The 144,179-nt window shown below is 35.7% G+C and overlaps 2 protein-coding genes and 2 pseudogenes across 7 annotated transcripts in view; 1 reads left to right on the top strand and 3 right to left on the bottom strand.

Annotated features, from left to right (window-relative positions):
• CCDC138 (coiled-coil domain containing 138) overlaps window positions 1-71,931 on the bottom strand; it is a 73,240-nt gene extending 1,309 nt beyond the window's left edge. The window contains exons 1-14 of one of the 3 annotated variants that reach the window (XM_081068748.1): window positions 71,744-71,931; window positions 70,513-70,570; window positions 68,972-69,092; window positions 67,183-67,307; window positions 65,273-65,460; window positions 57,769-57,927; window positions 54,384-54,503; window positions 50,146-50,223; window positions 49,925-50,032; window positions 45,358-45,522; window positions 39,351-39,467; window positions 19,587-19,779; window positions 10,839-11,015; window positions 1,052-1,190 (exon numbers count right to left, since the gene is read on the bottom strand). In XM_081068748.1, coding sequence (XP_080924874.1) covers window positions 1,052-1,190; window positions 10,839-11,015; window positions 19,587-19,779; window positions 39,351-39,467; window positions 45,358-45,522; window positions 49,925-50,032; window positions 50,146-50,223; window positions 54,384-54,503; window positions 57,769-57,927; window positions 65,273-65,460; window positions 67,183-67,307; window positions 68,972-69,092; window positions 70,513-70,570; window positions 71,744-71,836 — 1,841 coding nt within the window. In that variant the 5' untranslated portion in view covers window positions 71,837-71,931. The remainder of the gene's footprint in view (window positions 1-1,051; window positions 1,191-10,838; window positions 11,016-19,586; window positions 19,780-39,350; window positions 39,468-45,357; window positions 45,523-49,924; window positions 50,033-50,145; window positions 50,224-54,383; window positions 54,504-57,768; window positions 57,928-65,272; window positions 65,461-67,182; window positions 67,308-68,971; window positions 69,093-70,512; window positions 70,571-71,743) is intronic. The other 2 variants (XM_081068749.1, XM_081068750.1) reach the window with 2 other exon arrangements.
• On the bottom strand, window positions 47,587-48,808 carry LOC308505716 (deoxyuridine 5'-triphosphate nucleotidohydrolase-like; annotated as a pseudogene). Its single transcript has 2 exons — window positions 48,760-48,808; window positions 47,587-48,283 (listed from the first exon to the last, which is right to left on the bottom strand). The product of its transcript is annotated as a deoxyuridine 5'-triphosphate nucleotidohydrolase-like (transcript).
• A 1,949-nt stretch (window positions 71,932-73,880) lies between the features above and the next one.
• On the bottom strand, window positions 73,881-141,009 carry LOC308505804 (E3 SUMO-protein ligase RanBP2-like). Of its 2 annotated transcripts, XM_081068498.1 has the most exons (30): window positions 140,793-141,009; window positions 128,836-128,903; window positions 127,501-127,612; window positions 126,812-126,964; window positions 122,546-122,776; window positions 122,035-122,180; window positions 119,945-120,137; window positions 116,833-116,920; window positions 114,691-114,900; window positions 113,537-113,718; window positions 113,275-113,450; window positions 112,965-113,088; window positions 112,137-112,298; window positions 111,741-111,878; window positions 111,518-111,661; window positions 110,475-110,654; window positions 110,310-110,393; window positions 107,894-108,029; window positions 104,300-104,394; window positions 98,468-103,430; window positions 97,801-97,878; window positions 95,329-95,499; window positions 94,602-94,694; window positions 94,086-94,264; window positions 83,786-83,990; window positions 81,230-81,331; window positions 77,672-77,817; window positions 76,006-76,279; window positions 75,559-75,893; window positions 73,881-75,172 (listed from the first exon to the last, which is right to left on the bottom strand). In XM_081068498.1, the coding sequence occupies exons 1-30, from the start codon at window positions 140,862-140,864 to the stop codon at window positions 74,867-74,869; spliced, it is 9,546 nt and encodes a 3,181-aa protein (XP_080924624.1). In that variant the 5' UTR covers window positions 140,865-141,009; the 3' UTR covers window positions 73,881-74,866. The 2 variants fall into 2 exon arrangements, with proteins under 2 accessions (XP_080924624.1, XP_080924625.1); XM_081068499.1 differs by lacking the exon at window positions 97,801-97,878.
• Window positions 134,442-134,819, top strand: LOC308505788 (protein LLP homolog; annotated as a pseudogene). The gene has a single exon. The product of its transcript is annotated as a protein LLP homolog (transcript).
• Window positions 141,010-144,179: the final 3,170 nt, after the last annotated feature.

The raw sequence follows: 144,179 nt of genomic DNA, 5'->3' as shown, positions 1-144,179 counted from the left end.
TACTGATTACAAATCTAGATAAACGTGGTACATGCAGTCTGCAAGAAAGGGAAGACAATGAGTTGGTAAGTTAACTGTTACCAGATGAAAACTAATAATTTGGTCAGATGATTATGAAGTTACAATTTAACAATTAATAATTTACTGTGGTTGGTACGGTGTACTAGGCACCAAATAGAACATATGGACCCACTATCACTTATCTACAAATAATTTGAAGATGCATTATATTTACTATTCAAGTATAATGAGGCCTGGTACAATATTTAAGTTCACTACCATGGAAATCATGGGTGAGGGGAAAGGAGGGTGCAGAGGAGCTGAACCAAAATCATAATTTTACTGTTATAAAAAGGAGATAAAAGCTGTTCAGATTTGCCTCAAAAGAAACACTATGCTATACCAAGACTCAAGAAAAACATAGCTTAAAACCTGTCCTTTATTTATAATTTTAAAAATGGTTATACCAATGTTTGCATGAGGGGAAGAAAAGGAAATTAAAAAAAAAAAAAAAAGCCTTCGATTCTTACAACAAAATCCAAATTAGTGGCCAAAGCAAGCCCATAATAATTTCCTAAAATAAACCCAGTTACTAACATTATTTTAAATCTTTTCTGCCTGTTTTATTCTCATTCCCTAAATTAACTTCATTACATCAATAAGAATCTGAAAAATATACTTTTACTATCTTTTTTATTTTCACCTGTGGCATTACAGAATACCAGTGTGCAATAATTTGTTCTGATACTATCACTTGGTTGCTAAAATTTGCTCTAAAGTTTTATATACTCTGTTTGTGGTACTTAAAGTTCAATTAGCAGAAATGAACTACAGAAACAAGTCATTCTAAGATTAAAACTCTAATTCTACTCTATCACTAAGTATGTGATCTTATATAAGCATTAATATTTATGAATCTTAATGTTCCACAGGTTTATTGTAAATTTGCTTTAATAATCAAAGTTGAACTAGTAGAGGATTTAGAAAGGTCTAAGTGATCACAATAAGATATCTTTCAATAAAAAAAATGTTAGAAATAAGAAATTCTTACTTGATTTTAGAAAGTTTCTGTAGAATAATACTGAGCTTTTCTAGTATTTGAAGATCAAGCTTAGGGGTTCGAAGCAGCACAGAGCAAGTACGAAAAAATAAAGTGTTGCTACAGGCTTCCAGGAAAGGCTGCAAGGATTCTGCAAAACAAATCATCAATGCTTTATGTTAGGGAGTAGCTAAAAAAGAAATTAAAAATAAAATAAAACCAAAATTATGTGGTGTATTTATAATTATTGATTTGATTTTCATTCTTTTTATATCATTATTTCATCATTTGAAATATCATCATTTGAAAAATTAAAATATTCACTGGCTCTTGTTGAACAATGCATGCATACCAAAGATAAGATTATTTTCCCTAATATCAAACTTCTATTAGGCAGAATTTATCAGAAATCCCATATTTGACAGAAAGGGGAAAAGTCATTTCTTCAGTAAGTTTGTAATAGCAGGCTGGTAAATAATTAGCAATAAGAAATTTTGTTGGGGTAGTAAAATTTTTGTTTTTTTAAGGAGGGCAACCTTGGTGTTATTAGCACCACGTTATGACCAACTGAGCTAACCAGCCACCTCCAGTAAAATCTTTTTAAAACGCTAAATCAAAGAATTTCATTTGACTGTTAATGACAATTTACATACTCACTGGATAGGAAATAACTTTTTAAGCATAAAAGCAAAAAGGAAAAAAGATTCATAAAAGAATGCAAAATTTTACAAAATAAAAATTTTAAATATCTATGTAAAAGAAATTTTGTAAATTAAAAGGCAAAAGCTCTGAAAAACAAAATAAAGCAAAACAAAAGGGAAATAGCAAACTTGCGGGAGAGTCCCTTTGCAATTTATTTGCCAAAAGATTGATATGAGTACCATAAAAAGAACTCTTATAAATTAATAAAAAAAAGGTGGACCTAATATTTTTAATAATGAGCAAATGGCACAAACAATAGAATACAATAAAAATATTCAACCATAGTAGGAATAAAATAATCGGATTTGGCAAATTGTATCAAAAGCCTTAAGAGTGTATATAGCCTTTGATTCAGCAATTCTGCCTCTAAGAATGTGTCCGATAGAGACGTACGCAAAGGTTTATAAATAAGGACCACAGTAAAGTTTGTAATAGTGAAAACTGAAAGCTCTGTTAAGACTGTTAAGAGTTGAACAAAATAATGTATAAAAAAAATTTTTTAAGGTATAAATCACTATGATCGCTAATTAGGGAATCTTGAACAGAAACAAAAATTATACAAAAATATTAAATCATGGCCTTTAAAATAGTTAAGTTCCTCTATAAAACTTAGAAGTTCCCACAATGAATATACAGAACTTTATTTTAAACACAGATAAAGTTAATAGCTATAAAAGACATAAAAATATGATAGCTTTGCATTCTTCATTCTTTTTGAATCCATAAACAGTTTGAAAGAGTATACCACAGTATCTTGATAGTGTACTGAGTAAAATAAAGTACAGCAAGTCCTCAACACGGTTTCATTCAAAGTCATTTCATTATAAAGTTAATGAGAGACCAAAGGAACTTAACTCTTGTTTATATCAATTAGCCTGTGGTAAAATTGGTTTCATTAAACATTGTTTAACCTAAAGTCAGAACCTATTGACCATGATGTTAAGTGAGAACTTACTGTATTAAGTAATGAAATCGACAAAATCCAAAAAAAGTCAGAGGAATGTTCTGATAAAAGAAAATAAAAGGTGGTACATTCTATTATAGCAATGGAGCACTAGAGACAATGATTGTGTGTCCTTTGGGAAAAAAAACAGTATTTCCCCCACAGCAGTCTAACCCAAGTATGGTCTAGACTTAGTTCAGCAAACCATGTGTATGTGACTGTGTGTGTGTGTGTGTGTGTGTGTGTGTGTGTGTGTGTATGTGTGTGTATGTCTCAATCTCAGTTACAGAGAATCTTCTTAAAGTACGAAAATTTAATTATATAAATGTCTAACCACTATGTTGTACACCTGAACTAATATAATATTGAATGTCAACTGTAATTAAAAAGATATTTTTAATTAAAAATTTAAAGAATGAAAACTTCGGTTACAACTATTACATAACCTACAAATAGCATTAAAATACAATGATTGAAATTTCAAGCACCTTCATTAGACAATTGTACACAGTTTTCTTATTGCAGATCCTGAGACATGGTTCACGTCAACTCCGAACAAGAAAGTTAACTATTATATGGGTAACACAATTTAAATCAAAGTGTAAAGAACAATCATAAATCATGACAAGAAGGATCACTGAAGGTTCTTAACATACCTACAATCTACAATGTCGGTATTTTCCATTTAAAAATCTAAAAACAAAACAAGAAAGCTACGATGGTTGTTTGTTTATTGTCAAGTGTGAAAGACAGTGTATCTTCCTTTACTGTACTACACCTTATATGTAAATCAGGTCTTGGCATGAATAAAACACACATTTAAGGGTTATAAGAAAAATCCACAAGTCAACATTGCCAAATAAAAGTGAACTTCTTTTATGACCTCTGTAATGGAAAAAAGCCAAGGCCATCCAAAGACTTTAATATATCAGCATATTTAAAAGGTGAAGCTTATAAAATTATTTTAGACATAAAAGAGGTTCACTGGCTTGATTTCCAATCTCTCTTTTAAACCTGTGAGACAGACATGAAATAGAGGAGAAAGGAAATTTTGGGATTCTTATATGCATTAGGTTAGGTTTCACTATAAACATTGTAGTTTTAGCATTTTTCCAATACTATGATATTCAAATCAATAACATTTTTTAAAGCTTAGAAGAATTTTAATTTGAATAAACATGGCTACTACAAGAGAGGGGGAGAAAAATTGAAGACCTAATAGGCCAGGCGATGTCTCTTCTAAAATTCATGTAACTATGGAAAAATTGCCTAGCACGTCTTCACTGATTTCTACATTAAAACGAAGAGATAAAAAGGCTTAAGAGAATTTCTCTCCATGAAAAGCTAGTCTTATGAATCAAAAATTGTAAAACAAATAATAAAAAAACAGCAAAAAAAGACCAACCAACCAAGCAAACTACAACCAGAGAGAAACAGAAAGAGTCACGAGTCAATGTTATGAACCTTAAAAACTGGTGGCAAATGGCCTAGGATACAAAACACAAAATTCTAGGGTGGAGAAGAGAAGTGTGGCCAGTGTCCTAGCATACTGTAACAACGCTTCTTCTATGAGATACACTGGAGAAGTTAACAAAATCTTGGGAATTCTCATGACTATCCCACTCAACTGGAAGAGGGCAAACTAACCATGTTACCTTTTCACTCTTCTGATGGGAAACAGACAAAGAGGTTCCCAGGAAGTAATTTGAAAATAATGTTCCAGAGCACACACTGCACTGGAGAGCAGTCTGAAGCCAAAAGAATTTCTCCATGGAAATAAGTACTCACACCCTCCACATTCTGAATTAGGTGAAGTGAACCCAAACAAGACATTTTAGCTAAATCTCAGAAATAAGAATACAGGGCTGAGAGTCTAACAAAGCACTGGCTACAGAGAGAGAAAAAAAACAAATGAGGTCTGACAATTAAGTTTGTGAACTCATCCTAGAAAAAGTGCTGCATACCTCATTGCTGAATGTCACTGCGGTCACCTTAGAAGTACTCCCCTTGGGAAGTTATGCACTGACACCAGCACCTAGTCCTTAAACACGATTTTGGAATTCTTTTTCTGGAATGGCCATCAGAGCTGTCGTCGTATTACCCTGGATGTCCTGATTGTCATCAGAATGTCTTCTTTTCAATATTTCCTTTATCTTCGGGTAAAGATAGAAGTCACTGGAGGCCAGGTCAGGTGAGTAGGAAGGGTGTTCCAATGCAGTTGTTTGTTTACTGGCTAAAAATCCCTCCCAAACAATGCTGTGTGATCTGGTGCATCGTCGTGATGCAAGAACCATGAATTGTTGGCGAAAAGTGCAGGTTGTTTTCGTCTTTTTCACAGTCTTTTCAGCACTTCCAAATAGTAAACTCGGTTAAGTGTTTGTCCAATTGGTACAAATTCATAATGAATAGTCCCTCTGATATCAAAAAAGGTTAGCAACATCGTTTTGACTCTAGATTTGGACTGATGGAACTTTTTTGGTCATGGAGAATTGGCTGACTTCCACTGAGCACTTTGATGCTTTGTTTCAGGCTTGTATTGGTTCATCCATGTTTCATCAACAGTAATAACATGGCCCAAAACATCATCTTGCTTTTCCAAAAGGTCTTGGCAAACTTCGACTCTTCTTTGCTTTTGTTCATTGGTGAGCCCCTTCAGGACCATTTGTGCACACATGATTTGCCAAGATTTCTTATGCCAAGATTTACAGTTAAGATTTGCCTGTTTCTCTATCAATGTTTACTTAGTCTGCTATGTTTCTCAGTCAGCTGACGATTCTGACACATAATTTGACAAATTTTGGCAACGTTTTCGTCAGTTCTGAATGTTACTGGCCACTCTGACCTCTCTTCACCAGTGACGTGCTCTCTCCCCTCAGAAAAATGTTTAACCCATTTGTACACTGCCATTTTCTTCATGGCATTATCCCCATAAACTTGGACTGACATGTCCCTAATTTCATTTCCACTCTTGCTAAGTTTAACAAGAAATTTAATGTTTGTTCGTTGCTCTAATTTAAGCTCAGACAGTCTCGCAAAGGCACGCAAACACCCACAACAATAAGGAACACGACTCAGCAAGACACCACCACACGTCGACACGAACACAGCTGTGAGACACTGATATACCAAGGTTATGACATCTTACTGAACTGTTTGTACAGTGCTGCCAATGTAAGCGCATGGTGGCAAGTTCACAAACTTAATTGTCACACTGCATATGACTGCAACCATATCAAAAATATATATGAGGTTGGACAATTAAGTTTGTGAACTGTTGCAACAATGTTGCTAACCTTTTTTGATATCAGAGGGATCATTCACTATGAATTTGTACCAACTGGACAAACAGTTAACCTAGTTCACTATTTGGAAGTGTTGAAAAGGCTGTGTGAAATTTGCCAACAACTCATGGTTCTTGCATCACGACAATGCACCAGCTCACACGGCACTGTCTGGGAAGCAGGTTTTAGCCAGTAAACAAATAACTGTATTGGAACACCCTCCCTACTCACCTGATCTGGCCCCCAATGACTTCTTTATTTACCAGAAGATAAAGGAAATATTGAAAGGAAGACATTTTGATGACATTCAGGACATCAAGGGTAATATGACGACAGCTCTGATGGCCATTCCAGAAAGAGTTCCAAAATTGCTTTTAAGGGTGGACTAGGTGCTGGTGTCGGTGCATAGCTTCCCAAGGGGAGGACTTCAAAGGTGACTGCAGTGATATTCAGCAATGAGGTATGGAGAAATTTTTCTGCCAACTAAAGATTAATAGCTGCACCAAACTAAGAAATATGGATATATATGTTCACAAATAAGTTCTAGATCTATAGAAAAAGTTTAATGCATGTAGCATAATCTAAAGTATTTGATGATTTTTTGCTCTTTAACTTTACTCTATTTTCTTACCCATATTCAGAGATAAATTTAAACAGAAATCAAGTATATTTCTTTGCAAAATCTCCTAACATTTTCTTGTATTTTAATATTGACAGATAAACATAGACTGATGCAACTGTATATACACTAGTGATAGGGTAGGTAGATAGAAATGAGCAGGACAAGGAGAGGCCCAATGCTCGTTAGAAACCTCCTGCTGCAGCTCCTACCTGGGTCAAGACCCCTTACAGCTGCCATCACGTAGGGCACCAGCGCCTTACTAGCCCAGCAGGATTCCAGGCTCACATATGCCTCTAAATCAAGGGGATGTATTATTAGAAGCTAGCGAGAGGGAAACTATTCTGCTTGTCAGAATATACACCCTGCTTCTCAGGGCCACTGTAAGGAGCTCGGACAGCCTAGGGAGCGAGAAGGGAGTACAAGGCATGCCAGCTCGGAGAATGAGTGGTACTGGAGAGACAGAGAGGGAGACAATTCCACCCATAGAAATAGAAACTTTCACACAATGTAAGGAGAGGCTGCTTCCCTCTCTTGGGTCAGCCTGCTCCGAGACTCGGAGTGTACTTGCTGTTCTGTGCCTGCACAAACTGTCTCTAAACTGAATTCTTTCCTTCAAGAAGACAAAGAGCTGAGGTACAACGTCATTCCCAGTAACACTAGGACCTAACCATGTTTAAAAAAGAGAAGAAAAACCTGACATCATGAAAACTATTCATAGAAAAAAGAAAGTAATATTCACAGGAAGTAAATGTACATATCTTTGAATGGTAAGAATTTTTTCCCCCGGGTTTGTAGTATTCCAAATTTCTATTATTTTTATAACAAAAATAAACTGTACTTAAAAAAACAAGGTTTGCAAAATGAACTCAAATACATTACTGCCTTCCAAGAGTTAAACAATAGCATGTTACCTTAGACAAGGCAGATTCTAGGCCACAAAAGAGAATAAAATAATACAAATACAAACTTAAATCCCTCTATTTAATAAGTCTGAAAAGAAAAGGACAGGATTCTTTGAAATAAAATAAGACTCAAGTTCTCACACAGCTAAATCCAGACAGGTAATAGCTTTCCACCACTAACAGGAAAAAGAAACCACAAAGTAATTTTCTGAAAGCAACACTACTAAGTAGTTCTTATATAACATACACTCACGCTCCAAACAGATATAATCAGAATCCCTCACTTTAAAAACAAATATTGTGTTCATAATAGGTATGTTACCAATATGCAGATCTTAACTACACTTAAAAAAATGCATTTTAGCAGCTTTCAAAAAAAAATACCTATGTAGCTAATAACATTTCTCATATCTGAAAAAGATGAATCTGGAGGAAGAGCAGAAGGGAAGAAGAAAAATCTCTTGCAGGAGCACTCACTATATAACATAGCTTAATATGAAGTCTCCATAGAGATGGAGTGTCCTATTGCTTCTCAAACCAAGGACCAGTCTTTTAAAATTTCCAATCCAGCATACTTTTACAAAATACTGTTAAAACAGTTAAACAAGGAGGCTGGTAGTCTAGGGTAGCTCTAGTGCCTTTGGTAGCTAGCGTATCCTACCTACAAACCAAAACCTAAGCCAGAATCAATGCACTTGAATCTTAGAAAACAGAAATCAAAAAACAACTAATCATAGTCAACTAGATTTTCTTCAATCTGAAAAAATAAAACTCAAGAACAACTATTATAACAGGCAAATAATTAAATTTTCCAAAATAAGGCAAATATTTACGTTACAGCCAATTAACTTCTTTGCTTTGTTTTGCTATAAAAACCTCTGTCCTAGGCACCACTCGCGGAGCACCCCTAACCATTTTCAGTTTTGGTGCTGCCCCATTCAAATTGTTTGCTCAAATAAACTTTTCAAAATTTAATGTGTCTCAGTTTATCTTGCACAAGACCATGAAAAAACATTAGAAAATGAAATAAACAAATATACAAAATGTGAGTCCAAATGTTTTATATTATTATTGGATTTAATAGACATGAAATGACTGTTAAATTACTACACAGGTTTCTAAACACTGTTTCTGCACTCATCTCCCACTTAACCCGTTCTAGGCACCCTGGATAATCCCGGGTTTCAGATCACTGACATCTCCTCCCAACTCCTTGCTCCAAAACCCCAAATGGGCTTCAGAGGAAGCCCCAAGGCTCAGCAGAGCACTGTAAACACAAACCTTGAAACCTGGCACCTCACACATGGCTGGCCACTAATGTACATTAGATGAGTGACATAAGACATCTGTAAATCAATTCTATCAAGACTTCTTTTTCAACTTTTTCCTATGAATTTAAAAAAAAAGTGTCATGTGAAAATTGGCATGTATATGGTGAAATGAGGTTCCCATCTCAAATCTAGAAAAAAACAAAATATAAAACCAATAGCCAGAAAAGTATTTGCTACATTTTAATCTTATCATTCATTTATCCCTTTAACAAATTTTGTTGGCTAACACCAGGAATGGATTTCTATTAAAAATGGAAAACATACCAAGAAAATAAATTAAACATCATAAAAGATCCACCCATTTCAGATCTTCCAAAAGTTTCCCATCACTGAAAGCAATATGGCTTTCTAGCAATCAACATTAGAAATACCTTTAATTAATTTAAGAAACGATAACCTTGGATTTGAGCATAACTTACACAAAGATAAACAAATATGAGTGGTCTGAGTATCTGTTGACTACCTGATGACTATCTAGTCTAACCTATTTCTCCAAATGTTACAGTGCCACAAAGTCATTGCACCCAAGTAGCTTCACTATTTCATAGAATTTTAGTTTTCCTTTCACTATAAGATTTCGTCTCTGTCAGACATACTCCAACAGATTTGTTTCTGATGAATAGACATTTGCCTCTGGTAGGATTTTTGTTTTCCTCATTAAAAATAAAATCCTGTGACACTAGTTGGAAATCTATCCACTTAAACAAGCTATCTTGGGTCTCTGTCTCCGTTTACTAATTTTTCTCTTTTTGCTCTACAACTTAAGTTAGTACATTAAGATACAAAACCCCAAGACTACTTATTTAGGTAGCTAGTTCCCCAACTTTAAGTCCAATAATTTAACAATTACAAATGGCTAAAAATATTAACAAAATGTGTCAGTGAAAATTTGACATTTTAGGGCAGGAGACAAAAAAACAAACCTGGAAAACCTAATCACGGTGTATGTGGTAGAACACACTTTACATCTAGAATCAGAGACCTGCTTTCAAGTCTGAGTTCTATCTCTGTATAGCTGTAAAATCCATGGACAAATTACCTAATTTTTCTAGGCCTCAGTTTTTCTACCAGGCCTCCCTCCTTCAGAGGGATGTTGTAAAGGAAAAACGAGACTATATATAAAAGTGAATTGAAAATGTGACAGACACCATGTACCGAATGCACCTAGTTAGAAGTATATGCACCCAGTCATTAGGGATTCACCAGCAAGTAGCACCAAGTACACAGACTGCTTACTACCACACTGAACAATGGCTTTCCATTTTCAGTTTTCATCTTCTAGAAGGCATAAACATTTTACTTTTAGAAGTGCTGTAGAGGAAAGAGGAATAGGGAAGTGGAAAAAAATACAAGTGAAAAAGAATCACTGAAGCAAAATAGCTGCTTGTTACAAGTCAAGGGGGTTACTTGAGATTCAAAGGGCAAAGCCAACCAAAGCCAATGAAAACATTTATGTTCAGCATCCCTATACATATCTGGCCTAAGGGAGGAACCACCAGTGACATGTTAAATGAACTTGTTATTCCAATATAAAAACCAAAAATAAAAAAACCCACACTACAAAATATTATAAATATGAATATAAGAGTAGCCTCCAATAAAACAGTAAGATGAAGAGGCAACCATAGGAATATAGCTTTGTCATTATTCTTAGTTTAGGTGGACACATTTGATGATCTCACTCCCCCTGAGCAAACAGGGAATATAAGAATAGATCTGTCTGAATGATTTAGACAAGAGAACAAAGTAAAAAGCTTGAATATATGAGGAACATTTGCAGAGTGTATCCATATAACTGAGGTGACTAGTGGAAATTGTGCTAAGTTAGTGAAAATTTTTACAAAGAGTTGCGTTTTATAATTTAGTGATGTTATTGACTATTACACAATGGTCAGAAATATTTTAAGCATCATATTATAAAAAGTAACGGTGTCTGATACGTAGAATTATACATTCAGGACAGATGAAAAAAATCATCCCACTGTCATTTCTTTGTATATATATACTTTAAAACTTACTAGATTCCACTGTCATCTGAAGCAAACTATCAATGACATTGGATAGGAGTCCTTTACTGGAGATTCTTAAATGATTTAATATTACTGGAACAGCTTGATACTCCAAAAACAAGACTTTTCCTTCATCAGTCTTCAAGTCCAAACAAAGAGAATCAAATGCCTGAGCCAGGTAGTCAGCTGAAAAAACAATATGTAAAATCAATTTCCATTATCAGTAATCTAGCTGATAACCAGAAACAGAAGATACAAAGGGAATGCTATCATTTTAACAAATTCATATGAGAAGCAAAAATTACATGACCAGAGAGTAAAGGCGAACTAGATATTTCCCCCCCTAAATAATTTGTTGGAACTCTACTGGGAGAAGAGGACTTACATTATGATTTATTCAGAATTTTCATACTTACCACTGAAGTAACAATAAACCACATTTTTTATATCAAGAAAGAAAATAATTGATATTTAATAGTAAATAGCACAAGTAATGTTTATTTTCCATATTTAATTATAACTACCACATGCTTCCAAAAATTTAAACAGCATTTGCATTTCAACTTTCACAATAGCTTCTGAGGTTATATTTTTTGTTGTTACTGCTTTCTAAGTGTTTACCTATTTCAAACTGTAACTATACAAATTTGCTGAATGGGTTTTAAACAAGGATTTCTGTCTCCTAATAAAGATAAAACATTAACCACTTGAAGCCAACTTCGGAAGGCTAGATATGCTCTGGTGTGTTACTTTTTGTGATATATCTGCCATTAAGAATGGCAAAAAGATTTTTACCAAGGCCAATGCTATGATGGCACCTGCCAGATCAGAATCCCTGTAACTTTCTTAAAGACGTTCCACAGATGATTGGAAAGCTTGTACAACCAGCATTAAGAAGAAATGATTTAACCAGAATCAATGCAAATGAGGTATTCAGATACTTAATATCATTACACTTCAATACATCCAACAATCCATCACTACTCTTACGATTTTACATTGTGCTTTTAAATGTACAACAATATTCCAGTTTTCTAAAACTTTCAATATACTACTCAAATGAATAAAAAACTGCTCATGCTGCTCAAGTACTAGTGAATTTTTCTACTGAGATTTTTGAAGTTTAAAGAATATTTAAGAATGCCTTGAAAATATGACAGAATCACCCATTAAAAACTTACTGTCTTCAGCCTCATGTTGCATTTCTGTTATTTCGGCTTACATAAACTAAAGTAGTAATTAAGAACCCTACTTATTAAGAATGAGAAGCTGAGTAAAATTAAAATACATATAAAAGAATTTTGAGAAATTAAGATCTGTGCCTCTGGATCATTATATTTTTACTTTTGGTAGAATTTAGTTCAAGAAACAGTGATATTGTACTTAATTTTTGTAGTTTAATAAAACATTTCAAATAAATGTGTATTTGGATTAAGCAAAGTTGCTAGATATTGTTCAGACTTGCCTTATTTAAAAACTTATCTGTATTTAGCAACAACTCAGGTGGAAGAGTGTAGATGACTCCTGAATACAGTTCTTCATAGGAACAAGTTTTTATCACAGTGCCACCTACTGTATTTGACACAAATTTTCACTTCATCTGAGATTCACATCATCTGAGATTTAAACAAGCTGAATGCTATGATATACTAAGTTTGCAAACTTAAAAAAATTGTCCTTTATTAATTTGGGGGGGAGGTGTAGAAAATAGTATTTGGTTATTTTTTTAAGAGGCCTTATCTTTCAGGGAGAATTAAAAATTATATCCTTATTTTAATTTCCCTAATAGTATAGATTTTCTAAAAACAAGACCAATTTAATTTCCAAAAGTATTTTTTAAAGTTTTAGTTACTAATTGTGCCCAAACTGATTTCTTTTTATGTATATGCCATATTATTGAGTCTTTAAAAAATGTCCTGACATTTAATTATAACCTTTGCAATCTTTATCAAAAGTCAATCTGTTGATCTTAATCAGCATGAAGCAGGTTTTCTACAACTTAAGTCTATATGTAGATTAAAAAAATTAGAAACTTTGCAGCAATTCCCATCAAAAGGTGAACTGGACTGCCCACTTCTGAATCTGGGGTAACCTTGGGGCTTTAACCAATAGAATGCTGCAGAACAACACTTGGGTGTTAGAAGCCAGAGCGTGGGCTTCAAGTGGCCAGGCCTCTTACAGTCTCCAACTGGGCAGTCTGACACCAAGTAAACAGGCCCAGCTAACCTGCTTGAGCCTGAGAATGAGAGACTAAGCAGAGAGAGAGACCCCAAATACGTGAGCAAGCCCAATCGAGAACAGGGGAGCCCAGCCCAGCTCAAATTAGCTGAGCCCAAATTACCAACCCAAAGAATTTGTGAGCTAGCAAATATAATAATGGTTGTTGTTTGAAGCAATTAAGGATATAGTGGATTATTATGCAACAACAGATATCTAACGCAGTCTAATAGACCTCAATTCTGATTTCAAGTAAAACCAACTCTTAGAAGCTAAATAATAATAAATGGTGATGTTTATGACAGCAGGTAGTTTGTTAGGAACTTACTGTATGCCACTCTTTGCTAAAACTTCATTCTCATTTAATCTTTAAAAAAATGTATTTTGTGGTGGAAAAACAGAAAAGGGACCTGCCCAATTTCACAAAGCTAGTAATGGGGCTGGAATTCAAACCTTAGCTGTCTGACTCCAGAGCTGAAGTTCTTTATTGTATGATGAGGTATGACAATTAAGTTCACTAAGTTGTTGAAACGATGTCACTGACCTTTTCTTTATATCAGAGGGATTATTCATTATGAATTTGTACCAACTGGACAAACAGTTAACCAAGTTTACTGTTTGGAAGTGCTGAAAAGGCTGCATGAAAGTTAGACGACCTGAACTTTTCGCCAACAATTCATGGCTCTTGCATCATGACACTGCACCAGCTCACACGACACTGTCTGTGAGGGAGTTTTTAGCCAGTAAACAAATAACTATATTGGAACACCCTCCCTACTCACCTGATCTGGCCCCCAATGACTTCTTTCTTTAGCCAAAGATAAAGGAAATATTGAAAGGAAGACATTTTGATGACATTCAGGACATCAAGGGTAATATGACGACAGCTCTGATGGCCATTCCAGAAAGAGTTCCAAAATTGCTTTGAAGGGTGGACTAGGCGCTGGTGTTGGTGCATAGCTTCCCAAGGGGAGCACTTCAAAGGTGACCATAGTGATATTCAGCAATGAGGTATGTAGCACTTTTTCTAGGATGAGTTTACGAACTTAATTGTCCGATCTCACACACTGCCATCTTACCACCAAGTCAAAACTTCCTGTTATCTGAGCAGTAATTCCCTACATTTCTCTTGGCCTGAAGTATAAGTTCATCATTTGCAAATATATAAATCTGCATAAATTTAGAGCTAAGCATTTTTTGGGGCAGTTTTATAACTTGTTTTAACTATCAGCAGTTAGTTCTCATCCACATTAACTGTTGGTAGATTTTTAAATATGGTGACAGGTATGTAGATAACCAATGTATAGAGCTTATTTGGTCAATCTTCACCCTCATTGCATTTTCTGGACAACCGCACCCGGATGCGGTGTGGGACATTCCTTATTCCTCTGGCCCAGACAGCTTTGTTGAGTCTGGTGACAGTGCGCACATCTGGTCTTCCCATCTTCATGGCAAATTTCCAGATCTCTTTTAGTGCCGGAGGAGCACAATTCTTGAAACTCACTCCATGGATGTGCTTGTGAATGTTGATGGTATATTCTCTGGTCATTATATTGTTGATGGCACAATGGCCCTTTTTTGCGCGAGGCCCTGCTGCGGCCAAGTTGGAAGGCCAGGGCTAAGTACTGAGTAGGGCAGGGCAGTAGAACTAGCCCAGGTGCACACATTTTTTCTAAAGAGTATATTAAAAAAGAAGGAAGTTGTCCCTAAAACAAATAAATCAGATAAAATTCTTATGACCTTTTAATTGTCATCTTTACATAGATCAAATGAGTATATACATATTGAAGGATTTATTAATTAAAATGATTTCACATTAAGTCCCACATCTACATACTTATAATTATTAATGACATATTACACTATACTCTCCTCATGATATTATTAAGGGCATGATTATTTGGGGTCAAGAAAGACTCGGTCCCTAATATTTGTCTGACCTTCAGTTTGCTCTTCTGTAAAAATGACAATACCATTTGTAATGTTATTGTGGGGAATTTGAAATAACCAAGTGCCTAACTAGAAAAATGCCAGCGACAATGCAAGAACTCATTTAATCTTCATTTCCTTCACTATTCCAATTGTGGGTTTGTTAGTTATTTGTCGTTTATCATTATTACAAATGGCACATTAACACCTTTGAACTTTTTTCCCTTTTGAATTATTTCCTTGCAATAAATCTTATTAATGGTTATGATACATTTCGGTGGCTCCTGTAAGAATGTACTTCATAAATGATTATGATTTATAATACAATAAAAACTGTATCTGTTTCTTCTCAGTGATACATCATATTAGATTATTTTCCTTTTGTGAATATAATGGATATGAGGCTGTATCTGACAGTTACATTTCATTTCAGCAATTCAGCATAGCATGGTGATTTAGAGTGTAGGCTTAACCTCTCTATGCCTCAATTTCCTCATTTATAAAATTGAGATTAACAATATTGATATCTCAAAAACTTGTAAGGATTAAATGAGTTAGTATATGTAAAGTGCTCAGGCCATAACATAGTGCTGTACATTTGTTATTATTTCTTTGATTATTTCAAGAAGTACATGCTCTTAGGAAGTTATACTGTGGGTCAGGAGGGTGGGCTTTAGATATGGATAGAGCTGAGTTGAGCTGAGCTGAATCAGACGGTCAAATACTGGCTGTGTGACCTTGGCACATTATCTAACCTCTGTAAATTAATCACCATTAATATGGGAATAATATTCAGAGATCATGTATAAAGAGCTTAGCATTATAATGTCAAATTCACATCAAGTATTATTATCTATATGAACAATCTATTTGCACTATCCATTCAATGGTACCAGGTATTCTTATAGATCTATATACTGTCAAGTGAAGGTCGAACTACCAATTCAATGCCAATAGGAGTCCTCATTTTGGGGTACAGTGAGGGGAGAGACTTTACTCAGTGCAAACAGCTCAACTGTGAAACAGGTCAATGATGATACAGCTCAATTATGACACAGCACAGCTGTGGAACAGCTCAGGTGAAGGAGACCTCGGTGTTAGAGCTCTGCTGTTACAGCTCTGCTTTGCTCCAGCTCCAGGTCTGATGTTGCCACTCCAGCTAGGGAAACAGTCTTCAATGGAAACTGAAAATGTGCTCTGCTGAGACAGAGGTGAAGCTGACTTATACAATGAGTTCCCACCCCCAGCCCCTGATTGATCTGTTTTCATGCAAATGACGACTCCAAATCCTGACAGTTTGGTCCAAAAGGCACTGTCCTGACTGGATGGAATGGCTGTTCTCATTGGTTAGTAAAGATGCAAATGAGGACATAGCTGCACGACTCTGATTGGATGGGGAAAGTCTCAGCACTATTGGTCAAGTTTTGATCATAGGAGCTCTCTTATAAGGATGGACTCAGCAGGAGCCCAGTTCAGGCGGTTTGGCTGCTCAGTCTGTGGCTTTTCACTGAAATACAGAGTGCATTAGAGGCCTCTGTAAACAATGGCTACTAGACTGTTGGCCTGTATATGGGCCCGATAACCAGAGGGAGTCCTTCTTGGCAGGCATATTATTCTTGGGGTCAACAATGTATTTGGGTTAAACATTTATTATGTGTATTATCTAACATACTTACATATCTTCTCTACTAAATTTATCAATCTTGTAACTGATACTTCTATTTTAAAAACAGGAAATATCGTTTTACTAAAGTTAAGACAAGCCTATTGTTCTAAGAGTTTTTGTTGTTTAAATTTCCAGTTCTTCCAGAATACGTTGCAGTGCGTGGTAAAAGAATCTATTCAAATTTTTTCTCCATACTTAGAATCATTTCTCCTAATGGTATTTACCAGATGTCTTTTTCCTTTCTTGGCTCTTGGGTTGCTTTACTGTGTCCAGATTACAGGCACACTTCATTTTATTGTGCTTCGGTTTATTGTGCTTCACAGATGTTGCATTTTTTAACAAATTATAGGCCACTGGCAAAGAGATTATGACTTGCTTTATTGTAATACTCGCTTTATTGCAGTGGTCTGGAACTGAACCTGCAATATCTCCGAGGTATGTTTGTATATAAATTAAGACCCAATAGCTTCCTTTCAACCCTCAACCCTACTGCACTTCTCTGGGGCATCTGACAATGAAGGCAGAAAACACAAGGTCAAAAAGGAATCAGATGATCAGCTTTGGAATTTGATACCATGAGAATATGGAACTAGTCACCTTTCTTAACATTTTCTCTCCCTGAAACATGGAGGTAGGGAAAGTGTTCCTCAGGGTAAGGATCTGCTCTCTCATGCTCTTTAAATAGTAGCACACTATCTAAACTTCTAGTGTGTCGTCAGTTCTAAGATGAAGCAGAATGAAATATTTACAATCTACTCACCCATTAGATTCTAAGGTCTTTGAGAGCAGAGACTGTCTTCTGATTCTTTCTATATCCTTAAAAAAGTGACTCGCACAAGGAAGTAATTAAACTCATTAATTAAGTGTATATGAAGTACCAATTTTGTGTCATTTCTGGATGTTATTTTTATTACTCTACTTTTATGTTTTAAATCAATGTTACTCATTTTTTATTATGTATCACGATTGTTTAAAATCTGCTAAGGCAAGCCTCTGCCCTAGTGTTGCTATTTTACTTGTTTTAAATTATCATATTCATTGTAAATATTTTTTTCAAATGAACTTTCCTACTGCTTTCTCAAATTATACAAACTATATTGTAATTTTAATTGGTATTACTACATTAAGCCACTTGGGTAAGTTTTTCATACACTTGATCTTCCCTAGTAAGAAGAATGAAAGCCCTTTATTTCTGCCATTTAACTTCAGCAATAATCTTTATTAACCTGTTCATTCATCCATTATTTACCCATATCTTTATGCCCTGTTATATTTCACAAAATCCCTGTAATCTAATATGGGTACCATATTAGATTAACATCCAGATTTTACATTTTTTGCTTTGCTTACATGAACAAGATTTCTTTATCCACATATATTATGACTGCTTATCCCTGGTAGTCCTAGTAAACTATAGTCATAGATAGTCACAATAGAATTCAAAGTCAAAATATTTTTATGAATTTCCTCTGGAGCACGACTCCCATTCATTAGGGCTCCACACTCATGACCTAAGCACCTTCCAAAGGCCCGCCTCTTAATACCATCATCTCTGGAGAGTAGGATTTCACCACACGAATTGGGGGAATGGGGATACACACAAATATTGAGACAACACATTATATTAAATACGTTTCTTAGCCAGTTTCTTTGAATGTCCTCAATTTGTAGACAGTATCCATGAATTAATAGTTTTCTCTATTCCTTACTAATATGCATCCTTCATTTTTTTATGGCTCATTGCAAATGGTCATTATGTCCAATGCTGTACTGCACAGAAGTGGTGACAGAGAGCACCTAATTCCCTCCTGTTTTATTTCTCTATTTCATTAGTTTTATCAGTAATGATTGTTATATTTTATCAACGTAATGCCTACTGACATGTGGTGAACTTTATTTAGGGCTAATACCCCCTTCTCATAAATGACTTTTGAAACAGTTACCACCCTATTTGTTATAACTTTGAAAACTATAACTATAAGGAAGAAAATAACTAAGAAGACAGAGTTAGAGTTTTGGGTTTTTTTTCTTAAATTCCATACAATTAGGAATAACTAAATAGAACATACTCAGCAAAAGTAGTCAAATAAATTACTACCGTAGCCCACTTAAAAATAACAATAGTCTGAGTTACATAATTGAACAAACAGGAAAGATAGATTGATGGTATATTTATTATTGTTTGACTACAGTGGTATTACTTACTTTAACAAAAATTCTCATATTTAATAATCCAAAATAACTACTTATTACCTGTACACCAAAACTGTATTAAAAATGGCCAACTTTGATTAAAACACTATTTTAATTCATTCATTTCCTTATTCACTATTATACATCAAGCACTGTGCTAGATGCAGGGGGATACAATGCTAAAAAGACAATTTTTTTCCTTAGGCAACTTACAAACTAGTGCAGAGATTGACAAACTTTTTTTGTAAAGGGCCACATAATATTATTACAGGCTTTGGGAGGGCAGGGGCAATACAGTCTCTTTGGTCAGCTACTCAACTCTTTTGTTGTAAGGTAAAATCAATCAGAGACAATAAGAAACAAAGGAGCATGGATGTGTTCAAATAAAACTTTATTTCCAAAAAGGTGGTGGGCCAGATTTGGCCCATGGGCTAGGTTAGTGGAAAATAAGTAACTAGCAATTTCAATACATATGGTAAATGCAGTAATAGTGGTAGAAAAGATTGTTATGGAACATGATTTAAGAGAATCAACACAGACTTCTGGGATGGGGCAACAATCCAACTGATGACTGTTTTCTCAAATTCAGCAAATTAAAGTAGTTTTTATAATGTGCTACCATTATAGAACAACTTAAAATCTCATTCTAAAAATGTAAAACATATTTGACTATGTAAGAATTGCTTTATTATATAGTATCCCCTTCTAGTTGTTAATGAAAAATTATGCCACAAGCACATTTGAAAACTTACCTTGAGTGACTGTTTTGAGAACAATTAACGTTGATAAAAATCTCAGTGGTAAATTGGAACTCTTAAAGAAAGCAGCTGTCTTTGGTTTATTCTCCACAGAATGTTCTAAATAATTATCCTGAGTTCTCTTAGTTACCACTCCTTTGAATATGTCTTCACCCAGTCTCCTCAATGTTGATGTCATAGTTGAATGCTGTTAAAATATGTACTATTTTAGTATATTTATTCACGTTCAGAAAAATATAATTTTAAATGCTACAATCAAATGTGTGAACTAAAGATAAGTCAATTTTTTACTAAAATAAAACGGAGGTGAAAATATGCAAGACTGGAAAGTAATAATTTTATAATCAACTTTTAAAAATTATTTATGACTATATATTTTTCTAAAAGAATTGGGCAGTCTACCAGAATTAGGAAATTGGAGACAGTAATTTTCTAAGAATAAAATTAGGACGAGAATTGAGACAAAATTCAATTTCAAAACATTTAGGAACATAAGATCATGATATATTTCTGGCAGAGAAATCAAAGGAATAGAGATAGACTCTACAGGTTCTTCATTGTGCCATCATTACTGATAAATGGCTTATCAGGTATATCTTACAGTGTTAGTGTATAAATTGATCATCTAGGGCCTTACAGCTCAGGATGATTGTAAATGTCACAATGATTTTGGTAACTTTTAATAATTTCAAAAGAATAAAATACTGGGTTAGACTCATGAATAATCCTCATGGCAAGTAAATCTAAAACAAGAAAATGGGCAAAACAGAATACCTCTAAAATCATATAGGCTCTTAAGGTATTCCACATACATGTTAAGAACCAAATAATGGGATACCATTCCAAACTGCTGCAGATGAGAGTGCTTATGCCAGACTTAGAAATAACTTAAAATTTTTTTTATTATGACCCAATTCTCCAAACCCATGTCACTGAGTTTTATAACAGTTTACCATCTTATGGAAATTTGTGGCCAATTGGTACCCAAATCAGTATTGATCTTGCAATGTGGATAACAAATAATGCCTTTACAATTTCTGCATATGAAATTAGAAACAGATATATTCAGACTTTATGGGAATCAAAGGCCAAATGACTGGGTGGTGAGTGGCACAAGAGGTGCAATCTAATTTAAATATTGTCAATAGCTTTTAATATCATCAGGGAAAGACATGTGTTTTAAAAGCTTTATGTAAAAAGATAATAGAAGAAAATGTTTCAAAATTCTACTTAGTATAACTATGATAGAATGATAAGATTAAGGGAAATCTGCTTATTTAAAAAATTATAATGCTTTATATTACCCTTTATAATGGAAAATACACTCTTATCTTTTAAAACATATGTTGACACTATTTCCCCTTAAGCGAAGGAGAAGAAGGAAAAAATATCACAAAAGTAGCATTTTTGATTGTTACTGAACCTTCACCAAAGGACACTGAAATCTTTGCTGAAACCAACTAGGTGCTGACTTTTTCATAATTCATTCACAGTATGATACGTGATTTTCCTACTTGGATTATTCATCTTTACCAAGATTTGAATTAAAACATTAGCATCAAACCTTTTTTCCAGGAGGCAAAACATGTCAAACATAACTTAGACTCCCAAATTTAACACGTTTTTAAAAGTAAAAATAAAAAACTTCTGGCTATAAGGTGTATGTGTACTTTTCCTTAGTCTTCCTGCTCTAAGGACAACTAAAACTCCTAGACATCATACAGAAAACAAACATAACATGAATCCAAAAGGTGGAGAGAAAGAAAGCAGACTGGCTAGGTACCTGGAGCAACAAGTTCCAGGTACATGGCAACAAGTTCTCTGAGTTTCTTGATGCCTCATATTTCCTGGTCTTGGAGCTGAAAAAGCTGGCAACCTGAAAATGCCAAAAAAAGCACCAACAAAAGGTTGCACTCTCTAGCCAAAGGACTAGGAAAATGGCAGCAATGCAAGACAAAAAAACCTTTAGAAAAAACCATGTTTCAGCCAAATACCACAGAAAACTCTGGCTCAGACGAGCAAAAGTCCTAAGAAGAGCCTATACTTCCACCTCACCAAGAGGTAAGGAGGTATCAGTAAAGGCCATGTGGGAAGTAGTAATGAGACACTTTTATCCCTCCCAGTTAAGGAGGTATCAGTGGAGGCCTGGTGGGGAGCCAAAATTCTCTCCCACCCACCCTCAGATATCAACAAAAGCTGGTGGGGAACCTGGATGTCTATCTCACTGGGAAATAAAAAGGAGGCACCCCCTCTGCCCTTTCCTCTGCCAGGGAAGTGTTAAAGAAAGCCAGATAAAACAAAATGTTTAGTAAGATCCAGAGTATTATAACAGAATACTAAAATGCCCAGTTCTCAATTCAAAAAAATCACTAATTACGTCAAGAACCAGGAAGATCTCAAACTGAATGAAAAAAGAAAAACAATAGTTGTCAACACCAATATGACCAAGTTGTTAGAATTATCAATCATTTTAAAGCAGTCATGATAAAATGAGAAATCACACTTTTAAATAAAAATTAGAAAATCTTAACAAAATAGAAAGTTTTACCAAAGAAAATATAAAGAAAAACCAAATGGAAATTTTGTAAATGAAATTACAATAACCAAAATTAAAAATTCACTATACAGCCTCAACTGCAGAATGGAGAGAATAGAGGAAATAATTAGTTAACTGAAAATAAAGCAACAGATATCACTCAATCTGAACAACAGAAAAAAAAAATTGGGGGAGAAAATTAAACAGAGCCCAAGGATTTAACAAAAGATTTAATAATCACGCTGATCAGAATCCTGAAAGAAGGAAAATCAGATTGGGCTAAAAAAATGCTTGAAGAAATACTGACTGAAAACTTCCCAGATTAAATAATAATAATAATAATAATAATAATAATAATAATAACAACAACAACACACACACACACACGCACATATGGAGAGATAGAGAGAGAGAGAGAGATTGAAGAAGCTGACCAAACCCAAACAGGATAAATTCAGAGATCAACAAGGCACATCATAGCCCAACATATGAAAACTAAAGAAAAAAAGAAATGGAGAGCAGTGATAGAGAAATTAACATACATGGGGGAAGCAATTCAAATGACAATGGATTTCTTATCCCAAACCATGGAAGTTGGCTAACAACAATTGTCAATTGGCACATTTTTCAAGCATTGCAAGAAAAAGAACTGTCATTCTAGAATTTGATACCCAGTAAAAATATCCTTCAGGAATAAAGGGAAAATCAGAACATTATAAGATGAAGAAAAACTAACACAATTTGTCATCAGCAGACCTAATCTGAAAGACTACCTAAGGAAAGTTCTCTAAATAAAAATCAAACAAGAAAAGGGAACTTGAACATCAAGAAGGAAAGGAGAAAGAAAACAGCAAAAATATGGATAAATACAATAGACTTTCCTTCTCTTCTTGAGTTTCATGTTTGACAGTTGTACAAAAATGATAACATTGTCTAATTTGGTTCTAAATATACCCAAAGAAAATATTAACACAACTATAGTATAGAAAGTGAGGTTAAGGGTTGAAAAGGAGGCAAGCTTTCTATATTCGACTTGAACTAATAAAATGACAACACCAGTAGACTATAATAGGTTACTTATATACAATGTAATACCTAGAAGAACTACTAAAAAAAGCTGTGCAAACAGATACACGCAAAATTCTAAAGATAAATCAAAATGGAATTCTAAAAAATGTTCAAGTAACCCAGAGGAAAGCAGGAAAAAGAAACCAGAGAAACGAAAAACAGAGACAAAAAGAACAGTAAACAAAAAATAAAGTTAATACACTTAACCCTAAATATACTGTGTTTCCCGGAAAATAAGACCAAGCCGGACAATCAGCTCTAATGCGTCTTTTGGAGCAAAAATTAATATAAGACCCAGTCTTATTTTACTATAATATAAGACCAACTATAATATCATATATCATATCATATCATATATCATATAATATCATATCATATCATATCACATCATATCATACTGGGTCTTACATTAACTTTTACTCCAAAAGACGCAAAAAGACTGATTGTCTGGCTAGGTCTTATTTTCAGGGAAACATGGTATCAAACAAAAATAAAGTTAGCACACTTAACCCTAAATATATCAAAACTACATCAAACACAATGCAGTTATATATTCCAAATAATGCCCTAAATACACCAATTAAAACATAACTGGACAAAGTTGATTAAAGAACATAAACTGAGCCATCATCAAAATGGCGGCGTGAGGTTAGCCTCTGTAAAGCTCCCTGGAATTTACAACTAATCGAACAACAATAACTCCACAAAGGACTCCCTGCACAGCAGACAGGCAAGATGAAGAGGCCCACTACTGAATTCACCTAAAGGTGGGAGAATTGCGCGAGCGGGGTAGGACGGAAGGGAGAAGTGCAGAGACAGAGCCTCGCGGGCGCAAGACGCAGACCTAGCTCAGTGCTCCGAGCTCGCTGCATCCCAGAACTACCGCAGCTGTGGGAGAGAGAAGAACTCGGACTGCTAGGGCTCCGCGTACGGCCCACAGGGCTGAGGGGGCAGCATATAACACAGCTGAACCCAACGCTCACGGCAAAGACCTCGGAGAAAAGACTGAGGGAAGAACGCTGAAAACTGTGGTTTAAGCCTACACTGCCGAGAACGGAAGCCTTAGGCACTGAGACTAGCCACCCCCTCCCAACCCTCCCAGAACAAGCCCCGCCCACCCCTGCCCGGTGCTAGAAGCGGAACAGTAGCAGTTTCAGTTCAAAAGAACAGAATATTTGCGGTTCTGAGAACTGTGGACCGCAGACACAGATTCACAGCCAAACTAGTTCCGGCAAAGGGGAGGGAGCTGTGGAAGTGGGACCGCTATGGTGATGGTCGCCACCATTGCTCTGGGCCACCTCTCACAATTCACCCCACCCCTAGCCCCACCTATCTGGGCGGATGCCTGCAGGAGAAAACAAAACTGCTGAAACATACGGGATCTGAATCTGGTGCAAAAAGAGCTTTGGAACTTCAAATGCTCTCCGCATACCCGCAGGGACGTGGTACGATATGACCCAGGCAAACTGTTAACAGAGGAGAAGCCAGTCTCCCAGGGAATCGCCCCATTGTGTGAGAAGCTGGAATAGTGCAGAGAAAATATAGCACTACTGTGTGAGAGAGTAAAATAAAGGCTGCAGTCAGAGACAAAATAAAACATTCTACCAACAAGTATTGGAAAACAAAAGACAGACGTCTTCATATCAACCTGTTGTAAAAGCCACTCCTGTAGATGTCTAGGAAGAGAAATAATAAATCAGTAATTGCCATGAATAACCAGGACAACAAGACAGCTCAGTAAGAAAGTGAAAAGTCTCCAGAAAAGGAATTTAAAGATATGGAAATATGTGACTTAAATGACAGAGAATTCAAGATTGCAGTTCTGAAAAAACTCAATGAGATGCAAATAAACACAGAAAGGCAATTTAATGAACTCAGAAACGCAATCAAAGAACACCATGAGCATTTTACGAAGGGATTGAAATATTAAAAAAGAACCAAATGGAATTTCTGGAGATTAAGAACTCAATAGAAGAAATTAAGAATGAAATAACCACCTTGGGTAGTAGAGTTGACCAGATGGAGGAAAGAATCAGTGACATCGAAGATAGAAACCTGGAAATTACACAGATGGAAGAAGAAAGAGACTTGAGACTTAAAAGGAAGTGAAACTTTCTGACTCCATCAGAAGAGCAATATAAGAATAATGGCCATACCAGAAGGAGAAGAAGGAGAGAAGGGAACAGAGAATATATTCAAACAAATTCTTGATGAGAACTTCCCAAAATTGTAGACAGAACTGGACCCTCGAATCCAAGAAGCAAACAGAACACCTAATTACCTCAATCCCAACAGGCCTTCTCCAAAGCACATCGTATTGAAGCTGTCTAAAATCAACGACAAAGAAAGAATCCTCAAGGCAGCCAGGGAAAAGAAAACGGTAACCTACAAAGGAAAGTCCATTAGATTATCATCAGATTTTTCAGCAGAAACCCTACAAGCCAGGAGGGAGTGGAACCTAATATTCAAACTATTGAAAGAGAGAAATTATGAGCCAAGAATAATATATCCAGCAAAGATATCCTTTACATATGAAGGAAGAACAATGACCTTTGCAGACATACAGAAGCTGAGGGAATTTTCTAATACACGACCTGCACTACAAGAAATACTAAAGGAGGCTATTGGACCACCATCAACAGGGACAATTTGTGGCAACATAAAAAGGGGGAGAGTAAAGGCCTGAACCGGAATATGGGAATGGAGAAACTCAACGTGGTGAAGAAAATGGAATGCTCTAAATATCAAACTTTCTTTTACATAAATTTAAGGGCAACCACTCAAAAAAATCCAGAACTGAAATATATACTGTAATAAAAGAAGAAACAGAGGGAAACATCATAGAATACCACCACACAGAAATAACAGACAACAACCAAAAGGCAAAGAAACAATGGAGACACAGCCTTACCAGAAAACTAAAGATAGAATGACAGGAAATCCTCACGTATCAATAATCATCCTAAATGTAAATGGACTGAACTCACCAATAAAAAGGCACAGAGTAGCAGACTGGATCAAAAAACTAAAACCAACCATATGCTGCCTCCAAGAGACACATCTCAGCTACAAGGACAAGCATAGACTCAAAGTGAAAGGGTGGAACTTGACACTCCAAGCAAATGGTACCCAGAGAAAATCAGGTGTAGCCATAATGATATCAGATGAAACAGACTTCAGGGTGAAAAAGATAACAAGAGACAAAGATGGACATTTCATAATGGTAAAGGGGACTATACAACAAGAAGACATAACAGTCATTAATATTTATGCCCCCAATCAGGGAGCACCGAAATATACCAAGCAACTACTAACAGAACTAAAGGGAGGAATTGACCAAAACACAATTATACTAGGGGACTTAAATACATCATTGACAGCTATGGATAGATCATCCAAACAGAAAATACATAATGAAATAGCAGACCTAAATGACACATTAGATGAAATGGACATAATTGACATATATAGAGAGCACTTCATCCTAAAACATCACACTACACATTCTTTTCTAGTGCACATGGAACATTCTCAAGGACAGACCATCTATTGGGACATAAAATCAGCCTCAGCAAATTTAAGAAGATTGAAATCATACCAAGCATATTCTCTGATCACAAGGCTTTGAAATTGCATATCAACTGCGAAAAGAAAGCAGGAAAAAACACAAATACATGGAGATTAACCAACATACCTTTAAAGAACGACTGGGTCAAAGAAATTAGAAGAGAGACCAAAAGATACATAGAAACAAATGACAATGAAAATACATCCTACCAAAATTTTTGGGATGCAGCGAAAGCAGTTTTAAGAGGGAAATTTATATCATTACAGGCCTATCTCAAGAAACAAGAAAAATCCCAAATAAACAACCTCACGTTACACCTTAACTAGAAAAAGAAGAACAAGTGAAACCCAGGTCAGCAGAAGAAAGGAAATAACAAAAATCAGAGCAGAACTAAATGAAATAGAAAACAAAAACACAGAAAAAATTAATATGACAAAAAGCTGGTTCTTTGCAAAGATTAACAAAATTGGCAAACCCTTGGCTAAACTCACTAAGAAAATAAGAGAAGACACTAATTAACAAAATCAGAAATGAAAAAGGGGAAGGTATCACGGACACCACAGAAATACAAAGGATCATCCAAGAATACTATGAAGGACTATGTGCCAACAAATTCAATAACCTAGAAGAAATGGACAAGTTCTTAGACACATATGGCTATCCAAGGCTGAACCATGAAGAACTGGAAAATCTAAACAGACCGATCACCAGTAACGAAATTGAATCAGTCATCCAAAACCTTCCCAAAGGCAAAAGTCCTGGACCAGATGGCTTCACTAGTGAATTCTACCAAACCTTCAAAGAGGATCTAATACCAATCCTGCTCAAACTCTTCCAAAAACTTGAAGAAGAGACACTAATCCCTAACTCATTTTATGAGGCCAGCATTACCGTGATACCAAAACCTGGTAAGGACAACACAAAAAAAGAAAACTACAGACTAGTATCTCTGATGAATACAGATGCAAAAATCCTAAACAAAATTCTAGCAAATCAAATACAACAATGCATTAAAAAGATTATTCACCACAACCAAGTGGGATTCATCCCCGGGGCACAAGGATGGTTCAACATCTGCAAATCCATCAATGTGATACATCACATAAACAAAATAAAGGACAAAAATCATACGATTATATCAACTGATGCAGGAAAAGCATTTGACAAGATACAACATCCATTTATGATTAGAACACTTAAATAGGTATAGAAGGAAAATACCTTAACATATTAAAGGCCATATATGACAAGCCCTCAGCTAGTCTCATAATCAATGGTGAAAAACTGAAGCCCTTTGCTCTACGTTCAGGAATACGACACGGCTGTCCCCTATCACCTCTGCTTTTCAACACAGTGTTGGAAGTCCTTGCCAGAGCAATCAGGCAAGAGAAAGAAATAAAAGACATCCAAATTGGGAATGAAGAAGTTAAATTATCACTCTTTGCAAATGACACGTTGCTATATATAGAAAACCCTAAAGACTCCACCAAAAAGCTATTAGAAACAATCAACGAATACAGTAAAATTGCTGGCTACAAAATCAACGTACAAAAGTCCATTGCATTCCTATATACTAACAATGAAATCTCAGAAAAAGAAATACAAAAAACAATTCCCTATGCAATTGCAGCAAAAAGAATAAAATACCTAGGAATAAACTTAACCAAGGATGTGAAGAACCTATATGCTGGAAACTATAAGACATTTTTGAAAGAAATTGAAGAAGACACAAAGAAGTGGAAAGACATTCCATGCTAATGGATTGGAAGAATCAACATAGTTAAAATGGCCATATTACCCAAAGCAATATACAGATTTAAAAAATCCCAATGGCGTTTTTTAAAGAAATAGAACAAAAAATCATCAGATTTGTTTGGAACCACAAAAGACCCTGAATAGCCAAAGAAATCTTAAGAAAACAGAACAATACTGGAGGTATCACACTCCCTGACTTTAGCTTGTACTACAGGGCTACAATAATCAAAACAGCATGGTATTGGCAGAAAAACAGACACATAGACCAATGGAATAGAATTGAGAACCCAGAAATAAAACCACATAAATATGGACAGATAATTTTTGACAAAGAAGCTAAAAACTTACAATGGACCAAAAGACAGCCTCTTCAATAAACGGTGCTGGGAGAATTTGATAACCACGTGCAAAAGAATGAAACTGTCACCATGTACCAAAATTAATTCAAAATGGATCAAAGACTTAAGCATAAGACCGGAAACAATAAAGTGCATAAAATAAAACATAGGTACTAAACTTATGGACCCTGGGTTCAAAGAGCATTTTATGAATTTGAATCCAAAGGCAATGGAAGTAAAAGATAAAATAAACGAATGGGACTATATGAAACTTAAAAGCTTCTGCACAGAAAAAGAAACCATCGACAAAATAAAGAGGCAACCAACTGAATGGAAGAAGATTTTTGCAAACAGTGCCTCCGATAAGGGGCTAATATCCAAAATATACAAGGAACTCATGAAACTCAACAACAAAAAACCAAACAACCCAATTGAAAAATGGGCAGAGGACCTGAAGAGACATTTCTCCAAAGAGGACATACAAATGGCAAATAGACATGAAAAAGTGCTCAACATCACTAATCATTAGAGAAATGCAAATAAAAACCACAATGAGATATCACCTCACCCCAGTGAGAATGGCTCTCATCAACAAGACAAATAGTAATAAGTGTTGGAGAGGCTGTGGAGAAAAAGGAACCCTCATACACTGTTGGTGGGAATGCAGACTGGGCAACCGTTATGGAAGGTAGTGTGGAGGTTCCTCAAAAAATTACAAATAGAATTACCATATGACCCAGCAATCCCTCTCCTGGGTATCTACCCAAAAAATCTGAAAACATTTATCCATAAAGTGTGCTCCAATGTTCATTGCAGCTTTGTTTATGGTGATCAAGACATGGAAACAACCAAAATGTCCTTCGATAGATGAATGGATAAAGAAGCTGTGGTGTATATATACAATGGAATACTATTCGGTGTTAAGAAAAGCTGGTATAGGAACATTTGTGACAACATGGATGGATTTTGAGAGTATAATGCTGAGTGAAATAAGTTAGACAGAAAAAGCAGAGAACCATATGATTTCACTGATATGTGGTACATAAACCAAAAACAACAAAAGAACAAGACAAACAAATTACAAACAAAAACTCACAGACACAGACAATAGTTTAGTGGTTACCAGAGGTTGGGGGGGGAGGTGAGGGGTGGAAGATAAGGGTAAGGGGCATCAAATATATGGTGATGGAAGGAGAACTGATTCTGGGTGGTGAACACAGAATGGGATTTATAGATGATGTAATACAGAATTGTATACTTGAAATCTATGTAATTTTACTATCAAATGTCACCCCAATAATTTTTTTAAAAAAAGAACAAACTAGCTATCTGCTATCTATGAAAAACTCATTTCAAATATAATAATGTAAGCAGGTCAAAATGAAAAAAATGGAAACAAACATCATGAATTAAATGAATGCAGAAGTGGCTCTATTAATATCAAAAGACAGACCTCAAAGTGAAGAAAATTACCACGGACAAAGAGGCACATTGTATAATGATGAAAGAGTCAATCCACTAAGAAAACATAACAATCTTAAATGTATAGGCACCAAGAAACGAGTTGCAAAATATGTGAGGCAAAAATTGATAAAAAGCAACAGGAGAAATATAGGAATCCACAATTATAGCTGAAGATGTCAACATCCCTCTCTGAACAATTGATACAACAACTAGACAGAATCTTAGCAAGGCAATAATACTATAACTCAGCATCGTCGACCAGCAAGATCTAATCCACATTTATAGAACACTCCAAACAGCAACAGCAGAATACACATCTTCAGCCAAAACAATGAACAATACAACCAAACTAGAAAAACAATAGGGTAACAGAAAGATTATAACAAACTTCTAAATAATACATGGGTGAAAGAGGAAGTCTCAAAGGAAATTTTTAAAAATATATTAAATTTAAATGCAATATATTATATTAAATATATTAAATATTTAAATACATTAAATATTTAAATATATTAAGATGAAATGCAACATACCAAAATTTGTGGAACAGTTCAAGCAGTGCTCACAGGAAACTGGCACTAAATGCACATATTAGAAAAGAGGAAAAGTTTAAATCACCTCAGTAACCTAGAGAAAGGAGAGCAAAACAAATCCAAAGCAAGGAGAAGAAAATAACAGAGATAAATAATAAAGATAAAGATAAAACTGAAAACAGAAAAATAAGAGATGATCCTTTGAAAAAATCAATAAAACAAATTTCTAGCAAGACAGAGAAATTAAAAAAAAATTACACAGATTATGAATACTAGGAATGAAACAGAGGTATCACTTCTAACACTGAAGGCATCAAAAGGATAATAAGAGAATACTATGAAAAATTCTACACATATATATTTGACAGCTTAGACAAAATGGTTCAATTCCTTGGAAAGCCCAAACTACTATAAATCACCTATATGAATTACATACAGAAAACTACAGACCAATATCCCTAACAAAATAAATACAAAACTCCTTAAAATAATGTTAGCAAACAGAATTCAGAAAATATAAAAAGAACTATACACCAGAGCCAAGTGAGGTTTATTTCGGGAATGCATAGTTGGTTCAGTATTTCAAAGTCAATCAATATAATCTACCATATTATCAGGTTAAAGAAGAAAAAAAGCCCATAATCATATAAATACAGGAAAAGTATAGGAAAAATATCAACACTCATTCATGATAAAAACTCAGAATAATAGGAATAGATAGGAACTAATTAAGCTTGATAAAAAGCACCTAAAAATGATAGTTAATATTATACTTAATAGTGAAGAACTGAATATTTCCTCCCTAAGATCAAGAATAAGGCAATGACGTCCATTTACCATCATTCATATTCACAATAATGCTAGAAATTCTAGGTCATGTAGTAAGAGAAATTAAAGTAATACATGTCAAAAAAGGGAAAACTAAATGTTCTTATTTGCAGATATATGATTGTCTACATAGAAAATCCCAAGCATCTTTAAGAAAACTCCAAGAACTAATAAGATCAAAGTGACAAGACACAGAATAAACAGAAATATCATTTAAATCTCTCTATACTATAAATGAACCCATGAATACCAAAATTAAAAAGACAATACCAATCCCAATCACTCATAAACATCATTTAGTTGACAATCTAACAAAACATGCACAAAAATTTTATGAAAACTAAATTACTTGGATAAAAGAAATCAAATTTCTAAATAAATGTAGAAACAACATATTGGGTTCCTGAACTGGAAGACTCAACACAGTAATAATGTCAATTTTTCTCAAATTTATATACAAGTTTGATGTAATTATTTCAAAATTCCAGCAAGTTATTTTGTCGATTAAAAAAATTACTCTAAAATTTATTTGAAAAGGCAAAGGAACTAGAATAGTTAAAACATATTTGGGGAAAAAAAACTATAAAATTGGAAGAATCAGTCTACCGAATTTCAAAATATATTATAAAGCTACAGGAATCAACAGTGTGGTATTGACAAAGGAACAGACACAAAAATATATGGAACATAATAGAGACTCCAGAAAGAGACCTAAATAATTATTCCCAACTGGCAACAGTACAAACGGAGGAAGGAAAAATTTTTTCAATAAATAGTGCTGCAGCAATTAAACACTAATAGACAAAGAATGTTGATCTAAGTCTCACACCTTACACGAAATTAACTCAAATTATACTACGAACTTAAATGTGAAATGCAAAAAAAATGAAACTTTAAGAAAAAAATAGGACAAAATGTTTACAATCTAGGGTTAGGCAAATAATTCTTTACACTTCACACCAAAAGTATGATCCACAAAAGTATGATCCACAAAACTGATTAACTGGACTTCATTAAAATTAAAAGCTCTGCAAAAGAACCCATTAAGAGGAAGAAAAGATAAGCTACAGAGAAGAAGATATTGCCAAACCACATATCCAACAAAAGACTAGTAGATAAAATATATAAAGAACTCTCAAAACTCAAGAACAGAAAACAAGCATTCTAATTAGAGAAAGGACAAAAGACATGAACAGACATTTCACTGAAGAAGGGGATATGCAAATGGAAAGCAAACATATGAAAAGATGTGATTAGCCATTAGTGAAATGCAAAATTAAAAATGAGAAAACAATACACACTTATCAGAATGGCAAAAGTAAAAAATAGTGAAAATACTAAATGGCGATGACATGGAAAACTAGATCACTCATATTGCTGATGAGAATGTAAAACTCTGAAAGTCTGGCAGTGTCGTCAAAAATTAATCCGTTACTACACAACAACTGTACCCTTGGGCATTTATCCCCCAACATAAAAACTTAATTTTATACAAAAACCTGCACACGAATGTTTACGGCATCAGTAACAGCCAAAAATGGCTTCTTTTAACCAATGAATGGTTAAACAAAATGTGGTCCATTTGTATCATGGAATACTACTCATCAATAAAAAGGAATGAACTACAATCTAAGTGAATCTCCAGAGAATTATGCTAAGTGAAAAACAGCCAATCACAAAGGATTGCATATTGTCTAATTACATTAATAAAACTTGCACAAAATGATAAAATTACAGAAATGGAAGTAGAGGTTGAAGGGGTTAAAGAGGGCAAGGCAAGAGGAAAGTGGGTTTGGCTATAAAAGGGGAACATGAGAACTTCTGTTTAATGGTCAGGATGTAAGCAGCTTGGAAGTTGTCATTCCGTTCGAACAAGTAAAAAGGTGAACTAAAAAACTGACAACCTTTCTTAAACCCAACAAAGAAGTGATATCACAGAGCAAACCACCACCCCAAAAGGTGAACTAAAAAACTGACAACCTTTCTTAAACCCAACAAAGAAGTGATATCACAGAGCAAACCACCACCCCAAAATTTGTAAGGACAAACACGGAGATGTGTAATATGCTAGAGCAGAAACCCATGAGCTAAAACTTCTGGGGGAACTGGTACCAGGGTAGGAAATTCTGAACTGCAGCTGCAAATTGCTGGAGGCCCAATATGAACAAGTCCGAGAGTTAAAAACGCTGGTCAGAGCCAGTCATAGGGGAGTTCCCAAATTTTGTTAGCTTTAGCTCCAGGAGCTCTAACAACTTCTTACACTGAAAACTGAAGAAAAATCCCCTCAAGCTTCAAATAGAGGGAGGGAAAAAGTAACCATTTTGAAATATACCACAACAGTTTGTTGTTCTTAACAGGATTTGTTCTAAGAGAAACTATTTTACCAGAGCCTAATCTATTGCAGTCTAAACCATCTAGGGGACGGGAAATACCAAATTCTAGCCTGCTCTAGCTTTCCACCTGGTAGAGGGGAAATAGCCAACTCCAGCAAACTCTGGCAGTCCGGTCCCACCTTAGGGGGAAAAAAACTGAGAAGCACTTGTGAAGTTCACAACACAGAGACACAAGCTCACTAAAAGACTGAGACTTAATCATACGACTATCGAACACTTCCCCTTCCCACACATCCTACCACCAAATTACTAAAGGACTATTTGCATCAGTTCCTTTCACACTGTATATCATGTCCACATAGAAAGACAAAAATACACAACATGAAAAGACAGAGCAAGCATCAGAATCAGACTCAAATATGGCAGGAATAATGGACGAGTAAGACTTGGAATTTAAAACAATGATGATTCATATGCTAAGAGCTCTAATGAAAAAAGTAGACAACATAAAACAGATGAGTACTATAACCGGAAAGATGTAAATTCTAAGAAAGAATCAAAAGAAATACTATCAATCAAAAACAATTTAAAAAAAGAATGCCTATAATGAGCTCATTAGTAGATTGGACATGGTTGAAGAAATAATCTCTATGCATGATTATATGTCAATAGAAACTTCAAAACTGAAAAGCAAAGAGAACAGACTGGAAAAAAAATTAACCTGAACATCCAAAAATTATGGAATAATTATAAAAGGAGTAACTAACATATAAGTAATGGGACTATGGGAAAAGAGAGACAGGAACAGAAGAAATATTTGAAGCAATGACAGAGAATTTCTCCCCAATTCTGTTAGAAACAAAACCACAGAACCAAGAAGCTCAGAGAATACCATGGAGGATAAATATCAAGGTGTGATAAAAAAAAATACAGTGAATATTTAAATTAAAAATTTATTACAGTAAAAGTCTCATGGCCATTAATTCCCTTCAAAATACTTCTCATTTCGAACACACTTATCCCATCATTCTTCCCACTTTCTGAGGCAGTTCTGGAAGTCCTCTTTTATGAGTGTCTTTAGTTGCACTGTCATGGCTGCTTTGATGTCTTGAACTGATTCAAAACATTTACCTTTCACGGTCATTTTGACTTTGGGGAAGAGCCAGAAGTCGCACAGTGCCAGCCGGGGAATAGGTGGATGAGGACACACTGTAATGTTTTTATTTGACAGATACTGCCAAATAAAAGCGATGTGTGACACGGAGCGTTGTCATGATGGAGGATGAAACTGTTTGCCCATTTTATGTTAATGCATTGTTTGTGATCTATGATTTATGGCACACTTTAAAGCATACCTTCTCTCAACCATAGCTCACACCTGACTGACTGCATTGAACAAATTGAAACTTGTCACACACTGTTACCATAGTTTGACATGCTGCTTCCCATACTGAGATCCCTGCCTTTCTGTCGGATGTCATTCGGCAGCAGCATTCACTGTATTTTTTTATCACACCTCATAGCAAAAAACCCTTCAGTACCCTACACTAAGGCATATCATATTCAAACTACAAAAAATAAAATATGAAGAAAAAAATCCTGCTAGAAACCAGAGGAAAAAACAGCTTACATATAAAAGAGCAAAGATAAGCACTGCACCCAACTTCTCAAAAGCCTGTAACATGAAGAAAACAGAATGAATATTTAAAGTGCTGAGAGAGAAAAAAATCCCAATAACCTAGAATTCTATATACTGTGAAATTATCTGTCAAAAATTAAAGAGGAATGTTTTCATAGACCAACAAAAATTGAGGGAATTTATTACCTAGACCTGCCTTGCAAGAAATGTTTATAAAAATTATTTACAGAGAAGGAAAATTATTATATAGCTTAGAAACTCAGATGTACATAAAGGGCATTAGAGAAGGAATAAATACAGCTAAATTAAAAACTTTTATTTTTCTTATTAATTGATCTAAGAGATAACAGTTTGTTGAAAATAAAAGCAACAATGTATTCAATTATGTGTGTGTATATATACATATAAATGCTTATGTATGCCTATATATGAGTGAAATGATGGCAGCAATAATACAAGGAAATGAGGGAGAGGAGAAAGGAATTACAAATATTTTGTTATCACAAAATAATCACACTATATGTAAAGCTGTAGAGTGAAATTTGAAAGTGGACTCAGATTAGTGGTAAAGGTATTGTGAAAACTCTAGGTTAACTACTAAAACTGTAAAAAAAGAAGTACAACTGATATGCAAAGAAAGGACGGAAAGTACAATTATATAAACTGTCCAATTAAAACCATAAAAGGCAAGCAAAGAGTGGAAGAACCAAACAGGATCAAAGAATAATGTCAGTGAATACAAAACAGTTAACCACTATGGTAGATATCAATAATCCAATGATATTAAATCACTGTAAATAACAATAGTCAAGATATACCAATTAAGAGAGACTGTAAGAGTGAATCAAAATACAAGACCCAGTATATACTGTCTGTAAGAAACTCACTTTAAATATAAAGACGCATACAGATTGAAAGTAAATAGAAAGATATACCATGCTAACACTAATCAAAGGAGAGCTGGAATCACTGTATTAATTTCAGACAAAACAGACTTCAGAGCAAGGAAAATTACCAGGGAAGAGGGGAACCACATAAGGACAAAAGGGTCAATTCTCCATAAATATAAAACCATACCTTGGGTACGGTGATCACTTTTTAGCTACAACACCAAAGGCATGATCCATGAAAAATAACTGATAAGTTGGACTTCATTAAAATTAAAAACTTCTGCTCTATGAAAGGCACTGTCAAGAGAATGAGAAGATAAACCATAGATTGGAGGAGAAAATATTTGCAAAAGACATATCTGATAAATGATTGTTATCCAAAATGTATAAAGAATTACAAAAATTCAACAATAAGAAGACAAACAACCCAATTAAAAAATAGGCAAAGGACCTGGACACCTCACCAAAGAAAATATACAGGTGGCAAATAAGCCATCTGCTGTGCATATGAAAGGATGCACAACAGTACATGTCATTAGGGAATTAAAATAACAATGTATATTAAATGTATATTAAAATGACAATGAGCTACCACTACACACCAATTAGAATGGCCCAAACCCAAATACTGACAACACCAAATGTTGATAAGGATGTGAAGCAACAGAAACTCTCAGTCATTTCTGCTGGAAATGCACAATGGCACAGCCACTTCAGAAGGCAGTTTGCAGTTCTTAAAAAACTAAACATACTCTTACCATACCATCCAACAAATGTGCTCCTTGGTATTTACCCGAAGGAGCTGAAAACATGTCCACCCAAAAACCTGCCCATGGATATTTACAGCATCTTTATTCAAACTTGCCAAAACTTGATTGCCAAAGCAAACAAGATGTCCTTCAGTAGGAGAAGGACAGTAGATGTCCTTCAGTAGGTGAATGGATAAACAAACTACGTATATTGAAAAATGACATGTTATTGCTAAGTGAAAGAAGCCAATCTGAAAAGGCTATATACTCTATGATTCCAACTACGTGACATTCTGTAAAAGGCAAAGCTACGAAGACAGTAAAAGGAGTGGTTTCCAAGGTGTGAGGAAGGCATGAATAGGCAGAGCACAGAGGATTTTGAGGGCAAACTTTTAGTATCAAATTATTCTGTATAATACTATAATGGTGGTTACGTGCCATTACATATTTGTCAAAACCCACAGAGTATAAAACACCAAGAGTGAACCCCAATGTAAACTATGAATTTGGGGTGATAATGATGTGTCAATGTAGGTTCATAGATTGTAAAAAATGTTCTCCTTTGACGCTGGATGTTGTAGTGGGGGAGGCAGCGAGTGTGCAGGAAATCTATGAGCTCAATTTTGTCGTGAACCTAAACCTGCTCTAACAAATGAAGTCTTCATATTAAAAAAAATTAGGAATCTTTATGGTGATGGAACTGTTCTGTTAACTTGACTATATCAATGGCAACATCGTGGCTGTAATATTATACTAGTTTTTCAAGATATTACCACTGGGAGAAACTGGGTGAAGGATACAAGTGATCTATTATTTCTTATGACTATAAGTGAGTCTACAATTCTCTCAAACAAAAAGCTAAATTTTTTTAAAAAGTACATGCAATTAGACAATTGTTAAAAACTAAAATACTCGGGATCTCCATCAATAAATGTTGAGTAAGTGAATGCTAGAGTGGCTAGAATGCTAATTTCCACTAGAAAAAGTAGATGTAGGCTCACAGTCCTGAGGAGGATGCTGAATACATATTTGAAGACAACAAAAATAAACTATAAATTATCTGAAGGAAAATGAGAATGTTTGGAAGGAAGATAAAACCAAGTGTCACTCAACTTTGTGAGTCTAACCTCTTTGTTGCTGAAAGCAAACATTCAGCTAAGCATTTTCAGAAACCATTATACAAATAGCAAAATCAAATAGACTATAAAAAGAAACAGACTATATAATTTATAAGCCTTTGTTTGGTATATGCATACACACTCACACAAATAATCACGTACTTACCCATATGCACCATAGAGGCAAAACATTTAGGAGGACATCAACTCAGGAAAGATGTTTTTCCTTAACCTCAGTTGTCATACTACCCAGTCACTGATGGTTAATGCTACTTAATCGGTACTGCACCCAGAGGTTTAACTGTGTGCTTCCTAAGTTCCATGGGACCAAGATTTAAACTACCTGAGCACAAATTTGTTCTTTTCTAACCAAATTAAAGCTATAACAGCATTTATCAATAGAACTGGGGGAAATTTTGTTTTTTACAAACCTACAATTCATAGCATAAATGATTACACATACTTGTCATAATTTGAACTAAATGACCCTTACGTGAGAAGGTAACATACCATTTATTTTATAAAATGCTGGAATAATTTTTCTTCTTTGATTAGGTTATCCTAATAATTATTGTTCCATTTAGCCATTGTGTATTTATTGGCATAAGCATAAGAAACACTTAATTTGAATTACCTTCAGTACAACATGAAAATTTATGAATTAAACAATGGAGGGACAACAGTTTGTTTTAACAACTCCTTATTTATACAATTCTAAAACTCAAAAAACAATGTCATATATTGAATCACATCTACAGACCTGAGAAATAAGATATATGAAAGGAGAAAGAAGAGACAGCAGTGAATAAAGCAAAGGAAGCAAGGCAAAGTCCTGAAATATAAACAGAACACATGCAAAAAACTGTGAAAGAACAAGATCTAAAGAAATAATACCAAATAAGATCAACAGTTGAAGAGAGACTCCTATTAATTTATTACCTGTGTTCCAGCATCTAGCTGCCGTAGAGACCAATACATAAATTTTACAAAAGGCTCATGAAATTTGGCATTCACAAATGGCATCCACTGTAGCTGCTCTGTCATCATAGGTAAAAGCTAAAGATGAAATGATGGAAAATATAAATGCACAGTATTTTTAGTTATCTGAACTCAATTACCACAATTTCCCAAATATCATCTTTTTCCAAAAGAAAAAAAAAAGTTCTCTAACAAAAATATCACCACTTTAAAACAATATGCACTTTTCTTCCCTGGCTGCTTGAGGGCTACCATCGTGAATGACACAGTAACTATGTGGACCAGGAAGTTCATGACCAACAGACCACTTCAAAGAAACAAATGATCACCAATGTCCTTCACTCTGTGAAGGCAACAGTACCTAAGACAGAAATTTGGGGAACACTAGCTACAATGTACAAGATCTCATCAGATATCATCTTTGCATTTGGATTCTGAACCCATTTTGGTGGTGGCAAGACCACTGGCTTTGGCAAAATTTATGATTCCTTGGGTTCAAAGAAAAATTAACCTAAATATAGACTTGCACGACATGGGCTGTGTGAGAAGCAAAAGACCTCACAAAAGCAGTGAAAGGAACACAAGAACAGAATAAAGAAAGTCAGGGGGACTGCAAAGGCCAATGTTGGTGCTGGCAAAAAGCTGGAGTCAAGATTCGTCAGGGACTTTATCTGTGGTGATTATGCAGATTTTTCATGAGAGGATTAACAAACTAAGAACTTTTATGTGAAAAAAACTATATGTAACACAATATGGAAATATGTATTTAAAATTTTAAATACAGTCATGTGCAGCATAGAGACACTTCCGTCAATGATGGACTACAGATAAAATGGTGGTCCCATAAGACTATTAACACTCGCAGAGCTGAAAAATCCCTGTCACCTAGTGACGTTGCAGCCATCATAAAGCTGTGGCACAAAGGCTGCAACATCCACAGGGTTGTGGGTGAGATGAAACAACTTGAGCCTGGGTGTGGATGCGGACAGCACCGAGGAGCTCCTAGAGGTTGTTCCTGAGGAACTGACTAATGAGGAGTTGGAACTGGAACAAAGAATACATAGCTGAACAAGAGGCAAGAGCAAAGGAAACTGCAAGAAAAGAAATCAAAGAGCCCCCAAAGAAATTCAGTGCGGGGTTCAGCAGAAGCTTTTTCTATCCCTTTTACTTTCAGCCTATGCACGTCCTTAGATCTATAGTGAGTCTCTTGTAGACAGCAAATAGTTCACTGCTAGTTTTTAAAAAAATCAATTCAGCCAATCTTATGCCGTTTGATTGGGGGGTTTAATCTATGTACATTTAAAGTAATTACTAATAGGGAATGACTTAATATCACCATTTTATTAGTTTTGGTCTGTATGTCTTACAGTTTTGTCCCTTTCTTTGCTTACTGCTTCCTTTGTATTTCATTGCTTATTTTGTAGTGACATGCTTTAATTTGCTTCTAATTTCATTTTTGTACACTATTTTCTTTGAGGTTACTAATGCAATTACAATAATAAACAAAATATCTTAAAGTCAAAACGATCTATTTTAAAGTGGTAAAAAGTAAACTTCAGTCACTTACTAAATCTCTACTCCTTTAGAGCTCCCCCATCCCTTATACTATTGATGTCACAAATTACATCATTACATATTGCATAACCCATTAACATAGATTTATAGTTATTTTTTATATTTTTGTTTAAATTCTATGCAAGAATTAAAAGTAGACTTAAGAACCAAAATTACAATTTAGGTTACTGTATTTGTCCATACAGTTCCCTTTTCTGGAGAACTTTATATTTTCATGTAACTTCATGTTGATGTCTAGTGGCCTGTCATTTCAACTTGAAGGATTCCCTTCAGCATTTCTTGTATTGTGGGTCTAATAGTAATGAACTCTGGAACTTTTGTTTCTCTGGGAAAGTCTTACTGTCTCCATTTTTGAAGGACAGTTTTGCCAGATATTATATACTTGATGGGTGGTTTTCTCTTTCAGCACTTTGTATATATCATCCTAGTGCCTTCAGGCCTGCAAAGTTTCTGCTGAGAAATCTGGATATTCTTATAAAAGCACATTTGTATGTGAAGAGTGGCTTTTCTCTTGCTGATTGCAAGGTTCTGTCTTTGACTCTTGATGGTTTGATTATAATGTGTCTCTGAGTGAGTCTTTTTATGTTTATCCTAGTGTGAAGTTGTTGGGCTTCTTAAATTTGTATGTTCATTTATTTCCTCAGACTTGGGAAGTCTTCAGCTGTTATTTATTCAAATAATTTCTCTGCCCTTTTCTATCTCTTCTCTTTCTGGGTCTCCTATAGTACATACATCAGTCGACTCAGTCCACTTGACAATGTCCCCTAAGTTCCCTTAAGCTCTCTTCACCTCTCTTCATTCTTTTTTCTTTTTGCTCTTCTGGCTTGATAACTTCAAATAACCTGCTTCACCTTTGTTAATTCTTTCTTCTGCCTGATCAAGTCTGCTACTGAGCCTCTCTAATGAATTTTTCAGTTCAATTACTGTATTCTTCAGCTCCAAAATTTGTTTGGTTCTTTCTTATAATTTCTATCTTTTTGTTGTCATTTTCAATTTTCTCATGCATTGTTTTCCTGATTTTGCTTAGTTGCCTATTTGTGTTCCCTTTTAGCTCATTGAGCTCCATTAAGAGTTTTTAAATTCTTTGTCTGGAAGTTCAGAGATCTGCATTTCTTTATGGCTCAATACTGGAGCTTTGTTTTGTTACTTTGATTGAGCCATTTGTCCCTTTTTCTTTGTATGTCTGGTGATTTTTCTGATTTGGGCATCTGAAAAACAACACCACCTCTCCCAGTCTTTACGACTGACTTTTTGCAGGGGAAGACCTGCACCAATCAGCCCAGCTAGTCTTTCTAAACTTTTCTGGTGATCTGTGTTTTTAACTATCTTAATTTCCAATGTGGCTTATCTGTTTCTTCTCAGGAGTCCAACCTCTTTCTTCCCCTGGCATCTGCCTGTGGAGGTATAGTTCTATGCAACTCTAATGTACTACAACACTCATGTCTATTTTCTGAGGTTTCCAAACTATGCCACTGTTCCTAACAGCACCCTGAATCAGGTAAAACAGAAATCAGTCCTGCAACCAGCCCTGCAACCAGCCCAACAAGCTAAAATGTTGGATGCACAGTCCACTCTTGTTTTTGTCCCACGGAAGGAGCTATGATATAGGAATGTTTTCTCCTGAGTGCACTGTGCTACACTGGAAAAGTTAGGGGCATCCAAATGCCAGAAATTTTCCTATCACTTTTGATGGAGTTTCTTCCTAGTTATGTGTTGGCCTGAGTGCCATAGCTTTTCAACTAGTCTCTAGAATTCTTACAAACAGGTTCTGGTTTGTATATTGTTGTTAACTCAGTGTCTTCATTGGGGAATGAGGGCCTGGAATTTCCTAGTCTGCCATCTTGATGATGTCAATCTTCTATATTTTTTTCAACCATCATTTTTTCTTTTTCCTTTTTTTTAATTGGGGAATATTGGGGAACACTGTTTCGCCAGGGCCCATCAGCTCCAAGTCACTGTCCTTCAATCTAGTTGTGGAGGGCGCTGCTCAGCTCCAGGTCCAGTCACCGTTTTCAGTCTTAGTTACAGGGGGCGCAGCCCACCATCCCATGGAGGGAATTGAACTGGCAACCTTGTTGCTGAGAACTCGCGTTCTAACCAATTGAGACATCCAGCCGCCCAGCTGGCAGCTCAGCGGCAGCTCGTTGTCTTCAGTCTAGTTTTGGAGGGCGCAACTTACTGGCCCATGTGGAAATCGAACCAACAACACTTGTTCAGAGCTCGAGCTCTAACCAACTGAGCCATCTGGCCACTCCAACCATCATTTTTAACACATTTCAGCAGATTCCACTTAGGGTTGTACTGAATTATTTTTTTCTCAATTTCTTGGAAAACATTCCACCTATCTCTTTTTGAGTCACACAAAAAAATTAGTCTATATGATATACCAATTTGGTCATCTACCTAACATACCATATTTAATCCCCAATGGTTTTTGTTTTTAAATATTAAATCAATCCTCAAATGATAATGGGTTACAACTGTAAAAAAGTATACAACAACATGCATCAGAAATTTTTAAAGGTAGAGAATATTTTGCGAAAATATTTGAGATATTCTAGTAAATATACTTAAAATAAATATAGTGGCCAGTGTTTCATACAATAATGCTGTTACGAAAGTTTCAAAAAAAGGGGTGCATTATTTTATAATAAAAAATTGTACAGATTCCTAAACAAAAATCATAATGTTTGTGTTGGCTACAAGTATATTCACTTAAATAATTTGTTAATTTGGTACTATTTATCCTTCCCTTATTTAAGAAGGCTATTCATAAGCTTTAAGACTCTTTTACCTTTACTAATATATTAGTAACCGTAAATTGAAAGTAAAATTTCAGTTAAGTATCTAGGTTCCACTAAAATTGTCAGTCCAGAAAAAGTCAATAAATGACTATACTGAAGAATGAGAAAAAGAATCTTGTGACAAACATGTGCTAAATAGTCTCCTCTTGGGCCATTAATCTGACATAAAAACATAATATTACATGATCCATATTCCATTTGTTAAAATTGTCAATTGCTAGCCTTAATATCCTAGTACTGGCCTACTGCATCCAGTTCTAACAAATGAAATTTCACCACAAAACTTTAATACTACAGGCCTTCTTAATTAGCAGCTACTCCTGAAGTAAGATATAGACACAGTAGTTGATGTAGGTGCTAAAAGAGACAAAATTGTAAAAAAAGCGCATTTGTTTCCTATTGCTCCCACAACAAATTAGCATAATCTTACTGATTTAAAGAACACAAATTTATTATCTTACAGTTCTGGGGGTCAGAAATCTGATATGAATCTCAACCAGCTAAAATCAAGGTGTCAGCAGAGCTGCTGCGTTCCTCTCTGGAGGTAGGGAAGGGTCACTCAGGTTTTTGGCAACACTCGGTTCCCTTTGGTTGGAGGACTGAGGTCCTCATTTCCTTGCTGGCTGTCAGCCAAGGGTAATTCCTAGCTCTAGAAGCGATCCACATTTCTTGGCTCATGGACATTTCTTTAAAGCTGGCAAGCATGGGTTGAGTCTCTGACCTACTCATCTGCCTCTTTTGACTGCTTTAAAGAACTCCTGTTGCTGGGCCCACGAGATAATCCTGGTTAATCTCTAACTGGAGGTCAACTGATTAGCAATCTTAATTCACTTCTTCCATGTAACAGAACATACTGACAGGTTCCAGGGATTAGGATATGAACATCTTGGGGGGCATTATTCTCCCTAGCACGAATGGCACTTAGAAGAAACTTTTTAGGTAAGGATGAAAACTGAAAATAATTTCCCAATATGAAACCCTGGCCTTTATTTAATAATCATGAAATTGCTTCAGAAAACATTAAACCAAACAAACAATTTTAGATGTCTAGTCTTCAAAGCTTTAATGTATTTCTTGTGGAATATAACTGTCAATCTCTAATGACAATTTATACCAACTAGAAATTACGACTGCCAATATCCAAATTAATGCCTGTAATTTAAGAAAACAGTCATTTCTCTTTGTTAATCAGAAGACTCTTGAAAAGACTTTTTATCCCTTCATGACAAAAGGCAAAATAAAATTATTTTAGTGGGATTGAATCCTAAAATGATGTGTGTCAGGAATTGTTCACATCACTGATTATTTGCCTAACTCTAATATATAATTATTTTTCCATTTTGGGGTATGTTTTTAATTTCTGGCCTCTATTCTTAAAAAGAAATTCCCACCATGTTAAGAAAAATATAATAGGAAATAATTTTAATTAAGTCTGAAATGAATGTTTTTAGAACTGACTACTGACTGATATGGTCAATTTTCTACCAAAAACACTTAATATTTTTTCTCTTGTAAAATATACCATAGGCGTTCCTTTTTTAATCTTCATGTCTACTAAGTCATATATTTCAAATTAAAAAAAAACAAACCTTTACACACTTCTCCTGAATCTCATTTCTCTGAGAAGCAAATCCGAGTACAGGCTTTTCACCATCCATTCCAGACTCTTCACTTTTCAATTTACTAAGGTGATGATCCGAAATCCAATCCATGAAGATTGTTAAAAGTTCATAAACTTGTGCATTAAGTGGTACCTATATGTAAAAAATTAAATCAAACATTTTAGTTCACAACCTCATGAAACTTCAAAGGCAAGCTTTAAATTTGGTGAGTGATTATAGAATAACTTGCCTAAAGCACTTCACTAAAATTTTACTTAAAAAGCTCTAAATGAAAGAAATTCCAAATAAAAACTCTCCAATTAATATTAGGAACAAGTTAAATGCTGGCAGAGAAGGGGAGAAAAACCCATCATAAGGAAATTGAAAGTACTACACCTTATTACTAAAACAGAGAACGTTCGTAAAAATTCTTTATCAAAGTGTGATAACATAGAAAAGTAAAACTGGCCTTAACTTGAGAGCATGAACCACCATAAAGAAAAGATTTTAACAAATTTAAAGGTTTCAAAAGGTAAACAATTTCCACCATGGAACTTTATGTTTTCTTTTCCAAAATGCTGTTTCTTTCTCTGTCTTTACATTTTATAAACAGGATGTGAAATTTTTTTCCTGGAAATCCTGTTCTCTGAGTCTACCAAAAAGGGAGAAAAAAATTTATAAATTCAGTTACACTCATTTTAGTATGCCTTCAAATCATTTTTAGTCCATTTAATTCAATATTTGTCACACATCTACTTGAAGCAGGGAACTAAGCTAGACTTAATTTGATTTTTAAAAATCTGAAAAGACAGAAATATAAAAGCAAATTAATAAACTAATAAAAAGCAACATTAAGCAAACAGCAAACTATAAAAGCAGAATCAGATGACTGAAAACAAAATGTTATATTATTCTGAAGAGTAACTTTTAAACTTCTTCAAATAAAATCTTTAGATAAAAATTTTAATCGTCTTTAACACCTGACTACAAATGCTCCACTTTTTTCCAATTCCTTTTTTTTAGCAAAGGATTTATTTAAATTTTACTGAACTGCATGTAGTTTATACCATAACCCAATACACACATATATACATAAATATGCAATTCAAATAATCTTCACAATATTTACCCATCTAACATGTGTTGTCCTCCACTGTGTTCCTATTTAATTTTTTTAAACGCCAGTTATGACCCAATGAGTTGATTTCATGTCTCGCTAATGAATCATGACCCACAGATGGAAACTACTCTATTGCAGGGTATTAAATGGCCTAGAGAAACAATGAAAGGAAAGAAGAAACAAACACTATCCTGTGCTTCCAGGAACGGGACAGCCTAGAGAGCTGCCCACTCCAGAAGCACTCTGTCTGTATGACCCACACTCACAAAAAAGATGCCTCCTCAGTCCCACACTAGTGCATCGGATTGACAAAGCCTAAGCGACACCCAAAGCCCTGGTGCAAAGGAGTCTGGGAAGTACAGTAAAGGAAAGCACACCTAGAAGGTTGCAATAGATGTTAATCAAACTAATCCACAGAATCAGGCCCCACCGATGTTACATCGGCAGTGAAATGCTGCTTAAATATATTTACTCAAAAGTACATGGGCTGGACAAACCCAGTGGCTTAAGCATACATCATTACATATATTTTATCCCGATTCAATTGCATATTTTCTTGGATACAGCCTATTATTACTACTTCAGTGAGGGGAAACTCACTTCAGTGAGGGAAACAACCCGTACAATTTACTCGATGGAATGAAACTCAGAGGAACAAACAACTGGAAATTCCCAAGTTATATTTCCTTTCACAAAACATACTCTGCCCAATCAAGCTAGGGTCTACCAAAACAATGATTAAAAAACAAACAAACAAAAACTAAAAATAAAGATTCTCTTCTTCCTACCCTCAAAGAAATCTTCAGATTAAAACAAATAGTTTGGGGGGGGGGATCTGTAATTGATGTACATTTGATTTAAAAATAAACTGTATTAGGTCACCATGCAGATTTATACAACAATTAAATGTAGAAAAACACCAGAAGGCAAAGCTGTATGTGATCCAAACAGAGCACCCTTTCTTGGACCATAACAGAACCACATATTTTTAAAAGCTGAAGATATTAAGTTTACAGAAGTGCAAAACAACACTAAACAAAAATTCTTTATTTTTAAGAAAAAGGCATGTTTTCTCATTTTCTATTCTTGCATAAATTTTAATTCTTTCCAGTGGAACCAAAACCTCCTGAACCCCTTTTAGTGTCATCTAAAACTTGAACTTCCTCTATTTCAGGATAAAAAATCCATTCACAAATGAGCTGCGCAATTCGGTCACCCTTTTGGACTTCAAACTTTTCTTTGCCAAAGTTAAACAGTACAACACCAATATTTCCTCTGTAATCTTCATCTATGACACCAGCTCCTACATCTATGAAGTGTTCTGTAGCCAATCCAGAACGTGGAGCTACTCTTGCATAGCACCCAGAAGGAAGAGCTGTTTGAATGTCGGTTTTCACAAGGATTTTCTCCATAGGTGGTACTGTGTAATCATAGGCACTGTACAGGTCACAGCCTGCGGCCCACGTAGACCCCTTGGTTGGGGCAGTGGTGTGGCTCTGAGAGCCGGACAAAGCAGAGCCGTATGCACCCTCTTCCACAGGGCGTGGCCACTTGCTGGGGGAAAAAACAGGGGCCTTAGCACCGCGACATCCTCGGTTAAGTTGTGAGCGATGGCTAGCGGAGGGAGCGTCCTCAGCTGCGCTGCTCCCAGCTGTAAGGGCCTGGGCCAATGTGATGATGTGGGTGTGGTCTCTCTATTTGTACATGATCTCCACTTCCTGCTGGCAGAACTCCTTGACAGTCCGCCCACCCTCGATGAAGTGTTTGAAGAACAGCTCTCACAAGGCAGGTGGCCTGAGGTGAGCAATCACAGATAGACCACCAGGTAGTTCCAGGTCTACCAGCAGGTCAGCTACTGTGGTCTGCTTCTCCACCTGTTCAATCTGGTCTGTAAAAGGACTGCAGAAATCCTCAGCTGTGAACTCAGGAAGCCCTGGGACACCAGGTCCTCTTGTCTCTTGGCAGACACAGCCCTGAACCACTAAAATTCCTTGCTGACATCCAGCACCACCTCCAAGTAAGAGAACCCAAAAGCTCGAGAGCAGCAGTTCCCATCAGGCTTGGCTGTGCCGATATACCCATGTGAGTCCTTTCTGTGGAGGTCCTCCATCTTCTACTGGTGGATGTCATCCTCGGCACACTCCATGTACAGGACGTAAGAGCTCCAGCAGCTCTGAGACCAGAGGCTTCTGCACAGCCATCTGCAGCTAACTGTGACCCTGCTGAGCCATGACAGCTCCTTCACGGCCAGTTAACACTGTCGGAATCACTGCCCAACAGCAGCTCCTGCCTCTGCTGCTGAGGTTCCGCCACTGCCATGTTTAAACAGCACTGCACTCCCAACTTGTGAAAAGAACTACAGAATTTACAAAATTATTAAAGCCCACAATGAGATATCGCTGCCCGCCCACTGGAGGTCAAAATGAAAAAGACTAAAAACACCAAATGGAAGCAAGACTGTGGAGCAACCAGAACATTTATACATGGCTAGTAGGATAAAATGGTGCAACCACTTTAGAAATCTGTTCAGCGGTTTCATTCAAGTTAAATATACATCTACCTTATGATCCAGATTTTCCAGTCTTGGTAATATTTCCAAGAGGAATGAAAACACATTGCCTACAAAAAGCCTTGAGCACAGATATTGCTAGCATCTTTATTCATAATAGACAAAAAAACTGGAAACAGTCCGGGAGTCTATCAAAAGAATGGATAAACAAACTGTGTGATACATTCATACAATGGTATACTAAGGAGTGATACAGAGGAACAAACTACTGATACACTCGACATTATAATGAGCAAAATAAGCCTTACACAAATGAGTACATACTATACAAAGCCACTGAATGAAGTTCTAAAATAGGTAAAATTAATTTATGGTAATAGAAATCAGATCAACAATTACTTCTTACAGGGAATAACTGGGAAGGTACATGAGGAACTTTCCAGGGTAATGGAAATGTTCTATATCTAGCTGTAGGTTACATGAGTATAGGTATTTGTCAAAGCTGATCATACTGTACACTTAAAGGACCTGTGCATTATGTTACTGTATGTAATTTATACCTCAAAATAAAAAATTCTTAGGAAAAAAATAACAAATGGAGCCCATCCAAGGGATGATTGCAGTTTTGATAGAAAAGTAACAATGAAGGCCTGTGGAATCTCAGAACACAATGAATAATAAAGCTGTTACTAAGCTTAAGTTCCTGTGATTTGTATTACTATGCCTAAAACACTGCTGAAATATTTTGTTTTGTTTTTGCAAATAAAAGCATATTTGAAATGTTAGAGATATTTCTCTGTAAAAGAATTATTATGGTGAATCCTTTCACACCAAAAAGAATGTTTGCTAAACGAAATAAAAAGATTAAAACAACAAAAAGAAAATTTCCTCTTTTCCCAATGGAGAAATATTCAATAATATCATACCTTGTAAGTTTTTGAAACTGGTACTTTTTCTTGTTTTAAACTTTTCATTTCGTGAGCAACATGGGAAGTTCCTTTCAATTTCTGTATTGTCATAAACTCAAACTTCCTCTGTAACAGTACAGATACATGAATTAAAGAACAATTACATTAAAAGTGAGAAAAATCCAAAGGCAATAATTTTAAAATTCACTTTTGTCAAAAGAGGAGAACAGACAATTTACCTGCAAATTATCTAAACGAGCTTGAACTCTTTTAGCCTGAATCTCCATCTTCCTGTTTTCTTCACTTATTTCATTTAACTAAAGTAGAAAAACGTTAGATATTTCAATATAATCATTAAGCTGATTTCATACCAAAAGTTCCCCAGGTAACTTACTATCTTATCTAGTCTGCATAACCAAGCAATGTAACAAAACAGAAATAGCATTCATGATGAAACATCACGGATAAAAAACACCATTTGCCCCTAAAACATTAATAGTATATAAGTTTATTTCATTCTATGAAAAAATTTTTTAAGTCTCCTAACATCTTACAAGTATGCGTTTTAATGGGAAATGTCTTTTATTTGAAATTTTTGTTGAACTATAATAATGTATGTACAGAAAAGTATACAAATCATTAAGTATGCAATGTAATGAATTATTGGGATTGGATTAAATATATATATTAATTTGGGAAAAACTGACATTACCATATTGAGTCTTTCCACTCATGAACATAAGAAAGCCTTCAGTTTATTTAGGTCTTCTTTAATTTCTTTTAATAATATTTTGTACTTTTCAGTATACATGTTTTACACATCTTTCTTTAGATTTATTCCTGGAAGGCTAAGGTTTTTTGATGCTATTACCTAACGGTATCTTTCAATAAATAATATTTACTATTTATTATTATATAGAAATACAGTTGATTTTTGTATATTGCACTTATATCCAAAGGTTCTCCTAAAATTGTTTAATTCTAATAACTTGTCTGTATACTTGTTTGGAGACCTATGTATACATAGGTGCATAATCATGTCATCTGTGGGTAATTCTTACTTCTTCCTTTCCAATCCTCACTTTCTATTTTTTTCCCCCTTATTTCACTGACTAGGACTTTCAGTATAATGTTCAATAGGAATAGTAACAGTATGCACCTTTATTTTGTTCTGATCTCAGAGAGAAAATATTTCAATAACTTGCATTAAGTATGAATTTAGGGTTGGATTGTGTTTTTAGATACTCTAATACTTCAGAATTAAGAAGCTCTCTTCTATTACTAGTAATTATCATGAGTTGGTGCTGAATTTTGTATCAATAGAAATTATAATGATTTTTCTCCTTTTATCAGATAATGCATTAATTTTCAAGTGATAAACCATCTTTGTATTCTTGAACTAAATCCACTTATTTGTACATATTATCTTTCTCATGTATTGCTGGATTCAATTTGCTAATATTCAAAAATTCTGTATTTATATTCACAAGAGACTGGTTTGCATTTTTTTTTCTAGCACTGTTCTTGACAGCTTTAGTTTCAAGGTTATTCTAGGCTCTTACAACAAGAGGAGTTTGTCTCTCTTTTCTATTTATGTTTAAGGTACATGATATTTCATCTTTAAAAGTCAGACATGAGTCTTATTGTTCTTTCATTGAAAGTGTCTTTATTTTTCTCTGACCACTTTTAAGATTTTATCTGTATCCAAAGTTTTCAGCTGTCTTAAAACAGCATGCCTATGTAAGGTTTTCCTCAATATTTATCCTACTTAGGCTTAACATAATTTCTTAAATTTGTGGATTGGTATCTTTCAGCAGTTTTAGAAAATTCTTGGCCATAATCTCTTCACATATTATGCTTTTGCCCTATTATAATCTTTTTGGAATTCCCACGTCAAACTTTTAAACTAAAGTTCCACATCTAATAAGACTTTATTTATAAAAATAGGCAGTAGTCAGGTCGGATTTGGCCCACAGACCATAGTTTGCCAACATCTGGCATGATGAATATTATATTTGAAATTGCTAAATAAAAAGCTAAATTATTTCTGTGACTCACATAGTAATTTATGATAGCACTGGATATAAATTTGCTTTAGATATAAATTTGCTTTAGATATAAATTTGCTTCAGTAGTAGTAGTAGTAGTAGTAGTAGTAGTAGTAGTAGTAGTTTACCATTAAGTTTTGCCAAGCTGAAGAGACAAGGATTTTCTATTCTTTTTCCACTTGATCTTTTCATTTCAAGACTTTTCATAAAACTAACAATTCACTAACCCTGTCCTCTGCTGTGTCTCATCTGCTGTTAAAACCATTTATTGAAGATTTGAAAATCAATTATTGTAGTTTTCATTTTTAGAATTTCAATTTAATTCCCTTATAGATTCTAATTGTCTAACGAAATTCTCAATTTTTTCTACTTTCTTGAACATATTAATCATCATTTTAAAGTCATTTCCTATTCGCTCCAATATCTGGATGACCTATACGTATGTTCATATTGTCTGGGTTTTTTTTCTCTTCGTATTTAGTCGTACAATTCTCTTTTAATGCTTATTAATCTTTGTTTAGAATGACAGAAAAAATTACACTTTATACATGTATTTTCTTTCAGAGTGGGCTCATCCTTTCCTCTATTAGGTATTTAAAACGGGTACTGATCACCTTAATCTGATCAGGAAATAAGATCAGTGAAAGACAGGCTTCAGTTTGAGGAGGGTTCTATCTACCTCTAACTCACCGCCTCTTAGGGTACAACCCTTTGCTGCTTTCAACTGTGAGCCTGGACTGTTCATTTGGGACTCTTTCCCATTGATGAATCTTAAACATTAATCCTTGTCTCCTCAGCTTGGCAAAACTTAATGGGAAACAACTGCTACTGCTACTGCTACTGCAAATTTATTTATATCCAGTGCTTTCATAAATTACTATGTGAGTCACAGAAATAATTTAGATTTTTATTTAGCAATTTCAAATAACATATCATTCATCATGCCAGATGTTGGCAAACTATGGCCTGTGGGCCAAATCCGACCTGACTACTGCCTGTTTTTTATAAATAAAGTCTTATTGGAACACAGCTATGCTCATTCACTTACTTACTGCTATAGCTACTTTTTCACTGTGATGACAGAGTTGAGTCATTGTGACAGAGACTATATGGCCCACAGAGTCCAACATATTTACTATCTGGTTCTTAACAGAAAATGTTTGTTGACCCTTGATCTACGCTAAACCAACCAACCATAAAAAAAGCATTTTGCCACTTGGTACCCAAGTGTTTCTCCCAAGCTCTTTCAGTTTGGGCACACCAGGCCATAAATCCAACTATCAATACGTTCAATCACTTAATAATGCACATACCCACTCCAATCGCCACAAGCTCACGTGAGCACATGTAAAATTGTTGAGGATTATATAAACCTAAGAGATAGGAATGGGCAATGACATACCTATGCTGGCAATTAAAGAAACCCTTCTTTTTTTGAGTGCTAGACTGAAACTGTGATTGGGAAAAAGTAATATCTCTAGGGATAAAGCAAGCTTCCAGACAACAGTAAATCAAGGTCATATTCCAATTGTGGAAGGCAATAAATGAACTCAGGGAAGCCAACAAATTAGATGAAGTGAGAAACAGGGTACCTAGTTATCACTGCAAAGGAGAAAGGTTGTAACAAGTAGTGACTACAGGAAATCAAGAACAAAAACAGAAAAAAACACACAGCCTAGCTAAGAAATTCCAGGAGACAAATTATCTCTAAAAATCTGAGCTTAGTTACATTTTAGAATCCAAGTTTTCTAGCCTAATGCTTTAATTTTTAAAGTGACGGGGTTTACCTGCATTTCCACTCATTTACTTCACCTTCCCACACAAATACACACATAATCATTCTCCTGTCCCCTTCAACATATTCCTTCACTTTCATATTTTTCAGTTAAACATTGACAAGGTAAAAAAAAGATAAAACTCACAAAAATATTTGTTATGCAACTTTAGTATTATTAACTACTGACCTAAATTATACTACTTATATAAATAGATAATTAGTGAAATATGATACTGGTCTATACTTATGAGACTATAAGCAACTTGAAGGCTTCCTTCTAGTACAGTGTCCAGCATATAACAGATACTCAGAAAATAAATGAATGTTAAACAAGCAGTCGTGTAACAGCAGTTAAAAGTTCCCAGGTTATCAGGTTTTTTTCTTTTGCTCGTTTTTAAATCTAGTAATTGCTTTTATATTTTAAAAAATTTCATATTGCCAAACTTCTCAGCTGGTTGCCAGAATAGATATTAATAAATCAACAGCTTAAGAATACTTTATATTTAGAAGTATTTTATAATAAAGTTAACAAAGTTAATCAAAATTTTCTGTAGCAGTAGTTCTAGTTTTAAGACTGACTTATACTTTGTTAAATATAATACACAGTTCTAGGAATGTCTTATAATCTAATATACATTAAAATAGATCTTACCTGTTTTTTTAAGTTATCATTCAATTCTTTCAATGCATCAAAAGAGGACCTTAGTCTCTTGCTTTCTTTATTTTTTTCCTTAAGAACTTCAGTTAAGTGCTCAACTTCTGTACTATGTTGCTAGGAGGGAAAAAACAATCTGATCTAAAAATTAGGTAAGGATTCCATGTCACTAATGCTACTGAAGATGAAATAGAAATTGGAACTCCTTGAATCAAAAAGACTTTAACCAGTGTATTTAAGCATATGTGACTAATATTGCAAATAATATTAATAATACTAATAATTTAAAACTGTATAATCAAAGTAATAACACAGCATTAAAACCATTTGTTTCATACCTATTAAAACATATTATACTTAAGCAGCAATAAGGTTTCTGATCAGAAAAATCTACCACAGAAACTCAGTGAAATAATTTCTATTTGACATCATGGAATGATAAAACAAAGAAGGATTTCTGATCCTTTTCAAGAGACTAGTTATTCATAGCTTTATAGATTAAAATTTAAGGTTTAAGTTACCCTTGAAGAGTAGAAGAAATAGTCCATAGACAGAACAAATAAAATTTTTGTTCTCATAAAGTAGCTAAAATTGTTTTGCATCTCAAAAATTTAAATACATAATAAAATTTCTCTGAGCCCTAAACTATGACTCTACTTAATCAGTTTTATGAATGATTCACATTAATTTCCCCTCTAATTACATTTAAATGAGATAGCATGTTTTCAATATAAAGTGTGAATACTTATAGTTTCTTTCACCTTTTACTCTCAATTTATTCGTAATATATTAAAACAAGCAAGTTTATATAGGAAATCTGAAAATTGAGTTAATTGCCTTCTTCCAAATAATCATACAGGTACCGTTAAAATAAAGCAGTTATCTTTAAATTTAATAAGAATAGCAGACGGACAAATCTAAAAAGAAAAAAAAAATCAACAATAAAGCTAGGACAGAGATCTCTGAGAATCCAGGCATTTCTTCTTTTAAAATCCTGTTTAAAAATCCAATCTGGAAAAATTAGCTTTATGTAATTTTATTATTACATGATTATTTAATAACTTAGGATATAGTTACAAATGCTTTACACTTACTTTAAAAATAAGGTTAATATTCTCAGTCCAAACTTTCCTACATCCAAAAGATATTAAAAACATACGAGTTCCATTTGCAGTATAGCAAGATAAGCCCACTACAACCTACTTCTCTTACTGATTACAACTGAAAACCAGAGACAAAACACAAAAACTGTGAAAAGTAAACAAAAGCAGGGAATTGTAGAAAGAAGTGAAAACTTGAAGAAGCATCTTCAAGGGAGTAAGTTTCCTGGTTTCATTTTTTTCCCCCTTTTCTCTATCAGGCTTGCTCTAATCACGAGAAGTGCAGTATCAGTACAGGCTGCTAAAACTCTGAAAGAAACTGCCTTTCTGACCAGGGAAACCAAGAAAAGGGGCCTCTGTGAGCCAAAGAATGTGGGGAGAATCTCAGAGAAGCGACACTCAAAAAAAGGATCCTTTCACTCTGGTGTGTATGAACCTGTACAAACTTGGATTACCTCGATCTGTCTAGGCACAGCACAGAACAAAAATTTCGGAACAAAGGTGAAGAGATCTGAGCTCAGTTTAAAAATGTCACCCCAGTCTCAGATTAGCCCCCTACCCCCAATGCTAAAAGCATGGAAAAGACCACAGCTGGATAGCAAAGGCTTTAAGAACTGAACTAAGATTTAAACCATCTCAGTCTCAGACTAACCCTAGTGGCACATGGACAAGTCAACTCCAAAGCAACAAAGGTGTTGAAAACTGAACTGAGACTGGGTCACTGCCCACAGAAGGTGAGGAGGAACTTCAGCCTAAACTGAACCAGGCTGACTGCTTAAAAAAATAAATAAAAGCAACCTCCTCCAGAGGATTATAACAGGATCCAGAATCTATACAACATATTATATAAAAGGTCTCAGATATAATCCAAGTCACTGGACATACAAAGAACCAGAAAAATGTGACTAAGTCTCTAGAAAAACGCCAATCCTTAAATGATCCAGATGTTAGATTTTTAACTAAGTTGCATGAGGTAAGTATAAATGAATGCAAATGGAAAGAAATTCTCATGAGAAAAATCAAAAATAGCTTTAAAAAGAACATAATTGGACATTTTAGAACTTTTTAGAACTCTATCATAACAGAAATTTAAAAATCACTAGATGAGCTCAATAAAAACATGGAAATGAAAGAAGAGACAGTAAATTTAAAGACAAATAGACATTATAACATCTGAAGAACATAGAAGAAAAAACTGACAAGAAGGGAACAGAGCCTCAGAAATCTGTGCAGTCATAGTAAAAGGCCTAACATGAGTTACTGAAAGCAATTGGAACAGAAAAAGTATTTCAAGAAATATTAATTGAAAACCTCCCAAATTTGGTGAAAGACACAAATTTGCAAATTCAAAATGTTCAGTGAATTTCAAACAGGATAAACAAAGAAAAGCATGCAGAGATATAGCATAATTGAACTGTTGCTGAAAACCAAACAACGAAAAATCATGTAATGATTCTATTTACATGACATTCTGGGAAGACAGAACAGAGACAGAAAATCAGTGGCTGCTAGGGGTTGAGGACACGGGACAGGAATAACTATAAAGGAGCAAAACAAAACATTCGGAGTGCTGGAATTATTGTCTTGATTATGGTAATGTTGCAAGACTACCCATTTTTCAAAAAAACAATGAATTTTACTCTATGTGAGTTATAAATATAGTAACGTATCTTTTGATATGAAACCAAGGATACAATACCACTTATATAACATTCTTGACCCAAATAATTAATCTGAATATAATCTTAGGAAACAATCAGGCAAATCTAGAATATGACATACTCTAGAATATGATATACTCATACTGTTGGCCTGGAGTCTTCAAAGAAAAGTCACACAAAAAACAAAAATGGTAAAGCTGACTATTCTCGATTCGAAGAAACCAAAAAGATATAAAAACCAAATACAATGCATGAATTCTCTCTAGTTTCTTGATCAGAAAATAAAACAAAAAAGCAATAAAAGACATTTCAGAGACCAATTGGGAAAGTGAAGATGGACTGTTTATTGTCAAAATATCTAATTAGTATTAATTTCCTAATATGATAATATTATTCTTAGGGGACATGTACTCCTAAAAATAAGTATTCATAATACTAAGGAAGTATTTATGGATACTGCCTCATGATTTTTGCAAGTTACTTTCAAATGGTCCAGGAATATATGTGTGAATGGGGAAGGTGAGGAGAAGAAATGAAGCAAATGTGGCAAAATACTTATAACTAGTGAATCTAAATTAAGAGGAAAAAGAGAAACTCTAATATCATGCTATATATAGTTACCTCCTTTATAATCTGAAATCTTGTAAGAACCTCTTCTTCGACACCTTTAATTTTACTCAAGGCAGTTTCATGTCTGAACAGCAGCTGTTCTCTTTCAACTAAAAAATGTTCTCGCTTTTGAAGTTCTTCAGCAAATTCCTGTTGTGCTGTAGTTTCACACTGCATCAACATATGAGTTAAGTGTTTTTAAAAAGTGCATTCACAAATTACATTTTTATTTACTAAAATTGTAGCTTAATCAAATGTTTTTTAGGACTACATGGGTACCAAGTAAAACCTGGATTACAGTAATAGCTTGACTAGCACAGCAGGGAAACTTACACAGAAATACTATCTTGCTGCAAAATGACATGATAGTGTAGTGAGATTCTACTATGTTAACCCAAGAGAATTTGGGGTCCAAAATGGATTAGTACTATACAGAATTAATCCCCTATCCAGCTTAAATTCCACGCATGCTCCACTTGAATGTAACAGTCCACTCTTTTACCTATACTCTCCACTCCCTTACCTTCTGGTCTTTCTATCACCTTGGGCTGAAAGACCCCAACCCTGCACTAAAGCACTAACCACCTTCCCTGCCCCAAAGTTATACTGCTAAATACCACTAAAGAAAAAACACACACCAAGGAAAGTACCACCATTTTGAACTCATGGTCTCTAACTTCTACTGGGTTCTAATGCAGTCCAGAAATCTTTTTATATTTTCATGGTTGGCTCCCTCTTTCCTATTCTCCATAGTGTCTATTTCAAACCTTCTCTATTCTACTTTAAACACATCACCTCCTATGCTATTCTGTGCGGAGAGCCTCATCTCTAACTTCACAGGGAAAATCAAGACAGCAGAAGGAAATATCAATCCCTTGCCCTGAAGACACACACATTTCTCCTTCCTTCCCTATTACAAAGGTAGACTCAGGGTCGCACTGCCTTCTGCCTTCTTATGGAGACTGCTATGCTGACTATCCCTCTAATATTTTCAATCTCTTCCATTTCATCTGATATGAAATCTCTTGACCCTGCCCTTTTATCTCTTCCACTTCACAAACTTCTTTAAAACTTTGTCTACATTTGCTGAACCCTCTTCTTTACCTCCCTATCACTCCTCAGTTTATTTTAATCTGGCATAAGCTCATGTCCCCCTATTGAAATGTTTACCTATTACAAAATCTGAAAGTCACTTTTCGGTCCTATTTACTGAGTTTCTCAGCAGCAACTTGTACTATTATCCCTTTCTTCCAACTTAAAATACTCTCTTTCACTGGTTTCCATGACACCACATTCTCCCGATTTTGCACCTCTCTCTGCAGGCGCTGCTTCCTCTACTGCCCTTTAACGACTAATGTTCCTCAGGACTGGGCTGAAGCCACTTCCTGTCTCGTACTTCACATTCTCTCTGCTTGGATCCATCCACTCAATGGCAAAAATTACCATGTATGTGCTAATTGCTCCCGACCTACCACTACTCAGCTCTTTCTCCCAAGCTCCAAATTCAAGTCCAAACTGCCTATTTAACATCTCCACCTATATTCTTTCATTAGCAAAAAATAAACATGTTCAGAACTGAATTCAATTAGCCATCAAGGAAATGCAAAAGAAAAACCACAATGATCAGCAATAAAAAAGAAGGAAATCCTGCCACCTGCAACAACATGGATGGACCTAGAGGGTATTATGCTGAGTGAAATAAGTCAGACAGAGAAAGACAAACACCACATGATTTCACCAACACTTGGAATTTTTTTAAAAATCAAAACAAACAAAACAAAATTACATTCATAGAAACAAAGAATAAACTGATGTTTGGCAGGGTGGGCGGGTAGAGAGATGGGTTAAAAAGGTGAAGGGGAAAATAGTCAATCATAGTGTGGTAACTTTGCACAGTGACAAACACCAGACTTAATGTAGTAAGCACACCGTAAGTTATTAGGTTGGTGCAAAAGTAATTGCGGTTTTTCCAATTATTTTTAACCTTTTAAATCACAATTACTTTTTTTACTTTTTAAGGAGGGCGCAGCTCACAGTGGCCCATGCGGGGATCGAACCAGAAACCTTGGTGTTATTAGCACCACGCTCTAACCAGCTGAGCTAATTGGCCACCCCCTGAACCACAATTATGTTTGCACCGACCTAATACATAAATGTTGAATCAGTATGTTGTACACCTGAAACTAATATAACATTGTATACCAACTACACTTTAATAAAAAAAAACAATCCACAATGAGATAGCACTTCACACCCACTACAATGCCTAGAATCAAAAAGACAAAACAGCAAGTATTGTCAAGGACAAACTGGAATCCTCATACACTGCTGGTGAGAACGTAAAATGGTGCAATCACTTTGGAGAACAGCCTGGCAGTTCCTCAAAAAGTTAAACACAGAGCTATCATATGACCCAGCAACTCCACTCCTAATTATATACTCAAGAGCGATGAAAGCATATGTCCACACAAAACTTAAACACAAATGTTCAGAGCAGCAATACTCATAATAGCCAAAAAGTAGAAAGGGCCCAAATGTCCAACAATTGATGAATGGATAAAGAAAATGTGGTCTATCCCTATAATGGCGTATTATTCAGCAATAAAAAGAAATAAAGTACGGATACATGCTGCAACATGAACCTTGAAAATACCACATTAAGTAAGCCAGTCACTTCATACATACTAAGTATGTTAGCTTTCCATTTATATGAAAAGTCCAGAATAGGCAACTCTACAGACACAAAGTAGATTAGTGGTTGCATAGGACTGAGGGAAACTGGGGTGGAAATGAGGAGCGCTATCTCATGGGTAGTTTCTTTCGGAATAATGAAAATATCCTAAAATTGGCTGTGGTGACGATAGTGTAACTTTTTGCATATACTAAAAATAATTGAATTGTACACTTCAAAAAAATTAAAGAGGCCCTTCCAACATGTGAGAACACAGCAAAAAGGTGAAGTAAGATGTGGGCTCTCACCAGATACTGAATCTGCCAGAGCCCTGACTTTGGACTTCCCAGACTCCAGAACTATTGGATGTGTGCTCACTGTTTCTTTTAGTGTTTGGCAGACTACTGTGAAGGTACATCGCCTCTTCCCATTTTCTGAGATGGATCAGCACTCACTAGGCTTTCTTCTTTCTTCTGATTATCAGATGCATAAGCTTTCTGTATGGGACCAGGCCTCCATTTTGGGAACCCAGCAAGACATCTGCCTTTACCTGCTCAGTTCCAGAAGTTCCTGAGGCAGATGTACAAAGCCTTGAAAGAGATGGATTCTAACACAATCATTGAAAGAGTCCCCACAATTGGTCAACTGTTGGCAAACAATTGCTGGAATCCCTTATCTTAGCATATGATGAAAGCCAAAAAAATTCTAACATGGTGCCCATGTTATTTGATTAACAAAGAACCACAGAATTCTGGAGACTTGAAACTTAACTCCTATACACAGGGTTGTTATCTCACATGCTTTCAGCATTTGATATAAAAGATGTTGGTCTTTTTACTCAAGGTCTTGGGTATGCACCCTCAGATGACTATCCTGGTTTGCTTTAAAAATACGGTTTTATCATTAGTGTCTGAACTCAGAATCATCTTAATGGATTTAATATTCAAAGGCAGAAGTGCAAACTAAGCATCAGTGAGATACCATCAGATTACGGGGAAAAGAGAACTTCAGGATGTTGCTGATAGAAACATAATAAATAGGCACAACCACTGTGTAAAACAATTTGGTAGCACCTTGCTACTATTTCTTCTGATAAGTTATGGATACTTAAACTTTATAAAGGATAGATTCCATCTTGTTTTACATTTATATAGAAATAAAGTAATGGTGGTTTATTTACAAGCTGGAATACTTTTATAGGAGTTAAAATGAAGGAACTAGACTGACATTTTTCCAAATACATAAATATCAAAAATATAATAATGAAGTTACAAAAATATTTCTATAGTTATGTCACTACTTATGTAAAATTTTTAAATACTGAAAAAATTACATACATATGAATACATAAAAATGATAAAACATGACAGAAAGGATTTACACTAATTTCAGGGGAGTAGTTAATCCTGGGAAGGGGAAGAGGAAATGGGATAAGAAGGGCATTTCAATTGTAACTGAAACATTTTATTTCTTTAAAAATATCAAATAGCTGTATATGGAGCCTGAAACAAAAGAAGAGAAATGAAGCTATGATAAGGAATGAGGTTTTTATTATTCCTGGGCTGTTTTGTTTGTTGTGACTTTGTATGTCTCTTAGGTCAGCAGTTGGCCAAGTATCTAAGTATTCACGGCAGTAAGCTCTTTTACTAACATTGACATTATAGCAGGTGTTGCCTTCTGTGTGTCTGAAACCTAAATCTTATGTTATCTAAATAATCTAAGGTTTCCTAAGATAGGTAAATTTTATCAACTAGTTTGCTATGTTCCTTGAATATCGTTAATAAATGCCATTCTAGTTTCAGTGATATTTCTAAAATAACCAATACTTAAACTTGTTTTGTAATATAAAAACTTCACTGTTAAATCATGTCCCCTGAAACATGATAGTTAGATATTGTAAACAGTTCTCTTCTCCCCACACACATAAGTACCACCAATAAAATTGTCTTTATCTAAAAAAAAAAAAAAAAAAAAAAATATCAAATAGCAATATAAATGCATTGCAAACCATGAACAACGGGTACACAGTTGATGTTCTAATAATTCTGTTTTTGTCATAAGTATTTTATAAATTAAACTTTTAAAAACTAAAATAGTATTACCAAGTAAAACAAGGACAATGGAAAAGACATTTATATAAAGTCCTCTTTCCTCAAAAAAAAAGTTATGAATTAAAAAAAGAAAAAAAAACAGAATTAAATCTCTCCTCCTCCAGTTTTGTTCCTTCTCTCTGGAAAAGCAGCATCATTTATCTAATAAGCCAAAAAAGTAAACCTGCATTTTGCTCTTGACTAAAACCTTAGTGCACACTTCCCACATTGAAACAATCTCCAAGATCTAGTAATCCAATCTCCTAGATATGTTTGGAATTCATCTACTTATCTCTATTCCTAAGGCCGTCACCCTAATACAGGACACCATCAGACTACCACCATGTCTTCACAGTCTACCCTCTCTCTAGATCTCAACTACTGGTGACAACTTTATCTATATGTAAATGACAAAGTTAGACATCCATTTAAGAACTATGTTTGGACTGCCAGGCTGATATATTTAACTACTTACATTATATCTCCATTTAACCCTCAAATCTAATCGATTCCAAACTAAAATCACAGTCTTTCTCCCTAAATCGATTCTTTCTCCAAGTTGTACAAACCAAAAATGTGGGAATCATCTTAAAACACCTTATTCTCCCTATACCACATCCAATTCATTATACCAAGTCTGGTCAATTTTATCCCCCAAAGAAATCTCTGATTCATTTCCATTTCTCTGCTACCACCCCAGACCATTATCTCTTGCCTGTTCTACTGCAGTAAAATATAATATCTGGTCTCCCAACTTCCACACCTGCCCCCATCCAATCCATTTATTTAAATACACAATAAATTATGCAATTCCCTGCTTTAAAAATCCTTAGAGTTATCTCCTGCATTTTCCTCGAATGAATATGTTATCATGCTTCAGGGGCTTCTCATCTAGAATGTTTCAGTGTAGCATGTACCATTTTGACTAGACTAACCTCTACTTATCCTTCAGGGTTTAACTTAATGTTACTTTCTCAGAAAAACCTTACCCGAACTCTCAATCTACCCCAATGAGGTGTTCATATTGTAGCAATAATATTTACTTAAATTTGTAAAATTGGGGTGACAGGATGGCTCAGTTGGTTAGAGCGTGAGCTCTGAACAACAGGGTTGCCAGTTCGCTTCCCACATGGGCCAGTGAGCTGTGCCCTCCACAATTAGATTGAAGACAAGAAGCTGCAGCTGAGCTTCCGGTGGGGCAGCCAGATGGCTCAGTTAGTTAGAGCGCAAGCTCTCAACAACAAGGTTGCCAGGTTCAATTCCCGCATGGGACGGTGGGCTGTGCCCTCTGCAACTAAAGATTGAAAACGGCGACTGGACTTGGAGCTGAGCTGCACCCTCCACAATTACATTGAAGGACAATGACTTAGAGCTGATGGGCCCTGGAGAAACACAGTGTACCCCAATATTCCCCAATAAAATTTTTTTTTAAAATGTGTAAAATTACAATTATATAGGTATTCACCTTTAACTTCTAATAAGCTATGCCTGACAAGGACCATACATATTTTATTTACTTCTATATACTCAACACTGAGCATGCAAATGCCTATAACAGGTGTTTAAATTTTGTTGGATGAATGAAATCACACTGTCTGACAAAAACGTACATACTTAATGATAACTGACACAATAGAAGACCACAAAGTGATTTTAGAATCATATTAAACTACAGATTAATTAAACCAGATTAATCCCTTGCACATCATTTTTTAAATTAAATGTTTGCTGTAGATGATAGATATATCCTCACAACCCTCCTCCATTTTTATCCCATAAAGTATGAGCAAAGGAATCTTCCTAATGCACTATTTTCTATTTTGTCACTCTTTTGCTTAAAAACCTATAATGGTTTTCACTATTAAAAACCTGTAATGGTTTTCAGCCCGAGTTTTCACAATTTTCTTCCCCAGGCAGGTTAATAAATTCACAATCTGACAAATCACTCCTTTCTAAAAACCTCTCGCCTCCCATTCCTGTACCTAGAATGCCCTTCCCACTCCTCTCCTCTTTAAATTCTACCTCAGTCAAGTACCAAGCTAAGTCTCTTTGTGAACTTTTCCCCAGTGATTTTTTTAGGCCAAAATAATCTTTTCCTTAAATGCTATGGTGTGTATAATCTGAATTATCTAGACAAAACGAGATAAATTTATTTCATGTGTATAGAAATATTTAAAAATTTATTTCACGTGTATAGACATATAACATATTTCCAACTAGAATTTCAAACGGAAATTATGTTTTACATATACTTCGTTCCCTTCTGTACTCCCACCTAGTGGACACTTGATAAATACATGAATTATATCCTTTAGAAACAAAACACCCCGAAGAAGACAGATAAAGGCCAATGTTCTGAACTGAATTTTGGTGAGAGTTGACAAGAGAACTTCTTACATATAGGTATCCAAAACAATGAATCTAGAACACCTACTTCAAAAAGTATACTCTACCAGCAGATTTTATTTCTTAAGCAATGGTGGAATGGGATTGGAATAAACATAAAAACACAGGACAATCTGAATCTAAAAAATACACCTACACATAAATACACCACTGTTTATATTTTTCTCTCAGCCATACATTTTTCCCTGCAATAGCTCCAACAAATTGTGTTTGTTCCCTTCCAACCATGTCTTAACACACTCATCGGAAATAATCAAAATGAAATACCTTGTAGTATTCAAATTTTGTAAATGTTTAGTGCTTAGAAAATAAATATTTCCGAATTCTCCATCCAGTATTTAGTTCTTACCTGTAGTTTCTGATGTATTTGAAGCAATTCATCATATATCCGATTAATCTGATGTGGACATAAATTCTGCTTGTTTGATGTTTTAGATGTTGGAAAGCTGACACGTTTCAAAGGAGAGTCGCTTGAATCACTACAACATTCAGTCCAATTTCTTGAATTTGAAGCCAAATTAGTTGGCTGGGCAACTGCTAAGAAAATAAAATTTTAATTATAAACTTTATTAATATACAATTTTAAATATTCTCAGATAAAGTAATCTTCAGGAACAGTTACTTTAAACATGATTTATAGTATTGTTAAAAAGTTTCAAGAAATATATGCAAAGAGAAAGAATGATATAGCAAAGGTGGTAAAATGTTAACATTTAGAAAATTTGGATGAAGGCCATTGAATTCTTTATGCTCTTTTTATAACTTTTCTGTAAGTCTGAAATTATTTCTTTTTTTTTTTAATTTTTTTTATTGGCCTTACTAGATATAGGGTCTCTTGCTGAAATTATTTCAAAATAGATTATTTTAAAGTGCATGAAAACACTCGTATTAACTGTCTAGGCCAAAAAATGTAGTTGCCTCAGAAACACCTAATCACATTCTCCCCTCTCCCCTAAACCAAATTAACCACTAACCCAAATATAGCATTAATCATTGCTTCACTTTAATTTTTACTACTTATGTAAAAAAACAAAAAAAGCCTTGTCTTTTTGCCCGTTTTTAACATTAGATCATATCTGTAATTATATAATCATGCAATGATGTAATTTCTATAACCTTCTCCTTTAAATAATATGTTATTTGTGAATGGTAGAATTAGGTTCACAAATCCTCACTGCTTTATCTTACGTTATATTTGTATATGCCAGGAGAAGAGATGCACAGAGGCTATCAATGGGGCAACAGCGCTCTCAGTGCTGCAGCCAAGAGGAGGAGGATACCATCTCTGCTTCTTTCTTTGAAATCCTAACAAAACTATGATATACAGCCAGGTACATAGAGATTAACTACTAGTTCAGTGCCTAGCACTTAAGGAAGCCATTCCTTAATTACTGTATTTTGCTGTGTATAATGTGCACTTTTTTGCCCAATTTTGTGAGGGAAAAATAAGGATGCACATTATACACAGGTAGTACTAATTCCATATCTATATAAATGTTTTTTAATTCTTTTATTTATGCTTATGAGTTAGAAGTGTAACTAGAAATCAGTAACTATATCGGTTTGCAAAATAATACCCTGGAATACGATAATCGGTTTTATTGAACTTATGACATTTGCAACAAGGAAGAGTACTTAAGGCTTCTATGATGCGTAAACATCGTAAATTCATTACCGATACATAAAATTTCTTGTACTTTGTGTCTGTTCTTGTGTTTGGCAGTTATTTGTTCCATAAAATTTCTTGCACCATAATATGTTAAAAAATAAATGCTAAAATTCCTTTATAATACAAAAAACAAGTACCTAAATGTAAACAAACAAAACTCTGAATGAAAAAATTAAAAGGAAAGATTTTTCCCTGAAAGTTTGGGCCAAAAACATGGGTGCACATTAGACACAGGAGCACATTACACATGGCAAAATACAGTAACCTGGAGTATTTTCTTAAAATATTAAAGGATTAGTTAAATACTACCACAATCTTTAACTCACTTCCTAACAAAAACTGACATGAAAAAGAACCAGAGAAATTTTAAAAAGTACTCAGTTGATTAACTTATTTTGGTAAGTTCTGAGAGTTTATGAATACACTGGAAAATAATGTTTATTTTTTCTCCTTTAAATAACAAGCACAGTAACTATACAAAGAAATATAGACACCTGAAGAGCAGTGTTATTACTATGGGGTAAGCTTTGTGTGTTCTACTTCACAAAGTTACTATTTAAATGATATTCTAAAGTGAATATTTCTTTTACCTTTTTTTATTTCTTTAAAAGACTGCTTGGTTATTTTGGAGCTATTAACTCTATGATCATTCTCAATTAACTCTTCCGTTTCCCGTTGCTTCAAATCTCGAAAAGAATCCTGTTCATCATCTAGGCTTTAAAAAAAAATTTCTATCACAGCCTTCTGGAAATTTACAATAGCATTTTTAAAAGATAAAACTGCTTTTCAACTAGTAACAGCATCACAGTTGAGAGAAAAGTAACAAGTAAACATTTTTTAAAATTCAAAAGTAAAAATGTAAGAAGTAATAGTCATTGATCCCGAAAACTCACAAGTATCTTCCTGCATATACAAATGAGCTTAATTTAAAACTACATATACCTGTGAATGCTCTAAAACTGCCAAACTCTTTTTGAATCCTAATACTTTTGTGAGGTAAAAATAACAGGTATTGTTCTCTATAACTTTAGTTTAACGTGAGGAAACTGAACCCTAAATCATTTAAGTAACTGAGAGGTGACATAACTAGAAAAAGGTGGAGCAGAACTAGAATCCCAGGTATTCTCTCCAGAAAGATGACCTCAAAGTTAAAATTTCTCAAGCAGTGCTGTTCAAAAAGAATATATTGCAAGCCACATAAGATAATTAAAATTTTCTAGTAGCCACATTAAAAACATAAAAAGACATGAAATTTTAATCATATAATTCAGTATATCTAAAAGATTACCACATTGACAGGTAAAACATATAAAAAAGTATTAAGATATTTTACATTCTTTAATCCATCTTTGAAATCTGGTGTGTATTATACACTTACAACATACCTCAGTTCAGACAAGCCCTATTTCAAGTATTCAACAGCCACATGTGGCTACTGTGCTAGACAGTGCTCTAATTCTAGATTACATCATAACTAGGGATTGTGGAAAAAACTCCAATGTTATAAAAACTTTCATAGTCCAAAAGCTTCAAATTATAATTTGAAATTGTACCCAGATCATTCATTTATAGAAACAAAAATTTATTAACGGGGTGGGGGGTGGGAGATGAGGGTAAGGGGGATCAAATATATGGTGACGGAAGGAGAACTGACTCTGGATGGTGAATGCACAATGGGATTTATAGATGATGTGATACAGAATTGTACACCTGAAATCTATGTAATTTCACTAACAATTGTTACCCCAATAAATTTAAAAAAATAAAAATAAAAATTAAAATTAAAAAAAAAAAATTTATGAAACTATCAGAGGAAATAATTTCCATGAATTCCTAATTATCTTAAAGCAATTTTCACTTTCCTTGCTCTATATTCAATCTACCTCATGTCCAAATCTTGAATCCAGATCAACTAGGTTACTTTTTGAATGCCAAACAGTAATAACAACAATGATGACAATAATAGCATGTTTGAATGCTTTTCTACATACCAAACACTGTTCTAAGTACCTTATATAGATTAATCCCCTTAAGTAAAGAATGAAGCATTTACATAAAAAAAGAATTCAAGCTCCCAAATATCACCTTAGCTTCCACTGGTTTTATACTTGGTTTACCCAGGGGAAAATTTCTATAAAACTGCTAATCCCTTACAGCGCACAGTAACTTATATATTTCATAGTTACCATCTTCCCAGACCAACTTCTTCAATCTCTCTCAACTACCTACAATTCATAGCTTACCACACTACTAGACACACACTATTCAGAAGGCTCCAAACTGCTTATACTTCCTGCCAGAGAAAAACAAACACAAATACATAAATAGTCCACCCCTTCTTAGTTTTCTGAGCGACTGAGGGGATTTGGGGTACTTTACCAGTTCCCATTTAAGTGCTTGAATGAACTACAAAGAGGTGTAGTGGAATGCTTTCTTTCATCAGAATAACAACTTAATGGGTAAACAACTTTATCTCCAGATGAGTAGAAAACCAAATCATCTGTTAACAAAAAAGAAAATGGCAGAGATTACTAAAATCAGATATTAATGATCTCATTCTAGGCTCCTAAAGATAAGATAGCAAAATTACTTAAATGTTATTTCTTATGTTTCCCAAATGCAAACTTCCAGAAAAACAGGCATCATATCTTACATTATACTATAGCACTTTACTGATTACAAAATGCTCTTTCATCCATTACCTTCTTTGATGTGAGCAACCCTGCGAAGTAAGCAGAATATGTGCTTTTAACTTTAGTCTAATGGTTAGGAACCTAAGAACCAGAAAAGTTGTGTAAATTTTTCCAAGTAACACAACTAGCAAGTGGAAAGGCTAAACATTAACGTTTTATTTTTTAATTTTACACATTTTAAACATTAAACATTTGTTTAATAAACCATTAGCCTTACCTAAATTCAGTGAAAAAAAAAGAGCTTCTCTGATAAACTACTCAGAAATATTTTTAAAAGTATGCACCGTTTTCTAACATTCATTTTTACGCCTTAGGAATTTAATGAACTATACTTTTTAATTACATTTTGGAAGGCTGGAAATTTTAGGGCAAGTTTCAAAACTGAAATACAATTTTAATTTAAAATGTTTTTAAGATACTAGACTCAGTAATAACGAAATTTTTTTTTTAACTAAACAAATGTTTCAGAAGAATGTCACAAGATTTCAAAATGAAATAAGCTTGGGAAAAAAATGAAATTCCCTAATTCACCAACTAATGAACTTTCATTTTTGGGGGGAAGGGGATCAAACCATTTTATTGAGAGCCTTGGGGGCGGGGAGTTGGGGAGGAAAGGGAGAGGGAGGCGTGTGTCAAAGGACTGGGGAGACAATGAGATCTGATATCTTCAGCCAGCTGAGATCTCTCCAGCTTCAGGGCTGCCGACTCTGATGAACTTTTAAAGATATTAACTGTTTCTGCTGCAATCATCTCAAAGTTCAATGATTATACTCACTAATAAAGACATGCTCAAGAAGTATCAACAAATCAAAACATTAATGGTTAATTAACTACACGTTAGTTTACCACATAATGTTCCAACACACCCAATCCCACAGTATAATTATCAAGTACATTTTTATTTGATAAATTCCTCCAGTCCAATAATTATTATCCTAATAACTCAGAAAAGTTTGTGCCTGAAAAATAGCAATTAGTTTTCTTTACCCAATATACTGCCTAATTTTTTATATATCTTAAAGGCAAAAATACTGTAATTAAAACACCAAAAAATTCACTTTCATTTTTAAAGGCATCTTACACATTCACCCCAAAAATGATTACCACACTGAAAAAAGCTTGGTATCGCAAGATATCTGGCAATAGCTTTAAGTCTGAAAACTTTTAAAAACTCTTTTCTCAAATTAAATTTGTTAAAACCCCAAGTATACAAAATTATTGGCCTACCTGAGTAGGTTGGAGATCTTCTCTTACATTTAGCCTGATCAAAGTTTGAAAAATCATACTAAAAAGAAAAATGATGACATTTAATGTGTATACTAAGAATTAACTTACAGTCTCAAAACAGTTCCCTACCAATTAGGTATTAATTACAAAGGTTAGACTTGTAATTAAACCAGTGGAGAAATCCAGTAGGCACCACCTTAACCAAGTGATCAAACATCGGCAATAATGGGGCAAAGCAACATCCTGTGTCTCCTCATGGAGAGCAAACCACACATCATTCATGTACCATTCTTGCCAAAAATGCAAAACAAATATCTAACCATGAGGTATAAGCATCAGACAAACCCAAACTGAGTAACACTCTAATAAACCTGTTCCAGATTAAAGGCAACAAACGAGAAAAACCAAATGCAATACTTATTCTTAGACTGGATGTGCACCAGGAAAAAAAAAATTTTTTTTTAAAGGACCCTGTTGAGATAAACAGTGAAATTTGAATATGAATTATACATTGCATAGTAGTATTGTATCAGTGGTAAGCTTCCTGAATTAGTTACTCGGGTCAGGTAAGAGCATGGCCTTATTTCTAGGAAACCACACGTTGGTATTTATATTTGGGAGTCAAGATTCATGATGCCTGCAAATCACCCTCAAATAGTTGGGGTGGGGGGCGTGTATATATGGAAAGGGAGTTAAAGAGAACGGAGGGTGGGAGGGAGACGGGGGGAGAGAAGAGAGGGAGGGAGAGCCAGGGCGCGCGAGCGCGCAAAATGTGGCAAAATGGTAACAAGTGACGAATCCAAGCGAAGGGTACAAAAGAGTATTATTCTGGCAACTTTTTTAAAGAAACCAAATTAAAAGAAATTAAATTTTTTCAACTCCATTCAAGTCACTAAATAAAAAAAGTTCAAAAAGACATTCAACCACGTCATACCACGTTTTGTATAACTTAAACCTTCAAAAGTTTATGGTGAAGCACTTTTTCTGATACAAAACTTGTTTATCCCACATATGTGACATCTGTCTGCCAAGCGTTTCCACATCTGCGGCCATAAACTATTTTCCCCCTCCAGCTAAGTTTTGGTAAACTCGTTTTTCCCCGGACGTCTCTCGCCGAGTCTTCCGCACCTCGGCCCGACGCCCCGGCCGAGCGGGCTGAGAGCTACCTCACACGAGCAGGAGGCAGCCGCGGGCCCCGGGACCGGGCCGGGGAGGAAGGGCGAGGCCTCACCTCCGCGGGGCAGCAGCCACTTAGTCCGTAGCGGCTTTTCAGACGCTCCACTACGAAATCCTGCCCAGGAGGCTTGACTAGCCTCGGCTCCATCTCGCTGAGGACACCGTTGTCTCCCCGGGAACAGCGTTCAAACCCGCGGCGGGACGCGCAGGGGCGGAACTCGTGCACCGGAAGTGCGTGCGACGTATAACACGGTCCCGCCCTCCGTGGGCGGGGTCGTTGAGATGACAGCCTGAAGAGTCCTCTTTTTGTGTGTTAAAACCGTCCTGGCGTTACATGTTTTTCCTGCCGAATGATTTAATAATTACTAGTGTGCTGTTTGGACTGGTAAATGGCGTTTAACCTTTGCAGTGTCTTTCTGCTAGTTCAGTTTTCCTCCGCCGTGTCCACGGCACCGAAAAGGACGACCGTCCACACCAGGTGGCACCTTAGCAGGTGTGGCGTGGCCCCTCACTCGGAGGGGACTTCAGCTGCGACCTCGGGACTCCATGGCTCTGGGAGGAAGTCACCACGTTCCCTGTTAACCCGTGCATCTCGCATGTACGTGGGAATGCACACACGGTTATGTCCATAGACGAGGGGGTCACCAGAATGGTCCAAACCTGACTGGTAGGAACCCCCACCCTTGCCTGGAATGTCATGACATATTTAGTGTGCGTTTGGACATAATCGGGGTGGCCTTTGCTAGCTATAACATTAAAGGAGGGAAAAATCAAGAATATATCGTACTGCAAAGCATAGCAATTGCAAAAAGAATTATCTCCTCACTCCCTGCCATTGGCTTGTTTCCTATGTAGCACAAGAGGATATTAAAAAGCAGTATGTAAGATTCCCGAGAGCATCTACTTTTTTGTTTAACAGCTTTCCCCAGTGCCGAGAACAGTGTCTGCCATTTAGTAGGTGCTCAATATTTATTGGCATGGTACATCAATCTAAATCCTACATTAAACAGAGGCTAATAGAGGTGAACAACTGACTGACCACTTAAATTCTCTTATACAACTACTTAGTATAATCCTTTACTTTCCTAAATTTTGAAAATTCAACAGCATGTCTGAATAAAAACTCCTAGATTCCCTAATTACATTTCCTCAAATGCAAAAAAATTTATATCAATTTTAATAAATTATTTAAACCAATACTGCTTTGCCATAAAGTATAAAGTATACAAATAATTAATTTCTTTATTTTCTATCTTCAAGCAGAATTTAATGAGCCAATATAAAAATCAAGCCAGTTTTTTTAGAAGTACATAATGTGGGTTTATACCACATTAGCAATTAAATAACAAAGAGAAATCACAAAGTCCTTTTCTGAAATGTGACAATCTTTCTTAAAAATGCCTCAAGCCGCTTTTAAGCATTTTTGGAATACTGGAAAAGTCGGTTTAGTAGTCAGTTTTATCCAACATTTGGTCAAAGTATTAGTTTTAAATCTTTTTAATTCATAATTTGAATGCTTTTAGGATAGCATCAAAATCAGTGTAAAGCTGATTTCTCTAAAAAATCTCTGTGCTTGCCTTTACTTGGAATTTATTCTAAAATCATGACAAAGGCATCAGCTGCTCCAGCTGAAAAATTACAATACACTTTACAAGTTATATGGGTGTCTAAAGAAGCCAATTCTTGCTATTAAATGTGCATATGGTTCTCTTTAAAGTTCGTGTAGTTCAAGTGATACTACATTGGGGTAGGTCTATTTCAGTTATCTGGCTTTATGGGCACGTGAATTTAGTGATGGCATTCCATCACTCATTACTCACACAAACCACACATAACATCCCTCTTCTCCTTTGACTGGTGGTGGGTGAATAGGTATTACATAGGATAAACCATCTTCAAACCCCCAAACAGAATAAACCCCACTGTCTTTTACTGAACAAGGTGATTTCACTGGGAAGAATACAAGAGGACAGAAGGCAGTCACTGTAAGTGACTGGAATGACTGGAATATATAAAATTTTAGTGCTCTAACTAGCTTCTTTATAGTTCTACATTGAATAGGTCGATGAGAACATCCCCCTTTTTAGCACTTTGACTAACTTTTGACATTGTCCATTTCCAGATAAATTTTCATTGTATCAAACTTGAAAAAAGTCACTTCCTCGGGAGCTCTGGAAATTACGTGGCAGTTTGAGTTTACAGACCTTTAATTGTCTTCCTTACTTTGTTTCCAGAACGAACGATTAGATGCACAGTAATGAATTTTTTAAATGTCATGGCTGTTAACAATTGTCACTTTATTTTTGCTACAAAATTCACCAGAAAAAAGGTACTGCAACAATCTAGTATAAAGCAAAATTTCAACCAAAGAACATGGTATAGACCTTTTTAAAATATTCATACTTTATCACAATAACTGCAAGGGAAAATTCAAGTTCTATCAGAACCAAGCTGCAGTTTGAGGTAGTAGAAACAGATGACAGAATAGTTAAAAAAAAAATCTAAGGAAATACTCAACTTATTTAAAATATAAAAATTAATTTAATACCATTGAAAGGGCACAGGAAGCTACATATCATTTTAAGAAAAGAAGGTACTCTACTTAGAAGTTCATTAACTATACAGGAGGTGCAAGGATTATAGAAGAGCACTTTGGTTAAGTCTCTACCCTCTGTGGCTCTACCCATTCATAAGTAAGCCTCTATGCATAAATGAGCACACCAATAGTTAAAATTACCAAATATATTTCAAATCTAAAATAAAAATTATCCAAGTTTTGGTCCCTTTAATCAAACAGTAAGTAAATATATCCATGCAGGAAGTCCAATATCTTAAAAGGAATTAAAATTAAATTGCATATATAATATTCCTTCAATAGTATGAGAAGGTCTATATTGCTTTTAACAAGATTAGTATTATTCCATTTTAATACAGATATGTCAGGAGTACATAAACACAAGTACACCTGAAATAAACCAGTGTTTAACTTTTATTTCACACCATGCAAGGTCAATTATAACACATTAAAAAGTGACAACAGCTATAAGCTGCAATTTTACATTTATACATTGGAAACGTCCATTTTCAAAAGTTGAACATAATTACCATATTGTCATAACAGCTAAGCTTCAATTCAACTGTTTATACAGGTGAAATTTTACTATGAAAAACAGTGATTTTATATCTGTCCACATTCTGTGATACTAATTTTTCGACTAACAGACCCTGTAGGAGAACCAAATGATTCAATCTTTTTCACAGTATCCATGCCATCCTTAACAAACCCAAATACTACATGCTTAAAGTCCAAATGTTCTGCTTTTTGTAGTGTTATGAAAAATTGAGAATTATTGGTATCTCGGCCTCGATTAGCCATCGATAGTAAGCCAGGAGCAGTATGTTTCACATTAAAACTTTCATCTTCAAATTTATCTCCATAAATGGACCGTCCTCCTGTTCCATCATGGTTGGTGATATCTCCCCCCTGAAAAAAAGGATTTTGATTAGTAGGAATCCTGAATAAAATACTAAAATACACACAGAACTAACCACTACAGGATAAGCCCTAAACACCCAGCTTGCTTGAGAATGTGGTTTAAAAATGAAGAGCTATCCATTTTTGAAACAAAAAATTGACGTCTTTTTTCCACCCTCAAATTCTAGCAGGTTTCAAGGCATTAGAAATTTGAACCATTTTAGGGTGAAAGTTTTTGTGGGGATAGGATGTTAGTTAGAGTGGTGACACCAACTAATGTGTGGAAAAGCTAAAGAAATCTTAAGAAAATTACAGGTGATGAGAGACACTCAAATTCCCCAATTAGTGTGGTACACTTCTCTAAACTTCAGTTGTGTTACACAGTTAATACTTACTTGGCAAACGAAATCTGGAATTACTCTGTGAAAAATGGAGTTCTTGAAACCAAAGCCCTTCTCTCCAGTGCACAGTGCTCTGAAGTTTTCAGCAGTGACAGGAACGACGTTTGAAAGTAATTCCATGGTTATACGTCCTAGAGGTTCATCATCTGCACAAATGTCAAAAAACACCACAGGATTTGTCTCCTTTGATAATTCTGCTGTCGGAGATAACTGTCCCTTCTGGAGTTTCAATAAATTCTGTTGACATTCTTCAAATTTTTTCTTAAAACAATCAGTCATTTCTTTAGTTTTAAATCTCACTGCAAGCTGTTCTACTTTGGCTTCTCCATCTATTAAAAAACAAAAAACAATGACTTTAGTATCAAAATAACTTATTTATTTTATATATTTGTTATAAATCTTAGCAAAGTCCAAAATCTGAAAAGTAGCATTTAAACATACCAGCATAATCTGAGGCAGTCCACACTAAGGCATTATTTGAAACATTTAAGGGTTTTAATTCCATTGTTTTGGTAATGACATGGTTGGCACACACTTTAAATACTTGGTCTCTTCTCATTAGGATCCGGTAGTAATTCTTCAGTGTATGCCAAAGAATCTTAATGTCTCCAACACCACGCTCCTTCCACTGACTGACATCTCGATCCCATCTATAAAGCCTGGCTCTCTCTTTAAATAAAATTTCTTCATCTTCTTCTCCAGATTTTACTTCTACCTATGATAGTAGATGAAAAATAAGCTGCTGCTTATAACATATTCCATAACAAATTTCAAAGATACAAATTCCTTAAAAATATTGTCTTTGTAATGACATTAACAGAATTCAAACTGTATTCCTGAGATAAATGGTAATATCCTAGGTAGGAATACATCTGATTTGGATGAAGCAGTAAAGACTTGATTTGTCATTAAATATTTTTCTCTTATGTAGTATTCTTCCTCTTTTTAGAAATTAAATACATTCTTGTATAGGACAGAAGAGATTTTAAAAAGTTCTTCAAGAGAAATATTAACTACCGCTTGTGGTTGAAAACTGATACAGTAATTTGTCTAAAACAACATTCTTGTCCAGAAGATGTAGTTTATTTTTATTTAAAGGACTTTAGCAATTATGCAATTATTTTTTTGCCTCCAGAATTGTTAATACAAATGTGATATTCTAACATGAAAAAATTCAGGGGCCGGCTCGGTGGCACAGGCGGTTGGAGCTCCGTGCTCCTAACTCAGAAGGCTGCCGGTTCGATTCCCACATGGGCCAGTGGGCTCTCAACCACAAAGTTCCCAGTTCAATTCCTCGAGTCCCGCAAGGGATGGTGGGCTCTGCCCCCTGCAACTAAGATTGAACACAGCACCTTGAGCTGAGCTGCCTCTCGGATGGCTCAGTTGGTTGGAACGCGTCCTCTCAACCACAAGGTTAACGGTTCGACATCTCGAGTCCCACAAGGGACGGTGGGCTGTGCCCCCTGCAACTAGGAAACGGCAACTGGACCTGGAGCTGAGCTGCGCCCTCCACAACTAAGACTGAAAGGACGACAACTTGAAGCTAAATGGCGCCCTCCACAATTAAGATTGAAAAAACAACAACTTGACTTGGAAAAAAAGTCCTGGAAGTACACACTGTTCCCCAATAAAGTCCTGTTCCCCTTCCCCAATAAAATCTTAAGAAAAGAAAAAATTCAGCTCTTCCCAATTTCATATATAATTTACCAAACATTTATATATAGATATACATACATACATATATGTGTGTGTGTATATATATGTATATGTGTATATATATGTATGTATGTATGTATGTATTTTTATTTTTATTTTTTTTAAGGAGGGCACAACTCACAGTGGTCCATGCGGGGATCAAACCAGCAGCCTTGGTGCCACCAGCACCATGCTCCAACCAACTGAGTCAAATAGCCACCCCCATATATACATTTTGACAAAGAAGACAATTTATACTTAAAAGCTTAACTTCTAATAAAGAGCTTCTATTTGAAATTATAAATATTCAGAAAGAAATACAAAGCTAGCCCTACAAAACAAGCCTATGTAAAGTTTTAAACTTCAAATGTAAAGTAAGTTATTAGTAAGATTTTCATTCTTTAATATTTACCTCTGGTAAGGACACTATTGGTTCAAAATGGATATCTTCATTATAAACTACTTCTTCATCACTACCATCTTCTTCTTCACCAACTTTACTGGTTGACTGTGTTCCAAACACAGTTGCTCCAGTATTTGCCCACTGGAAATTTTTATCTGATGAATAAATTAGGATATTTAGACAGTGGTTACCTGTTTTTATAAGCTTTTAATCCCCCGGTTAGATATCTTCATCAATGCATCTAATTTCCAATGATGTGACATATACGTCTAGCTGAAAAATGTTTAAAATTATATTATTCTGGCAAGTTAAACTCATGTAGTGAGCACACAGTACATTTAGTACTGTTTATGCTTGGAGGTACAAACATAAGATCCTCTGACCCTTAGGTAAACTTCATATTGAACCACACAAGAACTTTTAGTAACAAGCAGGTTCTTAAAAGTATATACGTTGGAACTCTCAAAACTCAGCTCAGCTCCCTCTGGAGCTCATTTCATAAAACATTTTATCACGAGAAAAATAGCTTTTGAATCTAAAAATGTCCTCAAAGAGGCAAAATCCGCTACTTCCAAATTTACCAAAGTAGTCTACATTTGTAACTGCTCTACCTCAACTTCCTCCTGAAACAACTAGTATGGCAGCTTAAGATTTCATGGCCAGGCCTTGGAAGAAGCTCACTGACTCCAAGTGTCCTCAAGGGATGCCAGACTGTTAGGAGCGAAAGGGCTCCCCATGCCCTGCAGAGGAACAAAGACTGCTCCTCTCGCTCACACCTTGGAGAAGGTGAAAAGCAAAATCTTCATCATCTCAACTGAGATAACCCAGCCCGTAAGACTATCTTAGAGGAATGAAATACTTCTTAGCTTGTCATTACTTGCTGATGAATTACTGACTTAAAGAACTCAGCATCTGGTCCTAAAAATCAAAAAGCAGCAAAATTGTGACAGATCACTGAAAAAGTAACTTGGCACAGCAAATAAAGAACAAAATCAATTAACTAAAACAGCAACACCTACTAAGCCATATTTAATGAAGAGAAAAAACAAAGGAAAAGAAGCGAGAGAGAGAGAGACACACAGAGAGAGAGAGAGAGAGAGACACAGAGAGAGAGAGAGACAGAGAGAGAGAGACAGAGAGAGAGAGACAGAGACAGAGAGAAAGAGACAGCGAGAGAGAGAGAGAAAAGACAAAAATTCTTAAGATACTGCAAAAGAATGCTCTGAAAACCTCAAGTTGTATGGGGGCTTCCTGAGTACCGTAACCATGAATCTAGATGATATTCAGGTTTAGGGCTCAAAAATAATTCAGGATCTCCCAAGCACAGAAATTTTAAAAATTATCCCAAATACCCTTGGGAAGGGTGGTGGCAGAAATTTTCAAACTTCCTTAAAGCAATGGTTCTTAGCATTGGACACATACTCGAATCACACCATGAGCTTCTGTAAACTACCATCACCTGCGGTACCATTCCAGAGGGCACAACTTAAGTATCAGATGGTTTTGGTTTTTTTAAAGCTCCCAGGAAATTCTAATATGAAACCAAGAGTTGAAAAACACTACTCCTAAAGAGACCAAAAGGAGGAATTTATGCAGCAAAAGTATAAAAATACTTATGTCAACAATCAATATCAATTTCATGATAACAGTTTAGGTCATAGTACCCAGGAGAGTTCTATTACATGTCCAGGTTTAATGAAAACACTAACAAAACCTGAAGGAAATATGATAAAATGGCAATCACTGACTAAGGTGGGCAGTCGCTAAACACGTGTTCCTTATTATTTTCTTAGTTTCCACATGAAATGGAATACCTGTGCGAATAGGACTTACAGAAGAAAATGAGTAGGAAAAAAAAAGGAACATAAGTTAACAAAATGAATCAAAAAATAAAGGAAATGAACAAAAAAATAAAATAAAAAGTAATCACCACTGAAATAATATGTAAAAGAAGGAAAGAAAAATTCCTCTAGCTTAAAACCATTAAAAACAAAAAGTTTAAGATCAAAAGTCCACGCAATGTCAGACATAAGTTTAAATTAAAGAAAAAAAGATACCCACATCCTAGTGAAATTTATGACCTGTTTAAAAAAAAAAAGTTAAGCTCTACCAGCTCTTAATCAAAGAGGAAGGCAAGACCAAAATTCTAAATTATCAAGAAATTTACAAAAGTTTGAAGGTTCCCTACAAAAAGATATGGGATACAAAGAAAATCGATTCCAGGGGATATAAAAGTTTCAAATACTATTTTGCACTTGTTAGCACAATCTAATTAAATAAAGGAAGCATCTGACACACAAGTTAACAATGATTTAAAGAAAAGTAATGGCAAAATCTGAAGATAAATAAAAAACACAAACAAGAGGAGAATTGGTAAAACCAAAAGCTACTTCTTTGAAAAGACAAAGCACAAATTTTTCAGATCTAAGAAAACAAAATAAGAGATGTAGTTTAAAAAAGAGCTTGGTGAATAATCTCACTGAAAAATGCCAAGTGATGGTGAGGAGTGTTAGTGGATAAGGCTTAAGATATTCCTTTCTTATATGAGATTTGAGTCTTGCCTATTTCACAACTTTGTACAATACTGAGAGGGTACTTTGAAAGCATTACACTGAGAAATAAGCAACCTAACACATCAATTTTTATTTGGTTAATTGTACCCACTATACTGCTGTATTTGTTGACTTATTATCCTGTGATTTCAGGCTACTTAGTAAATTAAAACAAAAGTAAAGCAACTAGACATCAGTGAAATTATGAATTCCAATATAACATTATATTTGAAGATAATTTCTAAAAGTCTTATATATTTTTCCGTAAGTGCCAGGAGCTGTGAAATAAGTATAAATACGCAATAGAGAAGAATACTATTCCAAATTAGATTAGTCTTGTAAGTATATATGTTGAATAAAATTTATTCCACAAACCAAACCTTTTGTACAAGAATAATTTAGGTGGTGCTATAAAATATATGCAAGACATTGTAAGAATACAAAAACATAGTATGCCAATAAACTTGAAACAATCAAGGAAACGGATTATTTTCTGCAAAGGATACCATAATGGACAAAAAATTGAAAAGCCACTGGAAAAGATGGGAAAGCTCATCAATCATAAATGTAGCACAATAAATTAGCATGGCCTTTATATTAAAATCTAATCAAGGATATTGCAAAAAATAAAAAAACTACAAAATCATCTCCTTAAAAAATACAGATGCACAAATCTTGAAATATTACCAAATCAAATCTAAAAGTATAACTAAAAGAATAATGTACCAAAATCAAAGTTATTCCAAATTGGAAAGAGGTTCTCCATTTCAGTATGGGGATCATTATCGGCATCGTTTATTCTGAACTAAGAGAAAATTCTAATGGTTATAGTAATAAATGTCAAAAATAGTAGTAAAACATAGAAGCCCTTCCTTATTAAAAACACTAAACAAACTGGAGGGTGGGGATAAGGGAGAAAATGTCCAACCTAGTGACAACACTGGCAGAGGACTAGTTCTCTCAGTTCTGCTTAATTCTGTAACATGATCATTAAAAATCCTCCTCCTGATCTTACCTTTGGAACCAAAAGCAAAATCCCCAGAATTACTGGAAGCCAAGTCCGCAAATGACAGCCCTGTGCTACTTCCAAATCCAAATGAAATCGTTTTGCTTTCCACTGGCAAAAGGAAAAGAGACATTTAATATTTCATTTAACATACATTAAATATCAAAGTTGTATTTAGGACCCAGCGACGATGGGGGCAGGACCTTCTAGACTACTGAGGAGTTTGGTTATCTTCTGGTTATTTCTCTGAAGAAAAACTATAAAACACAGCCAATTCTGGGCTACTTCTGTATTTTAAGTTTACAGATACTATTCTCAATGAACACTATCCCAAAAGCATGCCAAATACCAGTTTTTGAAAATGAGATGAGATCTGTACTAAGACAGATATAGAGGTATACAGTTGCTACTTTATGTTGTCTTCTTATGATCTAAAACATTCAAAGGCAGACATTTAGGAAACATCTTCATAAAGACTATTTTTTTCTATTAAAAATGATACGCTTATAAAAACTAAACGTCTTATTTATATTTTGTCAACGGGAGTTTTGAAGTCTTGTCTTAATTCTGCCAACGTGCAACTAGCTGCACTCTCTCTTCAAGTCCTATGCCTTACTTTCGTCATCTGAAAACGTGATTTTAGATCTGAAGTTACCTTCCTCTTTTAGCATATTAAGATTCTAAAGCACCTATAAATGTAATATTACTTATTCAGGACTACTTTTGAAAAAATTAGGTAATACAGACAATGAACATACATAAGGCAATACAATTTTAAGATTCCTCGTCCTAGGAGCATTTAGAATGGAAAAAAAGAGAAAAGCATACCAAATATTACTTACTATAACCGAGTACTTAATTTAATGGAGCAGATAAACAGAAGACATTAAAGTACAGCTGACCCTTGAACAACCCACCACCTGTACAGTCAAAACTGCAAGTATAATTTTTGACTCCCCCAAAACTTAACTAATAGTCTACTGTTGACCAGAAGTTAACTAATACATACATTGTGTAAGTATTATATATTGTGTTCTTACAAAAAGCTAGAGAAAAGAAAATGTTATTAAGAAAATCGTTAAGAAAAAAATCTATTTATAGTATTTATTGGGAAAAAAATCCATGTAGAAGTGGACCCACGCAGTTCAAACATGTTCAAAGCTAAACTGCAGTATCATAAACATTTAACACCCCATTGTAATACTTCTACAATTACTTCATTTACACTTAAAATAATTTTAATGTACTTGAGAGATAATGTAACTCAAACAATACAGCAGTCCCCCAACGGAAAGAAGTTTTGTTTTCCATAGTTTCAGTTACCCGCAGTCAACAATTGTCCAAAAATATTAAATGGAAAATTCCGGAAATAAACAATTCATAAATTTTAAATTGAGAGCTATTCTGAGAAGGGTGATATAATCTCAAGACGTCCCACTCCATCCCACCTGGGACATAAATCATCTCTTTCTCCAGCGTATCCTTGCTGTATAGGGTACCTGCCCTTAGTCACTTAGTAGCCATCTCAGTTATCAGAAAGGGAAAGAAAGATCACGTAACTTTTATTACAGTATATTATTAAGTGTTCTATTTTATTATTAGTTATTGTTGTTAATCTCTTATTGTACCTAATTTACAAATTAAACTTTATTCAGGTCTGTATAGTTGGCCCCCTATATCCATAGTTTCTTTATTATAAGTCTGTATAGTTGGCCCCCTATATCCATAGTTTATTATAGGTCTGTATAGTTGGCCCCCTATATCCATAGGTTCTGCATCATCTGTGAATTCAACCAACCTAAGGTTGGAAATATTCAACAAAAAATTTTACGTTGTTGCTGACATGTACTAAGTAGTTAGGCCTAAAATGGTTCCCTCTGTACTGAACATTTACAGACTTTTTACCTTGTCATTGTTCCCTAGACAATACAGTAAAACAACTATTTACATAGCATTTCATTGCATTAGGTATTATGAGTAACCTCAACATGATTTAAAGTATACATGAGGACAGCTTAGGTTGTATAAAAATGCTATGCCATTGTATATAAGGGATTTGAGCATCTGCAGAGTTTGGTATACAGGGGGGATACTGGAACCATTCCCCCCCAGACACTCAGGGATGACTGCTTATCTAGGAAAAAACATAGTACATATAGGATTCAGTACTATCTGCAGTTTTAGACATCCACTGGGGGTCTTAAAATATATCCCCAGTGAATAAGGGGAGACTACTGTATTCAAATGAAAATACTATCACTAAGAAAATTTCCATGTAAGCAAACTTGTCATTTATTCTCAGGTAGATATGTCAGAGTCACAATGCTTTGCATTCCCTAATAACTGCAACTCTAACAATAAAAATACTTGTTTATTATCTGTTGGCAAGGCAGTATGATTTTCTGATTATTACAAATATCTTATGCCCTTTTATCGTATATTCCAAAATTTGTTTTTAAGGGAAGTTTTAGGATCTACATTTAAAAGTCTGTCTTTTCAAACATACAGGTGTACCTTACATAATGTATGCCTAGAAGGTTTTTGTAAACATGTATCAAATTTTACCTTGGCTTACGGAATCTGCATCATCTTCCTTTCTAGTAGACAAATCTACAGGTTTGTCCACAGTTCCAGAAGAAACAGGTGGTGAACTAATAGATTTGGTAATAAAATCAGATTCTTCAGATTTACATACTAATGGTACAGTCTCTTTAGTTTCATCTGTACACACACTGTCGGCTGTGGTAGTTATTTCCTCATTCTGGGATTTCTGCAAAGAGGAAGTAACAAATAACTGCCATTAAATACTGATTGACAAAAAGGGTCATATACCCTATTTTAAAAGAAATAGAGGATTTGGAGTTCTCGACAACATTGAGTAGCGCAATTCACCTTTCTCCCACTCCATACTGCATCCTTTCTCTCCCAACACCTACAACTGAATTGAATTGAAACAGATGAAGCAAAAATAAGCAATCCCTGAAAGGTAGATAAAAAGCAGGATTAAGAATCTTGAACCTTGAGGGATAATCCGGTTGTGAGAACCTTGTGGGAGTTTTTCTGCCCACCCCGCCCCCAAATCCCAACAGGTTGCAGAGCAGCCCAGAAAACTGAAGCTGTCCATGGCACAGATGGAGAAAGTCCCACGAAAAGCCAATTCTCTGGCCACAGAGTGCGAGATGTTATGAAATGATCCATGTGTTGAATGATGTAAGAAGACTTTAAAAAGGCTATTAACAAAGTTCCACAAGGTAAGAACAAATATTCTTAAAACAAATGGACAGATATTATAGAAGTTCTCAGCAAAAAAATCGTTTAAGTTATAAAAACAGAATCAAATGGGAATTTTACAACGGAAAAATAACAGAAATTAAAGTTTATAGCAGAAGAAAACATATTCCTCTCAACTTCACATGGAACATTTTTACCAAGAACGACCATATTCTGGGCCACAGAACACAGCTCAACAAATTCAAAAGAATGGAAATCATACAAAGTATAATCTCAGTTCACAATGGAATTAAACTAGACATCATTGACAGAAATATAGCTGGGAGAAATCCCAAAAATATTTCGAGATTAAACAGTACACTTCTAAATATACATGTATCAAACATCTCAAGAAAAATTAAAAATATGTTGAGCTTAATAAAAATTAAACTACAACTTCTCAAAATTTGTGGAATGCAGCAATAGCAAAGAAGGGGGAACTTTGTGGTACTGAATGCACATATTAAAAAGAAAGTCTAAAAATCAATAAACTTTCGCCTTAAGAAACTGGAGAAATAAGAACAAACCTAAAGCAAGAAAAAGAAAAGAAATAATGAAAAGTAGAGTAGAAAACAATAAAACAGGAAATTAAAAGAGAAAGAAAATCAAAAGCCGAGTCTTTGAAAAGGTCAATAAAACTCATAAACCTCTTGACAGGCTAAAAAAAAAAAACAAGAAAGAAGACACAAATTACAATTCTAAGAAATGAAAGAGGAGCCAGCAGTACTGATCCATTGAAATTGAAAGTGATAAATTTTAATGAACTTCATAACTTCATGAATAGCATTATGCCCGCAAATATGATAACAGATGATGAAATGAACCAATTTCTTGAAAGACACAACATACCAAAACTCACACAAGAAGAAATATATAATCTAAACAGGCCTACATCTAGTAGAAAATGTATCATCAATTAAATCCTTCCAAAAGGCCCAGATGGTTTCAGTTGTGAATTCTATTGAACAATCTAAGAAAGAAAGAATATCAATTCCTACAATGTCTTCTAGAAAATAGAAACAGGGGGAAGGAACACGGGGAAGTACATGAAGCAAAAGCTGACAGGAAAATGGACAAATCCACAACTGTGTTTGGCAACAGTTCTCTCAATAATCAATGGAACAAACACACAGAAAGTTAGCAATGATATATATTAGACTTGGAAAACACAGTAACAACTAATTTGATCTAATTAATTTTATAGAACACTCCACCCCAAAACAGCAGACTACATATTCTCAAATGTACAGTGGGCATTCACCAAGACAGCACTCATTAAACCTTTAAAAACTGAAATTATTAAAAGTATGTTTACAGACAATAATGAAATTAAATCAGAAATCAATTACAGAATGATATCTGGAAAATCACCAAATATTTGGAAGCAATATGCCACTGCCTAATGCATGTCTCAAAAAGAATGTCTAAAGGAAAAATAAATATTTTGAATTGACTACAAGTGAAAATACCACATATTAAAACTTTTGGCTAGAGCTAAACAGTTCTTAAGCATTAAGTATTTATATTAGAAGTGAAGAATTGTTTTAAATCAATAATTTAAGCTTCTACTTTAAAAAAAAACCACAGAAAAGCAAAATAAACTAGAAATACTCTTCAATGTATTAATGAATAAACTGTGGTACATATACACAATGTAATACTACTTAGTGATAGAAAGGAATAATCTATTACTACACAGGATAACTTGGGACAAATCTCAAGGGCATTATGTTGAGTGAAAAAAAGCTGTTAGCAAAGGTTACATACTGTATGATTCCATTTATATGTTAGTCTGGAAAAGGCAAAAATATAGAAACAGAAAACAGATCAGCATTTGCTAGAGTTTATGGGTGGGGGAGGATTTGTTCTACATCATGTCTGTGGTGGGGATTACAAGAATTCAGGCATGTGTAGGAACTCATAGAAAACACACACATACAATTACACGCAACAAAAGCGAATTTCACTTATGTAAATAAAAATATTAATGCAAATGAAAAATGTTATTTCTTAATGTATTTGAAGCACAAGGAAGAGATCATTCATTCTATGTTTGTGTCAAATGATTAGAGTATCATAGCAGTATTATTCACAATAGCTAAAAAGTGGAAACAACCCAAATGGCCATTACGGATGAATGGATAAATAAAATATGGTGTTATCCTACAATGGGATACTATTCGGCCATAAAAAAAATGAAATACGGATATATGCTGCAATGTGGATATACCTCGAAAACATTAAGTAAAAGAAGCCATATACAAAAGGCCACCTATTATGATGATCTATTTATATGAAATGTCTGGAATAAGCAAATCTACAGTGACAGAAAGTATGCATCAGTGGTTATCTCTGTTTGCAGGAGTTGAGTGCAAATGGGGAAGGGTGGTGACTACTAGAGGTAATGATGAACACACATTCTAAAATTGAGTATGGTAATGGTTACACAATCATGTGAATATACTAAGAACCATTTTTAAATGAGTGAATTGTATGATATTTGAATTATATCACAATAAATGTTGCCAAAAACTATAGGCTAGATTACTTGGGGAAGGATGTGCTTTAATTCAGCGCCTAACACACCCTCCCCTTAAGAGTTCTTCAGTGGAGAAGTCCATTTGCAAACAAACAAATCAATTTACTTCTGTTTTGTTCAATACTGTATCCCCAATCCTCAGCACAGTGCTAGCTCAGAGTAAATGCTTATAAATACTGCACACTGGCATTTTATGCAAGAGGTGCATATCTGAAGACCTTGCATAATCCAACGTGAATTAAGACTGAGTGTACAGCAGGAAGGATGCATTCTCAGAGGGTGTATGTAAGTCTACACCCACTATAGCATATTGTAGCTTAACAGTTTTTAGTTCTGTTTCATCTAAAGGGTGATTTCCTGTGAAATTACAATTCACTGTGGCATTTTTTCAACCTTTATTGTGACTGATTACATATAACTTCTGTACCAAAGGTATTTTTGGACAGCCCCTAGTACTGGTACTGAATCAACATTATGATAATGTTACAGGACACAAGATTTTAAGTTATAAAAATGATAAATGTTTTAAAATAACACAATCACCTCAAATAAGATATTTCAACATCTATAAACAACATGGCTTACAAAATACTGACAAATGATACCAAGTCCTTGTGTACCAGCTAAAGTGGCACCATGAAGTGGAAAAACTATTAATAAACAACATGCAATTCAGTCTGGGCAGTGTTGAAACTATTTTTCAGTTTTAAAATAAGTACTTTTAAATAGATAAGTTTAATTATTTTTAAGTTTTTGCATGTAAGAGGGCACATTTAAAATGCATGGTTTCAATTGCAAAATCCAAATTTATATTAATACTGTATTTGCTGAATGAATAAAGCCTCTAGCAGCCAGCAATTAAAGAAGAAGACAAATAGAAATGACATATTGTGTACTTCTAGAGAGCCAGGGAAACTGTTGATTTAAAATACTCTTTAGATTTAGCATAGAGAGGCCACTGATGGAAAAACTTCAAATAGGACTTCCACAAATCAACCTATTTGGTTATACATGAGAAAGTTATGTCATTATATTAGCTGATGGCCATTAACTACATGTGCACTGATGACTACGTTTAAACCCACTGAATAGCTGGCACATCCTAAGTGACAGCTGGAGAAAGCAGGCCAGCTAGATTCCTCAGTCACACAGACCATGAAGAGCAGTACATTTCTTACAGACTCTGACCATGTGTTGGACCCCATCTCTCTCTAGTCACATATCCTTTAAACAAATCACTGCATTCATAACTAACTCCAGGACTCTATTTCATTTCAACCACCTTTCCAACAATAAAACAAAATAGTATTACTTGAGGGAACAATAAATCATTCAGAATACATGTCAATATTAGGTTGTAAAAATTATTAAACAGAAACCTTTTCTTCCAGTTTCTGTGGAATACAAAATAAGACACCAATGTGTTGGAGTGACATCAGAAGCATGGCAGCGTGAGAGAGGCTCTTGAGCTCTCCCCCTGAAGTTACAAGTTGAACAGCTATTAATTCCCTGCGCCAACACACAAACACGTCTGAGATCCAAGCATCAAAACATTTGAAAGGGGGGCAAACAGGAGGAGTGAAGGGAGAAGAGCCAAGAGGGTGCCACAGCGGCAGCCAGCCCACAGGCCGGAGCTCACTGTGGGTCTCGGGAGAGGAGAGGAATCAGGCTGCAGGGGCGGGTCTCTACAGCCCCAAGTGTTCCTGCCTGCGTGATCAGAATCCAGCGATCGGCCAATCAACTGAATACAGAAGTGCAAATACAGAAGTACACAGCTGTGTTCTAGCAGCCCCCACTGCCAGACAGAAAGCAAGGACACAGAGCCCGGCCGCCTCCACTCACCCTCCCAGAGCTAGCAGGCTGCCCCAGGAGAAACTGTAGCAGTGAGTGTCAGGTTATAGAGCAGAATATCTACAGCCCTGAGAACTAGAGAAAGAGAGGCAGACCTGGGCTAATCCCAGCGACGAGGGTGGAGATACAGAGGCAAGGCAGATGAGGTCTAGCAGTCACCATTACTGGAGGAGAACAAAGCTACAAACACACCAGAGGCCTCTCACAGCCCACCCTGCCTCCGCCCTTCCTGGTTGATCCCAGAAGGCACCGGGGACACCTCAGGCAGTACAACATTGTGTCTCGCTGCTGGGACAGCACCCGAATTTCAGGGTTCGGAACCCCATCACCCACCACATTCTTCCAGAGGGGTGGTGACATGAGGCTGAAGTGACCTGGTCACAGAGGAGAGGCCCACTGACTCAGGGAATACAAGGCATTTTCCACCACCCAGCAGAGATCCAAGAAGCTAGGGCTGTACAATAGAAAATAAAACACTTGTACGTCTGCGGCACCTACTGCAAAACAAAAACCTCTTTTCATCAACCTGGTAAAGAAATATCACTTTAAAAAAAAACAAAACAAGAAGTATTATTAAAAAAAAAATGCATTCCCATAAATGTCTAGACAGAGAAATAATCCACCAAATACCACAAACAACCAAGGTAACAAGGCAGCTCAGAAAGAAAATGAAAAATCTCCAGAAAATAAACTTACAGACATGGAAATATTTTGACTGAAATGATAGTATTCAAGATTGTATTTCTAAAAAAAATTCAACAACATCCAAGAAAACTCAGATGGGTAGTTCAATGATCTCAGAAATAAAACCAATGAACAAAAGGAATACTTTACCAAAGAAATCAAAACTTTAGAAAAGAACGAATTAGAAATTCTGGAGCTGAAGACCTCAATAAAAGGTATGAAGAATGAAATAGCAAGCTTGGGAAATAGAGCACACCAGATGGAAGAATGAATTAGTGAAATCAAAGACAGAAATCTGGAAATGACAGATGGAAAAAGAGAGACTTAAGAGTTAGGGAAAAGAAGACAGTAACGTATAAAGAAAATCCCATTAGATTATCATTGGATTTTTCAGCAGAAACTCTACAAGCTGGGGGGGAGTGGAATAAAATATTCAAACTATTGAAGTGAGAAATTACCAGCCAAGAATAATATATCCAGCAGTTATCCTTTAGATATGAAGGAGAAATAAAGACTTTTCCAGACATAGAGAAGCTGAGGCCTGCATTACAGGAAATACTGAAGGGGGTTATTCTATATGAAACGAAGACAAAACTACAAGATGATTAACAGAAGTAGGAAACTGGGACCCTTATTCAGAATAGGGTTCTATACACTTAAATATAACATAAAGATTAAAAGAGATAAAAACAAAAAAAGAACAACAACTCGGAAATGGACTCACAGAACAAACAGGAATAATTTGGGACCAACAAAACCATAAAAAAGGACATGGCAAAGGTTTGAATTTGCAAGGGGGAACAGAGATCTAAGATGCATGTAGGAGAAAAAGGACTACTGTATATATGAAGCTTTCTTTTCAATAACTTAAATGTTAACCACTCGAAAGAAAAGAAAAAAAATCCAGAACTGAGACGCATAATACAGAAAAAGAGAAAACAGAGGGAAAAATCATAGAGTACCACCAAACTAAAATAACAGACCGAAATGTGAGGGAAAAGAAATAATGGAGACACAGAGCTACCAGAAAACAGAAGATAAAATGGCTACCAGAAATTTTCATATATCAATAATCACCCTAAATGTAATTGGTCTGAACTCACCAATAAAAAGGTACAGAGTAGCAGACTGGATCAAAACAACAAAAATCCAACCATATACTGCCTTCAAGAGACACGTCTCAGCTGCAAGGACAAATATACACTCAAAGTGAAAGAGTAGAAAATGATACTCCAAGCAAATGGCATCCAGAGAAAAGCAGGTATTTCCATACTTCTATCTTTGTATCTGATGAAACAGACTTCAAGATAAAAAAGGTAACGAGACCAAGATGGACATTTCATAATGATAAAGGGGATGATACATTAGAAGATATAACACTTGTCAACATATGCTCCCCATCAGACAGCACCAAAATATATAAAGCCAATTACTAACAGAACTAAAGAAACTGACAAAAACATTTATAGTAGGGGAACTAAATATGCCATTGACAGCTATGAATAAATCATAGAACAGAAAATCACTAAGAAAATATCAGTCTTAAATGACACATTAGACCAAATGGACATAACTGATATTTACAGAGCCTTTCATCCTAGAACATGAGACTATACATTCTCTTTTAGTACACACAGAACATTCTCAAGGATAGACCATATGTTGAGACATAAAACTAGCCTCAGCAAATATAAGACTGAAATGATAACCCAGCATATTCTCCAACCACAGCGCTTCGAGATTGGAAATCAACTGCAAAAAGGAACTGGGAAAAACCACAAATATGTGGAGATTAAACAGCATGCTACTAGAAAATGACTGGATCAAAGAAGAAATAAAAGGAGAGATCAAAAGATACACAGAAATAGGGCCGTCCCAGTTGCTCAGGCGGTTAGAGCTCCATGCTCCTAACTCCGAAGGCTGCCGGTCACATGGGCCAGTGCGAGCTGCACCCTCCACAACTTGACTGAAACAACTACTTGACTTGGAGTTGATGGGTCCTGGAAAAACACGCTTAAAATAAATTAAAGTTTAAAAAAGAAACAAGACAAAGATGCCCACTCTCACCACGTCACCACTGTTATTCAACATAGTGTTGGAAGTCATAGCCAGAGAAATCAGGAAAGAGAAAGAAATAAAAGGCATCCAAACTGGGAATGAAGAAGTAAAATTGTCACTTTTTGCAGATGACATGCTTCTTTATATAGAGAACCCTAAAGACTCCACCAAAAGGCTATTATAAGCAATAAACAGATACAGTAAAGTTGCAGGATACAAAATCAATATACGAAAATCCATTGTGTCCCTATATACTAACAATAAAATTTCAGAAAAAGAAATGGGAAAAAAAATTACATTTGCAATTGCAACAAACAGAATACAATACCTAGGAATAAACTTAACAAAGCATATTCACTGAAAACTACAAGACATTATTGAAAGAAATTGAAGAAGACACAAAGAAATGGAAAGTATTCTCTGTTCACAGATTGGAAGAATCTACATAGTAAAAATGGCCATATTACCCAAAGCAATATTCAGATTTAATGCAATCCCCATAAAAATCTCGATGGCACTTTTTAAATATAAAAAACATTATCAGATGTGTATGGAATCACAAAAAACCCTGAATAGCCAGAGCATTCGTAAGAAAAAGGAACAAGGCTGGAGGTATCACACTCCCTGACTTCAAATTATACTACAAAGTCACAATAATCAAAACAGTATGGTATTGGCAGAAAAACAGACATACAGACCAATGGAACAGAATTAGAACCCAGAAATAAACACACATATACATATGGGCTGATAATTTTCAACAAAGGAGCCAAAAACATACAGTGGAGAAAAGAAAGCCTCTTCAATAAATGTGCTAGAAAAATTGGAAAGCCATCTGTAAAAGAATAAAACTAGACTGCTGTCACCACACACCAATATTAACTCAAAATGGATTTAATACTTTAACACAAACCTGAAACAATAAATAGAAGAAAATATAGGTACTAAACTTACGGATCTTGGTCTTAGAAAGGATTTTATGAATTTGACCTCAAAGCCAACAGAAATAAAAGCAAAAATAAATCAATGGAACTCTATCAAATTAAAAGGCTTCTGCATAGCAAAAGAAACTGTCAACAAAACAAAAGAGGTAACCAACTGAATGGGAGAAGATATTTACAAACAACACTTCCAATAAGGGGCTAACAGACAAATAAATGGCTGACAGGTATGTGAAAAGATGCTCAACTTCACTAGCTATTAGGCGAATGCAAATCAAAACCACAATGAGATACCACCTCACACCTGTCAGAATAGCTATTACCAACAGGACAAGTTAACAAGTGCTGGAGAGGTTGTGGGCGAAAAGGAACCCTCACACACTGCTGGCAGGAATGTAAATTGGAACAACCACTATGGACAACAGTATGGAGGTTCCTCAAAAAGTTAAGAATAGAATTATCATGTGACCCAGCAATCCCTCCTTCTGGGTATCCACCCCAAAAATTTGAAAACATTTATCTGTAAAGATACATGTACCCCTATGTTCAGTGCAGTATTACTCATCGTGGCCAAGACATGGACACAACTGATGGGTCCTTCGATAGATGAATGGATAAAGAAGATGTGGTGTATATATATACATACATACATACGTACATACACACAATAGAATATTACGCTCAGCCGTGAGAAAAGATGAAATACTGCCATTTGCAATAAGGTGGGTGGGTCTTGAGATTATTATGTCAAGTGAAATAAGTCAGACAGAAAAAGTTGAGAAACCGTCTGATTTCACTAATATGTGGAATATAAAATTGAAAATAACAAACGAACAAGACAAACAAATAACAACTCACAGACACAGACAACAGTTTAGTGGTTACCAGAGGGAAAAGGATTTGGAAAAGGAGAGGAAGAAAAGGATAAAGAGGGTCAAATATATGACGGCAGAAGGAGATCTGACTTTGGGTGATGAACACACAACGCAATATACAGATGATGTACTATTATAGAACTGTACACTTGAAACCTGTATAATTTTATTCACTAATGCCACCCCAATAAATTTAATTTAAAAAAAAGACACTAAGGTGTTGATAGGTATTAAAGTAATCACATTTGAGCTAAGAAAGTAATCCAATTATGAAATTATTGACAAAGCAAGGTATAAGGGAACTAGGTTTCAAATGCTGCTATTTCCTATGCATTCTGCCCATCCTAGAATAAACTTAACTCGCATGAAAAAGGAAACACTTAATACTGTTGTTGGTATTGTGGCAGATATTCTTAGAAATATCTGCACAGTCCATGCTATCCTTACTCCCCAAACCCAACATATGCAGAGGGATGAACCTTCATAGTCCTCTACGTAGAACAAAATTCCTCCTTCTCTGGACATAGATAACTAGTAGATTCCTAATCCTAGATGCAACCCATTATTACCATTTGGCACAAACATGCTAGTTTACTGCGTTAACAAAGCCACCTGAATCAGAAGGAAAACAATGGAGATGTCCTTACTTGAGCTTCCTTAACTTTCTGAAGCTCTGATTGAAAGTCCTCCCCACTTCCGTTGTCCTCATCAGTATCACTGCAGGCTCCACAGAAAAACGTAGGTGGAAGTTTTAATGTATCCGCTTTTGCCTTCTCTTCCACTGTTGGTTTCTTTTCCCAAACAATAACACATTCTTTCTCATTTTCTGAAAATCCCATACAACATAAGCAAAAGAAAGTTAAGATAAAAGTAGATGAAGCCCAACTATTCTACAACAACGGTCCTCAATGTGATGTACAGATTACAGACCCAGGTAATGAGACCCAGGAGTATGAGAGCCAATGAAGAACAAGGAACACCAGGAACAATGTTTTCCATATTATCTTTAAGTATTTTAAATCACCACAGGCATACTGTAGTAACTACATATTGTAGATACATAAGTAAAATTGGTAACTACAGAAATTATCAGATTGGGAGATTCCTTTTAAATAAATAGTTTTTAAAAAGCATTATAATTAGTAATTTTAACTTAAACATACCTGTTAGATTTTTTTCTAATGGTCTACATTTTTTTGAGTCATCCAGATACAGTTTTCCATTAAGTTTCTTGACAGCTGTTTCAAAATCTTCATCTTAAAGTGTAACAGATTTTATTAAATAAAAAATTTCTAGTAAATTTCAGTTTTCCTAGCCAAAAACCTAGAACTTATCTCCAACCTCTCACTTTTCCTTACTCCCCACATCCAAATAGCACCCAATTTTGCCAATTCTATATCCCTAATGCCTCTTCTACTGTTACAACTCTCACTGAGGCTCTCTCATTTGAGCTGCTCTGTTATCATTTTAGCTCATCTTCCTATCTCCATGTCCCACTATACAATCCTGTATACCACTACCCACCGATGCTTTCCTGAGCACATAGCTCTCCTACTTAAAACCTCTGATATGGCACACAAAGTTTTCCATAATCAAACCTGTCTGCCTTATCGTTCTCCCATCCATCTAGGACTCCAAGGAAATTACAATTGTTTTCAAACCCCTCAAAATGCTTGCCCTACTCATGGTAGCCATCCAAAAAATGCTCAATAAATGAATGCAGTTCTTTCAATCATTACATCCACTAACTATTTATACATACATTAAGATAAACATCTATCTACCTGCAAAGACAGCAGGAATGAGTTTTAAGAGCAGGTTTAATATAATTTCCCCCCAATTATTAAGATTAGCATGAACAGAAAGCTTTCAAAATAACAAAAGATTTACCATCATCGTCTTCTTCGCTAACGTAATCTGGTCTATTCTTATAACAGAAGAAAGTTGGAGGAAGTTTAAGTTTGCTTGCAAGAGCTTTTTGCTCAGGGGTTGGGGTTAGCTCATATACAATGAGAACATCATCATCTGAGGGAGAATCTTCAGGTTTTTTCTTCTCTTTTGCTATAACACAAGTCAAAAACATTGATAAAAACAAGGTGTTAAAAAGGTATTAATGTCAATATTCTAACTGAAAACAAAAGCCATAAAACTTATCTTTAGGTTAAAATAGCATACTGATAAAAACACATATACTTTGATGTGGACAGAGCTCTATAATAATAATGAATTAGAATTAGTAGCCTGACTTAATGTTCTATCAAAAACCCTTAGTGAAAACAGAATCTATTTAAAACCAAAACAATCCTGCTTTTCCTTACTGATCATTGAATAAATTATTATTAATAGATATAATTTTAAAAGGTATTTTAAAAGTGCTGCCATGACCATATTTGACATACTAAACAATAGTTTAGCAAAATATCCATGCAGTTGTAACTGAAAAAAATTAAACCATAAGTAAAAATTAGTATAAATATGCATAATGCAAAGCCAAACTTGATTAGTTTCCAAAAAAAAAAGTTAACTATTTCCAAGGATGGCAGGTTACTAGAGTTACATAGTTTTGAATGTTTCCAAACATAATAGATGAAATTAAGTAAAAACTGTTATCCTGTAGGTAAGTTAATACTATAAGAATTTAAGACAATTTCTATAGCTGAAAAACCAACAAGGACAACAACAAAAAAGGGGGTAAAAATGGAGAGAAAAGGAATTCTTCATACATTCTGCTTTGGTCTATTAAAAAAACAATTTCTAACTAGAGGAATTGATAAACTAAGCAATTCATGAAGCATACTGTGTACCAACTGGGGCCGTCCAATATGGTAGCCTCGCCACATGTGCCTATTAAGCACTTAAAATGTGGCTAGTCCGAACTGAGAGGTGCTACAGGCACAAAAATAGCCAATGGATTTTGAAGACTTGGTACCAAAAAGAAGAATATAAAATATCTCACATTTTTTTTACAGTGATTAGAAATTACAATGGTACTGTGAGTTAAACTGAATTATTAAAGTTAATTTCATCTTTTTCTCTTTTTTCACCTGTTTCTTTTTATTTTTTAATATGGCTACTAGAAAATTTTAAATTACACACACAGATGACATTTTTTCTATTGGATGGTACTGATCTGGAAAACTACAGACCTGTTACAACATTAAACTTCCTTTCCCTCTCCTTCATTACAAAATCTTAATATCAGTTCCTAGCCAGGAACAGTAAAAGAACACCGTAAGATACAGATTCTTATTCCAGCTGTGCCGTGAGCTGCTAAAGACACTCAGGCATGTTGGACAGCCTGCTGGGCCCTAGTTCCCTCACGTCTGAAGTCTGTCTCCAGGAGCCTTTGGGACTTCAAACAGAATAAGGCTCTTTGTCCTCAACTATTATTAGGTTGGTGCAAAAGTAATTGCGGTTTATGCAATTATTTTTAACCTGTTAAACCGCAATTACTTTTGCACCAACCTAATATATTGGTAAATTTGCTCGTAGGCCAAGGATTCTTAACCTACGGCCCTCAAAGTCTGTGTGCAAATACATACCCTTTGCAGAAAAAAAACTCCACTTGTCAAATAATTTCTCAAAGACTGCATCCTTAAAAATAAAGGTTACGAGTTTCTTTAGCTAATAGTATAATTGATATACTTTAAAACTAAGGCCCCAGAAATCAAGGATTGTCATCTTACCGTTGTACTGTTTGGCAATCTATAACACAGGTGGGTTGCTCAAGATATGTTATTAGACACTTAATAGTGAGTTTTCATTTCCCTAACTTTGCCCTTGATGGTCTCTGAAAGATCCCACTTCCTATATTCCACTTCAGTACCAACACTTACTTTTACAAAAGATCTGTATTACATATGTAATACATCAGGTATATAACAGTGGTTGTTAAAAATGGGGTCTACTTTCAAATATATTTTTCTAAACCATGTCCAAAAGGATAGCTCTAAGGGACACATCTTGTATACATGCTGTTGCCATCACATGTTTGGATACTGGCTGACATTAGTGACTAGAGATAAAGGTTAGGTAAGATACAGGTCTTCATTAAGCAGAGTAAAAAAATAATAGACTAATGAAGTACAAAGCAGCAAAAGATAAAGACCAATCATATAGTTCTACCTCAAAATAATGTTATGCAGTACTGAGAAAACATTACATCCAAGTACATTTAAAAAAAAACAGTATTAAAGCGTGTTATACCACTAGTCAAAAGTTACATGCTTTAAACTGGCATTCTTCAACATGCACACTGTGGTGTGAAGTACTTCATTTCATACAGCCATAGTTACTTTACTAAAGACTACCAGCTGCTAAAAAAACTGATGTCATCTCATACTGACACTGCTAGCTCTATACCTTTGTTCTCAGGCTGTGAGGAAGGGGTGCAGGTCCAAAAAGCCATTGGATTAGATTTAAAAAGACTAAAATCAAATCCTACAAAATAAAGAGTATTTAATTTTTGAACATTCTGAAAATCAAAGTGAGTACGATTTCAAAATATAAAAAGCCCGAGTCCCTAAATTTGTACCAATGTGTCTGTTTTACATATTCATTTATCCCAGAGGTTCATTCTTTACTCATTTAATCAATAGTGGCAAGACTGCCTTACATAAAATGGGAATATCTCAGTACCATGTTTTCTCTTTTTTTGAGTGACAAGAAAATAACAATAATAATTTAAAGAATGAACACTTTTTTAAAAACCAGACTCGCGTTAATGCTCATGATTCAAGTACACGAGCCACTAAACTTCACTACGGCACTGGGTTCGAGTGCTCTACCTTAAGCATGATATAAATATTGCCCAGTTATTAAAATCTCCTAAATAACTTCTATACTGCTACTGTTTGAGCACTCACAATTAGGGAGAAAAAAATTTGTGCAAATTTTTTTTTTGGCTGTTCACAAAGCACTGTGCTTATAACCCAGCTTTTAGTAAAACATTAGTATCCCACAAAGAGTCTGCATCAAGATAAACATTAAAAGATAAAAGAAAAATTCTGCTTAAAGACTGAATGCTTACCCTTCTCAGCTGTTTTAAACGTGTGATTAGTTGAGGACTCTTCCTTTGGAAAGGAAGCAGAGAGATTTCTGACTTTGCCATCTGCAGATTGTTTGGTATCAGAGTCTTTTGACTCCTCGCAATTATTAGGTTCCGTTTCTCTTTCAGATCCACTTCGGACTACTGAACTGGTTTCGGTGTTGTTATTTTTTAAAGGTACATTAAAACTAAATCCAAACAAAGATCCAGTAGCTGAACTGTTACCAAATGCAAATGGCTTTGATTTTTCACTACCAAAAATGCTTTTAACAGACTCTGAACCAAATACAAACTTTGGAGGAGAAACCACTGCTTTTGTTGTTGTTTCAGATGTGCTAGACATTTCTCCCACTTCGGAAGCTGCATTTGCTATATCATCAGCCTGCAGTAAATCTGTCCTCTCTCTTGTGGTTTCTTCTAATACAGCTACAGCAATTTTGCCACATGGTGACTCTCTGGAAGTGGTCGAAAGAGAAACATGAGGTGTTATCAAAGAATCTTTCTCTTGAGCTACTTTTGCTTCATCAAATATTTTCTTAAATGAGTCTGCAACATCCTGTAGTTTAAAACGGACAGCTAAATGTTCTACTTTTCTTTCTCCGTCTGCAAAATCACATGCAGTCCACACCCACACTCTTTCTGTCCCTTTCATGTTTTGCAAAGTCATGTCTGGAGTGATTCTGTGATTGGCACAAAGTTTTAATACCTGGTCCCTTCTCATCACTATGCGAACTTGCTTGTTATCGTAATTCTGTAAAATCTTTATATCACCAATGCCTCTTTCTTTCCACTGACCAACATCTTTATCGTATCTATAGAGTTTTGCTCTGTGACTAAAAACAACTTGTTCATTTTCCTCACCACTGGACACTTCAACTAGATCCGGTAAAGGTACAACAGGTTCAAAGTACTGTCCATCTCTCTCTTCTTCTTGAGTAACATCAGATTCTTCATCGGTGCCAACTGAGGTCCCACTCTGATTCAACTTGGCAGGAGACTTAGATGGACTCAAAGCAGATTTAAAACTAAAGTTAAATCCGGTTGTTGACTCACCAAAGCGGAAGAGATTTTTTCTCACAGGGCTACTTGCCAGTGGAGAGGCCTGTACTGAGCTACTACTTACACTATCATCCAAAGCATCTTCCCTTAAATCATAGTTATCCCACTCTAATGTGGGCCCGGTGTTTTCAGGGTTTGGCTTGGTGGCTGTGTCTGAAGCGCTGGTGGCACCAGCCTCTGAACTCTTACTCTCTTCCTCAGTAACTTTTGTTTGATCGTTTGTCAAAAATGTTTTGAAATCTTTTAGTCCACTCTTCATTTCTTCAGCTCTCTGTATTAACTTGGCAGCTCTGCCAGTATCTACTAGTTTATGGGGAGTTTGAAGTGGTATATCTAATAGAAGTCGCTGGCATTCCTCAAATTTCTGCTTGAATTCTTCAGCCAGCTCTGGTGTTTTAAATTTTGCTGCCAGCTGCTCTAGTTTGGCATCACCATCAGAAAAATCACTAGCTAACCACATCCACGCTCTATCTGACCCAGAGAGAGGCTTCAGGTTCATTGTCGTCGTTATCCAATGATTAGCACACACTTTTAGTACTTGTTCTCTTCGCATCAGCATTCTTAGCTTGCCATTGACTTCATTTTTGAGAATTTTTAAGTTCCCCAAACCCCTTTCTTTCCACTGACTTATTTCAGCATCAAATCTAAATAATTTGACCCGTTGGGAATAAAGCACTTTTTCATCTTCTTCTCCTGTTACAAGCTCCACTTTTTCAGGCATTTGAACTACTGGTTCAAAATGGATGTCATCACTGTCTTCAGTTTTATAGGCGTCATCATCCTTCTCAAGGTCAGAAGTGTCGACTTTATCAGCCACTTTCCCACTTTGCAATGAGAATAATTTTTCCCCAGCACCTGAAAATCCCTTGAAATTAGGGTCCTTTTTGCCAAATTGAAATCCTTCTCCTGAAGCTGATTTTGCAAGATCTGCAAAGGTAAAAGTGCTACCAGTCTGACCAAAAATCACACCATTGTCATTCTTCTGACTGCTAACATCCTGAGCCTGAAAACCAGCATCATTTTCAAGGGGTTTTTCACTCTTTTCCTCTTGATTTCCCGGCTCCTGAATGCCAAATTTAAATCCATTGGCAAACACAGGAATAGAAAAATTAAATCCTTCTGTTGTTGACTTAGAGTCCGTATCAGAAGAATCCTGAAATGGAAATGAAGGCATATTTTCTTGATCCACATGCCCAAATTTAAATCCTTGTTCTGTGATGCCAAATTGAAAAGCTTTTTCTGAAAAGTTACTTTTAAATCCTGTTCCCGCCTGACTTCCTGAAGAGTCATTTAACTTAGTTTTTGAGCCAAATGTGCAAGCTGAAGGAGCTTCTGCAATAGGTTTATGAGTTGGTTTAGAGGCAGCACAAGCCACACATTTTAAGGAAGAACTCTCATTTTCCACAAAGCAAACACTACAATCCCACTGTCCTTCCTTCTTGGTGACCAGTCCTTCAAATCCACTCTTTGTGGCCTTGCTTGTCTCTGAAGTACCAAACTTGAAAGAGGCAGGTGTTAGACTCGCTTTACCCGGATTCTGACAAGCAATACAATTTGTAGCATTTGCTTCATTTCGTACTGAGCATAAACTGCAATCCCACTGTCCATCCTTCTTAGAAAACATGTCTTCAAATCCACTCTTGGGAGTTTTACTCATCTCTGAATCACCAAACTTAAAAGAAGGTGTTGGAACAGAAGGAGTAGGTAAACTTTGTTTTCTTGGAGTCTGACAAGCAACACATGTTGCAGAGCTGCCTTCATTTCGTATGAGGCATGTATTGCAATCCCACTGTCCTTCCTTCTTGGTGAACATTCCTTCAAATCCACTCTTTGTGGCCTTGCTTGTCTCTGTAGTACCAAACTTGAAAGAGGCAGGTGTTAGACTCGCTTTACCCGGATTCTGACAAGCAATACAATTTGTAGCATTTGCTTCATTTCGTACTGAGCATAAACTGCAATCCCACTGTCCATCCTTCTTAGAAAACATATCCTCAAATCCACTCTTGGGAGTTTTACTCATCTCTGAATCACCAAACTTAAAAGAAGATGTTGGAACAGAAGGAGTAGGTAAACTTTGTTTTCTTGGATTTTGACAAGCAGCACATGTTGCAGAGCTGCCTTCATTTTGGACGAGGCATATACTGCAATCCCACTGTCCTTCCTTCATTGAAAAAACAGATGTGAAGTCATTAACAGACTTAGGAAGATCTCCCTGGCCAAATTTAAAGGAAGGTTGCTGAACAAATGAAGATCCACTTTTGTTAGGAGACTTTGTATTCTGGCATGCAATGCATCTAGATGCAGTAGGTTCATTTCTCACTAAACAAGTACTACAATCCCAGTGACCTTCTTTCTTTGGAGTCATGAACGCAAACCTATCTGGAGTATTTTCTGGGCCAGTTTTAAAAGCAGAAACAGTTTCAACTAATGGTGGGCCAAAAAGCTCTTTATTGCTTGGGTTTAGATTCTGGCATGAAATACATTTCTTAGCAGTTGGAGGATTCTTTAATGAGCAGCTGTTACAATGCCATGAAGATCCTTCTTTCTTTGCTACTTGAAATTCAAAATTAATGTTTCTGATATCAGATATGGAAATATCCTTGTTATCATGACTTGTGGGTTCTTTTACGATTCTCATAGCCTGATTTGGTGTTGTGGCTATCTTTGCTCCTGAGGCTTTTAAAATGTTCTGGGCCTCTTCAAACTTGCATTTAAAAAGTCCTGCTTCCTCAGGAGTCTTGAATCTAATAGCAAGTTGTTCTGGTTTGGGCAACTCATCTGCATAATCAAGAGCATGCCATACAAAAGATTTGTCTGATCCCGCATTTGGTGTCAGTTTCATATCTGGACTGATGTAATGATTTGCACAGATTTTTAACACTTGCTCTCGTCTCATTAGAAGGCGAATTTTACCAGATGTTTTATGCCTCAGGATTTTTACATTGCCAATTCCACGTTCCTTCCATTCTTTGGATTCTGCATCAAAACGGTACAATTTTGCACGATTACAAAAGAATTCTTCTTCATCTTCCTCACCAGTTTTTACTTCAATCTTATCAGGAAGAGGTACCACAGGCTCAAAGTGAGGGCCGTCATCTTCATCATCACCATGGATACTCCCTCCATCTGTTTCATGATTTTTGCTGGCCAGCTCTGGAACAGGTGTTCCAAATAGTGATTTCCCTGGACCATGGAAAGTAAACATATCATCACTTCGACGAAAACCAGAATTCTTTTGCTGATTTGGATCCATGTTTTCAGTAAATGAAAAGTCAGGTACATTTTTGCATCCAAAATTGAATGTACTTCGAGGTCCCATGGTTTGACCACCTTTTGCTCCACTGTAACCATCTCCTGGCAAAGGTTTATCTGAAGTCAGAAGACCTAACAGATTTTCGCTATTATTGTAAGCCATGGAAGGCGGCTGTGTCACGACCTGCGGTGAGGAAAACGTGAAGTCACCATCATTTGACTTGAAATTTGAGTTAAATTTAAAAAGAGGTGGCTGTGTTGTATGTGCAGGTGCTGTCATAGATGGCCTTATTCCTTCACCTGGCAGGGGCTGAACAAAATTAGTTTTTCCAAATTCTGTAACTTTAGATTCTGCAGATCTTGAAGCCTGAGCTGGAACGGGAGGTTTTGTGAAGTAACCTGGTTCTGGCAGAGGTGGGTTTGTGCTCGTCTGCGGAACATTGTAAGTGAAGTAATCATCCCCCCTGGGGGGCAAAATCCCTGCGGCAGGAGACTCAAAGCGCAGTGCAGGGCCATACAGCTCCTGGGAGAACATACAGGCAGATGTGCTTTGCACAGGTGGTGTGTGCATCTGCGGTGGACAATTATAAATATGCTGTTGAGGTGGAAGCCTATTCACGCCATAAACTGGACCCTAAAAAAAAAAAAAAGTTACATTTGTGTAGGTTGTCTACAAAACTACAGATAACTAGATGCAAACCAATTCTCACAAACCACAGACATGAGGATTATGGGTGAACGCGTCACTAGGTAGTGCAATGCATCATTAGGAGAAGACAACGTTACTGCGAAGATACTAGTTATATTCCTTCTTGGCATATAATAAAAATTACCTTAACTAATGACAGCATCTTAAAAACTTAACTCTCCTACAACAAATGCATAAAATATCCTCTTCATTCCGAAGTAACGTGTCAAATGATGTTAACAATAATGATAACAAAGACTAACTGTTTTGAGCATTTACTAATGTGCCAGTTGAGCACTGTTCTAAGTACTTTACACACAGTATCTCATTTTCATATCCTCAAAAACCCTATGAATTAAGGCATTATTAGCCCCATTTTATATATGAGGCAACTAATGCACAGAGAGGTTAAGACACTTGCCCAAGGTCACAGTGAGCAAAAGAACCAGGGTCTAAATGTATCCAACCCCTCTGTCTTTAAGCTTCACATTCAACTATTGGGTATTGGCCACTTCAGGCCTGGAAATCCCTACTACATAGTTGTGCAGCAAGGACATCCTAGTCCTATTTCTGCCAAAACAAAACGATGAAGGACTCACCCACCCCACCATCACCACCCCCATTTAAAAATACTCTGAATGTTCACATTTATTGTAACAGACAAATAACTAAGAAGTTTGACTTTAAATTTAAAATATTTATATCTTGTGGGACATAAAAGTTTTAATGTTAAACTACTTCTTAAATTTCTCTGAAGGAGGCCTGAATGATGAAAAAGGAGATATTTATAAATATATAAATTATTCCTTTGTTACCTTTGTGGGAGTAACATCAGCTGCTGGTCTGAGAAGACACTGGGAATTATATGCTGGTGACTGACTATAATACACTGGAGGGCCAGTAGTTGCAACTTAAAAAAAAAAAAGAAAACACCATTTAAAAAAATCTATACTACAGTTAAAGACTATCTAGGCAAGAACTATAAATACAAAAGCAACAGAAATCAAAGAAAGATTTAACTATATAGATTCTTTTAAAATTACTATACGTAATAATATACCATAAAGAACATTATCAAATGACAAGCTGGGGAAAACTGCTATGACACATGAGGAATAAAGTAGCACCACAGTGTCAACAAGAACAAGTGCCTCACAACAAGCATCAAAAAATCAAGGAGTAAGCGACTGGTCCATTTTCTAAGAACAACAGGTATGACGTGAAAGTACAGTCATGTTCAACATTAGAAATATCGGGAAAACACCAGTCAAGAACCATAATGCATGTGATGTCCCCAGGACCATGTTTTTAAAGTGAGCCTTGAAAATCTGCACAATGACAAGATTGCATTTATAAACTCAAGCTGAGAACGTTCAGGTCAAAAATCCTTCAACAAATTCATGGAAAAAGATCTCACAAGTAACACCAACTGTGTTCCTTGGGGGGGCCGGGGGGAGGAGGAAGATACATCGTGACTAACACATGTTGATGTCCAAACTATTTCCTCCATCTGTTTTGTCTGCGTTTTGCCAGGAAATCAACAACTAGAAGATTCATGTTGAAGGCAAAACTACCAAGTCATTTCCTTGATGTTTTATGAAAGTTTTACCAGAAAAAAAAACTTAAAAATGAAAAAAAAAACAAACTTAAAGACAATTCATACTATCACACAAAAGAAGAAATGGAAATTGTGACCCAAGAGATGCTAAACAGATGGTTCTGGAAAGCACTGAAATAGACCTAGAAAAGGATAACCAGTTGGAAAAAATCATGATGAAGAAGCCCAAATCTGATTTTAGAAAATTAATGGAACTGCTTGGTGAAGACGGTTATTTTGGAAGATTCTGGGGGAGAAAACAGGCACAGATCAAGCTGACAGATACGAGCCAAGAATCATAAAATTTGAAATTTAACTAGTGACTTTATCAGTGACTAGTGACTCTTAACAGTAAAAAACAAAGAGTTCTTATAAACCTACTACAAATAAACAGGTAATTCAGGAAATATAAAAGATTATAAAGTACTGAGCATACCTAGTGTAAAAAATAAAAACTTAAAAACGGATACCATTTTGTTCTTTAAAATTGGCAAAGGTGGGGCGGCCTGGTGGGCTCAGTTGGTTGGAGCACAGTGCTCATTAAAACCAACGTCGCCAGTTCGATTCTCACATGAGCCAGTGAGCTGCACCCTCCAGAAGTAGATTGAAAAAAAAAAAAAAAAGCGACGACTTGACTTGGAGCTGATGGGTCCTGGAAAAACACAGTTCCCCAATATTACCAAATAGAAAAATAAAAAAAATAAAAATTGGCAAAGGTTTCTGTAAACTGGTAATACTTAACACCAGGCAGGAGCACAAAGAGATGGGCACTATCAGATATTGGTGGTAAGAGTGTAAACTGGCTTAGCTTTTCTGGAAACCAATTTCCCAACACAAAAGAATTTTGTAAATACCCTACAATCTTAGGAATTTGTCTACAGCATTATTTGTAATAGCAAAAACTGGAAATAACAAAAATAAGGTAATGCAATTTGCAGTACTTCCACATGATGGGATACCTTGTATTCATTAATATCTTTCAAAAAACACTTAATAGAAATATGCTCAGAACTTAAAGTAATATTTAAAAAACAGGCTTACTCATCTACATACAATATAATAATATGGTAAAAATCTCATTAAAAATTATTTATGTGTATACAAAGAGAAAGGACCAAAAGGAAATGCTCCAAAATGTTAATAGAATTCAATGTGACACTGTTAGCTTGTAGTTTTCTTTACACTGTTCAGTACATCTTAATATTTCCTATAAGCTTATTAATCGTTTTTTATCATCTTATTTTAGAAAGACAAGGGCCATCATGGTATATTTTTACTTTCATTAAGAAAACAAAATCTGTGAACACAAGAATGGGAATCAGGAGACTTGCACTCTCCTCCTTTTCAGCCACAAAGCTGCTTTATGACCACATCAATGAGTCATTTGAAGTCTCTGTTTTTCTCAACTGTAAAATGAGGATGTGCTCCTTCTACACATTTCATAGGGTAACTGGAAGAATAAAATGAGACAATTTAAATCTTATTTTTATGTTTAACCAGAAGACCCTTTATGCCTGTACACAGAAGAAATGGAAACTGTGACCCAAAAGATACCAAAAGATCAATTCCACACAGCACTCAAAAAGACCTAGAAAAGGCTAGCCAGTTTATCTTCTCTATACAAGGCTCTATATAGTGAGCAACGTTTGAACTCTTGGCATCTCATATATTTATCTATGACTTAGGACATTTAGTAAGTTTGACTTGACAAAGACTTTCTATTATGTTGCCTCCCATTTAGAAGACACTAGCACAAGAGGACAGTGGGGCAGCCATAACAAACATGGCCCTATGAACTATCACACAAACGTACAAATCTAAACTAGACCACACCATTCTAAATCTTTCCTGAGTTAAAACCAATTCGAAAAAACATGCGCAGCTACCATTTCAGGAATCTGTCTCATGTGAAAGAAAACTATTTTTGTCATTATTTCTGGGTGTGTAGGGGCAATGTATCATGCTAGGAATGGCTTTAAAGTTAGACCACAGGAGTTTGAACCCCAGCTTTATCAATAAATAGCTGTATAATAATGCATAAGTTACCTAACCCTTCTGAACCCATTTCCTCACCTATAAAATCAGGGTTAATAATAGTACACACCAGTCTGCACCACTGTGATTAAGTAACACTACATACACAAAGTACTTTTGCACACAGACAACTCATAGGAGGCATCATTAGTACCCTTTGGCTCATTGTGTTTACTATATACTGTAAGTAAACACGTAATAAACACCCACACTTACACAAATGCTCACAATTATGTGAGCCAAGTATTATCTCTGTGCTTCAAATAGACAAGCTGGTTCAGAGAGGTTGTAAGTGAGACAGCACAACTTCGAAATCTAATAAAGTCTAGCTTCAAACTCCTTCCTTCTATGTAAGACCATGGTATTTAAAAAAAAAAAAAAGATTTCCTATGAATGTCATACCTCTGAGAGTATTATCAAAATAATTTCCAAGAAGTTTACGTTTCTAATTAGACAATCTCTTAATGCATAATGGTTATCAGTCAACATTTTTCAATTATAAGCAATAGTGCCACCGCAGTCTCAGCATCTCCGACATGTGCATTGAAGGGTCTTTCAGCCTTTATATACACACAATCAGACACAGCTTGTTTTGTTTCTCCTTGGATTTATAAAAAATCTCAGTAACACCAAATACAGCTTAAGTAACATATAAGCAGACATATACACAAGTATACAAAGAAACGTACACAGACAAGATGATTTCACTAGTTACCTTTTTAGAGGGGAAAGTACAGAGATTTTACTAACATCTGGAATTATCCGATTATTAACTCACCTGTTAGTGGAACCCCATGAAAAGACTGTGATCCCTGATATCCATCAGGCACTGAATCTGGTCCATAACATTCTGTAGGCCAGCGATGAGGGGACCCTGAGTTACTGCTATTTCGTTTCCATTCCTGCATTTCTTTCTGTTGAAAGAAGAAAAAAATTTTGAGCAATTATATCATGTCAGAATACAGTGCTAGAGCAAGTATTTTAAAATTAAATACTTGATGATGCCTTTTAAGACATTCTATATTCCAGTAAGATCTGAGTACCAGGTGCTAGTTTAAGAACATAATCCTTAACCTGTTAAAAACTTATTTGCTCCCGTTCTTTTACTCCTTACGTAGTACCATTACCTAATTCATTCACTCTAGATTAAAGAGTTAGCTCTTACCTAAAAAACTGAGTAGACTCCTACCTAAATGACCTCGACTCCATTCCACACCTGCCCAAACTAATCTTTCTAAAGTTCAGCTCTAGCCAAGACACTTCCACGCTCAATAAAACAAGTACCTACAAATTAAACATTTCTTTATCATTGACAGTATTATCCTAAACATCCTTCTAGCATATCTCCTTTCCACACTATTTTACTCTTAAGTCCATTTGGACTACTCAACATTCCCAATTACCTCCCAATACTAGCTTTCTTCTTATCCATATCTGATGTAACAAACAATTACCTATCCTTAAAGGTGATGCTCAAATGCTCCACTAGCAAGGGGGAAACTAACATTTGCTCAGAACAAATATATTTGCTCAGCATAATATATTCCATGCAATTAAATTCTGAATCCTTACAGTTACATAAGTAATAGTAACTTACATCTTAAAATGAGAAAAAAAGATGAAGGAAATGGCAGAGGAAGAATTCAAACCAGATTTTACTCCAAAAGCGTTTTCATAACACCACTCTGCTGCCTTGACAAAATCGCAGACATACTGTTTTCTAATGGTAGCCATGTTGCTAGCTATCAGATTTCTCATTTTATGGACAACACGCTCCCCAACCACAGAACCTAGAAAACATCCCTTTACAAAACAGGCATTTTTCAAGAAACTCTTTTTCTTTTAAAAAAACAAAACAAAAACAAACCAAAAAAAAAAAAATCTATAGTAGTATCAGACAACAGGTCACTTTTGAAAACAGCATCAAATACCTCTATATGGGCTCGGGTAACTGCCCAGTTGTAACAAATGAGTTCAGAGACAGATCCAGCATGTCTGCTACCTTCTTCTTAAGGGGTTTTCAAATACAAATTTCCCAAAAGCCTTAACTACTGGGGTCAAAAATCTCACAAAATTTTCAAGCTAAATAAATCTTTCTCCACTCATCCATCAGTGTCTAGTCCCAATGGGGTACATCCATAAATAAGAAACTGGTGAAATCAACTGGAAAATTTTCCTGGTCACTGCCAGTATCTGGACCATGGTTTTAAACATGCAGTTAACGCTATAAGCATAATTTTTAAAATTCAAACTAGAAAATGGGATGAGAACTGGTTTCAACAGTTCTCACTTAACAGATGAGAAGCCAGACAGGTAACAAAGTGCCTGGCCAAAAATTGTTAGTGGCAGAGTTAATACTAGAACCCAGCTTTTGAGGCACACGGACTAGTGCTCCACTAACTTCACAGAACACAATGTTGGGTGCCTTTAACCTATATAAGTCAAGATTGTATGCAGTATCATACATAGGCCAAAATTAACATACAAAATGTTTGTGCAAATTCAAGTTTGTCCCCACCAAACAGCATTTTTTAATTTTCACACATCGCTGACAGCACTGTAATAATCGCACACATATTAATTTCCTTGGTGTAACTTTAGAAATATGAGTGATTTAGTTCTTGCTCAATGAGGATGAATTTGTACTTCCAATTCCAAAGAAGGAAAGCTCTTTTGAGCCTTATAGTTAAGGTCACTTTCATATAGTTAAAATAACATCATGTACATATAACTATTCCTTACATAATTTAGTCAGATTCATATGAAAGAATTAAAAAGATAAAGACATTTTCTGAAGCTTAGACCACTTGTCAATTCCTAGCTATAAATTTGGCACACACAACCACAGTCAGTCAGAGAAATGAACTCATAGACCAAAGTATGATTAGTATATTTCACTAGTTCACGTCAATCACTTCGAGACCTCCTCTATGCCAGGAATGATGCTGTGTTTTGGATAAAAGAGTCGGTACCTTTGAAGGATTCACATCTGGAGGAGGTGCAGACATAAGTAATCTCAAAAATGTGGTGTAAATGTGGAGGTATGTAAAGCATAGTATGATTCCATCATAGTATGATTCCATAATAGCATGACAGAGTGTTATTTTGAACAGCTTAAGAAAGAACTGAGGAAATGGTCAAGGAAGGAATCTTGGAATAAGGGAGGCATAATTTGGAGAAATTAAGTGATTTACCTTAATGGCCTCTACTTGTTGGTAGATTGTTTTCAGTAAAGAATTTTGATCTTCTGCCCATCGAGGCGGTGTTTTAGGAGAATACTAAAAAAATAACAAAACGGTATTTAAAACATTTAAGACAGAAACATATTCTGCAATGTGATTCATCTCTTTCCCACTTACCTTGTAACTTTTACTAGGTGATAGAGAGTATTTGGTGGGTGACGGTGTAGAATGTTTTATTTCTGAATCTGCATTTTGCAAAGAACCATTTTTATAAAGCGGACCTCCTTCACTGTAGTCATCAAGTTCCTGCATGACTGAACTAAACATCTCTTTTACAGTCTCTAGGGGCACAGGCAACTAAAAACAAAAGGCATAATCAAGGGCCTCAGTTTGCAAAAATACCAAAGTAAAAATTCTTAAATAAATGAAAAGATTTTATTTTACTAATTTACTTACTTTTTCTCACTTGTGTAATAAGCACTGCATAGTTTTAGTAACAACAGACATGAAACTGCTACGTAACCTAATCTTCTGACTCTAAAGTCTATGCTCTTTCTATTCTTTCTCCTAGCTATAATAATTGTAAAAAAATGTTAACTGGAAAATTTTTCAGAGTGAACAAAAAAGTTACTGATGTTCACTAACTATTTTGAATGAGGAGAGAAATATAAATGCTAGAATGCACCAGACAACAGATATCCTAATCTAAGAGCAGCAACACAAATTAATCAACAAAATACTTGAAAATTGAATATATTTGAAGTTAATACCATCATGACAGTCTCAAACTGCTGATAGCTGGAAAAAAGACAGTCCATAGCAGATAATGAAAAAGAGAAGAAATGGTAAATTGTCAGCCATCTACTTTCAATTTCAGTAAAATGTTTAATTGCCAAATTCATTAAGAACTAGTTTTTAGGTAGCATTTGCTGTGATTAGATTGCCACGATAACAAAAATAAATGTCCTACCTTAGAAACCTTTCCTAATTCCCCAAAAAGTATTTTTATAATACTATAAACCTAGACTCTCAATTTAAAAAAAACACACCACCAAACCTAAGACAAAGCAATGTTAATTAAACATTTACACATACACCCCGTGTATGCATTAATATGGTATTATTAAGCATTTCTGAAATTACCGAAATATGAAACCAAGGCAAAAATAATTATCACCAAATTATCAATAATAACAAAGAACAATCAACCTGCAACTTACTTTCCTGACTGAAAAATCTGAATCACTGTCATCTAAAATCTTTATTAGGTAGTCCCTCGTCTTTCTCAGATAATTTTTGCATTCTTCTTGTTCTTCAGGAGAAAGGGCATCATTTTCAATGTCTTCTGCTTTTCTGTGAAAAATCTACACAAAGAATGCTTTTATGAAACAATCACGCTTTTAAAACAAAAAAACTTTTAATTCAAGTACCACATCTACTTACCAGTGCAAGATTCCAATAAGAAACAACGTTTTTTATAGACTCAAAAGCAGTCATAGCATCTTCTGTATTTCCATTAACTGCATCCAATATAGCGTATGTTATGTGTGCTTCTTCTTCATATTCACCAATTTCAGATGCCTGAACACATTTAGTAATTTTCAGTCAAGTTGTCTCTACCCAGAATGTCAAACCCGAATGATTTCCCAAAGATTTTATATGCTCTAATGAAATTAACATCTCAGCTTTTCTGCCATATTTTATTTGTGACAGCTAGTGGATTTAGAAAACAAGACTGCCATCATATATTCAGATAATTAATTTATGAATATCTCCATTTCTCGGTTTATAAACTGGAAATCCACATCCCAGTTAATTCACAAAGGGATCTTCCATTACCTGGATGTCTGCACTATGAAAGTGTTTAAACAGAGGGTCAATAGGTTCAGGAATACTGCTCTTCTTTTTGATCATCTCCAACAACGGCAAAACCTTCTTCCAGTAATGAACACTTCTGCCTATGTATTCCCGTTGATCATAAAAAGAATTAAGGCCGTTGCCCTAAAAAAAAGTTAGAAAGTTAGAAGCACAGAACCTAAGGAATACAAATGATCAGATCAAAAAAATTCATTTAAAAATGGTCTGAACAGGGCAAAACAGAACCTCAAGTCATACACGCAACTTCCCAAATACTGGTATAAATAACCACCTGAATACCAATGATCATGCCAGACCCAAGTTTTAAACACTTTCAACGAGACTAACCTGACAAGCAGCCCAATCTCCTTTTTCAAAAGTTGCCATTTTTAAAGAGCCAAAACCTGCTGCTCTCTAAGTGTCATGGTTTGATCAAAGGGCTAAACATCTACACCTAACCTCATCACAGAGCAGACTTCAACTATTTAGAAAGATCTATAATGCCCTTACCTATAAAGCCTTGTGCTACTGAACATAAAAAATTTCCAGGCTGGACAATAATTACCATACTTGATTATTAGGTAATAATAGTTAATACTTAACGTAATTTACTGTGCCAGCCACTGTTCTAAGTGCTTATGTATTAACTATATTAACTACTATGTGGCAAGATTAAAAAAATATATTTCACCTGGTATACTGAGTAAGCTGCTAGTGTTTTTAGAACTAAATGACTTTCAATGAAAAGTTCACAATTTCTTAAAAATTAAGGTAATGTTCTTAAAAACGCTTACACTTTAATAAACTCACCGTTTTCTGAAGATACTGTGCCCAATATATAAGCAGAGCAGGTTGAAGGCCGTGTTTTCCCTGGCCCCTTAGAGTATTTATGTCACGCTGAACTAGAAGTCGCAATTTTGCTGAGGTTCCAGGGCTAAAAAAAGTTTTAGTTAATAAAATTGATTTATAAACATTCATTTCAACACTTACATGTTAGTCATCAAATGATAATTAAATCTTCACATGAGCATTAAGTACCTAGAGAATAAGTTTTTAAATTAAATAGGTTTTTAAATAAAAAACCTACACTGTAAGTTAAAGGAATAATTGTTTTACTTACATTGCTTTTCTGTGAATCAGATTACAAACTGCATCCCACCAAGATTTTTGTCTCTCTGTACAAAGCTGTTTACACACAGGAAGTGGCAAGCATAGTGGCTGATAAAAGTTGTAGTGAGAACTACATTTCTCCTTTAATTGTAAGTGGCTGGTACATATTACTCCAAGTAGAAACACCTGTTTTATTTAAAGAAAAATAAATTCAAGTTAGAAAAAAATTAAACAAAACTCAAAATACTTAATTTATTAAAATCTTTGCTTACTTCAAGATCTAAAATGCATATTGATTCAGGTGCATTTGTTTCAAGTCTTGAGGTTTCCTGGGGCAAATGATGAAAAAGCTGTTTTAGCCATTTTCGAATTGCAGGTAAGGCAGGCAATGAAGTCCACTGTAAGCCAAGCCAGGTAAGGTGCTGAAGGTTACCGTTATGTGCTCGAATGGCACCTGAAATAAAAGAGAAAAGGCTGGCCTTGAGGTTTTGAAAACTTCTTTTGTGCCATCGGTTTTGCCAACAATTAACTTACATTAAATGTACCTTAATTTTATAACTGATTTTCTAAATCAGAGCTGGGGGAAATGTCTATAAGTCAAGTCCCATGTTCTTATTAAAGGTACTCACATTATCTATCTAGGAATTTTAATAGAAACAGTTATTATAAAGTTCTTTTCAAGGCTAAGAAAAAAAAAAAGAGGCTCACTAGAATTCAAAAAACAAAATCTGACAGGGGCCAAATAAAGAAGAACCACCCCATAAGAAATCTTGAAACAATGGATTTTCCTTTCAGTAGAGTCATTAAAACAACCGGATATCACTACATTAATCCATTAGGGCAGTAAAGAGATATTTTCTTGTATAAGATATTCAATATTGAAAAAGTTACGAGCGTCTGGAAGCATAAAGAGGTACAACATTTCTGGCAATAAGGCAATTTGCACGAGACTTAAACATGTTCACCAACTTTGTACCAGTGATTCTGTTTTTTAGGAATCTACTCAAAATTTTGAAAAGGAGACATTTTACTTGTATATTCAAGTTTTCATCACAGTGTATTTTTAACAGAGACAAAATTAGAAACTACTTGGATGTCTGACAATAGAAAGTAGCAAGCAAATGATGGCTACATTCATGAAACATTATCTTGTCATTAAAAGTCATTATTTACAGAGACAGATACAATGGAAGAGAACTCCCGAAAAAAGACAAATCGAATGTACAGTATAAACAACTATTTAGAATACATGTGCCGCCACTCCCTCTACCCCCCAAAAAACTCCTGAGAGGAATATAGAAAAATATTAAGTCACTATTTCTGGGTAATGAGATTATGGGCAATTTATTTCCCTTTCTGCTTCTAGTTTTCTCCTAATATAAAAAGATTAAGATGCAAAAATGTTCCTTTGGAAATTCCAACTTACCAATATCATATCTAGCCAAATCACCAAGCTCTGGTGCTTGTACATCAATGTTTCCAATATCATCACTACCAAGGAAAGAGCTATCCTTTAGTGACTGACTGGAAAACAGAGCATCATACAATGCAGACTGTCCACTTTTATTGGCAAAGGATTCTACAACCTCCTTTAAAAAATCTTGCTTTTCACGACTTAAGTTTAGCAGCATGTGCCCTGAAAAACAAATTATTTCCATCATTTAAAATACATAGATTGTTTTTACTCATATCCCTCCAGTTTTATTCATACACCCTAAGGGGAAATAACAATTATCTGAGACTTAAACCCCCCAACCCAACAACCACATCTGAACAATAAAAATGGTGCTCATGCAAAAAATATATATAGACTACACCTTTAATAGTATCTCTGTCTACATGCTACAGTAAAAGGAAAACATAAGATAGGAATGTGTGTGAAAAATGCCAAAAGTGTTTACATTTTAAATGGAAAAGTGTGGGATTTAAAAGTGGCCATAAGAGGGCGGGCCCAAGCTCAAATTCTCTAATCTGATTGATAAGACTGATTTCTAAGCTGGCTGGTCAGAAGTATCCTTTAAAAAGCTATTAAAATATATTTATTTCCAGGCCCCACTCCCAGAGATTCTCAGACTTGCGGTGATAATCTACACAGATTTGGGGTGATAATCTATTTCAAAAACATTCTTTGGATAAAATTCTAGTACATGCTACAACACGGATGAACCTTGAAAAAACTATTCTAAATAAAAGATGTCAGTCACAAAAGACCACATATTATATGATTCAATTTATATGAAATATCCAGAATAGAGAAATCTAAAGATACAGAAAATTAATGATTGCCTAGGACTATAAGATTTGGGGGGAACTGAAAGTGACTGCTAATGGGTATGAGGTTTCTTTATGAGGTGATAAAAATGTTTTATTGAAATTGATTGTGGTGAAGGTTGCACAATTCTGTGAATATACTAAAAAAAAAAAAACAATGATCTGTATACTTAAGATGGATGAATTATATAGTATGTTAATTTTATCTCAATTAAACTTTAAAAACAAACAAACAAAACCACTCCTTGGAGTTAATTCTGCTTGTCAGTCAGGTTTGGTTACCATCAGACTATTATTTTTTCCAAAAGTTTGCAGAGACAAACTCAGGAATGCTGAGATCAAAGACATTAAGACACAGTTCATCTTATGAACTGTGACACCCTAGGTACCTAATACCTAGGTACAAAAGTACCTAGGTATTAGCTTGGCGCAAAAGTAACTGCGGGTTTTGCAATTCTTTTTAACCTTTTAAACCGCAATTACTTTTGCACCAACCTAATAGAAGGGATACATGAGAGGAAAAATAAAATGGGGTCACTTCTTCAAGGACTGAAACTCTACCTTCCACAAAAGAGTAGGCTATGGAATAGAAGAACAATATAAGCTTAGACTGCCAATAGCCTAACTATAGACCAACGCTTACAGAAGCTTTGATTTAATATTACTACTGGCTCTTTACAAAGTTCATTCAATTTACGCCAAAGCTGCTTCCTACAGAAAGCGTGATCCTTCTTCAGTTCATTGCTTGATTCACTAGCTACATGAATAACTTGAGAAGTTTTTGCCTCAGCAAAACCAGGTAACACCTTTACGACCTATCCCAAATAGTCAAAACTGGGAATAAGTCTACAAATTCCAACAAACTAACCGAATGTGAGTAAAATCTTCTATCTTCCTTACTATGTTGATCTGTATCTTTTTCATCTCTGTCTCGCTCATAGCAGTGTCTTTCAAGCACCTGATGTTAAATGCTTGGCAAATCAATAATTATTCTTAGTTCAGGAACTGCTGTAAAATATTGGATGGAAGCTCTAGCAGCTAAAGTAAGGGTTAAGGAGCTTCTCCACCCGGGAGCAAACAATATCAAATATTTGTTTCTTTTTCAGAACATATCATTTCTTCTATTATAATTCTTTGTGTATCTCTTGCCCTAATCTAATACGACAAAGAGAAACAAATGATTATGACAAATTATCTCCTGGATAGAAGATATTATCATAAGATGTATTCCTCTTTGCTTTTTTAAAGAAATTTTCTTGTCTTCCTTTTAAAAGAAAATCATTAAACATTACTATACCTGATTGGCTTAGGCGATCATAGGCCATCGATTCCAGTAGGTTTTGTCCACTTTCTCCTTTCGTTAATTTAATCTTTGGTCTTGGAACCTGGTAATTTTAGAATCAAAAGTCTTAATTTAGTGATACCCATATTTTTAACAGATATTCCTTTCGATCATATTGTCCTTTTTGACAATGCATAAAGTTAACCAATGGTTAAAGCTGAGTTGGAGAACCAACTACAAAAAACTAGAAACGAAAGAATTTTGACAATTTGTAAAAGATGCCTGCAAAGAGCATTTCTGAGAATTACTTGCTGCTAAAAACACATTTGAATATGCATTTGGGAAAATGAAGTATTTAGAGAAGTTTTCTGCTCTACACAAACAGAATTACAGAAGAGATGACAGCCCTACTTTACACAGCAATGGAACCCTACTCGGAAATGCCACACTGAATAGCACATTTTCAAAGAGCATGGATAATTTGGGAAACCACTGGGATAAACGGGAACAACCAAGAGAGTAAAAGGACTTCAAGACATATCCTATGGAGATGAGCTCAAAGAATGATGAATAAACAGAATGGTAAATAAAAAACACAATATGCTGCCTTCAGATATTAAGAAAATTACCTTGTAAAAGGGTTAGACATTTTTAATAGAACCAGAAGAAAAAAAAACCACCAATGAGCAGCAGCTTGAAAAACATTTTTATTCCATACAGAGAACTAAATTATTCCAAAACGCAATGGGCTATCTTGAAAAGGAGTGAATGTCCATCACTGAAAATGTTCAGTCACAGGCAATAACCACTTACTGGAGATATCCTACAAGCAACCACATGAGTACAGCTGAGGTAACTGCTGTTAAATATCTAATGACCTACTTAATTGGTAATGGGAGTATAATTTGGTACAACCTCTATGAGGCTGGAAATTCGGCAATAGCTCTAAAAACTATAAATGCATACACTTTGATCCTGCAATTCTTTCAGAGAAGTTAATTCCATCCATAAATTTTCACAGGTAAAATGTCACTACGGGATTATTTGAAGTAGTATAGCAAAAAATCAGAAGTAACCTAATGTCTTGGTTTTAGGTCACTGGTTTAAAAAAACCTATCTATCATAAAAAACTATCTATCAAAAAACTATCTATCATATATCCATAGAATGGAATAATACATAACCATCAAAACAAATCAGGATGCTCTATTTATGCCATGCTTTCTATATTGATACGGAAACATCACCAGATATATTTCATGGAAATAAAGCAAAACAAATAGAATGTACAGAATGTTTTCTATCTGTATTTTTAAAAGGGGAGTGGGAGTGTGCATGTCTGTGTATTTGCTTGTGTATATGCATAAAACCATTCTTGAAGAACTCACAACTAAAAACATTAGTTCCTTCAGGGAAGAGAAGTGAATGACTAAAGAACAGAGGTAGGAAGAAATTTTCACAGTAACTCTTACCCATATTTTCTAAATATGATGCCAAACTTTGTCTATAGCTGTTAAAGAGCACAAAAATCATAAACCTGGGTACTTTTACAAAATTACTCGTTATCATATGTGATCAATTAACTTATGAATCCATTCAGTCACATCATCTCGTCAAAACATCCTCATCTTTTTTTTTTTCCTCATCTTAACAAAAGGTTTCAAGGGAGACTTTGTTTACTGCCTAACTGAAATGCAGATATACTTACTAAAACCACAGCTTTCCCCTGATAAAGAGTCTGAAAACTCTATCATTAAAGAAGTTAGCCTGGCATGATTTCATAAGATCTCCTATACCAGTCCATACTTCCCTAATATGCTTATAATCATTGGATAGTTAAGCTTTACAACCAATGGAAAAGTAAAATCCAAGCACCTAAGAGGCTTCCATTATATATCCATTCAATGGAAATACATGGTAGGTAGAAAGAGACTGATATAAATGTCTATGTGCTGAAATGAACAATGGAAAAACAGTGAAAAAAGCAAGGTATTCGATGGTAGATAAAGCACATCTCCACTGAGGCAAAACAGTTTTTAAAAGTAGAGAAAGGGTATATTACATGTTTGCATATGCCAAAAAAATTCTGAATACCCAAGAAACTGGTATCAGAGGTTGTCTTCTAGGAAAGGAGACTTGAGCAAATGCGTTGAGAGAGAATTAGTTCTTACTACTTGAAAAGGTCAAAGTTTAAAATAGTTGACTACGTGTGTTAACTGAAAAAATATATATTAAAAAAACTTTAATAGATTTTAGTTTCCGTTAAAAATAAGAAAACTGTCAGCTACTTGAGAATCTATTAAATATTAATCATAACAACCTTTTAGTACTTATATAAATTAGCAAACTTCATAAACTTCCCTAATTTTCACTAATATATTGCTTATGAACCTATATGCTTCTGCTGAGCAAATAGTAGCACTTAAAGCACTGTGGGCTGATAATCACCAGTGTTTGTTCCAAGACCTGTATCGTATGAACTACAAGGAGCAGCCTCCTCTAAAAGCTCTAAAAAAAAAAACACTCTACAGGGAACCTTTTTGCTCCCCCTCAAGCAAAACGTCACTCTCTGAAGCTAACAATTTTTATAAACTGGGATTAATGCATTTGGGGCACACTGTTTATTTCTTTTCATTTCAGAATTAATGCAAGCTCAAAGAACAAAACACTGAAACTGTACTCTCATTGTAATATACATATTACAATGTAAAATGATGGTGGTAAACACATTCTTCTATCATTGTTTACTTAACCATACCCCAAACTTTATTTACTTAGGGTTTTTGGCCAAGTTATGTATCTTTTTGAATCAAGTTTTATTCATATTTGCAATTATTTCCTTACTATAGGTTCCCAGAAATGGCAGAGTAAAAAGATCAAACTCTTCAAACTGGCCTTCCAATAAATCACAGCAACGTAGACTGCCACCAGTAATGCATCAATGCACCTGTTTCACCAGCCTCACCAATATTGTAAATCTTGTTCTTTTTTACCAACCAAATTAACTATTTCAATTTTAATTCTACAGGTTCATTCACATTTTCATTATGTACCAGGACACACTTCTATGTGAAATGCAACAGTTTCAGTGAAATGTCAATTGTACCCAAAAGTGGAAAAGGCTTACCTGAAATGCTATGAGATAGCACAACGCAGCCAGTTCAGAGAGAGCTCGCCACTGCACATCACTATACTGACCCATCTTCAAAAGCAGAGAACCAGCATGCATGTAGAAATGTCCTCTTATTTCTAAGAAAGTAGCTGAGAGTTCATCATTTCCACCCACACAAGATTTCACAGATTGAAGAGTACTATCAAAACTGCAATATTAAAAAAAACTGCAATATTAAAATATTAAACAAGTATTAAATGTTACATTGTGAATAATTTTAACTCAAAATAAAAGGAATTTATTGCAAGCTTCAGATTCCACATTCGAACTCCTAATAATCCATATTCTTCTCTATTTTATAAATTATGTATCATCTAGTACTTATTTTTATTCTACATACTTCCTATACTTCAAGCTTAACCTCTAGAATGATGTCTTAATCCAAAACAGTTAGTTCTAGCCCTCCAATCATAGAAAATATAAAAATCAAACAATCGGATTACTGATTATTTTGTTGTTGTTGTTAGTGTCAGATGCACAAGACAAAGTAATAATACTTAGACGTTTATCATTTATATCAGATTACTGATTATGATGTATGTTTCATAATATACCAGAATAAAGCTGGGAAACTAAAATACTTTCTAGTTTCTTCTCAGTAATATGGTTCATTATTTCATTCAAAGTTGCAACTTCTCAAATTCGACATGCCTTGTTCAAACTGTAAGTAAATTTAACTTATAAGATATTTGGGTTGTCAATACCATAACTGCTCTTCTTACTATACAGATAATTTCAAGGAAAAATAATTTGTACTCATTATTATATGTAATCTACGTACTAATTACTAGTGCTTCTAAAACCCAATGGTCTTCAGAATCTTCACTTTGTATGAAAAGCAAATGGAAATACTTCATACAAATGTAAACCATGATTTTAATGTAGATTGTAATAAGAAATCTGAGTAGCAGCTATTTCTTTCAGTGAGTGAGTTTCAGAGACTTCTAGATGTTCTCAAGACAACATTCAGGAGACCCATGAAATTCAAATTGTTTTTACAGTATTACTGAAGAATTATGTAACTTTCACCCTCATTTTCTTACGTGACCAAAAATTTTTGAGTATATAAGCCACACAAAAGAAAACATCCTAAATATTTTCTAAAATAATCTGAAAGTTCAAATTAGTTTCTTGGAGATGACAGGGTAAGGATAGTGTCCAAAAAACTAACTTGAACTTCAAGAAAACTACTTACTCCCCACTACACCTCAGTGGAAAGAACTTTCTATATGCCAGGTGGGGACCAAAAATTACTTTTCAAATAAATCAACAGTCTACACCAGGGATTAGCAAACTTTTTCTATAAAGGGCCACATACTAATTTGGCTTTGTAGGCATACAATCTCTGCCACAACCACTCAACTTCACCCTTTTAGTGTAAAAGTAGCCATATATAATAATAAAGAAGCATGGCTATGTTCCAATGAAACTTTTAATTACAAAATCAGGCAGTAAACCATATTTGACCAGTAAACGCTAGTCAACTCCTGCTCTAAACTAACATCGTCATGTAAGTGATGTTTTTGTTTAATGGCATTTATTTTAATAAGAGAGATAATGGTCCTCAAAAATCAATATTTAGGAAAACAGAAAAATGACACATTAGTTATCTTGTATGTAAGCTAAAACAATGTTTTCTGAAATACTAGTGACGCCAATTGCTTATACTAGAACATTTGAAAACGAAGTTTAGTCTCTGATTTTCACTCAAGATTATATCATTTTTTGAAATAAAATATGGACTAGTAATAGAGCATTCATTTTCAGGCATGACTACTAGCATGTCAAGCTGGAAATTAACTATAAGAATAATTTAATCGAGCCCGAACCATTATATAACTCTAAAAATCAAAGTCACACAAAACCAATTATAATATCCCCACAAAAGAAGTAAGATTCCTTCCAAGTAGTTCATCATGTTAACTATTACCATGGGTACATTACAGAAAAAAAATTATACAATAAAGATGTTTAGGATAATAAACTGAATTACTACCAAAAAAATCTGTAATTTACACTGAAGTACTCTCCTTACATCAACATACCTTTCCAATAATTCTCTGCTTTCTTGCACATCTCTAGTGGAGAGTGTAAGAAACATAAGGTTAGCATAGGCCAGCAGTAAGTCGTTATTGGTTGTTTGCCAGTTACAATTATCAGACTCCAAACACTGTAAAGACTCCAGATATTCCTATTTTGTAGAAAGAACACTGTTACAAAATTTACCAGATATTGCAAATTGATCAGTTTAAGATTAGAAATTCCTTTGCCCTTTCCTATATTGTAAAACCCTATTTTTATATCAGCCTATAAAAACACCAAATACACACACACACACACACACACACACACACACACACACACACACGTCATGTTTCTCTCTCCAATCTGCCCATTACAAATTGAAATCATCCTAGTAAAAATTTCACTTCACAGTTGCTGTACACAAATGAACAAAATTTAAGTCTTGGGGGTGAGGGGGGCACTGCTTAAATACAAAGGAATGTATGGTAATTGTCTATATAAAAGTGTAGAGACCCAACAGTTCTCACCTACCTTAAGTGTCTGCACAACACACGAATTCCATTCTAAACTTGAACGCAAAGCTATGTTTCTCTCTGCTTCATGGCAGTGGGCCACAGCATCCTTCAATCTTTTATTTGAGCGATACAGCTCTACTAGTCGAATGTTCACATAGACATCATCAGGTCTTGCGTGAAGTTCTGACTGAATCAAGTCAAAAAGTTTATTCCATCCATCTTCACCTTTACAATCTAAAAGCTGTTCCTGTTAAAAAATATTCATTAATTTAGTAAAACACTTGTGCAATATTTAAACACATCACTGTTCCTATGAGCACCATTCCACTGTCTTGCTTCAGTAAATTACCACCAGAAATACTACCCCACATACTTCATCAGCCCCTTCAGAGAGTTGAAGATAAATCCCAAGAAATGCATGTGGAGAGAAACATCTGAGATGATACAGCAGCAATGGTCGCCTACATCACCCCAGAGACTGACTGCCAGGGCTACTGCCCCACATTCCTATGCCCTCCAGTCCGCAGCAAACGTCTAGGGAGGCCTCACACCAACTCTAGCCCAGGGTCCTTATCCTCAGACTTCTCTGGATCTCCCGAGCTCTGACTCAATTCCCAACCCACTACTCTCCACGCGGGAACTCCTACTGTTCCACTATCTTCTCAGTGTCTTCACCCTCTGGCCTTAATTGAACGAAATATAAATTGAGACAGTCCCCATCACTTGTCTGCCAAGGTAACTTTTTCTCTGCTAGCCTACATACAAGTAGAGGAAGTCGGGTTTGTGACCTCCTTGCTCCCAATGTCACCTCCGAACCTTATCTCCCCACCACACCTGTTTATAATCCTGTTCTCTAAAAAACATGCTATCCAGCTACTCCATCTATTCCTCATTAGCAACTGAAACAGAACACTTCCTTCATCCTTAACTGTCCCTGGTATTACCAATTGACAGATCTAAGATCTACAATAGCCTGGCTACTCAGTTCTTTAACTATCTCATCTCTGTTGGCGCCCTTCTACAGTCCAGCCTCAGCCACCCAGTGGCATTGACACTGGCCTTCCAATTGGGTTTTGATCATACCAGTCAGACCTCCACACCCTTCTTATTCTTCTACCTCAGTGCAGGCTCACATACCCTCACTGCTACATATACTTGCATCTACTACAGCTGTCATCACCAAGTTTTAATTTTCCATAAACCTCTTTCTCTCCTCTCCCCACCCCATCAAGCTAAAATGCCATAATCCCTAATATCCATAATTATTACTTGCTTACACATCCCGTCAATTAATTCCATTTATCTTTCCTTATAAGAACCCTACCATCTATTTTCTCTGTATCTTTACAATAACAGTTGTACAATTGGGGGTAGGGCATTTGGAAATCTGGGCTATCACAAGCAAGGTAACAGATTCACTTTCATAATCTCAAACTTCCAAACTGGTAATGTCTAGAAGAAACTCCTCCTTTATCTCTAGTAGTCTCACTTTCTCTATTCCCTGCAAAGGTCACTTCATACTCGTCCTTTCTCAAATTTCCCACACTTTCAACTTATGATCACAATTCATCCTTCACTGAGAAAACGAAAGCCATCGTATGTACATTCCACTTGATCTACTTACACTCATCTTCTCCCTGGCTCCCTTCATCTAGCGAAGACCAAGCTCTCCACTAGAACTGGTTTCATTACTCTCTTTCCTTTACCAATCGTTGTCCTTCTTCTGGATCATTTTCATAAACTACATTTGGCCTTTCTATATCTGCAAAAAACCCTAGACGTCGATTATATATTTTGCAGTGTATAATGTGCACTTTTTTGCCCAAATTTGTGAGGAAAAAATAAGGATGCGCATTATACATGTGTAGTACCAATTCCATATCTATATAAATGTTTTTAATTTTTATTTATGTTTATGAGCTAAAAGTGTAACTCTAGAAATCAATAAAGATATCCATATGCAAAATAATACCCTGGAATACGATAATCGGTTTTGTTGAACTTACGACTAACTTGCAACAAGAGTTCTTGCCCTTCTATGACGCGTAAATATCGTAAATTTGTTACCAATATATAAAATTTCTTGTACCCTAATATATTAAAAAGTAAATGCTACAAATCCTTATAATACAAAAAACAAGTACCTGAAGGTAAACAAATAAAAATTTGAATTAAAAAATTAAAACGAAATATTTTTTCCCTGAAAGTTTGGGCCAAAAACGTTGGGTGCACATTATACATGAGACCGTATTATACACAGCAAAATACAGTACATGTTTAAAAATAAATAAGTAAAAGATCGACACGATTATGAATACTTTTCTATTCTCATACTCAAGATCTCATACCAATATTTTCATTCACTAAATAAACATCAAAAAACTACTTACCGTAAGCCTTAAATTTTAAGAAACAGAATTACTTTGCACACAAAAAAGCCTTAGCTTTGACAACAGTGTCTTTAAAGAGATATTAAAGAAAATCAAGATGCTTCAGAAGTCTCTCTCTACCTTTTGTTACACTGCAAGAAAAATAATCCCCTACCATTATACATCTTCCTTGATATCACTGTCACCAAATAGACTGAATTATCATAACCAATAAGGAATTCTGTTTGAGGAATAACACAAAGATAATATGGTTAAGACATCTGCACACTTAGATTAATATTTAAAACCCAACTGCTTCTCAAGGGAGAAAAAAACTTAATGTTACTAGTATTTATCTCTAGGGCTTTTTAAATACTTAGGTTTTAAAATCTGTGGACAACTCTTTATACCCGATTTGTAATAAAACAAAACTGGAAACAACCAAAATGTCCCTCAAAAGTAAATGGTTAAACTGTAGAACACATTCATACCACAAAATACTACTCAGTAATAAAAATAAACTACTGATACACCCAACTAGGATGAATCTCAAGGGTATTACGCTGAATAAAAAAAAAACCAACCTCACATGCTGTATGATTCCATTTTCAAATTAAATTATAAAGATAGAGAACAAATTAGTAATTGCCAGAGGTTATGGATGATGGTAAGGAGGAGGTATTAGTATAAAAGGGGGTGGCATAAGGGAAATCTTTGTGGTGATGGAATAGTTCTGTATCTTGACTGCAGTGATAGTTACCGAAACCAATACATGTAATAAAATAAAAAAGAACTACACACACACATTGTACCAATGTCAAATTCCCAGTTTTAATATTGTACTATAGTTACATCAGATGTAACCACTGGGGAAAACTGGATGAAGTATACACAGGACCTCTGCAAAATCTTTGCAACTTCCTGTGAAAAATCTGTATTTCAAAATAAAAAGTTTTAAAAATTCTATCAGAAACATGAATAATGGGGGTGGAAACCTGCTAAAAATAAAAACAACATACACTTAAAATTCCATTTACCTAGCACATTCAGAAAGACTTTGTCCAAAAGAGTTACTTAGTAAACCAGTATATTTTACTCAGTAAAGAATAATAATCAGAAGCAGTTAATACACTAGCAACAACTTACGATCATTTTTAGTAACCTGTAACATCCCGGAGAAACTGTCTTTTAACTTTTGCTTGAAAACCTCATTATCCCATAACACAATCCTATTTTTAGATACTAGTTCTTAAAAAACTTCGTAACAACCCTAAGTTGTCATTCTATGGATAATTTTCACCCAATGAAGCAAAATTTTTTATCAAACGGAGCTCAATTTCAATCTTACCTCCACCATCCAGCTACAAAACTGTAAAATCCCTAAAATATTAATCATTCAATAAGAATACACGATACCATTTGTAAAGCATAATAGTGCCTAAAAAGACAGCATATGCTCAGAAAGGTTTTGTAGAAAAAAATTTTGTTTTGCCATTTTTATGGATATAATTGATAGTTTTATGTGTACAACATAATGTGATATATGTATATATTGCAAAACGATTTCCACAATAAGTTTAGTTAACAACCACAGTTGTCACATCACAGTTACAAATTATTTTTTCTTATGATGAGAACTTTTAACATCCACTCTCTCAGCAACTTTCAAATATACACGACAGTACTATTACCAATAGTCACCATGCTATACATTACATCCCCAGAACTTATTTCATAATTGGAAGTTTATACTTTTGACCACCTTTACCCATTACCCACCAACTCCCCACCTGCACACACACTGGTTTAATAAGTATGCTACTGAAAAGTCACTTAAATTCCAAGTATTAGAAATGGTTGTGTCTTAAGTTTTCCCCAACTGCTTTTATTAAACGTCTTGTTCAGTTTCTTACCTTTAGTCTATAAACTGCAGGACTTCCTGGGAAAAGCTTTGCTGCTCTTTCAACCCAACATTTTGCTCTTCCATCAGTAACATCATTTTTACAAAGCAATTCTGCAATCTTCAACACAAGATCTTTTTGTGTTGGGTTTAAATCCACTGAACGCTGATATCAGAAAAGAAATAATACATTAGTAGGATTCCTACTTATAAATAAAAGTTAAAAATTCTATTCCTAAATGACATGTTATTTCAAAGTTGTTAAAATTAAACTTCAAGTGTTTTGGAACACTCTTGAAGACAAATTAAATAAAAATTGTGTTTTTATTATGTAAATGCCAGAAAGGAAGGAAGGAAGGAAAGGAGGAAGGAAGAAGGAAGAAAAAAAGGAAGGAAGGTAGAAAAGGGGGTGGGGGGGAGGGAGAGACAGAAAGAAAGAGAGACGTAAGAAAAGCATTTCTGACCATGTTAGAATTAAAATTTATAGGTGTCAGTCTTCTTTTACAAGTGCTAACCTCTTAATGATAAATTATAGTGTACTTTGGGCCAAAAATTTAAAATCAGTTCCAAGCTGTGTCACTTAATACTAGTACTAATATCAATGCTTGTTTTCATGATGTCCACTAAATATATTTGAATTATTTATTATATAAATTACTGTGACCATCATGTTGGGCTAAATTTTAGTCTCATATACTTTACCTTGTAACATTCAACAGCTTTGTCTATGTTTTCCTCCGCTTCATAAAGAAGACCGAGAAACCTGTGAGCTTTGGGATCCCTTTCTTGCACATTAATGTATGTAGATATGTATCTGTTTTAAAAAATAATATAAAAGTAAGTAATCTTTAAATAATCACCTGTAGAACTTTATTTAAACACTAACTTAAGAGTACATCTTATAACCAAAACAACCACTAATTTATACCGTTATTCTAATTATTGACTACCACAATTTAAAGTAGAACATGTGGTAATGCACAAGTATCCATAGAAACAAACAGATAATATTCAAACACAAAGTTGACAACATACTAATGTTAGCATTAAATGCTATAGTTACCAAAACGTTTTTTCCAGTGCTACCCACACATAAGAAATGAACACATAATTGCTTTTTCTTCCTGATTCATTTTGGTAAAGCATTGAAGAGTTTGCACAGAAATTAGAAAGTGATTGTAGTAAACATTTTTAAGTTATCATAACGCAAAATACTAAAGAGCAACAATTTCCCAAACAGCTAAAGAATGTATTTACCTTTTAAACAAGAAAATAATGTCTGACAGTACTATATCCAGCTAAAACACAGCAGAGAAAAAAATACTAAATGTACTACCAAATGCAGGTAATTTCCATTTCTTAAATCAAGTAACAACTAAAAATAAGCATCTTCTAGGCTCAGTGAGTGTTATAATTAGACCACAGAACAACACTGCAAGAACAAGTGTCACATGAATAAAGGACAAGCGTTAACAGAAAGGTGCTATCACTTTCCTTATTGGCCTCTCCAGCTTCTTTAATAATTTTCCTCCCTCCTAATTTCCTGCTTTAAGCTACTCCGAATCAGGAAAACAGATCACCAATCTTCTTGGTCCTATGAGTGAGACAATGCCTCAAAGTGTCACCTATTGAGTCAGTTAAAGTTCTTTTATCCAAACTATTCTCCTACCCAGGAATCACAGTTTAATTTTGTATTCATTGCTGTTTTCCAGCTGATTCATGTACCAGATATCTAACAAGGAAGAAATTAAGGTATGAGCATGGTTGCCTTTTATTCTAACCTACGACAGTCTTTAGAAAAAGTGTTTTAAACCAAATAATCTGTTGCCTTAGGCAGGCATGCAGGAAATATTCTAGGCTCAATCTTCATGGAATCTAGACTAGTCCTAAACATCAGTCTTGCTGAGGAATCCCTTATTTCCAGGACATACTTAGGAAGAACTGCTAAAAAAATAATTACTTGAACACATTTCAAAGAACATGAGGTAAAGGCATTAATTTTAGAAATTCAAAGCGTGTTTACAGTTCGGTACTTACTTTTTAGCAAGATCATATTCTTTAGCTTCATAGTAGAGCTTCGCAAAATAGAATCCTTTCATTGACTTCTAAAAAACATTAAAAGTTCTTATTTTATAAAATTTTTGCAACTAAAAATCTGTCCTAATGAGGTTAATATTAATATACTTCATTTTTGTTCACTTAAAAGGTAAAAGAAATTGCCTATAGAAAATGCATCTATGTTCTAAAAGCCATGATCTCACATCTTATAATTCTCATCATAACAAAACATAAATTTAAGAACCACAGATAAGACGACATCAGAAATTAGTAATTTATATCAGTGAAAACCTTAGAAATCATGTGGTGCCACTCTCACTTTACAGATAAGAGACAGAAACCCGCTTTTCTAGGGGAGAAATATACCAGAAACCACTCTTCTATCACATGAAAGCCTTTATGGGGAAGAATAAGCAAGTACTTCAGACCTATTAAGACACGGAGGATTCCCTCATCCAGGTACTAGTATTCCGTCTTCAGGTAAGTGTTTTATATTCAAGGAATTAAAAAGGCAGCAATAAAAATTGAATTCTTCCAGTACTAAACCAAGTCCACACCCTGGTTCTTTTATTTCCATAAGCTCCCATGTCCAGATGCTGGGACACAATCAGATAACGTTATATCCATGTGATAAGAGTACACACCCATCAAACATCTTATTTTTGAAAACTACACAAGGAGAAAAAGAAAATCAACATACTGTGAAAAAAAGCAGTCTACAAAGCAGTATATTTTTATTTCTTTATTTTATTCCTTAAAAAAATGCATATTCAGAATTTGTTTGTTGTGCCTACTATTTACCAGCCACTGTCTGGGCCCCGGGGAATCAGCAGGAAACCAAAAGTCTCCGTCTTCATGAAGCCTGCATTTTAGGAGATGTGACTAGCAAATAGTATGGGAGCAAGACAGAGCACTATTTTACAGTATTCCATTAAGTACTTGCAGTAAGTCACATTTTAACAAAGCTAAAGTCAGTCTACATCTCACAAATCACAGATACCCTACCACTGCGCCTGTTTAGTTGGCAGTGTTTCTTCCTTCTTAGTTGAGAATGGTGGTGGGAAACAATGGCATTATAAATTCTGTAAGACAGAGGGCTGGCAGGAAAGGTCTCATTAAGGGGTATTTGATCAGAAACCTGAATAAAGTGTTTACCGCAGGCAGAAGAGGCAGCAAATGGTTTACAATAATTTAATCCCCATTGTTTATTATATAACGTTTCAATTTTTCCTTCTTATGAAATCTGTACAAAATACTCTTAAATCACACACATCTTGAAAGTCTTTTCATGACTTCAAAGATACAGTGCTCTTTAGTTTGACTTCTGCTTTAGTGGCCATTCCTTCTCCAGCTCCTTCACAGGCCCTCATACTGATTTTTCCAGGAGTTGGTCCTAAATCCTCTTCTCGCTCAGGATATCTCATCTGTGACATACACTGAATCTCATCTTTACCACCAACGGTGTGTTGACTCACTAAACTTATGTGCAAAATATCAATGTGCAAAATTATCAATTGTCTCTGTCCATTTTTCTACATCTGTATTGCTACATCCAAGCCTGTCTCTGGGACTATGGAAAAGACCAATTCCTTCCTCTTTCCCCTCTGCATACTTTTCCTCCCATCTCATTCATCTGCCAAAGTGGTATCATTTAAAACATAAGACAAACCACAGTATGCCTTTGCTTAAAATTAAAATCCTTCCATAGCTTCCATTACAATTTGAAAATACCCAAATCCCTCACCCACGACTGACATGGCGTGGCACCTGCCTAGTTCTCATCTTGTCCAAGCACACTATAGTTTAGACAGTGACGAAAACCAGAATGTGTCTCTCCAAATGCGGCAGCCCTGAGGAGTCTGACTGATTTAACCCTTTTGCTGCGATGTTCAGATCTGCCTTCCTGCGGCCGCACTATCGACAACAAAGATGTTTGTGTGCCGCATTGGGTAACATTCTGTAATCAAGCTTTTGTCATCAATGCCATTAGATTCTAATTTATCTATACCTTAATTGATGCCACTTCGCATGTTTTGAGTATTTTTTGTTAAAACTCAACGATAGGAGGTGGGGGGGGAGATGAGGGTAAAGGGGATCAAATATATGGTGATGGAAGGAGAACTGACTCTGGGTGGTGAACACACAGTGGAATTTATAGATAATGTAATACAGAATCATACACCTGAAATCTATGTAATTTCACTAACAATTGTCACCCCAATAAATTAAAAACTCAACGATAAATTTATTAGCATATAACAAAGCTTTAAAATAAAAATGTCATTTATATACAAAGCAGCTCAAAAAGTTATTAAATGCACGATAAGGCTAGTGACTGCCAGGGACTGGGGCGAAGGAGGGATGAATAGGCAGAGCACAGAGGATTTTTAGGGGGACTGCACAACACCAGGCATCTGTGTCGGTTCATCAATTGTAACAAGGGCACCACTCTGTGGGGGGGGTGTACGTAAATGTGAGGCAGAGAGTATGTGGGAGATCTCTAGGAACCTAAAATTACTCTAAAAAAGTCTAGTAAAAATTTTTTTAAACTGTAACTCTCAACTAAGTACCCTCAGCAAAATGAATTCTACAGTATATTAGAAGCATTATACACCAGGCCCAACTGGGATTTATCCCAGGGACGCAACAACAGTTCAATGTGAAAAAGTGAAATCAAGTAACACATCACATAACTGAACAAAGGGGGGAAAAACACATGATCATCTCAATTGCTGCCAAAAGAAAAAAAGCATTTGACAAAATCCAATATTCATTCATAAAAACTCAGAAAACTAAGAATACAAGGAATCTCCCAGAAAAGAACTGAAAACAAGGTCTCAAACATGTATTTGTATACACATGGTCACAGCAGCATTACTTACAAGGGACAAACGTCCTTAAACAGATGAACGGATAAGCAAAATGTGGTATATACACAATGGATTCTTATTCAGCCTGTTTTATAACAGGCGGTGCATAGTTTCTTTGCCACATAACTGCCTTTATTGAATTTCTTTACTCTGACATTGAAAGCACTGGACAGAAATCATGTCACATTAATACCTATCGTTGACCTTCATTTAAAGTCAGTCTCAGGGCCACCCCACTAGAGACACATTGTTTAAAACTCTTTCACTGCATTAATTGATTTGAAGGTTTTTTCCCCCCCAAAATGTGTCAAAAATCCACAAAATTTTAACAACTTTGAAATAACACGTCATTTAGGAATAGAGTTTTTAACTTTTATTTATAAGTGTATGTACTTTAGGAATCCTACTAATGTATTATTTCTTTTCTGGTATCAGCATTCAGTGGATTTAAACCCAACACAAAAAGATCTTGTGTTGAAGATTGACGAATTGCACCAGTAAGGAATAACCTTCTAAGACAGAAAGCACTAGGCTCAGATGGGTTCACTGGTGAATTCTACCAAACATTTAAAGAAGAAATTATACCAATTCTCCACAATATTTCAGAGGATAAAAACAAAGGGAATACCTCCTAATTCCTTCTATGAGGCCATCATTACCTTAATACCAAAACCAAACCAAAACATTAAAAGAAAAGGGAACTACAGACCAACATCGCTCAAACACAGATGCAAAAATCCTCAACAAAATATTAGCAAACTGAATCCAACAATGTATAAAAAGAATCACATACCACGAACAAGTGGGATTTACCACAGGTATGCAAGGCTGGTTCAGCATTCAAAAATCAATTACCGTAATCCATCACATCAACAAGCTAAAGGGGGTGAAGGGGAATGAAGTAATCATATCAATAGATGGAGAAAAGAATTTGACAAAATTCAACAACCATTCGGGATAAAGACTCTCAGTAAACTAGGAATAGAGGGAAATGTCAACTTGATGAAGAATATTTACAAAAAGACCTACAGCTAATATCGTACTTAATGATAAGGAACTCAAAAAGTTTTCTCGCTCAGAACCAGGCAAGAATGTCCCCTCTCACCACTCCTTTACAGTCCTCATACAGGAAATGGAAACTGAAAGTACACAGATTGGGAAGGAAAAAATGAAACTGCCTTTCTTTGCAGATAACATGTACAAATCTGAAAGAACTGGCTAAAAGATTCCTGGAAATCAGCAATTACAGCCAGTTTGCAGGATACAAGGTTAATATTTAAAAAATCAATCACTTTCCTATGTATTAGCAACAAACAAGTGGTATTTAAAATTAAAAACACAACACCATTTACATTAGTCCCCCCCAAAATGATATAGTTATAAATCTAACAAAATATGTACAAGATCTATATGAGGAAAACTATAAAACGCTGATGAACGAAATCAAAGAACATAATAAATGGAAAGAGTGTCTAGGTTCACAGGAAGAGTACATATTGACAAGATATCAGTTTTTCCCAACTTCATCTATAGATTCGATGCAATCCCAACCAAAATACCAGCAAGTTATTTTTGTGGAGATCAACAATCTGATTCTAAAGCTCATATAAAGAGGCAAAAAACCCAGCACAGCCAACACAATATTGAAGAACAAAGTTGGAGGACTGGCACTGCCTGACTTCAATACTTATTATAAAGCTACAGTCATCAAGGCAATGTGGTATTAGCAAAAGTATAAATAGTAAAATGGGACATAATAGAGCACCCAGAAATAGAACCACAGAAATACAGTCAAGTGATCTTTAACAAAGAAGCAAAGACAATATAATAGAGAAAAGATAGTCTTTCAACAAAAGATGTTGGAACAATTGGATATCCACATGCAAAAAGAAAAAAAAATGAAGCTGGACAGACCTTATAGCCTTCTAAGCTGTACGTCATTAAAATTAAAAATTCTCTGTTCTGCAAAAGACACTGTCAAGAGAATGGAGACAAGCCACACACTAGAAGAAAGCATCTGCAAAAGGCACATCAGAGAAAGGCCTGTTATCCAAAATACACAACTCTTAACATCAACAATAACAAACCAATTAAAAAATGGATCGGGCCAGCCTGGTGGCTCAGGCGTTTGGACCTCCATGCTCCTAACTCGGAAGGCTGCCAGTTCGATTCCCACATGGGCCAGTGGACTCAACCACAATGTTGCTGGTCAACTTCTTGAGTCCCGCAAGGGATGGCGGGCTCTGCCCCCTGCAACTAAGATTGAACAGATGGCTCAGTTGGTTGGAGCGCGGACTCTCAACCACAAGGTTACCAGTTCAATTCCTCGAGTCCCCCAAGGGATGGTGGGCAGCGCCCCCTGCAACTAACAACGGCAACTGGACCTGGAGCTGAGCTGAGCCACAACTAAGACTGAAAGGACAACAACTTGACTTGGAAAAAAGTACACACTGTTCCCCAATAAAGTCCTGTTCCCCTTTCCCAATACAATCTTAAAAAAATGGGTCAAAGACCTGAACATGATGGAAGGAGAACTGACTCAGGGTGCTGAACACACAATGGGATTTATAGATGTACTACAGAATTAGACACTTGAAATCTATATGACTTTACTAACAACTGTCACCACAATAAACTTTAATTAAGAACAAATCTTAAAAACAAACAGACTCCGTCGTCGTGTGCGTGCGGACTGTGAGCTTTTTCAGATAAAATATGGCTAAAAGCTTATGGAGTAAGGGGAAAAGGAGTGCTGAAAAGAGAAAAAAGAATGCCCCAAAGGAGCTTAGTAGACTTAAAAGTATTCTTAAACTAGATAGTGACGTTTTAATGAAAGATGTTCAAGAGATAGCAACTGCGGTGGTCCCCAAACATTGTGAAGAGAAAACCAATGTGTGGTGAAAGATGAAAAACGATGACATGAAAATGGAGACCGATATTAAGAGAAACAAAAAGACTCTTCAGGACCAACACGGACAGTACCCTGTATGGATGAACCAGAGGCAAAGAAAAAGGCTGAAGGCAAAGAGAGAGAAAGGGAAGGGGAAAAGCAAAGCAAAAACAGTGAAGGCAGCGAAGGGCCTGGCCTGGTAGACTCTTAAAAACCTGAAAAATGCCATATGGGACAGATCTGTGAGTAGAAGGTACACACTGACTTCAGCTTCCACCAAATGAAAACTTTGTTTCCATATTCTAACTTGGCCTTTTTCTTCAATTCAAACCCAACATAACTCCTCAAATTCATTTTGGGAACTTTAATAAAACATTTTATTTGTTGAAAGAAAAAAAACGAAAACAACAAAACAAAAAGACCTGAACGAGCACATTACCAAAGAAGACATAGAGACAGCAAAAAAGCATATAGAAAGAACCTCCACATCAATTTGTTTTGTTGCAAATTAAAACAAGATCCCATTATACTCCTATAAGAACAGCCAAACCCAGAACAGACACCACCAAATGCTGGTGAGGACGTGGTGACACAGGGACTTTCATCCATTGCTGGCGGGAAGGCAAAATGGTGCAGCCACTTTAGGAGACAGTTTGGCAGTTTCTTACAACACTTTGGTATTTATTTGGTAATCATCTTTGGCATTTACCCAGAGGAGTTGAGAACGTCACACAAAAACCTGCACACAGATGTCTGTAGCCAAAACTTTGAAGAAACCAAGACGCCCTTCAGTAGGTGAGTGGATAAACTGTGATACATCCAAACAATAGAATATTATTCAGCACTTAAAACAAATGAGCTATCCAGCCATATAAAGACATGGAGGAAACTTAAACGAATGTCATAAATGAAAGAAGCCAATGTGAAAAGACTACAGACTGTATGATTCCAATTACACGTCATTCTGGAACACGATCTATGAACATGATCTGGAACACGATCCAGTTATACGTCAATTTACAAACACGATAAAAGTAGTTAAAGTGACAAATTTTGTTACATATATATTTAACCACAATTTAAAACATCTATAACGTAACATACCAAAACTCATTAAATTGTACACTTTACATGGTCGAATTTTATGGCATGGTACAGGAATTATATCTCAATAGAGCTGTTAAAAATATACTTTAATTTTATGTCAAAAGAGTGACATATACTCAGAAAATTATTCCAAGGTATCTTAGTATGACAGTATTGACAATACGTCCTCCTTAACAGGGCATATTCTAAAACTAAAAAGTTACACACAATCTTAAACTTCATTCAGTATTCTTAACACTTTCCAAAACAGGTCAAGAAAATCAGGACTAGGGCCGGCCTGGTGGCTCAGGTGGTTAGAGCTCCATGCTCCTAACTCCAAAGGCTGCCGGTTCGATTCCCACATGGGCCAGTGGGCTCTCAACCATAAGGGTGCCCGTTTGATTCCTCAAGTCCCACAAGGGATGGTAGGCTGTGCCCCCTGCAACTAAGATTGAACACGGCACCTTGAACTGAGCTGCAGCTGAGATCCTGGGTGGCTCATTTGGTTGGAGCGCATCCTCTCAACCACAAGGTTGCCGGTTCGACTCCCGCAAGGGATGGTGGGCTGTGTCCCCTGCAACTAGCAACGGCAACTGGACCTGGAGCTGAGCTGCGCCCTCCACAACTAAGACTGAAAGTACAACTTGAACGGCACCCTCCACAACTAAGATTGAAAGGACAACAACTTGACTTGGAAAAAAGGCCTGGAAGTACACACTGTTCCCCAATAAAGTCCTGTTCCCCTTCCCCAATAAAATCTTTAAAAAAAAAAAAAAAAAAAAAGAAAATCAGGACTACTTCTAAAAAACATAGAAAGAAATATACCAGAATTGAGTACACAGAGTCTCCCTCTTCTGCCACAAATTCATAAATTTAAAAGAGATGAGAAAGTTTATAACAATAATATGTAACAGTCAAATTGCCTTAAAAGGAAAAGCTTTCTTCCCCCCACCCTTTAAATGAAGATTCCCACAAGGTACAACATCAACACATAATAGAAAAATCAACTCCATTACTTATTTTGTTTCCAGCTATCTCATTAAAAAGAACTATCTTAAGATAAACAACAATTACTAAAAACTAATATACAGAAACGTAAAATTTGGGGGAAACTTGATAATCTTCTGTCTCCAATCTTACAAAGGAACTGAAGCCCAGGGGGACAAGTGCTTTGTATAAGAACACATAGCTAGGAAGGAGCAGAGGCAAAGCTATACAGCAGGACAATCCATGCTTCAGTCTACGTACTTCCATGACATCTTATGCCACTGTGAGCAAATGCCTGAATTCCCTTCAGCTGCTAAGTATCAAGAATTGAGGGGGTGGCCAGTTAGCTCAGTTAGTTAGAGCATGGTGCTAATAACACCAAGGTTGCCGGTTCAATCCCTGCATAAGCCACCATGAGCTGCGCCCGCCTTAAAAAAAAAAATTATGTGAAGCTGAAAACAGGAATGCTCATACCTTGAAAGATGTCACAACCGACCCCCACCCATAACCCTTGCAAAAAGCTTAAGTAAATGGGTTTGTTCTCAAGTATAAACTGACGAGTTCCCAACTGTGGAGTCCTGACAAGGACCAGGGCAGGAATTGTTGAGGTGGATAAGCAAAACCTACAAACCGAATGGTGAGCTGCCCAACTCCCTTCCCCTGGAAGATAAAGTTAAAGGAAATGAAATCTCTTTTAAAATAAATAAATAAAATAGAAGATACAAGCAAGAGAAAAATGTCGAGGATCAAACCAGAACCAACTTTCAGCTGGTAAGATCATCAGAAAGGTGACAGAAAAAAACACAGACAGATGAGAGGGAGTGAGGATACAGGGAGGGGAACGTGCAAAGTACACAAGAAATGTCCCAGAACTGAAGGAAATTAGTCAGTATTTTTTTGTGAATTGAAAGGAATCTTGCAGAAAACCTTTAAGCTAAAGGTTAACCTTTAAGCTAAAGGACTTCTAAGGACTTTAAGCTAAACCTTTAAGCTAAAGGACTTCTAGTAATACTACAAATGATCAGAAAATTAAGCAATGCTCTCAAAATTGAGTAAACAGTTATTACAAACCTAGAATTTGCAACCAAACTATCAACTAAATTAGGTAAAGACATTTTTCAGACATACAATGTTTAAAAAAAAAGTTCCCATTCCTTCTCAAAGCAAACTGGAGGTTGTGCTACACCAAAACAAGGAAGTAAATCAAGAGGATACTTACAGGAAACCGAAAGTCTAATACAGAAAAGAAGTGAAAGGAATTCTCAAAATAATGATAATGGAGAAATTCCCAGGAGCACAGCGGTGTAGCAGAAACAGAAACCACCCCAAGCTGAAGCAGTAAGACTAGAGTGCTCCAGAAGCAAGACTCTTCAAAAAAATGTTTTCTTAACCTGAAGTTGATGGATTATGTGACCTGTTTGATCACACTTGAGTTTATATTGAGTTAGGGTAAAGAATTAGTAATACATCATAGAAAACCAAACAAACCAAAAAATAATGCAATTATTAACTCCAGGAAAAATAAAACTACACAATAAAGGCAACTCAAATACAAAAATATTTACCTTATCGTAATTATATAAATACTATATATTCATTTAACTAAAAATTACAATAACAACTAGAAAAACAAGAGAGGAAATTAAAACACCTGGAGAAACATAGTAGTAAGCCAGTAGAAATTGTCTAACATGAGGGCAAATAGATCAAGAAATAAAAGTATACATGTATGTTATTCAGAAGTATGAAGTAGGAAGTAAACAGTAAAATAAACAAGGAAGAGCTGTCAAATTGCCCCTGAGGGGTAGGTAATCAGGGATGTGGAATGGGAAGCCAACTAGACAGAAATGTAAGCCAATCAGACAGAAATCTAGAAAAACAAAACAGAAGCCATCTGGAAAATAAAAAGTAAAGAAACACAAGTGACACTTTCAACAAGGGAAAAAGCAGGTGAGGAGTAGAAAAATGGCAAGACAAGAGGAGATGAACAAGTGGGGAAGCCAGGGAAAACACGAGTATGGACCCATCACTGCACTCCAGAACTTGGACTTCCTACAAAAGCATGGTCAGTTCACACATGGCCAGTCTCTGCCAAACGGGGAGCCAAGTAAATATTAATCTCTTTCCAGTCTTCACAGAGGCTGTCTCTGCGGCCTCCACCATCTCCCTTCCAAGCTATCCAAAGTACCGTTTGTCATTTCAGTTAGACCTGTATTTACCAAATATCTTGACAAATTCCAAAGTTACTCACTTGCTAATCAATATTCCACTGAAATCCCCAGGTTCTAAAGTAAATGATTATTTATATTTGATGAAAAACATCTGATTAAAATAATAATCTTTAAATGTGAAAGAGAGATGGCCATAATAACCAATCCTTAAAATTCTGCCCCCAACCCTCTTTATTTAATGGAAGTTAGGTAGTTCAAAGAACATTCTACCTTCTGTCTAGACCAGTGGTTCTTAATCTTTTGGGAGCCAGAGTCCCCACTAACAATCTCATGAAAGCTCTAAATTTGCTTTAAAAACAAAAAAGTCACATCACTTTCAGGGGTAAAGAAAGCCTTAATCAGGTTCTGTTTTAGACTTGGGCACCACATTTGTTTTTATGATATGCCAGCAGTTTGAAATCACAATCTGTACGTAGGTACGCATTCCTCTCCTCTGGAGGTACAGGCTGTAACCTACTCCATTATTCCTACAAGAAACTAAATCAGACCCACTACCAAAATCCTGCCAAGCCACCTATTGACTTTGGACAAGTCTCTTTAATCTCTCTGGGTGTCAATATCCACAGGGTTTTGGGAGCACAAAGTAAGACAACATATGCCTCGTATGTGATAAAAGATACAGTAACAGTATGTCGTTAATGGTCCTTGAGTTTGGGGAGTTCCACACACACACACACACACACACACAATTATCCCTTTTTTTCTTTTCTTTTTTTTTCAATTTGAGTTGACATTCAATGTTATATTAGTTTCAAGTGTACAGCATGCTAGTTATGGGTTTTCTGATTGGTTTTGTTGTGTTTCCTCACACAATTGCTTCTCATAGGCCCTTGCCCAAAACAGGTCAGAACGACTGTCTTTTAACATCAACATCTATGTAATGCTCACTATTACCCTAAATGCTTAACATGGATCATCTTACACACTCCTAGCAATACTGTAACTCCATCCTATTGATGAAATGGCTGTAATCTGCCTCAAATCCCTGTGACTCAACCACAGGCAAACCGACTCAGATCCACCCTCAGTATCTTTTTCCTCAACCTTCACACCCAATCGCTAAAATTCTGTTGAACACAAAATATATCTAACACGTTATTTATCTTAAAAGAGAAAAAAATGCCCTTGGACCATGTGGTTGGAAAGAAAGGTTAAAATTTGTAATCCATAGTAACAACGCCATATAAGAAATTTAGAATTCCCAACATTCCGTTTAGAAAAAAAAAAGGGGGGGGGGGCAAGTAAGTGTCCGTCCGGCGCTTGGAGGGAGGGAGCGGAGTGGGAAGAGGAGGCGGAGAACCCGCCTCAAACAGGGCAACTTCCAGCGTCCTGTGCGCGGGGTGTCCGGCGGTTGCACAGGTGGCTGCCCCAGCGCCGGGCCCCGGGACGCCCACGAGGGCACCGTCACCGCAGGAAAAGCCTCCCCCGGAGCTGCGTCAGGCCCCGCGGGCTTTCACCACACTCCACGCCTGCAAGGTGCCGCCTCGACCGCGCCGAGTAACAGTCCGGGACACGGAAAGAACCCAACGGCATATGGCAGCCGTGCAAGCGCCGGGGACCAGGCCGCACCGGCGCGGCCGAGAAACCCCGGGACAGGACGGGCCCTCGGGCGAGGGCGGTCGGGAGCGGGCCAGGGAAAGAAAAGAGGAAGCGCCGGCGCCGACGGCCGCCCGCCGCGGTCTCGCCCTTCCCCCCGTACCCTGTCCCCCTCGAGTCGCGAGCCCCACTCCGCCCACCGGACCACACAAGCCCGCCAGCGCCTCCACAGAACGTGCCAAGGAGCGGCGGCCGCCGGGAGCCATGACGCCGGCGCCACGCGAGGCCGCGGCCGGGCCTGGGCGGAGGCCACCCGTCCCCCCCGAATCCGCTCACCTCTCGGGGCGACGGAGCGAGGCCCTGCACCGAGGCGATGTAGCGCTCCACCTCGGCCTTGCTGCGCCTCATCGCGCCGCCGACCTGGCCCCCGGGACGCGAGACGCTAGCGTTAAGGCCCGCAGCAGTAACCGTCTCCGGGAACAAGCGCCTGAAAGCCCGTGACGCAGCGCCGTCACGGGCAGAAGAGCGCACCGCCCGCGTGCGTATTGCGTCAGCACTCTGCGCCACGCCGACGACGGCGGCGCTGCGGCGGCGCCCCGCCCCCGGTTCTGCGCACGGTCCTGCGCACGGTCCTACGGAGCTCCGTTATCCTTCCGCTGTCAGAGCGCGGGCAGCGGCCAGCGTGGGAGGTGCTCGTCGCCGCACAGGGAACAAGGACTAGTAACTAATGCAATGAGATGATGCTTTTCCTTGATGGGTTCTCAAAATTTTGAGTGGCTTGTTCTTAACATTACGCGGTGCTGTGGCAGTAAAAAGCATTCTCAGGCCATCTTGGTGAGCCTGTTCCAATTTGGAACGACCCTTCTGGAGGCGATTAAATATTTTATGTCCAACACGTGTAAATATGAAGCATGCAGGTTAAAATTCATGCTTTTAAAAAAACATGAGAAAATTTAAAGTACATACAAATACAACGTTTTTGGACGATTATAATTATATGTGCATATAGTATGTACCTGTGTATATGAATGGCTCCCAAAATTTATATTATGTTAGCAAAACAGAATACACCAAAACGTTAACAAATGTTAACAGTAATCATCTCAAGATGTTGAGCCATCTATATTTTCCAAATCTTCAAAAATGTTTACTTTTGGAATTTGAATTTATTTTAAAACAAGTTTTATAAAATGTTTTTCAGTGGAGAAGACAGTTTTAGATTTAAAAAGATCACATCTTCCTGTATGGTAGGGTCTTAATTATCTGGGAAAATATCAAATGAAATATGTTGAAATTTTTAACACAACCCACACAAGGAACACCCCTGGAGCACCCAGCTCAGGTGACCAGGGAGACCGTGCCACTGGTCCCACAGGACACCCATTAAGATTGGGGATGGAGCAGCACTACCTGGTAAATAGAAACAAATACAGGGAGGCAGCCAAAAAGAAGAGGCAAACAAACATATCTCAAATAATAGAACAGAACAAAACTCCAGAAAAATAACTAAATAAAATGGAGACAAACACTGTATCAGATGCAGAGTTCAAAACACTGGTTATAAGGATGCTCAGTGATCTCAGAATTTTAACAAAGAGATAGGACACAAAAACAGAGATAGACAACATAAAAAAGAACCAGTCACAAAAATTACAATAACTGAACACATTAGAAGGAATTAATAATAGATTAGATGAAAGAGAGAATCAAATCAGCAATTTGGGTAATAAAGTAGCAGGAAAAAAACAATCAGAACAGCTAAAAGAAAAAGGAATCCGAAAAAATGAGGACAGTTTAAGAGTCCTCGGGGACATCAAGTGTACCAAAATTCACATCATGGGGGAACCAGAACGAGTGGAGAGAAAGCAAGGGATTGAAAACTTATTTGAAGAAGTAATAAAACTTTCCTAACCTGGTGAAGGAAATAGATAATACAAGCCCAGGAAGCACAGAGTCCCAAACATGATGAACCCAAAGAGGCCCACACAAAGACATCATAATTAAAATGCCAAAAGGTAAAGACGAAGAGAGACTCTTAAAAGCAGAAAGAGAAAAGCATTTATAGTCACATACAAGGGAGCTCCCATAAGACTGTCAGCTGATTTCTCAACAGAAACTTTGCAGGCCAGAGGGATTGGCATGAAGTATTCAGTGATGAAAAGCAAGGACCTACAACCCAGATCACTTTACCCGTCAAGGCTGTCATTTAGACAACCTACTGAATGGGAGTAGATATTCACCAATGATACATCTGATAATGGGTTAATATCCAAAATATATAAGGAATTCATACTTCTTAACATCAAACAAATAATTCAATTAAAAAATGGGCAGAGGATCTGAATAGACACTTCTCCAAAGAGGACATACAGATGGCAAATAGACATATGAAAAGATTCTCAATGTCTGTAATCATCAGAGAAATGTAAATTAAAAGTGAGATATCATCTCACACCTCTCAGAATGGCCATCACCAACAAATCAACAAGCAAGAGCTGGTGAGGATGTGGAGAAAAGGGAACCCTTGTGTCCTGTTAGTGGGATTGAAAATTGGTGCAGCCACTGTGGAAAACAGCATGGTGTGTCCTCAAAAAATTAACAGAACCATCTCATGACCCAGCAATTCCACTTCTGGTTATTTATCTGAAGAAATGCAAAACTTTAATTTGAAAAGATATAGCATCCTTGTGTTCACAGCATTATTTACAATAGCCAATATGTAAAAGCGACCTAAGTGTCCATGGATAGATGAATGGATAAAGGAGAAGTGGTACATATATATAATGGAATACTACTTGGCCATAAAATGGAATGAAATCTTAACATTTATAAGACAACATGGATGGACCTAGAGGATATTATGCTAAATGAAATACATCAGACAGATAAAGACAAATACCATATGATTTCACTTCCATGTGGAATCTACAAAACAAAATAAATGAGCAAATAAAACAGAAACAAACTCATAGATACAGAGAACAAACTGATTGTTGCCAGATGGGAAAGGGGCTGGGGGAGGTGGGTGATAAAGGTGAAGGGATTAAGAAGTACACATTGGGGGGCCGGCCCGGTGGCTCAGGCGGTTAGAGCTCCATGCTCCTAGCTCCAAAGGCTGCCGGTTCCATTCCCACATGGGCTAGTGGGCTCTCAACCACAAGGTTGCCAGTTCAACTCCTCGAGTCCTGCAAGGGATGGTGGGCTCCGCCCCTGCAACTAAGATTGAACACAGCACCTTGAGCTGAGCTGCTGCTGAGCTCCCAGATGGCTCAGTTGGTTGGAGCGAGCCCTCTCAACCACAAGGTTGCTGGTTTCGACTCCCGCAACGGATGGTGAGCTGCGACCCCTGAAACTAGCAACGGCAACTGGACCTGGAGCTGAGCTGCGCCCTCCACAACTAAGACTGAAAGGACAACAACTTGAAATAGAATGGCACACTCCACAACTAAGATCAAAAGGACAACAACTTGACTTGGAAAAACGTCCTGGAAGTACACACTGTTCCCCAATAAAAATTTTTAAAAAGTCCTGTTCCCCCTCCCCAATTAAAAAAAAGATTTTTTAAAAAGAAATACACATTGGCAGTTACTAAATAGTCATGGGGATGTAAAGTATAACAGAGGGAATATAGTCAATAATATTGTAATAACGATGTATGCTTTCGGATGAGAACCAGACTTATCGGGGAGAATCACTTCATAAGTTATAAAATGTCTAACCACT

This window comes from Rhinolophus hipposideros (genome assembly GCF_964194185.1).
Source record: "Rhinolophus hipposideros genome assembly, chromosome: 12".
NCBI lineage: Eukaryota > Metazoa > Chordata > Mammalia > Chiroptera > Rhinolophidae > Rhinolophus > Rhinolophus hipposideros.
Note: the sequence above shows the minus strand (reverse complement) of the source record. Positions and strands in the feature narration are given on the sequence as shown.

Bases quoted from the DNA above. Each gene is read 5' to 3' on its own strand.
- LOC308505804 (XM_081068498.1), bottom strand. From the start codon at position 140,864: ATGAGGCGCAGCAAGGCCGAGGTGGAGCGCTACATCGCCTCGGTGCAG. The intron at 104,395-107,893 runs GTGAGTTAATAA...TTTTTTTTTAAG, and splicing joins TCATGGGGTTCCACTAACAG to TTGCAACTACTGGCCCTCCA. The intron at 94,265-94,601 runs GTATGTTTAAGT...TGGGATTTTCAG, and splicing joins ATTAGAAAAAAATCTAACAG to AAAATGAGAAAGAATGTGTT.